The 144,179-nt window shown below is 34.8% G+C and overlaps 2 protein-coding genes and 2 long non-coding RNA genes across 6 annotated transcripts; all 4 read left to right on the forward strand.

The window, feature by feature from the left end:
• Window positions 1–18,349: 18,349 nt before the first annotated feature.
• Window positions 18,350–90,086, forward strand: LOC123561078 (electrogenic aspartate/glutamate antiporter SLC25A13, mitochondrial-like). 3 transcript variants are annotated; one of them, XM_053516552.1, is made up of 20 exons: window positions 18,350–18,388; window positions 18,504–18,572; window positions 22,742–22,795; window positions 23,619–23,761; window positions 25,681–25,779; window positions 30,401–30,540; window positions 35,847–35,993; window positions 40,823–40,834; window positions 45,731–45,869; window positions 48,786–48,879; window positions 50,385–50,408; window positions 50,738–50,822; window positions 55,627–55,720; window positions 56,253–56,461; window positions 58,211–58,291; window positions 60,969–61,109; window positions 61,548–61,686; window positions 64,172–64,330; window positions 71,023–71,113; window positions 80,625–90,086. In XM_053516552.1, the coding sequence occupies exons 4-20, from the start codon at window positions 23,710–23,712 to the stop codon at window positions 80,794–80,796; spliced, it is 1,878 nt and encodes a 625-aa protein (XP_053372527.1). In that variant the 5' UTR covers window positions 18,350–18,388; window positions 18,504–18,572; window positions 22,742–22,795; window positions 23,619–23,709; the 3' UTR covers window positions 80,797–90,086. The 3 variants fall into 3 exon arrangements, with proteins under 3 accessions (XP_053372527.1, XP_053372525.1, XP_053372526.1); XM_053516550.1 differs by having other exon boundaries at window positions 18,356–18,388; window positions 25,664–25,779; XM_053516551.1 differs by lacking the exon at window positions 40,823–40,834 and having other exon boundaries at window positions 18,356–18,388; window positions 25,664–25,779.
• A 12,601-nt stretch (window positions 90,087–102,687) lies between these two features.
• LOC123561075 (multiple epidermal growth factor-like domains protein 10) lies at window positions 102,688–107,871 on the forward strand. Its single transcript, XM_053517004.1, has 5 exons — window positions 102,688–102,821; window positions 103,017–103,446; window positions 104,886–105,103; window positions 105,662–106,333; window positions 107,708–107,871. Exons 1-5 carry the CDS (start codon window positions 102,779–102,781, stop codon window positions 107,869–107,871), a joined length of 1,527 nt encoding a protein of 508 aa, XP_053372979.1. The 5' UTR covers window positions 102,688–102,778.
• A 679-nt stretch (window positions 107,872–108,550) lies between these two features.
• LOC128546255 (uncharacterized) lies at window positions 108,551–114,897 on the forward strand. The gene is made up of 5 exons (XR_008365898.1): window positions 108,551–108,615; window positions 112,615–112,706; window positions 113,230–113,284; window positions 113,870–113,973; window positions 114,209–114,897. It is a non-coding gene; the product is annotated as an uncharacterized LOC128546255 (long non-coding RNA).
• Window positions 114,898–131,300: 16,403 nt separating this feature from the next.
• On the forward strand, window positions 131,301–133,323 carry LOC128546256 (uncharacterized). Its single transcript, XR_008365900.1, has 3 exons — window positions 131,301–131,795; window positions 132,751–132,876; window positions 133,227–133,323. It is a non-coding gene; the product is annotated as an uncharacterized LOC128546256 (long non-coding RNA).
• Window positions 133,324–144,179: the final 10,856 nt, after the last annotated feature.

A 144,179-nucleotide genomic window follows, 5' to 3' on the forward strand; every position in this document is an offset into this window, starting at 1 on the left:
GCTAAGTTCATGTACAACATAGTAATATAAAAGAAAGTGCTAAAGATTTACAAGTTCTATTAAGTGTTGTTTTTGATTGGTGTAATTAAAATGATATGACAATCAATAAAACTAAAAGTAACATATATTTAGGCCTAGTGCATTGCTAAATAGTTGCTCAAAGTATAAGCCGGTTCCTTGGATACGTTATAGCTAGGTAGAAATCAGTAGGTGGTGTCCCATTTAATGTTTTTTCGAAGTTGTATGAGTGTACGTTTGGCCAGTTATTGGCTATGACTCAGTTCTTTCGGGGGTTCAGATTATACTCCTGAATAAATTAACGCTGTGCATAATCGAGCCATAACATTTTGTCTTAGCGTGGTCAAATAAACACCCAGTTCCCGTGTAGACCATTTACATGTCATTGTTCATTTCTGAGAAATACATTCATAGACATTTATAATAGGTCACCTATAATATTCATATATTTCTTTAAGAAATACCCTGAAAATAAATCAATAAAGTATACAATCAATTTATTCAATATCTTAATAACAATATGGCAGTTTCATTTCATTAGAACATTTGAGACTTGGTAACAACAACAGTTTCAATAACAACACCCATACTTTTCAAAGTCACACTTTCAATCATATATCTTGTATTCCGCTGTTCGCATTTAATGCATTTATGTTCTCTTAGAAATAAATTATGTTATTTTTTGGTGATAAATCATGTTGTAAAAGATTACTTGTCTGCTATTATTTAACATCAGTTGCATTCCGTTTTATGGTTTGTTTCGTAAATTTATAATCTACACGCTTGGTGGCAAAAATACAAGAAGTCCGTGCATGTATTTGCCACGCTCTTGAACCAGTTTTCTAGCTGAAATCGTCCGAACAACATCGATAGAAAAAATCCCTCCCACCCTTCCTTTTAGGAATGATATATTCATAGTATCAATTTGACGTATTTCTGCTGTCAAAGTGAAAATAATATTATTCAATCATCTTTACAATTTCATGATATTTTATATTTTCCTTTTTCTATTTTTTTTTAATTACTTGTATTTAATTTTGTGCATATATAATAACATTTTTACTGCTTTTAAATGTAATCCAACGCTTTCCCGCACTTTTCTCGGTATGAGTTTTTAGGGTTTTGGTGCGCGGATTACAAATACATCTGTCGCGACTTACGTAAAGAAACGAACATTTTTAGTGTAGGACTGGCGAATGGCACTTTTTGACTTTGCTTGTTGCAGTATAAAATCTTAAATGTCCATTCTAAAGTGAGCATAAATGTTTTTATAATTGATCAACACCTATTTTTGTTAAAGCCTTCCTTGGCATTACGAAACAACGGCTGTTTAAAAAAAAACAAAAAAAAAAACGCTCACAATTCTAGCTTGGTCAGGAGTATCTGCCGAAAATATTTGCGCTCGAATGACCATGTCTTATATTGGTGTTGCAGGGTTTAACCGGCTGCAACCTGTTAGAGGGGACCCTTGCACCAAAAGCATGGTCGGTCATTAATACTATATCCTTACACTGACTGTCACTTAGTTTAGCAGGGTGCCTCCTCCCGGCCAAGTTGGAGTAATGCCGTTCGGGAGTTGAGGGTTTTTTTTAATATGTACGAGTAGGGCCGTACATATCTTTATAGTTTTGTGGATCAACTTTGCTACATACGTCTAACAACCTATGTGGGTCTTGTATATTTAACTTGACCCCCTCTGCTAACTGGAAGCGCATATAAACCAGCTCTTTATTTCGTCTGTTGCTCCCTAGTTATATGCTACCAATAGTCCGTTTATCAGAACAGCCTTTAGCTTAGATGGTATTTAATCTATCGCGTTCTGACGCGATCCTTCCCTGGCAACCGAGTACGAATTAATCCTTTTCCACCCTTTGTTAGTGGGGACCTTGACCAGAACTGGTCGGTCATTCACCAATATCTTGGAAATAGCTGTTTCTTAGTTTAGCAGGGTTTATGTTAATATAATGGCAAGACCGGGAAAACAACATCCTTTACTACATATCTCTAAAATTTGGTCTGATTATAAATATAAGACCACCTGCTATATCTGGTAGCGCTTCCTGCTTCTTTATTAACATATAAATAGTGCAGTCTTTCCTGGATATTCTATTATAAGTTTGCATCGACATTACTGTCGCGATCCAACCCTTCTTAAATAAAAAGCAAAATAATATTGTGCTGATTCTATTAGAAACTAACATGTAAAAGCAATAGTTGCATGATGTCTTCGCGACCAGTCTTACTTGTAGTTTCTATTACCTTACGGGATTGTGATGAACAATTCGCCTCACTTTCTCATCAGCTATGAATGGAGAAATCTCTGCAATTTGCCAGTTTCTTCATTGTCAGCCTTTAAAATGGGCTTCTGCCTCTTTGCGTTGCCTGTAAGTTGCTATGCCATTTCGCTAGTGATGTTTTTCTTGTGTTCATATTCATTTCTATAAATTTAAACATGCTATATGCCATTATATCAATGAAATAAAGTCGCGGCCATTTCCCATCTACCTGTGTGTTTGTTGTTTGTGAATGCTAATATGAATAGTTTAGAATATTTGTACTGACGTCGTGACATAGATATAGCGAACCTCATAAAATCTCTGTATGTCCTACCTTGATCGTAATTTATGGAACGCCGCAGCTGTCTTATGTCGGGACATTTCATGTTATCATGTCAAAGTGTGGTCTTAACTTGTCAAAACAGTGTCTTATTATGTTAAAAACTATGTTATCATGTCAAAGTATTGTGTTAACTTGTCAAAACAGTGTCTTATTATGTCAAAAAGCTATGTTAGTATGTCTAAGTGTGGTGTTAACTTGTCGAAACAGTGTCTTATTATGTCAAAAAGCTATGTTATTATGTCAAAATATGGTGTTGACTTGTCCAAATAGTCTCTTATTATGTCAAACAGCTATGTTAATATGTCAAAGTACAGTGCGATCTTGTCTATAGAGCGTATTATTATCTTAAAAAAAGCTAGACAAGATTAAATGATACTTTAAGAAGATAACATAGCTTTGTGACATAATAAGACACAGTTTTGACAAGTTAACACAACACTTTGACAAGATAACATGACTAGTTAACATGATATGATACTATTTGGACAAGTTAACATCATTCGACATGATAACATAGCATATTAACATAATAAGTCACAGTTTTGACAAGTTAACACAACATTTTGACAAGATAACATAGTTTTTTAACATAATAGCACGCTGGTTAGACAAGATCACATGGTATTTTGACATAATAACATAGCATTTAACAAAATAAGACACTGTTTTGACAAGTTAACACAACACAAGATAACATGCCTAGTTAACATAATAAGACACTATCTGGACAAGTTAACATCACGCTTTGACATAATAATATAACGTATTAACATAATAAAACAATGTTTTGACAAGTTAACACCACACTTGGACAAGATAACATAGCTTTTTAACATAATAGCACGCTCGGTAGACAAGATCGCACGGTACTTTGACATGATAACATAACGTTTTAACATAATAACACGCTCTGTAGACAAGATCACATGGTGCTTTGACATAATAACATAGCACTTAACATAATAAGACACCATTTCGACAAGTTAACACCAACTTTTGATATGATAACATCGCACTTTGACATGATAACATAACATTTTAACATAATAAGACACTGTTTTGACAAGTTCACACAACACTTTAACAAAAAAGCATAGCTTTTTTACATAATAGCACGCTCGGTAGACAAAATCACACGATACTTTAACAAGATATCATAGCTTTTTAACATAGTAACACACTCTGCAAACAAGATCATACTTTGACATGATAACATAGCTTTTCAACATAATAAGACACTGTTTCGACAAGTTAACACCGCACTTCGACATCATAACATAGCTTTTTGACATAATAAGACACTGTTTCGACAAGTTAACACCACACTTTGACAAAATAACATAGCGTTTTAACATAATAAGACACTGTTCCGACAAGTGTACGTTTTTAAACATTGACAAATTTGACAATTGCGTCAGTCAGAAACGATCGTGCCGATGCAAATGTCACGACTAAACAGCCATTATCAAAATACAACCACATGCGTGCAAGTTATAGAAAATGCTTATAACTTACAAAAGCCTCTCTTACCTGGCATGCGTCTTGTGAACGTAATTTGACTTTGTTTGGAATATTGCTCATTTTGCCCTTTTTCAGTTTAAAAATATAAAGAGAGTAACTCTAATGAAACGGCGACCGGCAAACCGAAAGAGAACAAGACTCGAAACAAATTGAACTTACACTCGATAAAGATTTGCAAAGAAATTATAAGTTTGATAAATTATAAGTATTTGTTATATAGCTTTTACGCACGTGGTTGTATTGTTTTGCAGAAGCTTTTCAATGGCTATTTATTTGTGACATTCTCACCGCCACGGTCGTTTCTAAACGAAGCCATTGTACTGTCATTGAATGACCGCACGAATCGGACTTAGAACCAATGAAATCAGCTTAAGTTTACTAGAATAAACGAGAGGAATATATTTGCTTTCAAAAGATTGCTCACACTCTGCTGTTGTCTAACATATGGTGTAATATTTGATTTTTATGGTAATTAGCTAAAACATGTTGCTAAATATAACTGAAGATTGAAAAATATGTACCTGATAATCATAGAATGTTCTACAATTAACTTTCCTGATTTTACGAATCTACATATTTTCTAAAAGTGACATTTTTATTGTATTATTTCTCGGATGTATAAAATAACATACTAATTCTTACTCTCCATTAAATTCATGTTACCCTTTGGGTTCTTCTACTTATAACTATAATTACAGCTAATATGCTTGAACCACAACACTGGTACAGTTCATCATTTTATTCATATTTACTTCACAGTTTATAGCATAAGGTTGCAGGGTACACCGCAATGTTGATACAAGTATCGTAAGTATCGACAATGCTGTGACCCTGAAAGTAAACAATAAATTACACTAAATACTTATGAACTTATATATATACATGAGTGGCAATATGAATTAAAACAATAGCAATCTGGACAGCATTAGAGACGATTATTCCTTATTCAATATCATACTCCGACAGGGAGTATTACACCAAATTTAAATATAACACTCACAAGAAAAAAATCAGGTTCGACTCCGTATCAGGCATCTGGTTTCATACATATATTTACAACATATTATTATGCGTATTTCATAATAACTCTAAAAGTATACAATGTACATGATCAAGTAGCCAATCCAAGCATTACCTTAAATAAGCTTTTTCAATCATATGTAATAAATACAACATTTTACATACCGATTGTGGATCGAATCAACACACACACCGTCTCTACAACTGCTACGTACACTGTCCAACACACACTCTCGTGAAGGTGCTGTTATGCTGCAAATTAGAGTAACAACGAGTGCAACTAAGTACCATAGACTGTGATCCTTTATTGTTACTGCATATGTATTAATTAGGTTTAAGAATAGGATTATAGAAAGTAAGAAAGTTAAAAATGCCGCCATCTTGAAAACTATATACATGTACAATTACATGTATTCCCAATAATTCATTACTTATAAAACACCAGAAATAATCTTGCAGTCTATATTTAAACGAATAAAAACAAGAGCAAAGCATTCCTAACCTGTAACAATGACCATTAAAGCGATAATTAATCAAACAGAGGAACCAATTCAACATGTCCGTCCTTCTCTACAGCTGACTAGGGACTGATCTCACGTGACGCTTACAACAACAATAAAAGGCGGGAGAATTGCCAATGATGGTCCAAGGGAGATAACTAGTACTTGATTATGTAAATAATCCAACCTGGTTACATACTTCCCCTCTTTCAAAAATGACGTCCCGTCATTAACGTCCAAACTGTCCGTAAACTATTATACCAGTACAGTATATTGTCAGAACATCATAATACACTATTATATACCATACATTACAGTACTGTATATGACTGCATGAACTTTAACAGACTTCATATCTATTAGTACCAACTGATACCACCATATATAGCAAACACTACAATATGTCTACCTACTACTATACATACTGTTACCTCAAACATCTATAAATGTTTACATGCTAAGCATACCCCTGTAAGTAATCTTATAACTATGTGATTGACATATTATACTTATTACAGCTTCCAACATGTAATAGCAAATGTAACATGATGTAATAAAATGTAATAATGGTATCAAATCTCATTAACGACAGCATCTTTCTCCCTGTCCTAAAAAAGAAATGTCTCATTTCCACTAGTTGCTGAAAAACAAACAAGTAGATCAAATTAATGCTCTATATCAATTGAAATACATAAATAGACCTGCAAATAAAATGTGTATAAAAACATTTAGTTAATATATTGTGACACTGCAAAATAAATAACTATAACATACTATACAGTATTATCACATAAAACTTATTTCATAATAGCATAGATTACACGTCTAGCTGTATCAACGTCCATACTGTTTAAAGTACCTGAATTGACCATAACTTCCAAAGCATGGAAACGAGGCTCATACTGTCTGGTACAACTGTAAAGTTGATACTCCTCTAGATGTTTAGGCCTTTTCTTTTCTCTGGTCAGTCTTCTAACTGGTTCTGCAGGTAGTCTTCTTGGTCCTTTCTTAGGTCTCGTCTCTCCTGTCCTTTCTTTTGTATCTTCTTCTCCAATAACCATCTGTTTTGGTTCTGTAGTATCTTTCTCCATGTCATGTATTACTTCACTATCGTCTATTCTAACTTCTTCTTTCTCTCTGTGATCATCTTCTTGTACATCTTCTAATGTGTCTTCTCTTGTCTCTATGATCTCTGCAATTCTAATTGTTTCATCAACCTCACTCATATCTGTGTTTGTGTCCCTGTCTTCATCCTCTTCCCTGTGTACTATGACTGGGCTCTCCAAACCCGTGTCCCTTTCTTTAGTTCTTGCTGTAATGTGAGAACTATCCTTGTGATCATCTGATATGCCATCTAATGGCAGATCTCTTGACACTATCTCTACTTCTTCAAGCTCTGTGTCTTTAATTTCTGTTCCATCTGGATGAATCACCTTGACTTCATGGGCGTCCCCATTTGCTTTTGTATCTGAAACAAAAACAAAATCAAGTTCATCATCTGAGTCTTCTTCTGCGACGTCGCCATTTACTTTCTGTTCTATCTCTTTCCTGTCACTCTCTGGTTCGTTTCTATCAACCTTTATCTCCTCTTTGCCGTCTGTAATTTCTGTTTGCAATGTATCCTGGCAATCTACCGGGAACAAATGATTTCTATGTAAAATTCTTTCTCTGCCAGTTGCTGATCTTAATCTAAATACAGGGATTTCTTCGCGAGGCTGATCCACAATTGTGTACAACTCTTCTTCGAACTTATCCGCTATCTTATGTTTTCCTTCTCCATGTGCTAATATCTTTACCAGTACCGTATCACCAATTTCCAATCTAACTCCTCTGACCTTCTTATCGTACTGCTTCTTTTGTTTTTCTTTCGCTTTGCCGACATGTTTTTCTACTATCTCCCTGGTTTTTGTCATTCGATCTTTCAGGTCTTTTATGTAGTCTGTCACACTTCTGTTTGTTTTATCATCTTCTCTAGCCTGGTCAAACATTGTATCTATGGGGAGTTTGGGCTTTCTGCCGAACATCAATTCAAATGGTGCTATTTTTGTCGATTCATGTGGCGTACAGTTGTAAGCATAAACCAATGAGTTGATGTACTTTTTCCAATCTGGTTTCTGGGAATTTTCCAATGTTCCTAACATGTCTAAAAGACTTCTATTAAATCGCTCTGGTCTAGCGTTACCTTGTGGGTGATAAATAGATGTATGCGATTTCTTAATGTTTGTTAACTTGCAGAGTTCTTTGATTAGATCAGACTCGAAATTTTGTCCTTGATCGGAATGGAGTCTTGTTGGTATTCCGTAGTTTAGAATAAAGTTGTTGTATAAAGTTTCCGCTGTTGTTCTTGCGGTCTGATTCTTTGTCGGAATGGCCAATGTGTATTTGGTGTAATGATCCGTTACAAACAAAATGTTACCAAATCCTCCTTTGGATGGTTCAAGTGTAAGGAAGTCGCAGCAAACCAACTCAAGTGGGTAAGTTGTTGTGACATTAACAAGAGGCGCTCTCTCATGTGTGCCAGATTTTCTGCGTAAACATCTGTCACAACCTGTGACCCAACGGTCTACATCAGATGCCATGTTTGGCCAATAAAACCTTTCTCTAATGAGTTTCAATGTCCTTTCTTTTCCAGGGTGTCCCACATCATTATGAAGACCTGTCAGGATATCTTTCTTGTACATAATTGGTATAACTAACTGTTCTATCTTCCTTTCATTTTCTTCTATTTCTCTAAACAAGATGCCTCTTTTCATTTTAAGATGATTAAAAGTCCTCTTAAAAGTAAGATCCTCTTTGCTGAAGTTTCTTCCTGGTATTTGTTTGTCTATTACGGCTCTTCTCCATTTCTCAATGATATGATCTTGTCGTTGTGCTCTACGAATTTCTCGCATTTCTATCTGCGCCATAGGCTGTCCAAGATCTTCAGTGACTTCAACGATATTAATACTCATGGCCGGAAGTGTCTCATAAAATGGCACTGTAATGCTGCTACAAACAGCTTTAATGACTTCATTATCAACCTTAATCATGTCTTCATCATTCTGTGTAAGTCTTTCATGAGGATAACGACTCATTATGTCAGCATCAGTATTCTTGACTCCAGGCTTGTCGAATAAGTCAAAATTGTATTCGCCAAGGGCTGCTGCCCATCTTTGGCCTGTTGCGTCCAATTTCGCAGTAGAAAGCACATAAGTCAATGGATTATTGTCGGTAAAGACCATACAATAATTGTTTATCAGATAATCTGAAAACTTTTCAGTTACAGCCCACTTCAGAGCTAAAAATTCCAGTTTATAAGCAGAATAGTGCTTTTCAGATGCTGACAGTGATCTGCTGGCATAAGCAATCACTTTCTTGAGATCGTCTTGCTGTTGATAGAGCACAGCTCCCAATCCCTGTGTCGAAGCGTCAATATGTAGTTCATATGGCTTCATGAAATCCGGATAGCCTAGTACTGGTGGAGAAGTTAGAATTACTTTCAAATCCTCAAAAATCTTCTGTTCTTTGTCGGTCCACTTCCATTCGGTTTCTGATTTCTTCTTTGATTTCTTCTTCGATGTAGGATGAGGAATCAACTGAGCTAAAGGTCTCGTGATTTTACTAAAGTCCTTGATAGATCTTCTGTAATATCCTGCTAGAGACAAGAATGAATGCAGTTCATCTGGATTACTTGGTGTGGGCCAGTTTTTTATTTTGTCAATTTTATCTGGATCTGTCTCTATTCCGTCAATGCTGACCACATGTCCTAAAAAGTTGATTCTTTGCCTGAAGAAATGACATTTTTCTGGAGCCAGTTTCAGATTACACGACTTTAGGCGTTGAATAACAAGTTCTAAGCGTTCCAAATGCTCTTCAAATGTACTGCTAAAAATGATCAAATCATCGAGGTAGACAAAGCAGATTTTCATGTTCAGATCTCCTAAGCAGTCTTCCATTAGCCTCTGGTAAGTTGCTGGACTGTTCGTTAAACCAAACGGCATCCGATTAAACTCCCAGAATCCTAATGGTCCTACTGTAAATCCTATTCTCTCTTTGTGAGTCTCTTCTATTTCAACCTGATGGTATCCAGACTTCTGGTCTATCGTACTTAAAATCTTTGCACCATGTAGACAGTCAAAAATTTCCTCTATCCTTGGAAGTGCATAGGAATCCTTAGATGACCGCAGATTTAATTGCCTGTAATCGATACATAAACGAAGGGTCCCGTTTTTCTTCCTTACTAATACTACGTTCGAAGCAAAGGGTGATTTGGAAGGACGAATAATACCACAAGCTAACAGTTGTTCAATGTGTCGTCTAACTTCCTCAACCATGGACGGTGGTATACGCCGATGTTTCTGTTTGAATGGAGTTTCATCAAGAAGGTCAATACGATGCTTAATATTGTTGCAATGTCCAATATCAGTGTCACTTGTAGAGAAAATATCCCTGTGTTTGAGTAGAAGATCTTTTGCTTGACGTAGTTGGTCAGGTTCAAGTATATGATCTTCATCAATGAGCAAGTCCTCAACAATCTGCCTTCTCTTCTTTTCAAGTTCTTCTTCTTCTATCCTGTCTATTACTTCATCTGTTACCTCCACTGGCTGAAGTTCACACAAGATTTCCTTGGGAGATATGACAGCAGTGTTTGTTGTTAAGTTTGTTAGCGTGACGTTGAATGTATTCTTATTGTTGCGACTGAATTTGACAAGTCCAGGTGTGACGTCTATGTATGCAGGCATTGACGCATCCTCAGTTTCCTGTAGCATTGCTGTAGTATCAGGATAATCCATTTCTTTATCTGTGTATGCTAGGATGGTAACTGATTTGTTTGGTCCAAGTGTAACGTTATGTGCCGTAGCACTCCTCACAATTGCCAATCTGTTATTATTTTGATGAAGTGTCTTTTCTCTAATGACCATTGTTCTGAAACAAAGATACCATGGAACGTGTAGTTGAGCTTTCTGTAAAAATTGTTCTCCTGAAATAGACTTGCACTCCTGCAATAATTCAGAAAGTATATTGGTACCAAGAATTACAGGTGTCTTTGCAGAGTAATTGGTGTCAGGCACCACTAGAAATAAACAAGTGTGTTTGGGGGAAGTCGGAAGGCCATTTTCTATCATTAAATCTACTTCAACAAATCCTAAATATGGCAGCTTTTGGCCGTCTGCACATTCTATATAAATAATTTCTTGAAGGGGTTGAATATCTGTGAATTCTTTCAGATGTTCTTCAAAAAATCTCTCTGAAATTACGCTAACACAACTCCCAGTATCTAGTAAAGCAGTGGTTGGAATATCTGCGATAGTAATATTTGCTTCATTGGTTTCGCCAACTAATTTGGGATCTTTAGATGACTCAGTGCTCTGATTTGACCCCCCAATAAGAGCACTTATTCTTTTAAATCTTTTCTAGATTTATTGTCAATGGTCCTGGTACAATCTCTGGCCATATGACCCCTCTCATTACATCTGTGACAAGCTCCCCTAAATGTGTTTGTTCCTATCGGTCGAGTTGGTCTATATTGATTATCACCACGTCCTCTACCTCGGTTCATCCTAAACCTTGCATTAAAACCTCTATGAAATCTTCGACCTTCGAAACCGTATCTCGATTGATGGTACTGATGCTGCTGCTCTGAATCTCTTTCTTGTAATTGGTCTATCCTCTCATGCAACTGTTTGACGATTTCCTTTAATTCAGTAATTTCTGATTTCTCTTCCTCTTTCTTTAGAGCTGCATGACAAGTTTTCATGTTAAGTTCAGAAGTCTTCATCTCAGATTCCAATTTCCTCAACTCTGTCTTGAAACGATCATAGTCCGTAATGATGTCGTTCTTATATTGGGCAATATGCTTGAGGTCCATGTTCAATCCTTGGTATAATACCTGTTTCAGAATCTGATCACTACCTCTAGGTATAGCTCCTAATGTAATGGCCTGAGCATATATCTCTTCCAACCTAGACGCATAAGTATTGATGCTATCTTTTCCTTGAGTGCAGGAATAAAATTTCTGCATAATAGATTCCTTGCTTTCTATGTTGCCATAGGTACTGTCTAACTTCTTTATTATTTCCCTGACTGTCACTCCTGTACCTAATCTTCTAACGATATCACTTGACGTACCTTTAACTGCCCTCCTAATTCCTAAGAGCAACTGCTCTTCTGAAAAAATTCCTTCAGTGATCAGTGATTCAATCTCAAATCGAAAAGTCTGCCATGTGACATCTCCTTTGTTTTCATCCCCATAAAAATATGACATCTTTGGGAACTGATAATATCCTCCTGGTCTATGTTCTAATATCTGCAAAAGAACAGTTGTTTTACTTCTACTCTACATGTATAACTAAGGTTTTCCTACACAATACTTGTACCTAAAAATAGAACTTATACAACTAAGAATAGCTACAACAGAGTACTTGTCTGTGATGTCATCAAGGTCATATACCAGTCAACCAATGAAAAGTCTTGAACAGTGTGTTTTACTATGAAACCACAGGGCAAAGGTCAAATTGACATGAAATCAGCTGTTTATCAAAACAAATGCTGTTCACATACACTTGATGGATGAAAACAGGTATTACAGGCCTGAGAATTGTAGAATGGCTAAATTATGGTCTGAGGAGTAAATAGACAGATAAATAACAGCCAACTGATGAATGCCAACCAATTAACAACTCTGAGTATAAATGAAATGGGCAAATTCCTCTGGGCCAAGTAAATAAAGTGATAGACTGCAAGGAATAATTTTAATGAACAGACACCGAGAACTGCCTTAAGAATTAATAATGTAAAAAGTATGAATTTGGAAGCACTTTATAGCTTTCAAGATAGCAGCACTATAGTATTAATCTGTAGTTTATGAAATTAATGAGAGTATAGATGCTCAATTAAACTTGGGTCAATTAGTGTAGAACCTTCACCTATAATTTTTTTTTTTTTTTTTTTTTTTTGAAACCTTCACCAATGCTTGGAAGGGATGTGAAGCATGCAAGTGAATTTTCCTTTCAGGCTTACAATGATGGGCACACAGTCAAAATACCAAAAACTGCAGTAAAAAATACAAATGCCTAGGTGTATACAGACTTATTAAATGTCAGAAAGGTGTGACATATTATCTTAATGGAATATCAGATACTGTTACTGCAATTTCTGTGTATTTTGTAACAAAATATTTTACTCACGCTCTCTGTTGATACTTTTATACTGTCATAACCACTGAATCGATCCTGACTATAATATTTGAGTGTCTATTGACTGGCCACTTGATATAAAATTGTCCAACTTGGTTCTGCACAAGGTTTATAGTGTCACTTTTCAGCACTGGAGCTAGTCTAGCTCTAAACGTCTATTTCACAATGTCTTAAAATTTTGAAAGAAACTACTGACAAAGTCCTATGATAAAATTGTAAAAAGTTAAAAGTCTGTCATCCTGGTCTTCTGTAGACTGGTCCGCTCTGTTCCCACTGGCTGGTAATCATCGACTGTATGTGTATCCCCGAAATTGCGGAAGTAAGATTTCGTGAAATTCTGTTGGAAGCTTGGTAATAATCTTAGAGTTCCATTTCCGTAAAAGGCATTATTAATTATAGTATGCAAGATTTCAAGCATCACTGTCCAAACTTCCTAAAAATTTCTATCTCTTAAACATCACTGTCTTAATTGCACTAGAATATCACCGCGTAACTAGTGTTATACACTGTTTATTGTAAGTTCTCTTAATAATGAGTCAAGGCTCTCCAAATCATTGAACTTAGTCCACCTCAAGAAATTATGTGAGTTAGTCCGCAAGGTTCTGAACTGTATTCAAAAAATTTATTCAGCGTCTGAGAAATGAACTGAAAGTTCCAAACTGTTCGTTAACGGTATACACAAATGTTTCCAGTCAATTAAGTTTATTAACTAACTTTGGATAATGAATCTGAATAAAGCACTTTCAAAAATAACATAAGTGTCCTGATCTAATATTTCAGCACTCGTCACATGTAGATAGTTCCGGCGTCCCCAACAGACCTTCCAGTGCGTGGTCCCATGTTGGGCGCCAAATGTTACCCTTTGGGTTCTTCTACTTATAACTATAATTACAGCTAATATGCTTGAACCACAACACTGGTACAGTTCATCATTTTATTCATATTTACTTCACAGTTTATAGCGTAAGGTTGCAGGGTACACCGAAATGTTGATACAAGTATCGTAAGTATCGACAATGCTGTGACCCTGAAAGTAAACAATAAATTACACTAAATACTTATGAACTTATATATATACATGAGTGGCAATATGAATTAAAACAATAGCAATCTGGACAGCATTAGAGACGATTATTCCTTATTCAATATCATACTCCGACAGGGAGTATTACACCAAATTTAAATATAACACTCACAAGAAAAAAATCAGGTTCGACTCCGTATCAGGCATCTGGTTTCATACATATATTTACAACATATTATTATGCGTATTTCATAATAACTCTAAAAGTATACAATGTACATGATCAAGTAGCCAATCCAAGCATTACCTTAAATAAGCTTTTTCAATCATATGTAATAAATACAACATTTTACATACCGATTGTGGATCGAATCAACACACACACCGTCTCTACAACTGCTACGTACACTGTCCAACACACACTCTCGTGAAGGTGCTGTTATGCTGCAAATTAGAGTAACAACGAGTGCAACTAAGTACCATAGACTGTGATCCTTTATTGTTACTGCATATGTATTAATTAGGTTTAAGAATAGGATTATAGAAAGTAAGAAAGTTAAAAATGCCGCCATCTTGAAAACTATATACATGTACAATTACATGTATTCCCAATATTTCATTACTTATAAAACACCAGAAATAATCTTGCAGTCTATATTTAAACGAATAAAAACAAGAGCAAAGCATTCCTAACCTGTAACAATGACCATTAAAGCGATAATTAATCAAACAGAGGAACCAATTCAACATGTCCGTCCTTCTCTACAGCTGACTAGGGACTGATCTCACGTGACGCTTACAACAACAATAAAAGGCGGGAGAATTGCCAATGATGGTCCAAGGGAGATAACTAGTACTTGATTATGTAAATAATCCAACCTGGTTACATACATATCGGGTGCGTATTTCTCCATACAAAGCTAGCAAGCTGTAAAAATATTCCATATTTACAGCAAATGATAGTATTATAACAATATTTCGAAAGAAAGAGGTGTTAGGTCTTCTAACTCAAAAATAATCGCAAACAATTTTCCATACGTCATGCAAGTTCTTAAAATGTACTGGTTACACGTGCTTCAGTTTCAAAATTGTTACAGCATTTTCGTCTTGTGATAAAGACAACAACAACAACAACAAAAAAACACTTTTAAATCGCTTTGATTGTTTAATCTTGAACCGCAAACGTAACAAACACATCGTCAATAGAAAATGCACTGTGTTTCCGGATGCGTAGGAGTAGGAGATGCGAATGGTTTCGGTTTTATTTGTTCGTTTGCTTTTGTGTCTCCTTTTTTTCTTTGGGAGAACGGGTTGCAGAATTTTGTACTGCTTAAAAATTTAGTGTTTTTGTTGTAAGTCATGAGTATGTCAGATAGATTCACCTCGGCCCAATTCTCCTGTTCAAAAGTTTGGTTTTCCCATGCTTTGAAAAAAAATCCCCTCCAAAATTTGTTTTATATATTCCAGACCTTAATAATTTATAAATCAGATCCTATTTTTAAGAACTCCTTTTCAAACCTGTCTTTATATTTCGCCGGCGTATGAATCAGTTGTTTCTCTGTCGGTCTTTTTGGCACTAGAACAAGGAGCTGAAGGTCTCTTATGTTTGATTGGCGTTGTGACAGTCTTTAGAGGAGAATGAAGTTTTTTTTGTCTTTTATCTAATTATCATTGCTTTCTGTTTGTCTTTTCTTAGTTTTTTTTGTACTTTGTTCCTCCGTTTATTTTTCAATGTTGAAACAAAAATATATCTAACATTTTTTCTTGACATTTTGAAATCCTGTGGTAAACCTCTGAAAAAAAATCATATTGTATCTAAGTAGAGATAAACCAGCCTACTTGTAAAATGTCTTAACTCATGCACCAGTAACCATGATAACGCAGCTGCTCAATGCCATTTTGTTATGGTATACTACGTATTAGTCATTGTATTGTATATAAGTCAAGTTTGTAAAAGTCGCATGTGGTCAGCATTAAATCAAACAATCGATATTTTCATTTGATTTGTATCTATTTAGTAAAATTAGTACAAGCTTTGAAATCAATGTACACGGTTGTTAAGTCTTGTGTACGGTTCAACTCCCAGACGTCCGACTTTTTTACTTCAAATATCGGGTTAAAACAAGGGGATCCCAGCTCCTCTCTCCTCTTTATGTTTTTCGTAAACAACATTTCTCAGAATATTTACTCAAACGTGGCTGATATTTTTACTGAAAATGAACAAAGAGCTATAAAAATAAATGTATTTTATACTTCTTTGAAATGAACTACAATATTTCCTGTTACTTGATGTTCACGATCAGATGCTTTTGGCAAAATCACCCGATGCCCTTCAATCGATGCTTGACGATCTTGTAAACTATTATCAGAGGTGGGGGTTAAAAATAAATATATGAAACACTCAGGCAATGATATTCGGAAAAGGCCATCATACCTGCCATAACTTTTATATTTATGACACCCCAGTTGAACCGTGACATTCTTTAAATACCTTGGTATCACCACTACTAGTACCGCTGTCGTGTCTTCCCTATATAAACAGACAGAAGCTAAACCTTGTTCGTACCAACCCCTATGTGTATTTCCCCATGGTAAATAACTGTTGGCTTCTTGATAATACACTCAGATATAAGGAACGATAGTGTCCATCCTCACAACAGGTAGTTTTCTGGAGATTTACTAAGTAACTGCCCTGGTCATCTGAATACTTTTGTTTGACTTATTGCTCAGTACCTCACAGTCACTTGGAGGTCAAGCCCCCCTCCCCTCCCCTGCCAAATATCAGCCAATATTCTTAGTATTTTAAAACACACTGAGCACATATCACAAATATTGAATATGTTTTGTTACAAATTCAGCATCTTTTAAAAATTATACCATTTACTATCAATTCAATAAAATATGGGATTTTTTTTTAAACGTGTTGAAATTGTAACAGAAGTCGTTGATCGAGACATGTGCTCAGTTTCTTTTAAAAGGTTGGCAGGTGCGGGTTGGGAGGGGAGGGGTGCTGACCCCTTAAGTGTCTGTGAGTACCTCAGGCAAGTTATCTCAGGCTTACCAACACAAAGTGAAAAGAAATAGCGTGTTTCCATTATTTTTATCAATAAATATTTTCATATAGCCATGTGATGATCATAAATAAGTCATTAAATATTCAGGCCGTCACAAATTGCGAAGTTTTTTTTATTATACTTGGTTAATTATATTAACTCGTCTGCCAGTACATATTACTACAAACCCCGCGACACGTTACAAACTTACAATATGCATATTCCCTAAGTTGTGTTTTTAAAATCATAATTGTCCTCAGAAACAAAGTCAAAGTAGTGAGTGAGTTGGGTTTTACAGCGAATCGACACAAAATGGTCATATATCGCCGAGAAGAAGTTATCGAAAACGCCAATTGTAAAGCATACCTTAAATCTTTTATGTAAAAATGTAAAGCATATCTAAAATCATTTATGTAAAAATGTAAAGCACGTAAAAATGTAAAGCATATCTAAAATCAGTTTAGCCTAAAAAACTCTCTGTTTCCGGTAACATGCTCAAAAAAAATTGGGTAGGTAGGTCCGATTTTTTTTCTTTTTTTGGAATTTTTTTTTTATTAAGGGAGACTTTTCGGAAATTATTTTTGTGTCAAAAAAATGAATACAAATAAGAGCTAGGGTTATGCCTTTAGAGCATCCGTAAGTTAATTGATTTCTAACTTCACAGGCCATGTTTAAAGCATAAAAGTGCAGTTTTGCAACATTTTGTTAAAAAGTTAAAAAACGTATTCTCCAAGGCCATAAAAACATTTAGGGTCGGGCCAAAAATTTAGGGTAGGTCAGCCGGAAACAATATTTTTACGCCTAATATGTATAAATGTAAAGCATATCTAAAATCATTTATGTAAAAATATACGTACGAGTTAAAATATCAGCTGCAAACATAATAATATTGCAAAAGATCTGAATAAAAATATGAAATGTCAGATTTTTTGATAAAAACGATAAAATATTTCGGACTGAAACTTTTTCAAATAACTCTTTCAAAGATTGAACGTCATAGTATGTAGGCCTACTGCGCTGTGGAGCAAAGTCCACAACAAAGTCAAAGTAAAATTGGATCAAAACACAACATAAAGTCAAGATATTTCTGAGGGGTCGATACGTCATAGGGTCGAAATTTGTCTTTGGGGTCGGAATGTTCAAGGAAATTCAATTTTGGGGTCGAAGTGCCTTGGGGTTGAAACGTCTTGGGGTCGAAATGTCTAGCATTCGTGAGCGAAACTGACTCTGAATGAAAAAGTTAGGGTCTACGATACCCGCTTTTAACAATAAGAACGGATGAGTGAAAAGTATGTTGAACCGAGCTTATAACAATAAGATCACGCGCATGCATTTTTAAAAACGAGCCTTTCTACTTTCAGTTTTATGTTTATCATGACAGAAATGACCTTCACCCCTAGTTTTGCCCAATCAAATGCATTTTGGTGCATGACAAGGAAAATGGCGGCCTCCATAAGGGTTTGTTTTGCCATATCATAATTTCAGTGGTCTTTACTCAGTTTTCATCATATTGAATTGTTATATGTTAGCAGCAATTCATTATAACCTGAAATTATATTTATTTTTGTTTCAGGAAAAATACCTTGCCCGTTTCTCTGCAAAATGGCCGTTTGCTACAAAGGTCGAATGTGAAGCTCACAAGGTGAACATTTACATGCATTATCGTCAGTTAACCTGTTTAAAAACTGCTCCTCTTTCCATTCCATAAATTGTTTCCCTATTCATGTTACGAATTACATCATCACCGACGCTTGCAGGTCCTTGATAGCAACAGTTACGCTTTCCGAGTCAACTGACTTAACGTTTGAAGTGGGTTAAATTTTAATTTAAAAAGGGCAGTGGCTAGGATTATGGTACCGTCAAATACATCAGGGCCCTCACTCTACTTTGGGGGAAGGGGTCTGCAGCCCTCAGGCAGGGGATTTTTCGCGTCATTTTGGCCAAAAGGGGGAATTTTCATTGCCTTCAAAGAATAACATACTATTTAAGAACTATAACATGTATAACTTTCTTGATTAGAAATACCATAAAGATTGTATTGAATAATTTACCCAACAAATTCTGGTGCAAATCTGAATATTTTAATAAATGTCATTATACATTCATTATATTACTGAACGAACCGTTGATACTCGTGTATAATCTTTTTTCTTTTTACATCTGGGCCCACCCCCGAATCGTGGGTGCTTATTATACACAGGTGTAGACGAATCCGGTGTAGACAATTTTCCAACTTCAAAATAACTTTGTTTACGATTTGCACCATTTTGGTAAAGGGAAACTACTCTTCGCGCTGACTGTCATCACTAAAATCTGAGACTGCCATTACGTTCTGCAAAGAAGTATAAAATACACAGAATGGCAACTGGCTGTAATCTCGCGTGAGCTCGTGTCAGAGCGTGATTCGGCGTTATCTTACTTAAAACAAACATCGGCGAGCATGGAGTTACAATTTGTACCTTTAAAACTACATTTAAAATACATGTTAGCTTCTAAAACAAAATTAGTTTAATGTGAAATGGTCTTAAGACACGAAGTACACGGGGTTGTTTTTGCCATCGAAAGAAGTGTGGTCATACGGTGATAATTATTTTACCGATGAATAATTGCTTTCGCATACAAAATGGAGCGTGGAGAAAGCGCCACTTCTGGTAAACGAGATCTCGTTTTTTTGTCACGGGAGGTTGGCGAGATTTGCTCTATATGCCTTTCAAGTTGCCAATCTATTTATTTTTATAGCTCTTTGCGTTCTGTAAAAGATCGAGTGGTGTATTTTCTTTTAAACAAAATTAATATCATAATAAATTTAATAATATTTTGATAATTTTTTTTTTTAAAAATCGTAGATATTCTGATACTAATTAAAGATCGACTATTATTGTCTACCGGGATCAAACTGTGAACATCATGAAAGCGTCTAGGGTACAGATCCTTACCTCACTCCTCTAGACAAGCTGTTGGGGGTTATAAGAGGGTACTTTATACCACATTTTTCTAGATATTGAGGGTTATTTGCATCTTTAATTTTGTTGAAAATGAACTATCAAATAAGATTTAATCAATATTTACTTAAAGCTTGAGTCTTAATGGTTCTCAGATAACCAGTGTTCGCACAATTGTTTACATTTTCTTTCATTAAACTAAATAGACAAAAGAATAAAATCAAAGCTTCATCTCTGGACAATATCAGACCTCTGAGTCTGATGGATGAATGTGAATTTCTGTAATAATTAAGCAACATTATGTCATGCAGTCCCTGTTTATATCAATGTCATTTACCAGTATTCAGAATTTTGACATAACATCAGGAATTCTAACTTGACTAATTAGAGAGCTGCATTTTGGAATACCTGCCAGTTTCCGCTTGGGTAAAACAAATTTTTACTATGATCATATTGTGACATTAGAAAGAAAATCAAATTCAGTTATGTAGCAGAACATGCCCTAGAGGATGCTAGAAAGTGCAAAGTTTTAAAATTTTATTTCAAATATTATAATTTTATGGATTTAATACTTAGTTGTTTTAATTCAAGCAGGGAGTCTTATGATCAAGTCTGATCAAATCAAATCATTACTAAAGTGAAATTAGTATTATTCCGCAATCTTTCGGACATATCAGAATTATGAATTGTGAGCTGAAAAAATGATTTTTTGGTGTTCAAATATTGTAATTTAAGAATTTTGGAATTGTCTTGACTCTGGATGGCTTTTTAGCTCACCTGTCACAAAGTGACAAGGTGAGCTTTTGTGATCGCGCGGTGTCCGTCGTCCGTCCGTGCGTCCGTGCGTGCGTCCGTAAACTTTTGCTTGTGACCACTCTAGAGGTCACATTTTTCATGGGATCTTTATGAAAGTTGGTCAGAATGTTCACCTTGATGATATCTAGGTCAAGTTCGAAACTGGGTCACGTGCCGTCAAAAACTAGGTCAGTAGGTCTAAAAATAGAAAAACCTTGTGACCTCTCTAGAGGCCATAATTTTCAATGGATCTTCATGAAAGTTGGTCAGAATGTTCATCTTGATGATATCTAGGTCAAGTTTGAAACTCGGTCACGTGCGGTCAAAAACTAGGTCAGTAGGTCTAAAAATAGAAAAACCTTGTGACCTCTCTAGAGGCCATATATTTCAAAAGATCTTCATGAAAGTTGGTCAGAACGTTCACCTTGATGATATCTAGGTCAAGTTCGAAACTGGGTCATGTGCCTTCAAAAACTAGGTCAGTAGGTCAAATAATAGAAAAACCTTGTGACCTCTCTAAAGGCCATATTTTTCATGGGATCTGTGTGAAAGTTGGTCTGAATGTTCATCTTGATGATATCTAGGTCAAGTTCGAAACTGGGTCACGTGCGGTCAAAAACTAGGTCAGTAGGTCTAAAAATAGAAAAACCTTGTGACCTCTCTAGAGGCCATATATTTCATGAAATCTTCATGAAAATTTGTCAGAATGTTCACCTTGATGATATCTAAGTCAAGTTCGAAAGTGGGTCACATGCCATCAAAAACTAGGTCAGTAGGTCAAATAATAGAAAAACCTTGTGACCTAACTAGAGGCCATATTTTCCATGGGATCTGTATGAAAGTTGGTCTGAATGTTCATCTTGATGATATCTAGGTCAAGTTTGAAACTGGGTCACGTGCCATCAAAAACTAGGTCAGTAGGTCAAATAATAGAAAAACCTTGTGACCTCTCTAGAGGCCATACTTGTGAATGGATCTCCATAAAAATTGGTCAGAATGTTCACCTTGATGATATCTAAGTCAAATTCGAAAGTGGGTCACGTGCCATCAAAAAGTAGGTCAGTAGGTCAAATAATGAAAAAACGCTGTGACCTCTCTAGAGGCCATATTTTTCATAGGATCTGTATGAAAGTTGGTCTGAATGTTTATCTTGATGATATCTAGGTCAAGTTTGAAACTGGGTCAACTGCGATCAAAAACTAGGTCAGTAGGTCTTGAAATAGAAAAACCTTGTGACCTCTCTAGAGGCCATACCCTTGAATGGATCTTCATGACAATTGGTCAGAATGTTCACCTTGATGATATCTAGGTCAAGTTTGAAACTGGGTCACGTGCCTTAAAAAACTAGGTTAATAGGTCAAATAATAGAAAAACCTTGTGACCTCTCTAGTTTCCTTCTGTAACAGGGACCCACTGTCGTAAATGCATTTTTTTCTCAAATTAATCAAGAAGGAAAAATATTACAAATGCAAGGTCTTTTTCTGTAACATTTTCACAAAGTTCAGACTGTTTTGACATTCAGTGCTATGTCTGGCACTGTTTAATACGATTCCATTGCGAAATGGAACATTTCAATCAAATCAAATTGAGCGCTTCAGCCTTCAAATACAGTATAGTTCTGTACCAAAAAATTAGGGCACTCTGTTTACAGAAAAAAGAGAGATTTAATGTTAACAGGCAGGTAGACACTAACTTCTTGTTTTTTACAGTAAGACTGATTGTTTGAAAGGTGAATGTTTCATTCAACGGGTATATATAAAACAGAAATTTTGTAAATGTTTACAAGTCAAACATGACAAGGACTGATTTAGACGTAAATATTTTTTGATGAGAACGAGATCATGGAGATATTGTGATGGAACATGTTAATATGTATGTAGCACAGAAAGTCTAGGGGATCTTTTTTAAGGTCACCAGGATCAAGGTCACTTTTAGGTCAATGTCACTGTAAGAAAGCATATAAAAAAATACTTGAAAAGCCTGGTTTTCATGGAATTTCCATGGCGCTTGTTAAAATTTTGAATTGTTTTCAATGTATATATGTTATTAATTCTTTTATTGTTTTCCTTTGCAGGAAGAAGGATTGATGCGTGCAGACTCTGAGCATTTGAGAACTATTTTCAATAAGGTAAACTTGTGGTGTAATGCTTACTTATACAGTATAGGTTTCCTGTCAGAAGGCTTGTAATTGAAGACACTTGTATATCAAATTTCAATGTTTTCCTCAGACTTTTCTAAAGGTGTTTTTAATGTGTGTTTGTGTAACAGTCATTCTTGCATACCAGAGGTCTGCTATGACTTCAAGCATTTTGCGTGTTATACATGTTTTATGCCTAAATAGGCTGGGGGAAAACAATTAAGCATATTTTAGCTCAGGCATTTTCAGTTTAAAGCTTGTTTTCTGTCTTTTCTTTCTTGTTTATTATTGAAGACATAACATGAAGCTATGGTAATCAAGTTATTCCATAGATGGTTAGCACTGTAGAATTAATAATTTGCTACATTTGCCTGGTTACTTTCATCTTTCTCAAAATGTTGTGCTTGTCACATAATATAGACACATATACATGACATAGTATTTGTTTAATACCATATTTACATCATACATGTTGACTACAGAAGAGAGAATATAATGTAAATCAATTTGTGTATGATTTGTTTTACAGATGTAGGATAAATTCCCTTAAGATAAAAATTGACTTTGCTTTATTTGGCCAAGTGGGATGAAATCGCCCTTTGATTTGTTTAATAAAACTTTGAATGTTACAAACAGGCAAAAGTACAATTTTTTAAGGGGATATTTAACTATGTGCATTTTCACCTTGAAAATTAGTGTATGTTTCAGAAATATTAAGATAGAATTGTGTTCACCTTGGTAAATGAGCACAGTGATTTTGTCTGTATTCTGTTTTGTACAAATTTTTGATATATGGTAATAATATATTTTGTAGTATGCCAGCGTGACTGAAGGAGATGAGAAGTTTATGACATATCCGGACTTCATTCAGAGATTTCTGCAGTTGTTAGACACCAAGGACTATAATGAGTACACACTGCAGCTTTTCGGCAGCAGTATCGATACAAGCCGAGATGGGTAAGACATACACATGTTTTATATTTCTTGCTGTCAGTGAATGGTAGCTAGACAGTTACTCATTCTTTGGAATCCAAATACAGTATAAATTTGTTCCCTTGGACTGGGATAATTCAAACACCGCCCTTCACTTGAACTCATCACCCAGGTCTCAGCAAAATTCCTACATATATTGTTCTATGGCTCCAACTGTAGATAACTTTAACAAATTTTGATGGTCCTGTTGAGTTGGAGTGAACATAGATTTTCATCCCTATTTTGAAATGAGGACATGTATACTTGTCTTAAATTCTTTTTAACTAACATAGAGGAATAGTGTTCAGGAAATAGGGATCTCAGTTAGTAGTAAGTCTTTTAATGCTGTTGATTCTAATGTCAAGTAGAGAAAGGCATCATTACTGGTACATTCAAGTTTGAATCAGAAATCTTAAACATTGGATATGATGATGCTAATAAACTATCCATTAAGCATTTTATTGTACCCCCCGACAACAAAGTTGTAAGGGGGGGTATACTGGTTTCAGGTTGTCTGTCCGTCAGTCTGTCTGTCCATCCGTAGACACAATCTTGTGCGCACCATCTCTCCTCATCCCCTTGACACAATTTAATGAAACTTCACACAAGTGATCAGTAACAACAGTAGTTGTGCATGGGGCATGTTAGGTTCTTTCAGAAAAAAAAATTGCAGAGTTACGGGACTTTGTTTTTTGTTACTATACTATGTACATAGACACAATCTTGTGTGCACCATCTCTTCTCATCACCTTGACACAATTTAATGAAACTTCACACAAGTGATCAGTAACAACAGTTGTGCATTGGGCATGTTAGGTTCTTTCAGAAAAAAAATTTGCAGAGTTACGGGACTTTGTTTTTTGTAACTATACTATATACATAGACACAATCTTGTGCACACCATCATTCTCTCCTCATCCCCTTGACACAATTTAATGAAACTTCACACAAGTGATCAGTAACAACAGTAGTTGTGCATGGGGCATGCTAGGTTCTTTCATCGACAAAAATTGCAGAGTTATGGGACTTTGTTTCTTGTTAACATACTGTGTACATACAGTCTGCATATGCAATCTTGTGCGCGCCTAATCTTCCGAACCCTTGCACACAGTTTAATGAAACTTCACACGAGTGATCAGTACCAACCCTAGTTGTGCATGGTGCATGTTAGGTTCTTTTAGATAAATATTCTGCATAGTTATGGGACTTTGTTTTTTGTTACTTTACTGTATACATACAGTCTATATACATACAGTCCACATAATTATGCAATCTTGTGTGCGTCAAATTGCAATGTACTGTGTCAGTGCATGTGGGGGGTACATTCATCACCTTTAGTGATAGCTCTAGTTAAGCTAAGCAACAGCAGCTCCAACACAGTTTAGGTAATATGAAAACTTACAAGCTTTTTAATGGTAGTCCACTACTAGAGGAAGACCACTCATGTCCCTCTGGGCATCATTTCAGACAGGGATGAGCCCCTGTATAGGACCATAAACCTACAACCAGTTGAATGGCTTCCTCACATGACATCTCTAGCAGCATTTAAACCTGCAAAGTGGAGTAGCAAGGGATTTTAAGCCTGTGACTTTAACTACTCTGCCACAGAATGAATGTATGTGGTAGATTGACTTTGGGATTTTATGGATTCGTTGAACAACAAAACAAAACTTTCTCTCTATAAAAGAAATTCCCATTAGATTTATGTTTATAAGTTGAATTTCTTGTCTTTTTGTATTAACAAGAACACTAGCATTTGTTTGCAAATACTGGCTTGCAGTAAGCATTAGACAGAAATTGAACAATTTCAAAATACACTTTAACCTACTGGTTTCATTTAGCCTGTGTAGAATATTTTACAGTTGATTACAATTGTTCTTGTTGCAGCAAAATCTCCTTTACAGAGTTCCAGGCATTTGAGCATCTGCTTTCCCTACCTGATGCCATGTACAGGCTATCTTTCCAGATCTATGATCGCAATGGAAGTGGCTTCTTAAACTTTAGTAAGTTAACTTTTGTATCATGTGATACGTGTATGCATCAAATTTTCCCAGAAACAAAAAATTGTGAGCGGAAAATGGTACTTTTGAGAATACTGAAAACAATAATTGATTTTGTTTTACAGAATTGTCACCTAAACTGTTCGTGTCTATATGGTAACCTGGTAGCTAATGCATTTAAATACTGACAGTAACAACTGTCATATATTTATTGAGTTGAAGTTATTTGAGAAATTTTATATACACATTTTCACAGTTGGCAATACTGAAAGGTCGTATCTGCTTCTTTTGACCTGTTGACTATATAATTGTTGTGTCCCATGTCACATAATATGCAGTGTTTAAAAGGTTGTAAGTGGCAGGTACCATCTTTCCCCTTGGAACATATTTCTACAACTGACCAAAAAATGGGTCATATATGTAACAGTTTTAAAACCTTATATCATTAATGAAGTGTCATTTTTGTCTCGAGAAACAGGTTCACACAAATGATTCCATGTTCAGGTTATGGCCATATTATTGCAGTTTCCAAAAATGTGGAAGTCATAAAATGGCATAAGTAACTGTAAACAGTTACAACCACGTTAAATTATTAATCCCCCGCCACAAGTGGTGGTGGTTATAGGAATGGTTTCCATCTATCCGTCCATATTTCTGTCCATCCGTAACAATTGTGTCCACTCTATATAACTTAAACCCTTTGAAGGATTTTCATGAAACTTGGGTCAAATGATCACCTCGTCAATACGATGTGCAGAACTCATGAGTCAGCCATGTCGGCTCAAGGTCAAGGTCACAACTCGAGGTCAAAGGTTTGAGCCTTCCATTTTGTGTCCACTCTGTATCTTGTAAACCCCTTGAAGGATTTTCATGAAACTTGGGTCAAATGATCACCTTATCAAGACGATGTGCAGAACTCCCAATACCATCAACCCTTTTACTATGATCAATAACAGCGGCAGGGCAGACTGCCTTGTTTATTAAGAGTATTTGCATTATTATTCAGAGTGAATAATGTATATGAAAAATGATCATTTTGACAAAGTGAAAAATGCATTGACTTGCATATTTGGCACTGCTGAATTATTCCAACAAATTAAAGACTGGTAAATATTTCGTTATTTTGATGCATGTAAGCTGCTGTTTTATTCGCTGATCTAGATCAAGTTAGAGGTGAGCTATTAGTACAGCTTCATGTTTTGTGTTGCCAAGAATTTGTTCCAATTTTCATGAAACTTGAAGAATATTTTGCTTCGGTGAATTTTTAGCTCACCTGAGCCAAAGGCTCATGGTTAGCTTTTGTGACCGCTCAATGTCCGTCGTGCGTCATCAGTCGTCCGTCCGTCAACAATTTCTAAAAAAAATCTTCTTCAAAACCACTGAGCAGAATTACACCAAACTTCATAGGAATGATCCTTGGGTGGCCCCCTTTCAAAATTGTTCAAAGAATTGAATTCCTTGTAGAACTCTGGTTGCCATGGCAACCGAAAGGAAAAAATTAAAAAATCTTCTTGTCCAAAACCACAGGTCATAGGGCTTTGATATTTGGTATATAGCATCATCTAGTGGTCCTCTATCAAGATTGTTCAAATTATCCCCCTAGGGTCAAATATGGACCCGCCCTCGGGGTCACATGGTTTACTTAAATAGGGAAAATTTTTAAAATCTTTGGCATGTGACATCATCTAATGGTCCTCTATATAGATTGTTCAAATTACGCTCCTGGGGTGAAAAGAGGCCCTACCCCGGGGTTACCAAGTTTTACATAGACTTATATAGGAAAGAAATTTAAAAATCTTCTTGTCTGAAACCACAAGACCTAGGCCTTTGATATTTGGTATGTAGCATCGCCTTGTGGTCCTCTACCACAATTTTTCAAATTATGCCCCTTAGGAGAAAAGAGGCCCTGTCCCGGGGGGTCCCAAGTTTTATATAGACATATAGGAAAAGAACTTCTAAAATCTGCTTGTCTGAAAGTTCAAGGCTTTGATATTTGGTATATGTAACATTGCCTAGTGGTCCTCTACCAAGATTGTTCAGATTATGCCCCTGGGGTGAAAAGAGGCCCTGCCCAAAGTCACTTGTTATATGAGTTATATAGGAAAAAAATACTTCAAAAATTATCTGATCATATTTCCTAGACTGTTTAATTATAATTACCTGATGACCCAAAGTAGGGGTCATTTGACTGTGACCTTGACCTACTGACCACCAACTTTCTTGCTTTTTAAGATACAGCCTTGAAATTTAGATGACATATACAGTTTTGCACATCAATCTTAAAACTGACTTTCAGTGACCATGAATGTGACCTACTGACCTACTTTCTTAATATTTTAGCATCAGTTTGACATTTGAAACATATAGCTCATATTACTCAGGTGAGTGATCCAGGGTCATCATGACCCTCTTGTTTGTGAATTGGATGCTGGATCATCCATGATACATTACTAGTATCTTATTGAGCTCATTATGGCCTTCTTGTCTTTACTTAAATCCTATATATGCTGTGGCATGAACATTTCAACCGGCTTAAAATTTCAGAAGTGTAAATGTTGATCTTTCATGTCTTAGCTCTCATTAGATTTTCATTTTAATGAAAAATGAGGCCTCTCTGTGCTTTCTGGGAATGTAGCTGACATCTCAAAGACTGTTTTCTGTTATTATGCTCAATCCTTTTTTAGCTCGACTATTCAAAGAATAGTAGAGCTATTGGACTCACCCATGCGTCGGCGTCCCAATTTGGTTAAGGTTTTGTATGTAAGCTGGTATCTCAGTAACCACTTGTGGAAATGGATTGAAACTTCACACACTTATTCACTGTGATAAATTGACCTACACTGCACAGGTTCCATAACTCTATTTTGCTCTTTTACAAAATTATGCCCCTTTTTCGACTTAGAAATTCTTGTTTAAGGTTTTGTATATAAGCTGGTATCTCAGTAATTGCTTGTGGGAATGGATTGAAACTTCACACACTTATTCACTGTGATAAAATGACTTACATTGCACAGGTTCCATAACTCTGTTTTGCTTTTTTACAAAATTATGCCCCTTTTCGACTTAGAAAATTCTTGGTTAAGGTTTTGTATGTAAGCTGGTATCTCAGTAACCGCTTGTGGGAATGGATTGAAACTTCACACACTTATTCACTGTGATAAACTGACCTACATTGCACAGGTTCCATAACTCTGTTTTGCTTATTTACAAAATTATGTCCCTTTTTTGACTTAGAAATTCTTGGTTAAGGTTTTGTATATAAGCTGGTATCTCAGTACCCACTGATGGGAATGGATTGAAACTTCACACACTGGTTCACTGTCATGATCTGACATGCACTGTGTAGGCCAGTTAACTCTACTTTGCATTTTTTCAAAATTATGCCCCTTTTTCTGACTTAGCAGTTTTTTTGGGTTAATTTTTGTATGTAAACTGGTATCTCAGTATCCACTAATGAGAATTGATTGAAACTTCACACACTTGTTCACTGTCATTATCTGACATGCACTGTGTAGGTCCCATAACTCTACTTTGCATTTATTCAAAATTATGCCCTTTTTTCGACTGCAGTTTTTGGTTAAGTTTTTGTATGTAAGCTGGTATTTCAGTATCCACTTATGGGAAAGGATTGAAACATCATACACTTTCCATTTTTTATGCCCCTGAAGGGAGGCATATAGTTTTTTAACAGTCTGTCGGTCTGTCCGCAATGATCTTTGTCATCCGTGGATGGATTTTCAAATAACTTGGCATGAATGTGTACCACAGTAAGACGACGTGTCGCGCGCAAGACCCAGGTCCGTAGCTCAAAGGTCAAGGTCACACTTAGATGTTAAAGGTCATTTTTCATGATAGTGCATTCGTGTCTGGTCCATATCTTTGTCATTCATGCATGGGTTTTAAAATTATTGGGCATGAATGTGTACCACAGTAAGACGACGTGTCGCACGCAAGACCCAGGTCCATAGGTCAAAGGTCCTAAACTCTAACATCGGCCATGAACTATTCATTCAAAGTGCCATCGGGGGCATGTGTCATCCTATGGAGACAGCTCTTGTTTTTTTTACAAAATTATGCCCCTTTTTCGACTTTTGTATTCATTCAATTGACAAGGCTGTTGAATAGTCGAGAGTTGCTGTCCTCCGACAGATCTTGTTATGTTTGGGTTCTATATATATTAACTTTATATTGTTTCTGTAAACTTGAAAACCTGTTCTACACTGACCTTTAAACCAGAGACAAAGTTACAAAATTATTACAGTTTTCTAGAAAAATTATTCAAATAAATTCCCGCCATTTTTGATTTCTTTTCTAACAAGTTGAGTGATTAAAAAAACGAAATGCAGTTTATTGAGATTTAAGAAAAAGATCAGGAGCACCATCTTTACAAGATAGGCATATAACAACAGTTGAGGTGGGTAATGGGGTTTCTAGGGTGAAATGGACTTTGGATGACAGAACTTTGTTAATGTGACATGTGTTTAATATATACAGCTAAGTTGAAGTAAATCATACAGGCTTTCAAAACATACAGCCACACAGTTACAGGTGATTTTAATGATAAAGTAAAACTTGCAACAATACACAGACTATACCATTTAACTTTGTCACTTTTTGCTTACAGAGGAGTTTGAAGATATAGTAAAACACACAACTCTACACAAGACAATACCATTTAACTTTGATTGTGACTTTATACAACTACATTTTGGTGTGGACAAATCAAGACGCATTTCTTACGCTGAATTTACACAGCTTATACACGTAAGTTTAGTTATAGAAATACAATGTAATTGAGGTTTTCTTGCAGATGATGAATATATGGCAGTGAAAGGTACCTTACTTCCTTTGCTTTTGCCTAAGACAAGTCAGCTCTGTTTCATTCAGAAGTCAGCCCGCCCGCTTAGCTCAGTAGGGAGAGCGTTGGTCTACGGATCACGGGGTCGCGAGTTCCATCCTCGGGCGGGGCATATATTCTCCATGACGATTTGATAAAAGACATTGTGTCCTCCACCTCTGATAATTCATGTGGGGAAGTTGGCAGTTACTTGCGGAGAACAGGTTTGTACTGGTACAGAATTCAGGAACACTGGTTAGGTTAACTGCCCGCCGTAACATGACTGAAATACTGTTGAAAAAGGCGTAAAACCCAAAACAAACAAACATCATTCAGAAGTAGCTAAATAAACGCCAATAATAAAACATCTGTAAAATTTGAGAAGACCTTGTAATGATAAAGATTATTTAGATAGGACATTTGAATTGTTTTATTAGGATGAATCAGGGATGGAATTTAACTTTTTTCCCACCAGCAATTTTTAGCTCACCTGTCGCAAAGTGACAAGGTGAGCTTTTGTGATCGCGCAGCTTCCGTGCGTATGTGCGTCCGTGCGTAAACTTTTGCTTGTGACCACTCTAGAGGTCACATTTTTCATGGGATCTTTATGAAAGTTGGTCAGAATGTTCACCTTGATGATATCTAGGTCAAGTTCGAAACTGTGTCACGTGCGGTCGAAAACTAGGACAGTAGGTCTAAAAATAGAAAAACCTTGTGACCTCTCTAGAGGCCATATTTTTCAGTGGATCTTCATGAAAATTAGAATGTTCATCTTGATAATATCTAGGTCAAGTTCGAAACTGGGTCAACTGCGGTCAAAAACTAGGTCAGTAGGTAAAATTATACAAAATCGTTGTGACCTCTCTAGAGGTCATATTTTTTATGGGATCTGCATGAAAATTGGTCAGAATGTTCATCTTGATGATATGTAGGTCAAGTTCGAAACTGGGTAACGTCAAAACGTTAAAACTAGGTCAGTAGGTCAAATAATAGAAAAACCTTGTGACCTCTGTAGAGGCCGTATTTTTCATGGGATCTACATGAAAATTGGTCAGAATGTTCATCTTGATGATATCTAGTTCAAGTTTGAAACTGGGTCAACTGCAGTCAAAAACTAGGTCAGTAGGTCAAATAATAAAAAATCCTTGTGACTTCTCTAGAGGTCATATTTTTCATGGGATCTGCATGAAAATTGGTCAGAATGTTCACCTTGATGATATCTAGGTCAAGTTCGAAACTGGGTCACGTCCGGTCCAAAACTAGGTCAGTAGGTTTAATAATAGAAAAACCTTGTGACCTCTCTAGAGGTCATTTTTTTTAATGGATCTGCATTAAAATTAGTCAGAATGTTCATCTTGATGATATCTAGGTCAAGTTTGAAACTGGGTCACGTCCGGTCTAAAGCTAGGTCATTAGGTCAAATAATAGAAAAACCTTGTGACCTCTGTAGAGGCCATATTTTTCATGGGATCTGCATGAAAATTGGTCAGAATGTTCATCTTGATGATATCTAGGTGAAGTTCGAAACTGGGTTAACTGCGGTCCAAAACTAGGTCAGTAGGTCTAAAAATAGAAAATCCTTGTGACCTCCCTAGAGGCCATATTTTTCAATGGATCTGCATGAAAATTGGTCAGAATGTTTACCTTGACGATACCTAAATCAAGTTTGAAACTAGGTCCATGGGGTCCAAAACTAGGTCATTAGATCAAATAATAGAAAAACCTTGTGACCTCTCTAGAGGTCATATTTTTCATGGGATCTGCATGAAAATTGGTCAGACTGTTTTAATCTTGATGATATCTAGGTCAAGTTCGAAACTGGGTTATATGCAGTCAAAAACTAGGTCAGTAGGTCAGATAATAGAAAAACCTTGTGACCTCTGTAGAGGCCAGTTTTTTCATGGGATCTGCATGAAAATTGGTCAGAATGTTCACCTTGATAATATCTAGGTCAAGATTGAAACTGGGTCACATGCGGTCAAAAACTAGGTCAGTAGGTCAAATAATAGAAAAAACTTGTGACCACTCTAGAGGCCATATTTTTCATGGGATCTGTATGAAAGTTGGACTGAATGTTCATGTTGATGATATCTAGATCAAGTTTGAAACTGAGTCAACTGTGGTCAAAAACTAGGTCAGTAGGTCTAAAAATAGAAAAACCTTGTGACCTCTATAGAGGCTATATTTTTCAATGGATCTTCATGAAAATTGGTGAGAATGTTCACCTTGATGATATCAAGGTCAAGTACAAAACTGGGTCACATGCCTTCAAAAACTAGTTCATTATGTCAAATAATAGAAAAACCTTGTGACCTCTCTAGAGGCCATTTTTTTCAATGGATCTTCATGAAAATTGGTCAGAATTTTTATCTTGATGAGATCTAGGTCACATGAGCTCTAAAACTTGGTCACTATGTCAAATAATAGAAAAAACGATGTCATACTCAGTTCATGTGGGGACAGGTGAGCGATTCAGGACCATCATGGTCCTCTTGTTAGCTCACCTGAGCAATGCTCAGGTGAGTTTTTCTGATCGCTCGATGTCCGGCGTCCGTCGTCTGTCAACATTTAGCTTGTGTATGCGATAGAGGCTGTATTTTTCATTTAATCTTCATGAATATTGGTCAGAATGATAAACTTGATGGAATCTAGGCCGACTTCGAAAATGGGTCATCTCGGGTCAAAAACTAGGTCACTAGGTCAAATCAAAGAAAAACCTTGTGTATGCGATAGAGGCTGTATTTTTCAATTAATCTTCATGAATATTGGTCAGAATGATAACCTTGATGAAATCTAGGCCGAGTTCGAAAATGGGTCATCTCGGGTCAAAAACTAGGTCACTAGGTCAAATCAAAGAAAAACCTTGTGTATGCGATAGAGACTGTATTTTTCAATTGATCTTCATGAATATTGGTCAGAATGATTGCCTTGATAAAATCTAGGCCGAGGTCGAAAATGGGTCATCTCGGGTCAAAAACTATGTCACTAGGTCAAATCAAAGAAAAACCTTGTGTATGCGATAGAGGCGGTATTTTTCAATTGATCTTCATGAATTTTGGTCAGAATGATTACCTTAATGAAATCTAGGCCGAGTTCGAAAATTGGTCATCTGGGGTCAAAAACTAGGTCACTAGGTCAAATCAAGTTAAAACCTTGTGTATGCAATAGAGGCTGTATTTTTCAATTGATCTTCATGAATTTTGGTCAGAATCATAACCTTGATGAAATTCAGACCAAGTTCGAAAATGGGTCATCTGGGATCAAAAACTAGGTCACTAGGTCAAATCAAAGAAAAACCTTGTGTATGCAATAGAGGCTGTATTTTTCAACTGATCTTCATAAAGTTTAGCCAGAATGATTACCTTGATAAAATCTAGGCTGAGTTCGAAAATGGGTCATCTGGGGTAAAAAACTAGGTCACTAGGTCAGATCGAAGAAAAACATTGTGTATGCAATAGAGGATGTATTTTTTAATTGATCTTCATGAAATTTGGTCAGAGTGATTGCCTTGATGAAATCTAGGTCGAGTTTGAATATGGGTTATCTGAGGTCAAAAACTAGGTCACTAGGTCAAATTAAAGAAAAATCTTGTGTATGCGATAGAGACTGTTTTTTCAATTGATTTTTATGAAATTTGGTCAGGATGATTGCTTAATGAAATCTAGGTCGAATTTGACTATAGGTCATCTGAGGTCAAAAACTAGGTCACTTGGTCAAATCAAAGAAAAAACTTGTGTATGTGATAGAAGCTGTATTTTTCAATTGATCTTCATGAATTTTGGTCAGAATGATTGCCTTGATAAAATCTAGGTGGAGTTTAAACATGGGTCATCTAGGGTCAAAAACTAGGTCATATCTAAGAAAATGCTTGTTTTATCGCAAGAGACCAATTTTTTGGTCCAATCTTAATGAAAATTGGTCAGAATATATGTTTCCATGAAATCACTAGGTCAAACATGTTTTACACTGTTATGATGTGTTTCTTAGGTGAGCGACCTAGGGCCATCTTGGCCCTCTTGTTTTCTAGTGCCATTTAGCAAAATATCGGGTTCCACTAGTAATTATTTAAAGGCTGTTTTTATGTGCTAAATTTATTACGTTGTTTTGTTGTTGTTTGGTTTCATATAAAAGTTCACGTTTCAGACAGGCCGGGACTTTCTGGTTTCGGAAGTATGATACGAACCAACGTACTCAATGACTCTTTGGACTTTTGGCTGGAGTTCTTTCAGGTCACTGTCCATAGTGTTGCTAGAATTTTTAGTCTCCGCGGGCCTTTTTCGCACAAAGAAACTTCTTATTTTCCTCTCCATTTTTGCAGTTGCGAATCACCGACCAAAACGAAAACAAATATCGTCTAGAAGCTTACTTAGATATCAGATAATTACATTTGTTTAAAGCGACAAGCATCTACAAGTGGTCATGTGATTGTTGGTAAATTAATTACCCCAAAGGAGTTTTTAAAGAGGAAAGGACAGTTTGAGCGAATTCCACTATTTTCGAACAATGTTTGTTGGCATAATATCTTGGTAAAGTTTGATAACCACCCAAATTGCCCCAGCCACTCTTAGATTATGGCCAAGTTCGATGATGGGCATATTTTGTGACAGTCTGGCACTCTTGTTAACAACTGAGCACGATGTGCTCAAGATGAGCGATTGTTATCACCAAGTGTCTGCTATATGTTGTCAGCCGTTTGACTGTTAACTTGCTAGAAGTCATAATTTTGACCTAATCTTAATGAAATATGGTCAGATGTTACTCTCAATAAATTTTGGACATTTTCGTTACTGGATCATCTGAAATTATATCTAGGCTTTAAATCAATTAATATGAAAACCTTGTTAACACCCGAGAGGCCACGTTTGCTACGGCATCTTCATAAAATTTTAAAAGTTTTTCATAAAATCTAGGTCAAATGTGAAACTGTGTTACCCGAGTTAATAAACTAGGTCACAAGGTCAAATCTTAGAAACACCTTGTTAATGCTTTAGAGGCCACATTTTCTTCTTGTCAGAATACATTGGCCCATTTTAAAAATAATTTGATATTTCCCATTTTAAAAATAATTTCACTGATATTTCCCATTTTAAAAATAATTTCACTGATATTTTCCATGCTCAACTGGAATTGTTCAAGCAGTCTGTGAAACTCAGGTGAGTGACTGAAAGCCATCTTGGCCCTTTTGTTTGACATTTTTCAAGTTACATTTACCAAATTTTATACTTTTTTTCAGGATTTCAACGAAGAACATGCACTCCAGGCTTTTAGAAAATTTGACCATGATAACAATGGCTATATAAATGCAAAAGATTTTGAAGAAATCATGATTTCTCTAAAGAGTTACCTGCTCACACCATTTGTACAGGAAAATCTAGTATCTGTAAGTATATCTGAAAAGCAGATAATGTATTTCATGGGAATGTGTGCGTTTTGGCAATTTTCAGAATAATAGTCATGAAGGTAAGGGGTGTGTTTCATTTGTTTTGGGGATAAAAGGAAATGCAGGTGTTCCCACTTGCTAGCTTCCCAGAACCAAAGGTTCAGAGTGAGTTATAAGTATGGATGGATAGTATGGTGTCCTTATTTCAACAATATTTACTTAAATATCTTTTGAGAAACTATTGGTCAGAGTTACTCATACTTGGTCCATACCATCCAGGCAAGGTCCTCTCTCAGTTTTGTTCAAATGTAGGCATTTGGCACTAGAGCTAAAAATAAAAAAAATCTTTGAATGACTTCTTCTTCTGAAGCCCTTGATGGATTTTTATCAATTTAGGTCTATAGGATCATTGTATGGTCTTCTCGCAAATTTATTCAAATGGTGATGCTTTGCCCCTTTTAGAGGCGCTAGAGCTAAAAAAAAAAAATTAATACCACTTGATCGAAATTCATCAGACTTGGTCTTTAGGATCATTATAAGGTCCTCACCTAGGCCCCTTTAAGGGGCTGCTAGAGCTATAAATTTTGGATGGAAGTGCATGCCGATTTTTTTTCGATTGAGTACACAATTACTCGTTAAAGTGGTTTCTGTAACCAGAATATGCAAGAATTGGCCGTATTTAGCATTTTGTCACTATTAAAGGGAGATCATTCTAAATAATTAGTTGTTTCACCATTTCTCCTGTAAGCAGTGATATTAAGTCTCAAAACCATTTTTTTTGTTGTTGGATAAAGTTGTAAATAATAACTTTGTGCTAAACCATTGTAAATTGAGTAAATTTTAATAGCTTATTTAAGATCGTAATTATTATTTTATGTATTGGTGACTAATAAAATGCAAAGCTGAACGTCTGGAGCAAACTGCAAAATCAGCATAAAATTGGACTGGTTTACATTTTAAATTATAAAGGATATGTTTTTTTATGATGTACTGCTAATTTTAATGTTTGCACACAGGTGTGGTGTGATTTTCTAATTGTTTATGATATAAGCGGTACTGCAATAAGCGGCATAATTACACTTTACAGCGACCATGATTTTGCAAACACGTGTTACCTGGCAGGGGTCATTATTGACCATTGAGCATCAATTTGTATAATCTGGATAATTGATCGAAAAGATGTAGACACTTTGGTGCCGTTTAGATGGCCGCATTAAAATTGACGTGTTTCTAGTCTCTTTTTTTGTTTTCGAGTACTTGATTACAAAATTTCGTAATCGATACTTGGAACACTGAGCGAATACCCAGTTAACCGGTTAACCATTGCCATCCCTACTAAAAATAAAAAAATGTCTAAATGCCTTCTTCCTTTGAACCACTTTGCTGATCTTACTGACATGGTCAGTAGCATGTTAAACTTTCCTCAATGAAATTTGTTCAAATTAGGGAATTTGACATGTTTTTTGTATTAAACACAATTGTTGCCATCTATGATTCAGAGCAGCATACATAAACTATATTTAGTGTCAAATGATCAAGTTCAGGTGAGTGGCATAGAGTCACTGTGGCCCTCTTGTTTTAAAAGTAAATGCAAGTGTTTTATTTTTGGAATGAAAGGAAATGTCATTAGTTTTGTTTGTTTTGGGAATAAAGGAAGTGTTTCATTAATTTTGTTTTAGGATAAAAGGAAATGGAAGTGTTTTGAATATAATTTATGGTTTTCGGTTTATTTTTTATGATTATTTTAGTGACGTTATTTTGGTAGTGCTTATAAGAGGTTTGGGATTAGGAATTATAGCATGTAATGGGGTCACTTGCCATTGGTTCCAATTGTACCAGTGCTGATTTGGCTGTATTTGTTTTAAAAGACTGCCTCTGTAAGCTTGAAACCTTTGTAGTAAGAATGCTGAAGTAAGAGAGCAGAAACTTAAATTTTGGTACATTAAGGAGGGTTTGAGGAATTTGGGATGAAAAAATTATGCAGATATTATTTTATGTTTTTCGGTGGTTTATCGAAATATAACGGTGAATTATGTCCTGATAAACTCACTGGCCACTCAGTGAAAATTACCAAATCTGATACCCGGATTAACGTCAAAAAGTTTACCGAGCGTACTGAAAGCCGGAAACAATATGACGATGACGTCGTTAAAATGACGTCATCTTTGCGATGCTTCCTGATAAAATTTCCCGCAAATTTCGACATTTTATTGAAATAAACACAACAAAAGTAGAGTTTTAGACATAAAATAAACAGAAAAATTGTTGGTATCAATGTAATATCACGGTAATTTCACTCGTGAACACCAAAAGTTGTTATTTTCACTCGTGGCTGCGCCACTCGTGAAAATATCAATTTTGGTTTCCACTCGGTGAAATTATAACATGATATTACACCGAAACCAACAATTATCCTCTATGTAAAGTGTAGTATACAAGCAGAGGTATGAACATACTGGGGAATCTTCCTCTTGAATATTGTGTATGTCACATGTTGAGAGAATGACTTTATATGGTGAGTTTATAGTTTTCAGGGTAGTAGTTGTTTATTTACAGACACACATTTTCGATGAAAAAAACTGTTCTGCAGGGCAACATGTAATGTTCATAAGATATTTATAATTGTTATAGTTTTATTGCATGCTTTGACAATAAGCATTTGGTTGACTGGTGAAAAATAGCTGCTGTGTTATGAGCATAACAGTGAGGTTTTTTTGTGTAGAATGATTTTGACTTATCACACACATACAATATTTATAGGCATAAAGTGTGTCCCTTTTTCAATTCAGATTAACTGCAAAATTGCATGGTATATAAGCGAATAAGGTATAGAATTTCCAACACATATGATGAATTATACAATAACTTATTCTACTTTACACACACTATTTAAACTTGAATTTCCAGTGTATAAAGTACATTGTCACTATTTTTTATATCTTATTAAATATGAAGCATGAGGTTCATGGATTGGGCAAGATTCTACAGTATAACATAATTTTTCATTGAAAAATTTCCAATTTAACTTCAAGTGGAATGTGTTTGTTACACAGAATAGAAAACATTAGAAAATGAAGCAAAATTTAAGCTGAAGACAAAAGCTGCACTCCTGAGTCTGATCCCGGATGTGGCGCATGTTCTATTTGATGATTTGATAAAAGATGTGTCTGAAATCATTCAACTTCAACCTCTGTTTCTTGTGGGGAAGTTGGCAGTTACTTGCGGAGAACAGGTTTTTACAGGTACAGAATCCAGGAACACTGGTTAGGTTTAAACTTAACTGTTATTAAACTTCAAACAAACAAACAAACAAACAAACAAAAAACAAAGACACATTATGCATGTATATAGAGAATATTAGGTTACTGTCTTATAAATTTAAATTTATTAAGTGAGTCGGAGAAAATATAAAAGTCGAGGCTCTGCCGAGACTTTTATTTTTTCGTAGACGAACTTAATAAATTTAAATTTATAAGACAGTAACCTAATGTTCTATTTATCCTACCTTCTGATCTAAAATCATTCTTTAATTAAAATTCAAAATTTACCACCAACTAGATCCGAGTCTGTCTTGCACAGAAATTAATACCCCCACCATTACACAAACAGGTCTTTAAAATAAAAATATTATAAAATTAGAGCCGAAAAACAAAGGCTAACCTTGTTCTGCTTTGTGTCTGACTTCTCTGTTCTGCTGAACATTAAAGAATAATTTTAATTTGCTGCCAAGTGAAGTTTTTGTCCGAAGTTCAGTTGAATGTCGGATTGCCCATCCTCACCAAGAAAAACGATTGACGAGACTTATATACACGCCATATCGCCGCTTGACAAAACGAATGGGGCAAACCGTTTCCTCGTGATTTTATTCAATAACACTCCATTACAGATGCAATATATTCCTAGATTGACGAGTAGAAAGCTAAAATTCTGAACAAATGCTATACATGAGTCACTTTCCGTTTCTCCGAGCGTTTCCATTATAAAAACTTTTTGTAGTAATTGCAAGTACGGTATGCATACACTATACATTTGTGATGGTCTCACATACCTAATAAAAGCGCGTATATGAAAATAATTGCATAAATAGAGAATCTATGTCTTTTAGCAGTTATGCTCAAAAACAAGATGGCGTCGTTTTAAAAAAAAATCCAAAAAGTAGTCCGCCAAGCTTTATTTAGTCACTGACCAAATAAAGCAAAATTTATCTGACCCCTTGATTTTTGCCTTTATTTTGCATGAAGGTAGGATAAATTATTTAATTGCAGTGTGCTTTAACAAACTTCAAAGGCATTTCTCTCTCTTTGACATTCATTTTTTTTTTTTGATATGTTAAAAATTTTGTATTCAAAATATTGATTTGTCATTTTCTGGCATATTTTGTAAAGGTATTAATTAAAAGCACAAGTTGAAATGTTTTAATGTAAGTTCTGAATTTCTGCAGTATTTTGAATGTCGTAAAATAATAACCACTTTAATTTAAACTTGATTAATTGTAAATTTTAGTGATCAAGATTTGGTAAATATTCTTTATCTTTCATATATATATTATACATGTATACACTCCAAATGAATATTTTTACCCCGATACTAATGGGCTTTTTATAATTCTTTTTTTTTTCTATAGCATATACATCAACAGATTTTTATCTGAAATGACAGAATTTTGTAATTTGTATAATAACCATTTGTTGCTAGAGTAAATGCTACAGTAGCTAAATTGCATTAATTAATTGATATTTAATCAATAAAGATATATGAAAAAAGCCTCAGAAGATATTTTTACTGTAATACTAAAAGTTTTTCTATTTTCTTTTTTTTTATCAATTCAGATGTGCATAACGGTATGTTTTTTACACACTAATAGATTTACCACTACATTTGTATAATCTTTCAATGTATTATTAGTTGCGCAGAAGTCTGCATCTAATTTTATATAGCCTTTTTTGTAAGTCTAATGTAAGCTTAAGCCTTATACAAGCATTGGTTAGCCTCACTTGAAGCTTTTTTTTTATTTATTTTTTATGATATATAGAGGAGTCAGTAATCTTAGAAATAAAGTTGAAGACTACTTCTTATAGTAAAGTTGTAATATATCTTTTTTCCCAAAATGATAGTCATGTAAAACCAGCTACCGATGCATAAAAATGAATTAGAGATCTTGAAATTATCTGTTATCCCATTTATAGTGAAGCTGTTGATCTATTGAAGGATACATCTTACTTGTTGATAAACTAACCATAATTTTACCAAAGTATTTATTATATAATAAGTAAGCCTCCCTTCGTTTCACACAAGTCCTGTGCCTGTATTGTATCTACTATCGTTATATAAATCTCAGATTTTAAGAATGAAATTAGTAGGTGTTGTGAGTTTTCCTTTCTCTTTATCCTCAACATTGTTTGTTCATTCTTTTTCTTATATGTTCCAGTTTATTACTGCTCATTTATGGAGCATTCCAGTCCATCTAACCCCACCCCCAACATACAAACACAGTCTTATCATCACCTAAGTGTGTGATGGTTGTGCTTGGTGACAATACGTTAGTTGCTTGTCTTATTGAATGTGAAGCTGCAACAAAAGTATATCCATTTATTATGTAATGCATATACTGTGTTGGTGCACCGTAAAACCCAAATAAATAAATAAATAAACAAACAGACAGCAACTGTTCACCATGTAACAGTAAAAAGACAAGATAAAAAATCACACTTTTTTTCTGAAATGACATGGCATTTCATTGAGGCATGAAGTAAACAAATGAGGCTAAACTAAAAGTTTGTAGCTTGGTTAGTTTGCCATTCAATGGGTGTTTTTTCTTATTTTCATCATAAATGTATATTATAATATTAATTACCTGTTGACTTGATGCTAAAGCTTCTATTTTGCACCAGTATAATCTCAAAAAACTTGTATATTCTTCACTCAAAATATATCTATGCAAGCATGATATATATGTTCCTTCTAGTTATGGGCTATGATTCACATTTTAATTATTTTATTCATTAAAAAAAACATATTTTGATAACTGAAATGAAATGATTAGAAAATTTCTGTTCATAGCTTTAGTGCAGAAAAGTATAAGTAGTGCTTGAAACCTTAAACTGCTATTTAGTTATGTTAAGAATAACTATTTATTACAGACATATTTTTATGATTTAACAAATTAACATGGTAGTGATAAATATAATAGGATTATTTTAATTTCTGCGATGCTGTATTCGGCTCGAGTGGAATTTTGCCAGATCGGATCTCAAGAGGTGCGCAAGCGCCGAATGTGATCTGACCTTGCAAAATCCATGAGAGCCGACTACAAAATCCCAGATCTAGCTACTGTTATAATAACCCTTTTATTACATTCCTCTACCTTTTTGTTTGTTGTTTTGTTATTGAACAAAATCTTCAGTGTTTATCAATATTAAAATGGAACTAAGTGAAGTTTTTATGTGTGCTATTTATAGAACTGAGTCAGGTCATGCATATTATGAAAGTAGTCTGGTAGCCTACAGTACAAAAGGTACAATACAGAATTTAAAAGGTACAATATGGAATTTTATTTGCCTGTTCATATCTAATTGTGAAATACAAGCCCATATTTTACAGAATTTATATAGGTATATAATAAAACTGATTATGTGGGACAGTAAACTTTGGTGCTTTGAATAACTTTTAGTTGAGTGTGTTTCAAAAACTTTTAATTCAGTAGATAGTTCACATTGTGATGACATTTCTCAGCTTCCAGCATTGGCAGACAGTACATTACACAACTTGTCCAAGCCTTGTTTGGGTTGCTGTTGAGAAATTTGTCAACCATCCAGTGTGCAACAGGATCCATGAACTGTTTACCACAGAATAAGACCCGAGCAAGTAGATATTGGTCTGATTGCATGTTGGAACACTGCCAAACCTTTGTAAATTAGCAAGTCAGCACAGGCACTTTCATCCCTGCAATAGTGTTGAAGTAGGCCCTAGTGTCTAATATTTGTAGTAGATTATAGAAATTAAGAAATTAAAATAAAGCGTTGATGAATAAAGTCACTGCAAATAAAAAAGCCAGTGTCAGGCTGCAGCTTAAGACAAGCTTCCACCTGTCAATCTAAGAGTTGTGATCTCAATGTGACAGATGAATAGTGTTTCCTGAAAGGCAAAGTTATCCTTTTTAGCTCGACTATTCATAGAATAGTAGAGCTATTGGACTCGCCCATGCGTCGGCGTCCGCGTCCGCATCAGCGTCCGCATCCAGATTTTGGTAAAGGTTTTGTATGTAAGCTGGTATCTCAGTAACCACTTGTGGGAATGGATTGAAACTTCACACACTTATTCACTGTGACAAACTGACTTACATTGCACAGGTTCCATAACTCTATTTTGCTTTTTTACAAAATTATGCCCCTTTTTCTACTTAGAAATTTTTGGTTAAGGTTTTGTATGTAAGCTGGTAACTCAGTAACCACTTGTGGGAATGGATTGAAACTTCACACACTTATTCACTGTGATGAACTGACCTACATTGCACAGGTTCCATAACTCTATTTTGCTTTTTTACAAAATTATGCCCCTTTTTCGACTTAGAAATTTTTGGTTAAGGTTTTGTATGTAAGCTGGTATCTCAGTACTTACTAATGGGAATGGATTGAAACTTCACATACTTGTTCACTGTCATGATCTGACATGCACTAAGCAAGCCCCATAACTCTTCTCTTTTTTTTCAAAATTATGCCCCTTTTTCGACTATGCAGTTTTTGGTTAAATTTTTGTATGTAATCTGATATCTCAGTATCCACTAATTGGAATGGATTGAAACTTCCACACACTTGTCACTGACAAGGCTGTTGAATAGTCGAGCGTTGCTGTCCTCCGACAGCTCTTGTTTCATGTGGGGATGGTGTTTATCATTTTTGCAGTACAGAATGTCTGTTTACCAGTACACTTAACACAGTTATAAAGTTATCATACTTATAGAAAAATAAAACATTGTCGAAAATTATGATAATTTTAGAGATCAGCTGATATTTCAAAACTAAGGTATTATAGTTTTGTTGAAATAAATTTGATATGCAGAAGAACTGGTGCAAGTATTTATAAGACAAATTGGTCGCATTTACTAGTTGTTCTATTGGTACAGTTACATTAGAATTTCTGTCAGGTGAAGGGGTAAGATGAAGGATTTTATTTAAGTTTGCAGCATTAACATTTGACATATTCTCTAGCGTGTTAAAAACTGGCATGCAATTCAGAAATTTAGTCTTGTGCTGACAGGATCATTATCAAAGTTTGCACACAACTTCAGTTTACTTACTTGGTTGGCTCAGTAATATAAAGTTAATTAAAATCTCATTCTATATAAATGGCAGTTTGATAGTCCATGATGTTGCTTTGCTTCTATTTGTATTGTTTGCTCTTCCCTCTGTCATGTACTGAATCTTATTCAATATTTTTGGCAGTCTGTTGTTTAATTTTACATAATTAGGGCTAAATGTTTTTAGAATGTTATCTGTACTTTTTGGTGTCAGTTTTAATTCCCTAATTTCTGTAATAATCCCCTAATGATGGGAAAACAAAACCATCAGCAGCAGGGGTGGGGGTGGGGGTGGGGATGCTATGTCATCAGGAAATTTAACCAGATCTACAGCTTTTATTCTTGTAAATATTGTTTTAATAGGTGACAATCTTTGGTTGTGCCTGAAGTTTCTTTTATCTGTCTGTTTTTTTGCATGCCTTTATTATTTTGAATATAGATTGAATTTAATTCTGGATTAGGAAAAAGTTAGTACTAATTTATAATTGGTGTGATTCAGCTTGTACAAAGTTTTTGATATGTTAACAATATCAGAAGATCTTCATAGTTGCATTTCGTTACTTCTTTCATTAATATGATGTTATTTGTAAATAAAAGTGAATATTATAGAAGATGAATAGAAAACATCTTCACCACAATTACTCATGTAGGGAACAGCTCAAATACTGACAAAAATCATATGGATGTGCAGAATTTTTCTATGGTTGCACACTCTTTCATGACCTTATTTATACATTTTGTGGTAGGCCCGCCTGTTTAGCACAGTAGAGAGAGTGCAGATCTATAGTTCATGGGGTTGTAAGTTTGATTCCTGACTAAGGGTTATATTGTCTATGATTGTCTATGATGCTTTGATAAGAAATTGTTTGTTCACATCTTTCATGTGGAGAAGTTGGATCTTACTTGTGTAGAACAGGTTAGTTCTGGAAGAAAATCAAGGAACACTGGTCAGGATAACTGCCTTTCGTATCATAACTGAAATACTGTTGAAGAAATTCTGCTCAACCAAAAACAAGCAAAGAAACAAACAATTTATGGTATGCAGTAGCTGTTGGGTAACCTTAACCTTTATGTGCACACTGAAAAAGCTAAGACATGCAAGCACTAAGACCTATGTGTAATAAAGCAAGAGTTAAAACCATGTTCACCACCCTTACCAGATTTATAGCCTCTGCAGGAAATAGATAAATGACATAGATGATCCTTTTTATAAAAAGAATACCGGTAGCTAATTTTCTGTTTGTAAGAGTTATACAAATTTGTCTCAGGATATTTATATTTTGATTATATTATATTAAAGTTTTGCAGGGGAGAAAACTGTGTGCAAAAGGATCCTAAAGGTGCCATCGACTCCTACTGGCCCAACATATCCTAAGGCTGAAAATTTATGAAATACAGTTAAAAATAAGTTATTGGCACATATATGTATTATATATTGTAGGTAGCAGTGGGAGATTTTCATAAGAAGATTAGCTATGCATACTTCACAGCATTTATTTCATTGCTAAACAACATGGAATTGATGAAGAAAATCTACATGGCTGCAACAAAAAGAGATGTAAATGTTGCTTGCACAAAAGGTTGGTTTATTTATTTTATTCAGAAACCATTTTTAGCTCGACTGTTTGTAGAATATGGAGAGCTATGCTACTCTGACTTTGGTGTTGGTGTTGGTTAAAGTTTTTAATCCCCCGCCACAAGTGGTTGGGGGTTATAGGAGTGGTCTCCGTCCTTCCATAACATTTTGTGTCTGCTCTGTATCTAAACCCCTTGAAGGATTTTCATGAAACTTGGGTCAAATGATAACCTCATTAAGACGATGTGCAGAATCCATGAATCAGCCATGTCGGTGCAAGGTCAAGGTCACAACTCAAGGTCAAAGGTTTGAGCCTTCCATTTCGTGTCTGCTCTGTATCTCCTAAACCCCTCGAAGGATAATCATGAAACTTGGATCAAATGATCACCTCATCAAGACGATATGCAGAACCTATGAGTCAGCCATGTCGGCTCAAGGTCAAGGTCACAACTCGAGGTCAAAGGTTTAAGCCTTTCATTTCGTGTCCGTTCTGTATCTTCTAAACCCCTTGAAGGATAATCATGAAACTTGGATCAAATGATCACCTCATCAAGACGATGTGCAGAACCCATGAGTCAGCCATGGTGGCTCAAGGTCAAGGTCACAACTCCAGGTCAAATGTTTGAGCCTTCCATTTTGTGTCTGCACTGTATCAAGCAAGGTCAAGGTCACAACTGAAGGTCAAAGGTTTGAGCCTTCCATTTCGTGTCTGCTCTGTATCTCCTAAACCCCTGGAAGGATAATCATGAAACTTGGATCAAATAATCACCTCATCAAGACAATGTGCAGAACCCATGAGTCAGCCATGTCGGCTAAAGGTCAAGGTCACAACTCGAGGTCAAAGGTTTGAGCCTTCCATTTTGTGTCCGCACTGTATCTTCTAAACCCCTTGAAGGATAATCATGAAACTTGATTCAAATGATCACCTCATCAAGACGATGTGCAGAACCCATGAGTCAGCCATGGTGGCTCAAGGTCAAGGTCACAACTCAAGGTCAAATGTTTGAGCCTTCCATTTTGTGTCCGCACTGTATCTCCTAAACCCCTTGAAGGATAATCATGAAACTTGGATCAAATGATCACCTCATCAAGACGATGTGCAGAACCCATGAGTCAGCCATGGTGGCTCAAGGTCAAGGTCACAACTCAAGGTCAAAAGTTTGAGCCACTATCCATAACAGCGGTGGGGGATATAGCAGTCTTTTAGACTGCCTTGTTATGAAATGGAAATATCTTGTATACCATCAAAGATATTTACGTCAATTAGTAGGTAGAGCGTTGGTCTACGGATCGTGGGGTATTGAGTTTGATCCTAGGGCGGGGCGTATGTTCTCCGTGACTATTTGATAAACAACATTGTGTCTGAAATCATTAGTCCTCCACCTCTGATTCATGTGGGGAAGTTGGCAGTTACTTGCGGAGAACAGGTTTGTACTGGTACAGAATCCAGGAACACTGGTTAGGTTAACTGCCTGCCGTTACATGACTGAAATACTGTTGAAAAATGGCTTTAAACCGAAAACAAGCGGACAAACAATTTACATCAAACTTGGAACACTTGTTTATTACAACAGTCTCTACCTGTAGACAAGAGTGCATAACTCTGTCAAGTATTTTGGCTGAATTATGGCTCTTTTTGAACTTGGAAATTGCTTTAGATTTCTTCAAGTCCATGTTTTGTAAAAACTATTTGACATGTGGCTTTGAAACTTTGAATACTTGTTTATTATAACAGTCTCTACCTATAGGCAAGAGTACATAACCCTGATAACTATTTTGGCTGAATTATGACTCTTCTTGGACTTGGAAATTGGTTCAGATTTTGTACAAGTCCATGTTTTGTTAAAACTGTTTGACATGTGGCTTTAAAATTGTGAACACTTGTTTATCATCATGATTTCTATCAGTAGGCAAGAGTACATAACTTCGTCAACTTTTATGGCCCTTTTTGGACTTCGAAATTGGTTCAGTTTTTGTACAAATCAACGTTTTGTAAAACTATTTGACATGTGGCTTTGAAACTTTGAACACTTGCTTATTGTCATGATTTCCATCTGTAGGCAAGAACACATAACTCTGTCAACTATTTTTGCTGTTTTATGGCCCTTCTTGGACTTTGAAATCAGTTAAATTTTTCATAGTAGTCCATATTTTGCCTTACATGTTTGTCATATGGCTTTGGAACTTTGACCACTTGTTTACCATCATAGTCTACATATGTATAGGCAAGACTGCATAACTAGGACAAGGACTTTAGCTCAGTTGTGGCCCTTTTTTGACATAGAAATTAGTTAAGTTGCATACCATTCCATATTTTGTCTAAACTGTTTGATATATGGCTTTGAAACTTTGAACACTTGTACAGATATCAAAAAGGATCATGGAACATCATAGGAATATTATTCAGGATGTGAATCGTGCATCTGGGATTTTGTTTTGGATTTCTATCAGTCAGACCACAGTTATAGCCCTTGGTTTCCAAAAATATGCATAAAGGGCTTACATGTTTGTGTTGCATGTATCTCAAAAAGTGCTTGACTTAGTGTCATAAAACGTTAGGAGATTGTAATATAACATGTGAAGTTGCACATCTGGTGTTCTGTTTTCTTTTTCACAACCAGACCAAAATTAAGGTCCTTGACTATTGAAAAATATACAAGTGTTTAAAAGTTTGACATTGATTCTATGTTTCAAACCCTGATATTATTTCTATGTTACATTTTCAACATTGTTTCTGTGTTACATCTCAAATATTGTTTCTGTGTTATATACCAGATATTATTTTGATGTTACATCCCAGATATTATTTTTATGTTACATCCCAGATATTGTTTCTAAGTTATATCCCAGACATTGCTTCTATGTTATATCCTAGACATTGTTTCAATGTTACATCCCAGACACTGTTTGTATGTTACAGAGGAGTTGATGTACCAGTCACAAGAGTTCCCACAGATTACACCAATGGAACTTGATATCCTCTTCCAACTTGTACAGCTTCTACATCAAACACAGTAAGACCTTTCTTTGTCAGACAATTGAAACATGAAAAACCCTACTTCCTAGTTATGTCTCTAGTTAGTTAAGTGAAATAGTGAGAATTTTATAGTAAAACAGTGAGAACTGTATCCTGTTTCAAGTTTCTATGTCCCTACATAAAACTCTGAAAATATGGATTATATTTCACAAGAAAATGCTACCAGCCAGAAAATAAATGCTATATTTTACTATGAATGTTGTATTTTGTATGTGGTTGAGCTACTTTAATAGTTCTGTAAATAGTGCACTCAAAAAACCCACTTATGTTCTATTTCAGTATTGGTAAACCCTTAAGATTTCATTTGATGTTTATTAGTCTCATACAGATTACTGAGATATTTAGAATGTTTCAAGTTTATAATATGTTTGTACCTTAATGACAATTATGCTTTTAAAAATCAGACTTAGAAACACTATAGTCTCACATAGCTGACTGGCTTGAACTGCCGACAAACAATGCTTACATTACTGGTTACCTGCAGCAGCATGAATACATTTCATCTGAATAAATTGTGATTTGTTTCAGGGGAATATTTCAAAACAGTAAACAAAAGTGTGGTGGTATATAATAAAATGGTCATTATAACAGTAGCTTGATTTGGGATATTGTGTTGGACTGGCATGGATTCTGCCAGGCTTGATCACACTTGGCACTTGAGTGCCTTGAATGATCTGGCCAGGAAAAATGCACTTAGCCAAATACAACATCCCAGATCAATCTTCAATTATAATAACCCTGTTATGTTCTAGTAAAATACCAGTGAATCTGTCTGCATTCTAATAGATCTGCCTGGATTTTAGTACAGTTGTGTGGATTCTTGCAGAGCTGCCTTGATTCTAGTAGATCTGCCTGGATTCTAGTAGATCTGCCTGCATTCTAGTAGATCTGTCTGGATTCTGATAGATCTGCCTTTATTCTAGTAGAGCTGCCTGGATTCTAGTAGATCTATCTGGATTCTAGTAGATCTGTCTTGACACTAGTACAGTTGTCTTGATTCTGGAAGAGCTGCCTGGATTCTAGTACAGTTGTCTGGATTCTTGCAGAGCTGCCTTGATTCTAGAAGAGATGTCTAAATTCTAGTAGAGCTGCCTGGATTCTAGTACATTTGCCTGGATTCTAATAGAGCTGCTTGGATTCTAGTACAGTTGGCTGGATTCTAGTAGAGCTGCCTTTATTCTAGTGGAGCTAGAGCTGCCTGGATTCTTGTAGAGCAGCCTGGATTCCAGTTTAGCTGCCTGGATTCTAGTAGAGGTGCATGGATTCTAGTAGTTGCCTGGATTCTAGTAGAGCTGCCTGGATACTAGTAGAGTTGCCTGGATTCCAGTTGAGCAGCCTGGATTCTAGTAGAGCTGCTGGATTCAGTAGAGTTGCTGGATTCTAGTAGAGCTGTCTGCTTTGACATTTTTGTTCAACTTTGAGTATGTTGATTTGCTTGAAATCGAAACAGTAGTGATACCTTTGCTGTCTTTACTATTTCAGACAGAGTACAGAGAGACAGATGGGGTAAGTTTTAAAAATGTAAATACTCATTATTACTGTTCTTTGTGTCAGGATTGACACAGCAGATAAATAAATGGAAAATTGTTGAGAAAGACGTTAAACCCGAACACACACACACACAAATAAATGGAAATTATTACTTAATGAATATAAATGATTTCACAGAATTCTTTAGTAATATCTGTGTTATTTGGACTTTGCTATCTGTAAAAGAAGATGTAATATAACTAAATGGTGGTTTATTTTAAGATGATAAAGGGAAAGAACTTAGCGTTACATGCATGTCTGTTTTAGAATGTTATTCTGTCATACTGCTGATTGGGATATTTCAGGCTTGTGATGTTCCAAGATCTGGAAGAGTTGTCTCCTATGGAAGGACGTGAAACGCCATTTTCATTGCAGCTGCAAATTGCTGAGGTATTTTATTTTTGAATTTAATACTCAGTGAAATACAACATTCAAGTATCAGTAACCTGTACTCCCATGCTCATTCAAGCAATTAATATGTTTCATTGTAAAGTTTCCGATATGTCCGATGTTTGGATTGCTCAAAACCTTAGATTACGTAACCTTTACCCAGCTAAATTTCTAAAATGGACTGGTCCATCATTCAGTTTGGGCAGTGCCATTTGTTACTTTAACTGAATAGCGAACAGTTCAGACCATGATTGGCCTGCACGATCTTGGTCTGCACTGGTCACAAAGGCAGAATCACTTGCGATAAGCAGTCAATGTTTACTTCAGAGGGATGACTCATTGACGGGACTGTGAAGATTTTAATAGAATATCTTATCAGCATACTCTTCCCTTCTGTTCTGTTCCTGTTTTATGCTCAGTTGAGGCATTGTCCAGGTTGACAGATTTGGTATAGGGGAAGAATGGTCTCTTGTTTAAGATGCAGAGGCCGGGGTATAGAACCATGCTGTGGCAGGAAGGCATGAACTAATGTGACTCCAGTACTATTTTTTTTCGGAGTCGTGAGTGATTTATTTCGGATTAAGGCAGATTTCACTAACTAGGAAGAATTCAGTATAAATTGAAACCTTTATTTTCAGAAAGTTGGTCATGTGGTAAAAACTTCACTTTTATAGTCATTTATCAGAAACATAAGCAGTGTATATTGAGGATATTTTTTTGTTTTAGTGTGAGATCAAAACAACCTTCACTGAGTGAACACCAGATGTAATATCTTCATGAGTGGCACAGTCATGAATGTAAGATTTAAAACTGGGTGTTTATGAGTTAAAGATATTTCGATCTTGTGTGTTAAAAAAAAAATCCTTGTCATTTCATTGATTTTCGCCAAATTATACCAGATTTGCCCAAGTCGTATGCATCTTCGAGATTTTAGATCTATTTTTACATTTTTAATATGATGGAATGAATATCTATGTTTTTGTAGGGAATTTTACGATTGAGTATCGTAATAGTGAAAGTTACGAATATAATCTACCATTATCATTGTATTTCAGAAAGCCACTGACAGGCATAAAATAAACAAATATTCTTTGTACCTTGTACCTACTCACCTACCTTTTAATACAAAGGGAAAGATTACTGCACTGTGTAAATTAAATATATATAATATGGTAAAGAAACGGTGCACATAGAAATAAAGCACATTGTTATAATGAGAATAATTTCCAAGGTAGAGAATACAGATTAAAAGGTTAGGATTTCATACATGTATAGACTACTAGCAAATGTATAGCAAGCTGATATTTAGTGTACTTTAATTATCATTAGGAATTTCAAACATGTTTGCATGTAAGAAAATATCACTTCAGGGCTAATGTATTATATGTGCGTCTTAAAATGACTCCATGTACACAAAGTTTGAAAGTGGTATAGGTTTTACTCTGTGGTAAGTGGGTGCTTGGGCCATTGCAAAAAAAAATTGAAGCAGAAACTACTTCCAAACTTTAAAGGATTTCTAAAGAAACTTTGTCCTTGTGATCCCCGTAATTTTTTAAGAGTTGAATTTAGCATTGCAGAGTTAAGGGGCCTTAGACTAAGAGATAAAATATGAATTATCATTGATCTTATGTCCTTTGACAATAATAATCACTCTGAGTGACAGCTCTGGTTTATATGCATGTTCATTTTTAGCTCACCTGTCACATAGTGACAAGGTGAGCTTTTGTGACGGCCCTTTGTCCGTCGTCCATCCACAATTTCTTGTGAACACGATAGAGACCACATTTTGCAATCGATTTTAATCAAACATGCACACAACTTGTATTGGCATAACATCTTGGCTCTTTTTGAAAACTGGCCAGATCTCATCATGGGTTCCAGAGTTATGGTCCTTTAAAGGGCCAAAATTTGATTCTCTTATGGTTTGATTTGATACAAACTTGCAAAGTATCTTTAACAATATTACATTTTAGATTCCATGATGAATCCGTCAGATCAGATCAAAAGTTATGGAATTACGGCCCCTGATTGACCCTTGAAAGAGGCAAAATTTGTTAATTTTTACGTTGTGAACACGATAGAAGTGACATTTTACATTCGATTTTAACCACACTTACACACAACAATTCACAACAAGATCTCGGCAAGATTCCATCATTGGTTCTAGAGTTACTGCCCCTTTCAACTATATAGAGGTTTCATTTATGCTTTGATTTGATACAAACTTGCACAGAATGAATCTTGATGATCTCTAGGCAGAATTCGAAACTGGGTCATGTGGGTCAAAAACTAGGTCACAAGGTCAGATCGAAGGAAAAGCTTGTTCATACCCTAGAGGCCACATTTATGACCATATCTTCATGAAACTTGGTCAGAATGCTTACCTTGATGATTCCTATGCCAAGTTCGAAATTGGTTCATGTAGGGTCAAAAACTAGGTCACACACTCAAATCAAAGGAAAAGCTTGTTAACACACTAGAGGCCACATTTATGAGCCTATCCTCATGAAACTTGGTCAGAATGTTTATCTTGTTGATTCCAAGGCCAAGTTTGAAAATTGGTGATGTGGATTCTCTCTAATCAAAGGAAAAGCTTGTTAACACTCTAGAGGCCACATTATGATCCTATCTTCATGAAACTTGGTAACAATGTTTATCTTGATGATCCTTAGGCCAGGTTTGAATCTGGGTCATGTGGGGTCAAAAACTAGGTCACCTGCTCAAATCAAACAAAAAAACCTGTTAACACTCTTGAGGCCACAGTAATGACCCTATTTAACAGGTGAGTGATATAGGGTCACTATGACCCTCTTGTTATGTTGAAGCAACAATATTCTGAAATATCTAACTCGTCAGGATCTTTCATTCTGTACTAATCAGTTGGTACATGTATATATTGAGTATCTATCAGATGATCTGTGCCATCATTTTAAAGTTGTTCCAAGCTGCACTAGCATGAGTATTTATGTAATTAGCTTGTTAAATGCTTTTGGTGTCTATTAATTATACTGATTCACATTTTAAATCAGAAGTTTAGTTACGAAAGTGATGTTGTCAATATAAGATATCAGTAAAATCGTATTGAAATTCAGCTTATACTGAATCAGATTTAGAGATATATGAGGTCCTTTTATATGAATATGCTAGAATTGAACTGAATAATAGCAGCTGTCATAGATTAACATTTTTATTGCAACAATTCAATTAATGGAGAAAAATGTTTGGATTCTTTTAAGATCATATTTATTATCGAGCTCTGCGTAGTTCTAATTGAAACATTTTTTCACATCATGTCAAAGAGTAAAAATGTTGGATTCTTTTTATACATCAATATGTTATTACACTTGTGTATTACCAAAAATATGAAACATTATTTCACATCCATTACATCAAACAAGTGATAAAATAGTTTCAGTCTTATTGATTAGTCTCGTGTTTGCTGATGTAGTCATTTAAGCTATATTTATCCTTTGTACACATTTAAGGCCATTTAACATATACACTGAACTGAAACCAAATGAAATAAAATGAGAATGCTTTAGGACCTGTGGGTCATTTCACACATACGCCAAAACTGAAATAAAAATAAATTGAAAAAAATAAATACACAATTTGAAATCATTATTGGGTTACTGAATTGGGTTCAAAAACGTGAAGAGGGTCACCCTTCTTTCTCAAATTGGTAGATTTTACACACTTCCGCCCAGAGATTTGGATCAAGATTTGGCATAAGAACGGTGTTAAAAAACACCTAGAAAAATGCTCTGTCTTTTTTTTCTGGTTATTTTTTGCTGAATGATAAAAAATTGTTAGAACTACTTAAATTATAAATATCAGAACATGGTTTATTGTTTGACTTTCTAAGGCAATGTCACTATTACTAAAGCGGCCCAGTGTCATTATGGCGCTGTCATATCAAACAAAATCAATCATTACATCTTGTTGTTACCAGTGGTTCAATGTGTGTTGCCATAAAACATATTTTCTACACCTTACTAAGGTTATATAAGAACTTCTCATATTCTCAGGTTTGAATTATGAGTCTTCAGCGATACGCTCCTGGACATTTTTGAACCTCCCGTACCGCTGATAAAATGATTATATCTTCAGGGCATCGTCCCTTGAATTCCATGCATCACACATTTTGTCTCTTTCCTTGAATTTTGTTTTGAAAATTAAAATGTTTTCTCATATCTGTTTTCTGTTCAACACTGATTTTCAGACAAAGACTAACACAATATGTCAAACATTTGAATGAAGCCACATTTATCATCAGGTGTTATTGGCTTACCACTTACTTTTTGCAGTATTCACCTGATTTAAGGTATAATAAGCTTTAAAAATTAGCAAGTGGCAAATAATGTTTTAGCAAGTGCAAAATAGGAAAAGAGACAAATTGGGCTGTATGGCATGATGTTTACTATGTCAAAAGAAAATAAGACAGACATATCCACTAAATATTCCCTTATCTACATTGTGTATGTAAGAGTTTTGTTGATTCTTGATGACATGTGAAGATATGAGAGTTCTTTTCCAGTTAATTATTGAACACCCCTTTTATGTGTGAAAGCCCTAGCTGATACCAAAAAAAATAAATAAAAATAGGCAGTCTGTTTGGACTTGTTTGGTTTTGCGTACATGTGAAATGACCTTAAGACTTTTGGTTGATTATGTGCAGTAGTTGCTACATCTTAGGTGTTGCCCCATTAAATGCATTCAACTAGCTCAAGCAATACTGCCATATACACTTGGGTTTAAAGTTGCTATGTGAACAAACTTGAAAAAGAATGTTTTATTGTTTCAGGAAGACCTGAGACTGGAGACCGGTGCTGAGCGCACAGTTTTACTACAGATTGCTGAGAGTGTTTACAGGTTTGGACTTGGAGCTCTGGCCGGAGGTACCACATTTAACACTTCATGAAGACTGAAAAACATAGAAAAAGTAAATTTTAGTAGAGTGAAAGTTGATAACTTAGTAATAATGTCTTAATTTTTAAAAGGTTCATTTCAGGACATATTGATTCAGTCTAGCTTCATTGATTACAAACAATATATTAATTGATATTGTGGTATTATAGCAAATATTTTCAATTTTTTTTAAAATAAATATAACTATGAAAAAACTATGAAAAAAATCCTTTAAAACATTTTAAAGATTAACAGAATTTAAGGCATTAGTTATTCTCTGCACATAAATACAGAAGGGTCAGTCAATTCTGCCTATACAACTGTTGGAAGAATAGTCAGTTTAAATGTTGTTCATCATGCAACAAGATATTTCAAAGGAAATACAAAGATATCTGAATTTTATGGGACTTAAGGGGCCTGGACAGACAGGTATTGGTGTCAGGGCAAACACACTGAAACAAGACTTCCCATGGCTTACATTTGTTGTATGGTGTATCACCAAGTGTTTGCTCTATTCCACAGCTACTGGGGCTACAGCAGTCTACCCTATAGATCTGGTAAAAACACGGTTACAGAACCAGAGAACTGGTATGATGGTGGGTGAGTTGATGTACAAGAACAGCTTTGACTGTTTCAAGAAAGTAGTACGTCACGAGGGCTTCCGAGGCTTGTACAGAGGGCTTGGTCCACAGCTTGTGGGTGTTGCCCCAGAGAAAGCTATCAAATTGACAGTAAGATAACTCTCATTCATTGATTTTTAGCTCATCTGATTTTTTGAAAAAAAAATGATGAGTTATTGTCATCACTGGAGCGGTTGTCGGCGTCGGCGTCTACGTCGGCGTTGCCTGGTTAAGTTTTATGTTTAGATCAGCTTTTCTCCTAAACTATCAAAGCTATTGCTTTGAAACTTGGAATACTTGTTCACCATCATAAGCTGACCCTGTATAGCAAGAAACATAACTCCATCTTGCTTTTTGCAAGATTTATGGCCCCTTTTGTACTTAGAAAATATCAGATTTCTTGGTTAAGTTTTATGTTTAAGTCAACTTTTCTCCTAAACTATCAAAGCGATTGCTTTGAAACTTGGAATACTTGTTCACCATCATAAGCAGACCCTGTACATCAAGAAACATAACTCCATCTTGCTTTTTTGCAAGAATTATTGCCCCTTTTGGACTTAGAAAATCAGTTTTCTTGGTTAAGTTTTATGTTTAGGTCAGCTTTTCTCCTAAACTATCAAAGCTATTGCTTTGAAACTTGGAATACTTGTTCACCATCATAAGCTGACCCTGTATAGCAAGAAACATAACTCCATCTTGCTTTTTGCAAGATGTATGGCCCCTTTTGTACTTAGAAAATATCAGATTTCTTGGTTAAGTTTTATGTTTAGGTCAACTTTTCTCCTAAACTATCAAAGCTATTGCTTTGAAACTTGGAATACTTGTTCACCATCATAAGCAGACCCTGTACATCAAGAAACATAACTCCATCTTGCTTTTTTGCAAAAATTATTGCCCCTTTTGGACTCAGAAAATCAGTTTTCTTGGTTAAGTTTTATGTTTAGGTCAGCTTTTATCCTATACTATCAAAGCTATTGCTTTAAAACTTGCAACACTTGTTCACCATCATAAGCTGACCCTGTACAGCAAGAAACATAACTCCATCCTGCTTTTTGCAAGATTTATGGCCCCCTTTTGGACTTAGAAAATATCAGATTTCTTGGTTAAGTTTTATGTTTAGGTCAACTTTTTCTCTTAAACTATCAAAGCTATTGCTTTGAAACTTGCAACACTTGTTCACCATCATAAGCTGACCCTGTACAGCAAGCAACATAACTCCATCCTGCTTTTTGCAATAATTATTGCCCCTTTTGGATTTAGAAAATCATTTTCTTGGTTGAGTATTATGTTTAAGTCAACTTTTCTCATAAACTATCAAAGCTATTGCTTTAAAACTTGCAACAGTTTTTCACCATCATAAGTGGACACTGTACATCAAGAAACATAACTCTATCCTGCTTTTTGCAAGAATGATGGCCCTTTTTAGACTTAGAAAATAATGGGTAGGACAATATTTCTGTTATACAAAAAAAATCAGATGAGCGTCAGCACCCGCAAGGCGGTGCTCTTGTTTTTATTCAGTATTGAATACTTTTAAAGAAAAAGATCTCTGAAATGATAAAACATTCCAGTAATGGATCAGTGTGCACAATTTTTATCGGGCAACTTCTGGGAATGTATGTTTTTCTAGTGACAACATTACATATGTAAACAAGCATAACCAGTCGATCAGTGTGACCTCTGGATTGTTCAGCCTTTGAGGTCAAAATTTGGGGGCATCATATGCATAATAGCTTCATGTAAGGAAACACATCCAGACAATTAAATTTTCAAATTTATATTTATTTAGATTGGATGTGAAATGTTCTCAATTAAATGAAATTTATTGTTGTTAGTTAACAAATGTATTGATGGTTTTAGATGAATGATTTGATGCGAGACAGATTATGTAACAAAGATGGCAGTATTGCATTGTGGGCAGAAATGGTCTCTGGTGGTATTGTAAGTATCCTATAATCAGTAGACGGTTAGAAAACAATAGTGTCATTTTGTAGTTGAGGAGGTAAGAGGTTTAAAATGGTGACACTTTATCTCCTTAAAGGGACTGGACTCTAGGTTTTAGCTAAAAGAAATAAAATTGATATTTCTTTAAAATTGATTTTTGGTCATATTATGAACACTGGCGCATGATTTTTTGTGACCACTCAATGTCCATTGTCCGTCTTGTGAAAAAAATCTTCTTCTTGAAAACCACAGCAGAACTACACCAAACTTCACAAGAATGATCCTTGAATGGCCCCCTTCCAAAATTTTTCAAAGAATTGAATTCCATGCAGAACTCTGGTTGCCATGGCAACTGAAAGGAAAAACTTTAAAAATCTTCTTGTCCAAAACCGCAAGGCGTAGAGTCTTGATATTTAGCATGTGACATCATCTAATGGTCCTCTATGAACATTGTTCAAATTGTGACCCTGGGCTGAAAATAGGCCCCACCTCGGGGTGTGGGGTGTCACAAGTTTTACATAGACTTATATAGGAAAAAACTTTAAAGATCTTCTTGTCTAAAACCACTAGACCTAGGCCTTTGTTATTTAGTGTGTAGCATTGCCTTGTGGTCCTCTACCAAAATTGTTCAAATTATAACCCTGGGGTGGAAAGAGGCCCAGCCCCAGGGGGTCTCAAGTTTTTCATAGTCTTATATAGGAAAAAACTTTTGTAAATCTTCTTGTCCAAAGCTGCAAGGCATAGAGCCTTGATATTTGGCATGTGACATCATCTTATGGTCCTCTATGAAGATTGTTCAAATTGTGTTTGGGTGAAAAGAGGCCCCTCCCCGGGGGTCACAAGTTTTACATAGACTTATATAGGTAAAAACTTTAAAAATCTTCTTTTCTAAAACCACAAGACATAGGCCTTTGATATTTGGTATATAGCATTGACTTGTGGTCCTCTACCAAAATTGTTCAAATTATAACCCTGGGGTGAAAAGAGGCCCAGCCCGGGGGGTCTCCAGTTTTACATAGACTCATATTGGAAAACACTTTAAAAATCTTCTTGCCTTAAACTGCAAGGCCTTGGCTTTTGATAATTGGTATGTTGCATTGCCTTGTGGTTTTCTGCCAAAATTGTTCAAATGATGCCCCTGGGGTGAAAAGAGGCCCTGCACTGGGGGTCCCAAATTTAACATAGACTTATATAGGGAGAAAAAAAATCTTCTTGTCTGAAAGTTCAAGGCCTAGGCCTTTGATATTTGATTGTAGCATTGCCTAGTGGATTTCTAACAAGATTATTCAAATTATGCCCCTGGGGTTAAAAGAGGCCCCAGCCTGGGGGTCACTTGTTATATGAGTTATATAGGAATAAATACTTATTTTTTATCAGATCATATTTCCTAGACTGTTAAGTTATAATTACCTGATGACCACAAGCGATTAGGGGTCACTTGACTGTGACCTTGACCTACTGACCTACTTCTTTGTTACAGCCTTGAAATATATATGACTTGTACAGTTTTGCACACCGATCTTAAACATGTGGCTTATATTACTCAGGTGAGCGATTCAGGGTCATCATGACCCTCTTATTTAAGATACAGCCTTGAAATTTGGATGATATGTACAGTTTTGCACACCGATCTTAAAACTGACTTTCAGTTACCATGAATGTGGACCTAGTGACCTACTTTCTAATATTTTAGCATCAGTTTGCCATTTTAAACATGTGGCTCATATTACTCAGGTGAGCGATTCAGGGTCATCATGACCCTCTTGTTTTTTTAACTATTGAAAAAAATGCTAAATCAAGAAAAAGTTGTGTCTGAGTCAAGAATCAAACCTGGGTTGCCTTGACAAAAGCTTTCCAACCATATTGACCAGTAAATCATAGAAGGATTTGTACATACGGATTGTCTGTAAAAAGCTTTATGATTAAGGCAGTTTACCTTTGGTACCCCATGACAAAGCTTTTAAATTTTGAATGGAAAAATAAGTAAAAATAACTAATTCTCATGTGTTTCCATAACATACTAATGTTTCAAAGCCTTAAGAAATATAGCAATAATTTCCTTTTATCTTGAAATTGTCTTTTTTCTTTGTTTTACCAACTGAAGGTCAGATTCTTTAAAGTATATATGATACAGACATTGCAGATGAAATTGTATTTTTATAGAAATTTTGGTTGCAGATACTGACTGCCAAATAATACATTATAGATTAAGCAGTCAGTAAGGATTCTGGATATCAAATTTACTTTTTCTGTATTCACCAATGTACATGTATATAAAGTTTAAATTTAGACTTTTGACATGAGATGTTAGATATCTAAATGGCCAGAAGTTTGTTTGTGATAAATTTATTTCACTAATTCATATTGTTTGTAGCAGGAGAAGGCAGTCTCTGGCAAAACTTCAAATCATTCTTGACAGAGTGACGCAGTAAAAAAGATAATTTAGCGTTTTAAAGTGTAAAGTTCAGACAAGAAACAGTGACACATTTATGCCCAGGTTGCTAAATTTATACTTCAGTCCTTGAGAAATCTTACTAAAGGGGTTTATGTTTAGGTTAATGAAAATTGTTTATAAATGTAATTGAAAACGATCAGGGGAAAAATGTATGAAAAACATCTCTTCAATCAAAATATTAAGTGTTTTCTGAAGATCATTTCTGGTGGTTAATTTCAGGCGGGAGCTTCACAGGTCATGTTTACAAATCCTCTGGAAATTGTGAAGATTCGTCTACAGGTTGCTGGGGAAATTGTCGGCAAGACTAAAGTTAGTGCGATTGGTGTTGTCAAGGAACTGGGCTTTCTCGGACTTTATAAGGTATAGTATGTACTAAACTGGTTAGACTGGTCAGTAGTTGTATAGTAAATACATAATGCAGGGAATTTAATTAGGTCAGAACCCTTTCGTTAGTAATATACCGGAGTCAGAATGAACAATAAATTGTTTAAAGCAAATTATATAAACCATGACGATTGTTTAGGCTTATACAATAATTATGAGGTGTGCTGTACAAATAAGTTGAGGAAAATCTGTTGGAATTTAGGGTCAGGTTTGGCTATTGCTGCATAAATACGCAGTTATATTATTAACAAAAAAGGGAAAAAAAACGTGAATTATACCAGTAATATAAGAACGAGTGGTCTAATTGTCTCAGAATTTGCTTTGAAGGTCAGTAGTATATAAATGCTTACCAACGTTGATATGTTGCTGTATATACGAGGGTTATTTTGAAGTATGTTAAAATGTTTATTTCAGGGATCTAGAGCATGTTTTCTGAGAGATATTCCATTCTCAGCAATATATTTCCCTGCCTATGCTCATTTCAAGAAATATTTCGCTGACGAAAATGGCTACAACCATCCTGGAACATTGCTTCTCGCAGCTACATGTGCAGGTGAGAGTCACAAGAAAGTTCTTACACAGTGCTGAATATTCAGTGCATCTGCGAATCATTTATGTAGGAAGTTTGCTAATCAGTTATTCAAGAAGTCTGCTAATCAGTTATTCAAGGAATAATGTGCTTATCAGTTATTCATGGCATCTGGTAATCAATTATTATTGTGGTCCTACTTTGCGATGCATGGCTCTATGGCTGTGTTTCGGGTGCTCTGTGCTTCCGGGAAATCTACCCTTACCTTTTATTATTATCCCCAGACGAAAGTCGGAGGGATATAGTTTTGGCGTTGTCCGTCCGTCCGTCTGTCCGTCCATCCGTCCGGAGCCATATCTAGGAAATGGTTGGGAATATTTATTTAAAACTTCATATACATGTTCACCACAATGAGTTCTTGTGGCCCGTCAAGTTTTAGTCAGATTGCCCAAGTAACACCAGAGTTATGGCCCTTAGAAGTTTCTAGTGTTAACTATATAGAGTACTATAAATATGTCAATTTCTGCATCATAACTTTTGATATATTTGACCTAGAACTATGAAACTTAAACAGAATTTAGGTCACCATAATGTGGTTGTGTACACACAATTTCATTTGGTTTTATTTGTAAATTAAGAGTTATTGCCCTTTAATTGTATAAAAATACCATATTTGTACATAACAAACTTACCATTTGGTAGAATTTCATTAAATTTCTTTTATTCTTTTCCATGAAATTTATTGTAAACATGTGAAGTTGTGTACCCACACCTGGTCACCCCCTTACCTTGATCACCCCCCCCCCCCCCCCCCCCCCCCCCCCAAAAAAAAATTCATTCCTTATTTTAGATTTTTTCCAAACAAACTTCATATACATGTTCACCACTATGAGGTTATGGGGCCCATCAAGTTTCAGACAGATTGCCCAAGTAACACCAGAGTTATGACCCTTAGAAGTTTCTAGTGTTAACTATATAGGGTACTATAGATCTATAGATATGCCAATTTCTGCATCATAACTTTTGATATATTTGACCTAGAACTATGAAACATAAACAGAATTTAGAGCACTATAATGTGGTTGTGCACAGACAATTTTGTACGGATTTCTTTTTGTAACTTCAGAGTTATTGCCCTTTAATTGTCTAAAAAATCCACATATTTGTACATAACAACTTACATTTGGCAGAATTTTCATTAAATTTCTTTCATTTCATTCTTACATTTATTACAAACATGTGAGTTGCGCACCCACACCTGTCACCCACTTGCCTTGGTCCCCCCCACCCCTCCCCCCCCACCCCCCCCCCCCCCCCCCTCCCCAAAATTTTTTTTTTTCCATTTCTTATTTTACGATTTTTCAAACCTTCCAAGTGTACCATTCCCCCCCCACTCCACCCATCATGCCCACCACTGATCATGCACCTCTGCCCCCCCCCCCCCCCCCCTCCAACTTCACCCTTTTACCTTTTTTTTTTTTTTCATTTTTAATTTTCAATCAATATTTATAATCAACATGTGAAATTTTATTTCCTCTCCCGTTCCCCTGCACCCCCACCCCTAAAAAAAAAAGATAAATATTAACATATATCTATATATAGATATATATATTTCCATTCCTTTTTTTTTTTTTAAATGTTCAAACCTTCAACATGTTAGTTGTGACTGCACAAACCTTGCCCTCAGCCATATTCAAGATATCTTACCTGTGTTCTCTTAAGGACATCTGATCTTTTAAGTTCAAATGTACATGTAAAACAGCAACACCTGGTGCCAAACCACTCAAAGACAATATTTCATTCCAGTTAAACTACAAGCTCATATTTCAATTAACTGCATTTAATTTTAAAAGCTAAGCTTATTACAGTAAGCATATCCCAATCAAAATAAATTCTTTAGTCAGGATCAAAGTATCATACATTTATTATGTACTCTTTAATTAAACGTTTGTTTTCTGTTAAATTGATTTTGACTAATGAAATTATTTGCTTCTTATTAACATCCTTAACTTTTTGCCGGATATATCTTTTTGCCATTCCTCACCACAAACCCTTTCGGCGGGGGATACCAATTCATCGAATTTGCTTGTCTTTTTCAGAAAGTCTGCTAAACAATTACTCAGGGAGTGTGCTAATCAATTATTCAGGGCATCTACTAATCAGTTATTCAGGGCATCTGCTAATCAATTATTCAACAAGTCTCTAATGTTTCAGAAATAGTTCATGATGTGATCATTATGAAAATCTTGATTCTTACTTAGCCTTCTGTACAAAAGAGTTCTCATCCACTATTTATAAATTGCAGGTAATGCAGTGTTAGTCATAATAATAATATTAAAACTTGACTTGGCTAAAATGCATGTAAGGGCCGCTGAGGTTCTGGTCTGCTGTGAAAAAGTGGAATGTTTTTCTATATGTGTAGGTTTTTTGTTGGAGGTAATCCAATTTAAATATTTCAGCTAAAAAGGAAATCAGACTGTCTTATGATTTGGATAACTTTGTGTTTTAGGTGCCCCTGCAGCTGCTCTGCCCACACCTGCTGATGTGATAAAAACCCGTCTGCAAGTAGCAGCTCGTCAAGGGCAGACAACTTACAATGGTGTCATAGACTGTGCACGCAAAATTTTAAGAGAGGAAGGCTTTGGTGCTTTCTGGAAAGGAACACCAGGTATACATGCTACCATATACAATATAAAATGTCATGCTGAATTTTCAGTTTAGGATTTTAGGAGTTAGCAGGTCTTGCTTTAAGGTTGCCTGAGTACTTGAGACTTGGATTGAAAATTTACACTGATCAAAACTTTGACTGCCCCTTTGCTATTTTTGGCCATAGCTTTAATAATATCAAGAGTAGATATATGAAATTTCACAGACATTTAGAATATAATAGAAAATGGAAGAACAACTTCAAACTGTTATTAAATTTATTCCCAACTAGTTTTGGCTTTCAATACTTAGAGACATTTAGAGGAATATGTTGTTAAACTCATTTGAAAATTAAACAATATCAAATTATGTAAAAGTTTCTTTTCATTTATTTCATGACCTCAGACCATTTTTAAAAAGTCACATAAATAAGATAAATATTCTGTTTTTATGCAGTAGGCAAATATCATTGTAGATAATTGAAATTTCACTGAACTATGGTTAAATATCAATTCTAAGTTAAATTATTCCTAGGTACCACAAGACAAAGAAGTTACACTGTTTTTTTCATGATTTGCCAGCATTATAACAAAATCAAAACAGTTACAAATTCCCGACATTTAGATGAATATTATTTTTTTTACTTTAAATCATAGCATTATTTGACTTTGTTGAAATTCTTGTATATCATTTACAATATATTATTCTTAATTATTTGAAGAATTCATAGTGTTATGAAAGATATTGACAAGAATATGGACAAAAATACTGAGAGGGAGATAGAAGTTTTGATTAGTATATATTCTTCTTGGCAATGTAATACTTTGACACACAGATGATCAACTTTGTGATTTCCATTGTTTGTTGGAAAAAGATTACTGATACAGAGGTTATAACATCTAAGGTCAAGGAAACAGTACCTGCAGGATATTACACTCTTAAATCATTGATGTTCATGGGGCACTAATTTTTTTGTTTGCAACAATCTACAAGTTTGTTCTTACAAATAAAATTTTCATTCATTTTTATGCCCCTGCCATTAAAATGGGGTAAAGGATATAGTATTACCATTGTTTTTGTGTGCTTGCATTTGTGTGTCTCTTTGTGCAAATAGACACCCCTAGTTCAAAGGTTATTTTTTATGCATGCATGGATGTATAAATTACTTGACACATACATCCACCATAACAAGACAATGTGTCACATATAAGACCCATACCCCTGCCTTAAAGATCAAGGTCACAAACTGAAGTAAAAGAAATGGTATCATTTTTATACGCCCAAAGGGACGTATTATGTTATGACGCTGGTGTCCGTCTGTCCATCCGTCTGTCCGTCCGCCTGTCCGTCTGTCCGTTAGCAATTTCGTGTCCGCTTTGTAACTCTTGAACCCCTTGAAGGATTTCAAGGATACTTTACACAAATGTTCACCACACCGAGACGATGTGCAGAGTGCATGTTTTGGATGTCTCGCTTCAAGGTCAAGGTCACACTTAGGAGTCAAAGGTCATATCACTTTGTTTCGTGTCCGCTCTGTAACTCTTGAACCCCTAGAAGGATTTCAAAGAAACTTGACACAAATGTTCACCACACCAAGACGACATGCAGAGCGCATGTTCCGGATGACTTGCTTGAAGGTCAAGGTCACACTTAGGGGTCAAAAGTCATGTCAGTTTGTTTCGTGTCCGCTCTGTAACTCTTGAAATGCGGGAAGGATTTCAAAGAAACTTGGCAGAAATGTTCACCACATTGTAACGATGTGCAGAGCGCATGTTCCGGATGACTCGCTTCAAGGTCAAGGTCACACTTAAGGGTCAAAGGTCATATATGACTTTGCTTTGTGTATATTGCTCTGCATTGCAGTGCTCTTGTTTTTATTTGGCAGATCTCTTTTTTGTACTTACAAAAATTTTTTTTTTTGAATTACTTCCCTTTTATGTTACTATAAATAGCTTATTTTGAAACTTTTTTATTATTGGCCGTAGGGAAAAACCGAGACCACTTTTCTGTGGTACAACATGGATGGTACCTCCAATTTTAAGGTGTATTTTTACATACCTGTACCTGATAAGGATGTTTTTGTAAACTTTGAATATTTTTTTTGTGGACTTAGATTTGTTTTTTGAAGTTTTTCTTTTGTTGTTCCAGTCCTTTGGGGCTACAACAGTCAAGTTCTTAAAATTTTGCTCCCATCCTATGATGTAAGCCTTCGGGCGTAAATTGCCCCTCTTGGCGGCGCTCTTGTTCGTGTTTAGGCTATAACATTTGTATGAATGGATGGATATACCAGTAGTTAGGCACAAACATTCAACATAACTAGACAATGTGTTACGTGCAAGACTAAGGTCAAGGTAATTCTTAGAGGTCAAGGATTTTACACCTTTAACTTCTGTATGAATGTATGAATATTCAGGCACAAACATTCACCATTACTAATTGATATGTTGATTGTAAGACTCTTAGCTTAAAGGTCAAGGTCACACTTAAAAGAGTTCATAGAGTTTATTTAATATTTCTTGCTGTGTCTTTCCTATTTTTGTACATGTAGATGATAATTAGATAACTTAGCACAGTCACCATTATAATACGATATGTCAGTTTTGTTTGTTTGTTTTGTTTTGTTTTTGGGTTTAACGCCGTTTTTCAACAGTATTTCAGTCATGTAACGGCGGCAGTTTACCTAACCAGTGTTCCTGGATTCTGTACCAGTACAAACCTGTTCTCCGGAAGTAACTGCCAACTTCCCCATACGAATCAGAGGTGGAGGACTAATGATCTCAGACACAATGTCGTTGATCAAATAGTCACGGATAACATACGCCCCGCCCGAGGATCGAACTCACAACCCCGCGATACGATATGTCAGATGCAAGGCTTTGACTCTTCGATCAAAAATCACATTTCTAGTGTGTTCAAAAGTTGAAATCCATGAATGCATATTTCTAAGAAATAGCCATTTTGTCCTGAACCATATAATGTCATGCCCATGAAATGAAATGAATTCACAGTGTTCGTTCAGTAGTTTGTTTTTTGTATGATAGGGAATCTTTGGCTCGGATTTGTAGATTACTTTTTAATTTTATCAGTAGGTCGAAGACAGACTTCAATCATTATAGCCTGAGACTGGATTTAAGCAGTTGTTGTAAAACACTTGATCGTTTAATTGTAGGCTCAGAAGTTATGATTTGAGATTGAACGTTTTCATAGACTTCCCAGTGTGGCAGTCAATTGTTGACTTTTTAGCTCACCTGTCACAAAGTTTTTGTGATCGCGCGGTGTCCTTCGTCCGTCGTCTGTCGTCCGTGCGTGCGTGCGTGCGTCCGTAAACTTTTCTCTAGAGGTCACATTTTTCATGGAATCTTTATGAAAGTTGGTCAGAATGTTCATCTTGATGATATCTAGGTCAAGTTCGAAACTGGGTCACGTGCCATCAAAAACTAGGTCAGTAGGTCTAAAAATAGAAAAACCTTGTCACCTCTCTAGAGGCCATATATTTCATAAGATCTTCATGAAAACTGGTCAGAATGTTCACCTTGATGATATCTAGGTCAAGTTCGAAACTGGATCACGTGCCATCAAAAACTAGGTCAGTAGGTCTAAAAATAGAAAAACCTTGTCACCTCTCTAGAGGCCATATATTTCACAAGATCTTCATGAAAATTGGTCAGAACGTTCACCTTGATGATATCTAGGTCAAGTTCGAAACTGGGTCACGTGCCATCAAAAACTAGGTCAGTAGGTCAAATAATAGAAAAACCTTGTGACCTCTCTAAAGGCCATATTTTTCATGAGATCTGTATGAAAGTTGGTCTGAATGTTCACCTTGATGATATATAGGTCAAGTTCGAAACTGGGTTACGTGCCATCAAAAACTAGGTCAGTAGGTCTAAAAATAGAAAAACCTTGTGACCTCTCTAGAGGCCATATATTTCATGAGATCTTCATGAAAATTGGTCAGAATGTTCACCTTGATGATATGGGTGAAGTGCCATCAAAAACTAGGTCAGTAGGTCAAATAATAGAAAAACCTTGTGACCTCTTTTGAGGCCATATTTTTCATGGGATCTGTATGAAAGTTGGTCTGAATGTTCATCTTGATGATATCTATGTCAAATTCGAAAGTGGGTCACGTGCCATCAAAAACTAGGTCAGTAGGTCAAATAATAGAAAAACCTTGTGACCTCACTAAAGGCCATATTTTTCATGGAATCTTTATGAAAGTTGGTCAGAATGTTCATCTTGATGATATCTAGGTCAAGTTCGAAACTGGGTCACGTGCCATCAAAAACTAGGTCAGTAGGTCTAAAAATAGAAAAACCTTGTCACCTCTCTAGAGGCCATATATTTCATAAGATCTTCATGAAAACTGGTCAGAATGTTCACCTTGATGATATCTAGGTCAAGTTTGAAACTGGGTCACGTGCCTTAAAAAATTAGGTCAGTAGGTCAAATAATAAAAAAACGTTGTGACCTCTCTAGAGGCCATACTTTTCATGGGGTCTGTATGAAAGTTGGTCTGAATGTTCATCTTGATGATATCTAGGTCAAGTTTGAAACTGGGTCAACTGCGGTCAAAAACTAGGTCAGTAGATCTAAAATTATTAAAATCTTTTGACCTCTCTTGAGGCCATATTTTTCAATGGATCTTCATGAAAATTGATCTGAAAGTTCACCTTGATGATATGTGGGTCAGTTTCGAAACTGGGTCACGTGCAGTCAAAAAATAGGCCAGTAGGTATAAAAATAGAAAAACCTTGTGACCTCTCTAGAGGCCATATTTTTCATGAGATCTTCATGAAAATTAGGGAGAATATTCACCTTGATGATATCTAGGTAAAGTTTAAAACAGGGTCACGTACCTTCGAAAACTAGGTCAATAGGTCAAATAATAGAAAAACCTTGTGACCTCTCTAGAGACCATATTTTTCAATGGATCTTCATGAAAATTGGTCAGAATTTTTATCTTGATAATATCTAGTTCAATTTATTTTAATGAATTTTGGTCAGAATGATTGCCTTGATGAAATCTAGGTCAGCTTCGAATATGGGTTATCTAGGGTCAAAAAGTAGGTCATTAGGTCAAATCAAAGAAAAACCTTGTGTATGCGATAGAGGCTATATTTTTCAATTGATCTTTATGAAATTCAGTCAGGATGATTGCCTTGATAAAATCTTGGTCAAGTTTGAATATGGGTCATCTTGGGTCAAAAATTAGGTCACTAGGTCAAATCAAAGAAAAACCTTGCGCATGCAATAGAGGCTGTATTTTTCAATTGATCTTTATGAAATTTGGTCAGAATTATTGCCTTGATAAAATCTAGGTAGAGTTTGAATATGGGTCATCTGGGGTCAAAAACTAGGTCACTAGGTCAAATAAAAGAAATACTTGTGTTTGCTCCAATTTTAATGATACTTGGTCAGAATATTTTTTTCCATGCAATCACTAGGTCTATGTTTACACTGTTATGGTGTATTATGGTGTGTTTCTCAGGTGAGCGACCCAGGGCCATCTTGGCCCTCTTGTTAGCTCCACTATTTGTAGAATTTTAGCTCCACTATTTGTAGAATAGGGGGGCTATTCTACTCGCCCCGGCGTCAGCGTTGGCATGAGCTGCCTTGGTTAAAGTTTTTGGGCAACCTTTGTTTTTCTGTCTTATCTTTGTTACTGTTGCTTAAATCTTACTGTAACTTCACATAAACATTGTCCAGCATACAAACAAAGTATTTGCAGGGGCTGGGCCCATTACACCCAAGGTCAAGGTCACAAAGTTGTTATACTTGGAATTATTTTCATGTTAAATTTTTTCGAAAGCTTTGTTTATAGACATATCTTTGATACTTTAAAAGATAATGACTTGAAGTTAAAAATATTTCTTTATAATCATCATCTACATTCGTGGTTACAATCCCCAAAACTCTAATTATATTATTGACAGAATTATGCCCCATTCATACTGAAAGTTTTTTGGCAATCTTCGCTTTCTGAATATAACTTTAGTGCAATATAAGATAAAGAACTTAAAATGTATCTTTATCATCATAATCTGCATGTGTGGTAACAATCCCCATAAATCTGATTTGTATTTTTGACCAAATTATGCCCCTTTCATATTTAATTTTTTTGGCAAACTTCGTTTTCTGGACATAACTTTAGTACTATATAAGATAATGACTTGAAACTCAAAATATATCTTAACCATCATCATCTGGTGTGGTAACAATCCCAATAACTCTAATTTATATTCTTGACAGAATTATGTCCCTTTGTATATCTTCCTTTTAAAGTAGAGGCCTCTTATTGAGACATATATTAATTTTATTGTCAAATTGGCGAATAGTGGAGCGCGCTGTCTTATGGACAGCTCTTGTTTGTTTTATATTGTAGGGGCCGCTGATTTAGCTCAGTAGGGAGAGCATAGATTGTTTGGTTGGGAGTTCTATCCTCCGATGAGGTGCATGTTCTCCATTACTACTTGATAAAAGGCCTTGTGTGTGAAGTCATTTCATCCTCCATCTTTGATCCATATGGAGAAGTTGCAAGTTACTTGCAGAGAACTAGTTAGTACTGGTACAGAATCCAGGAACACTGTTTAGGTTATCTTTCCACTGTTACATCACTGAAATACAATGTACTTTGAAAAAGGTGTTAAACAAAAACAAACAAAAAGAACATTTTGTAGTGTTTAAAGCTTAAAAATGATTTAATGATTTCAGCTCGAGTGTTCCGTTCTTCACCGCAGTTTGGTGTTACTTTGCTCACATATGAATTGTTACAGCGACTCTTCTATGTCGACTTTGGTGGAAGGTAACTACATAAAGTTCTTTTGGGGAAATTTATCTGTAATTGTATACACATAAGGTGTCAGGTTTTCTTCATAACAGTTTGGTAACTGTTCATACTAAAGTTTCAAAATAGAATCAAGAAGTAATAGGACTGAAACTTACACAAAAACTGTGTAATAAAAAAAGAGAGAAGTATTTCCGAAATAATTTTGTCTATAATGAGACAAGGAGTATTTCCCAAACAATCCAGTCTTTAATGAAAGAAATGGAGTATTTTCCAAATAATCTTCTGTAATGAAAGAATGAGTTCTTCTTGCCCAGAATTCTTACCATATACTTTATAATACTTTAATAGTGTTGGTAAAATATGAAACTAAAATAGGATTTGTTAAGGTATTGGACAGTCAGCATTTTCCATTTGACGATATACTCCTTATGCTTTTGGCATCCATTGACTATATTAAAAAATTGTTTTATTATAACAACCTGAAATTGCAAATTGAGTGTAGGTTATCAAAAAATAAACCAGAAGGCCTAGAGCTTAGATATTTCACATGTTGCATTGCCTAATGGACCTCTACAAAATTTGTTCAAATCAAGACCCCCGGGTTCTATTTGACCCCACCCCATTGGGTTACTTGATTGTACATAGGAAAATCTTCAAAAATTTTCTAAAAATAAACCAGAAGGCCTAGATCTTAGATATTTGACATGTAGCATTGCCTAGTAGACTTCTACAGACTTTGTTCAAATCATGACCCCCGGGGTCAAATTGACCCCACCCCATTGGGTTACTTAATTGTACATAGAAAAATCTTCAAAATTTTCTAAAAATAAACCAGAAGGCCTAGAGCTTAGATATTAGACATGTAGCATTGCCTAGTGGACCTCTACAAAAGTTGTTCAAATCTTGACCCCCCCCCCCCCAGGGTCAAATTGACCCAGCCCCAGGGGTTACTTGATTGTACATAGGGAAATCTTCATAAATTTGCTAAAAATAAACCAGAAGGCCTAGATCTTAGATATTTGATATGTTACATTGCCTATACATCCATATAAAATGTAAAACGTGTGTTCGTATGCTGTGACATTAAGCAGTAAAACTATTCAATTTTTTTCGTTAGACAAAACAGGTCATATATATGCATGTGTTTGTATATGATAATATACATAAGTGTGTACATTTTATCGGTGGCATCATGTATCGGGGAAGTACAACCCATCATCACAGACTTATAAAGGCATTGTAGTTGAAGTAAAATTATTTCAACTCGATTTTTGAACAGAACATAATATAAATTGACCTATTAATAAAAAAAAATTGTGTTGAGGGGTACATAGTTCTGTATATGTGTATATGTGTATATGTAGTTGAAGTAGAATTATTCAACTTGATTTTTGAACAGAACATAATATCAAGTGACTTATTAATAAAACAAATTCTGTGTTGAGGGGTACATAGTTCTGATATGTGTATATGTATATACATGTGGGTATATGTATGTAGGTGTGTGTATGTATGCACGTATATATGTATGTGTGCATGTATGTATGTATGTGTGTACATACGTATGTACGTTTGTATGTATGTGCGGGGGTATATGTGTGTACACGTGTGGATATATGTGTATGAGTGCATATATGTACATATGTGTTTGTAGGTATGTATGTAGGTGTGTGCGTATGTATGTATAGGTGTATATGTGTGTACACATGTGAATATGGGTGTATGTGTGCATATATGTACATAAGTGTTTGTGTATATATGTGTGTATATATATATATATGCAGGTGTATATGTGTGTGTGTATGTATGTATGTATGTGTGTATATATATGTATATATATGTGTATATATATGTATGTAAGTATATATGTATGTGTGTATATATGTGTGTGTGTGTGTATGTATATATATATATATATGTGTGTATGTATATATATATATGTGTGTGTGTGTGTGTATATATGTATATATATATGTGTATGTATGTGTGTGTGTTAGTGTGTATATGTATGCTGGTGTTTGAGGATATACACGCCTGTTATTAATGATTATTAAACATATGTATCAGAAAGCATTTTGAATGATGTTAAACCAGTCCAGAAACGTTAATTAGACAAAAAATATATAATATAGATATGTTTATCAATTTAAATTAATACTTTTCCCGAAAATCAAAAGTTTTAAACTAATTTTTTTACTAAATTTTGTTTTGTTCAAGGACTATTTGATATATACACAGTATATAGATGTAAATTATCATTTTTGCTAAGGAGCGTGTAAATACTGTACAAGTGTTGTACTTTGTTTTCTTAGAATATCTGGTGACTGAAAAACAACTAACGCAAACTTTCATGACAGAGAAATTCGTACCTGTTTCTTTTTTTTTTAGTATCAATATCTTGTATTGTGTGACTGAAAAACAACTAACGCAAACTTTCATGACAGGGAATTTTGTACCTGTTTCTTTTTTTTTTAGTATCAATGTCATGTATTCTTTTTCTTTTGCACTTGGAATGTTATATTGATTTAGTTGATGTTTAATATGTAGCTTTAGTTATACCTTTAGCAATATAGAAGGAATATATCGGTATATGGTATACGTAGGTTTGACATAAATTTTTGCCCTGATCTCTCTTTTATAACAAATGAAGAATATGATTAGATTATCCCCATGTATACGCTCTCATAAAAAATGTATTATATCAATACATCATGGAAACTTTGTATATGTGCTCTCTTAATGTACGTGGTTTAGGTAATTACAAAAAACGACAGCAGATATTTCAATGGTTAGGTGATAAGAAATATAAAGTATGTTTGTTGCAAGAAACCCATTCAACAAGTGATGTAACTGATACGTGGAAAAGTGAATGAAAGGGAGAAGCTTTCTTTAGCGGGAATAAAAGTAATAGAGCTGGAATAGCCATACTTTTTGACGAATCATTTTCTTATTCAAGCAATAATATGACTTACAAGGAATTAATTACGGGTCGACTAGCCAGTGTAGAACTCACTATCAATGATAGAAAAATAACGATATTTAATATTTATGGTCCAAATGATGATAATGCATTAGTATTTGGTCAACTTGAAAATGAAATATTAAAACAATATGGCACAAACATCATTTTAGGGGGAGATTTTAATACGATTTTAGACATGAACTTAGACAAAAAACATGGAAGAAATGATACCCATAAAATGTGTAGGAAAAAAATAATTGATTTGATAGATTCCTGTAACCTTATTGATATTTGGAGCAAAAATAATCCAACGCAATTAAAATACACATGGCACTCTAATACAAAACCAATAATTTTTAGTAGACTAGACTATTTTTATCCCCCGCCGATGAAATCGGGAGGGGGGTATTGAAATGGGGTTGTCAGTCCGTCAGTCAGTCCGTCCGTCCATCCGTCCGCAGCCATTTCTCAGTAACTACTTGGTAGAATTTCATGAAACTTGAAATAAACATGAACCAACATACTGCGATGATGCCCGTCAAGTTTTTTTTTTGATTGGTCAATTTCCCTCAGAGTTATTGCCCTTGATTTAATGAAAAATGTCCGTCTGCAGCCATTTCTCAGTAACTAGCAGGTAGAATTTCATCAAACTTGAAATAGACATGAACCAAGATACTGCGACGATGCCCTTCAAGTTTTTTTCGATTGGTCAATTTTCCATTTAGTTATTGCCCTTTAATTGTTTAAAAATCCACAGATCTGTACATAACAAACCAACCAATTGGAAGAATTTCATTAAACTTCTTCCATTCTTTTCCATGCACATTTATTATAAACATGTGATGTTGTGTACTACACCTGGTCACCACCTTACATTGGTCACCCCTCCCTCTCACCTCCCCCCCCCCCCACATTTTTTTTTTTTTTTTTTTTTTTTTTTTTTTTTTTTTTTTTTCATTTTTCGTTTTCTACCAATAAATATTTATAATCAACATGTAAACTGTTGTATCATCCCCCCCCCCCCCACCCAAACAAACCATTCATTTTCTTTTAATTTGATTTGACTAATGAAATTATTTGCTTCTTTGTAACATTCTTAACTTTTTGCAGGATATATTTTTTTGCCGTTCCTCAACTCTGACCTTTTTGGCGGGGGATTCCAATTCATCGAATTTGCTTGTTTAATTTCTGATACCCTAGAAAATATTACTCATAGTTGCAAAATAAAACCAGGATACAAAATCGGATCATTCAGTTGTAGAAATTAAAGTTGACTTAACAGACATTAAAAGAGGCCCTGGTTATTTTAAAATGAATAACAGTCTGTTAAATGAAGATGAATATCAAACAATTATAAGAAGTAGTATTAATGAAGTTGTAGAAATAAATAAAGAATGTAATCCAAATACAATGTGGGAAATCATAAAAGGTACAATTAGAAACCAAACAATAAAATATGCCACAAATAAGAAAAAAACAGACAAGGAAAAAGAAGAAAAACTTACGAAAGAAATAGAAGACCTAGAAGATAAAGTAGTTAATGTGACTGATGACACAGAAAACAATAAAATCAGTTTAGAAATAAAAAAACAAGAACTTGAAAACTGAACGATTCAAGAATAAATGGACTTTTAGTTAGAAGCAAAGCAATAAGCATTGAAGGGAATGAAAAAAATTCTAGATATTTCGCAAGTTTAGAAAAGAAAAATGCAGAGAGGAAAAACATATTCAAATAAAAATTGGAGATGCTGAAATAAATGATCAAGTCGAAATTCTTAAAGCTGAAAAATCATTTTATGAAAATTTGTATTCAAAACGATCAAAAATAAAAACAGATTATGACTTCTTCAATCAGCATATAAAAAAACTAAATGAAAATGAAAAGGAAACATGTGAAGGGTATTTAACCGAATATGAGTGTTTAGAAGCTTTAAAAGAAATGAAAAACCAAAAGAGTCCTGGTTCAGACGGGATTACTAGTGACTTTTATGAAGTTTTTTGGGAAACAATTAAAACACACTACGTTAAAGCAATTAACTATTCCTATAGAACAAAACAACTAACAGACCTACAAAAGCAAGGAATTATTACATTACTACCAAAAGAGGGAAAAGATACATTATCTTTATCAAACTGGCACCCTATAAGTCTCTTAAATGTTGATTAAAAAATTGCAACTAAGTCAATAACGAATCGTCTTAAAAAAGTTATAAATTCCATAATAGATAAAGCTCAAACAGGATTTTTGAAAAACAGATACATCGGTGAAAACATTAGGTTACTATTTGAAACTATGGAATATTTACAAACTAAAAATGAACCCGGCCTACTACTGTTTGCAGATTTTGAAAAAGCTTTTGACAGCATCGATCATACTTTCATGTTTCAGTGCTTACACCACTTGAATTTTGGTGTCTCTTTTATTGATTGGGTAAAATTATTTTACAACGATATAAGTAGCGTAGTTATAAATAACGGAAACTTGTCCGAATCCTTTCAAATAAAGAGGGGTGTAAGACAAGGATGTCCATTGTCATCTCTGCTTTTCATAATATGCATTGAATTTTTAGCAAATTATATCAACACTGATAATTCTATTAAAGGAGTGACGATCAATGGTAAAGAAATTAAACAAACACTTTTTGCAGATGATGCAACCTTCTTAAACAACGGACAAAGAAACTCATTCGAAAAACTTATTGATGTCATCACTAATTTCGGAAACATATCAGGACTAAAACTTAACTTCAACAAATCAACAATTTTAAGAGCGGGATCTTTAGTAAATACAAATATGAAACTGTGTAATGATAAAAAATTTAATTGGACATCTGAATTGGCAAAAACACTTGGTATGACATTCTCGAACAATATTAATAAAAATGTAGACCTTAATCTAGACCCAAAATTAAATAGCTTTAAAAACTGTTTGAAACAATGGGAACACATAAAAACCTAGGAAAAATTACAGTGATAAAAACCTTTGCGTTACCGAAGCTTATATATCCCTTTACAGTTTTACCAAGTCCGTCTGAAGAAAAATTAAAAGGAAATAATAAAGATAATGTTAATTTTATATGGAACAATAAACCAGAAAAAATCAAAAGAGATGTACTACAACTTGATTACGAGAAAGGAGGACTAAAAATGATAAATATTTAAATGTTTTTTGAACTCGATAAAAGCCTGTTGGATAAAACGATTTATGTGTAACAGTGAAAGTGTAATTTGGGGTACTTTCTATAATACAATTCTAAAACCAGCAGGTGGAAAGTTAGTATTTGAATGTAATTTAAATGATAAAGACATTGAAAACATATGTAAAAACAACACATTTCTCAAAGATATTCTTATTGCATGGCATACCGTTAAGAAGGTTGAATTAAATGACATAAGTGGAAAACAGATAATCTGGAACAACTCTGACATAAGGAATGGGAATAAAACGTTGTATTACAAAGAATGGTATGAAAAAGGAATAAAATATTTAGAACACTTATTTGATTACAGGAAAAAAGATTTTTACTCTTGAACAATTCAAGTATTTATACAGTCTAGAAGATAATGAATTCCTAAAATATTATCAAATTATCACCAGCATTAAGCCGGATCTAAAAGAATCACTTAAAAACGAAAACATTATTTACAATACTACAGACAACCTGCTTAATAAAATTCAAGCAGCAAAAGCACCAAACAAATTGCTATACCCCAAACAATTAAATGTAAAACTTAAACCAGAAATAAAATCAGAAAAGAAATGGGGATCTACTGTTGAAAACAATAACATAAAATGGAATAAAATTTATGGACAAATTTTTAAAGCAACGATAGACACAAAAATTAGAAACTTCCAGTATAAATTTTTAATGCGAATAGTTCCAACAAATAAATACTTGTACAAAATGAAATTGTCTAGAACAAACTTATGTGATTTTTGTAACATGCAAGTGGAAAGTATAGAACATCTATTTTGGGTATGTAATCATGTTCAAATTTTGTGGAATAGACTAAGTAACTTTCTTGCAGAAAAGGGAATATCGTGCCTGTTCAATCTAGAATGTATAAGTTTTGGCACTGTGCAAACGGGGTTAAAAAGCAATACCATAAATTTCATGATTTTTTTGATGAAATATTTTATTTTTTAACTGAAAAATAGACAAAAGGTTCCTGTATTCAATCAGTTTTTATCCTATTAGCTCACAGAGCACGAAGTGCTCAAAGGTGAGCTTTAGTGATCGCCCTGTGTCCATCGTCCGTCTGTCCGTCCGTTGTCAACAATTTGACTGTTAACACTCTAGAGGTCACATTTTTGGCCCAATCTTAATGAAACTTGGTCAGAATATTACCCTCAATAAAATCTTGGACGAGTTCAATATTGGGTCATCTGGGATCAAAAACTAGGTCATCAGGTCAAATCAAAGGAAAAGCTTGTCAACACTCTAGAGGTCACAATTTTGGCCCAATCTTAATGAAACTTGGTCAGAATGTTACCCTCAATAAAATCTTGAAACTTGGTCAGAATGTTACCCTCAATAAAATCTTGGACGAGTTCGATATTAAGTCATCTGGGGTCAAAAACTAGGTCATCAGGTCAAATCAAAGGAAAAGATTGTTAACACTCTAGAGGTCACATTTTTGGCCCAATCTTAATGAAACTTTGTCAGAATGTTACCCTCAATAAAATCTTGGACGAGTTCGATATTGGGTCATCTGGGATCAAAAACTAGGTCACCAGGTCAAATCAAAGGAAAAGCTTGTTAACACTCTAGAGGTCACAATTTTGGCCCAATCTTAATGAAACTTGACCAGAATGTTAATCTTGATGATCTTAAGGTCCAGTTTGAATCTGGGTCATGTAGGATCAAAAACTAGGTCACCAGGTCAAATCAAAGGAAAAGCTAGTTTACACTGTAGAGGCCACATTTATGATCATATCATAATGAAACTTGGTCAGAATGTTAATCTTGATGATCTTAAGGTCAAGTGTAAATCTGGGTCAGGTGGGGTCAAAAACTAGGTCACTAGGTCAGATCAAAGGAAAAGCTTGTTAACACTGTAGAGGCCATATTTATGACTGTATCTTCACGAAACTTAGTCAGAATGTTAAACTTGATGATCTTTAGGGCAAGTTTGAATCTGGGTCATGTCGGGTCAAAAACTAGGTCAACAGGTCAAATCAAAGGAAAAGCTAGTTAACACTTTAGAGGCCACATTTATGATCATACCTTAATGAAACTTTGTCAGACTGTTAATCTTGATGATCTTTAGGTCAAGTTTAAATCTGGGTCATTTGGGGTCAAAAACTAGGTCACTAGGTCATATCAAAGGAAAACCTTGTTAACACTCTAGAGGCCACATTTATGACTGTATATTCATGAAACTTAGTCAGAATGTTAAACTTGATGATCTTTAGGTCAAGTTCGAATCTGGGTCATGTCGGGTCAAAAACTAGGTCATGGGGTCAAATCAAAAGAATGGCTAGTTAACACTTTAGAGGCCACATTTATGACCATATCTTAATGAAGCTTGGTCAGAATGTTAATCTTAATGATCTTTATGTCTGTAGGTCAGGTTAGCGATACAGGGCCTTCATGGCCCTCTTGTTTAAAAATCAGAATTTGTCTAGAAAAAGAAATAGCAATAATGCAAAACAAAATTGATTATCATTTAAAGAAATGGTCTTTCTTGAATCTTTAATATGCATCCTTACCACGTACATCACTGAGACACATGAAAAAAAAAAAAAAAAAAAAAAAAAAATGTTTGAAATAATCTATTTCAAAGGTAATCAAGAGCGCACATGGGTATACTCTATACTTTTTTTTCTCTACTTTTATTTTATACAGTGTTAACTTTCTTCTCAAATTAAGCGTCTTATCATGCAAAGTGGATACATTTATTTATCTTTTTTGACATACAAAACGATTTTATAAACAAAACTGAAGGGGAAATAATTGCAATTGTTTTATGTATCTCAAAGATATTATTTCTGTTTTATTATTATTTAGTAGGTCTGCAGAATTGTACAAAACAAGTGTAACATGTTTGTATGATGTATGTCATAAAAGAGAAAAAAATAAATTATAAATTGCCTACAGACTTTGTTCAAATCATGATCCCCGGGGTAAAATTGGCCCCGCCCCAGGGGTTACTTGATTGTACATCAGAAAATCTTCAAAAATTCTTCTAAAAATCATCAGTTTGACATTTGAAACATGTAGCGATCTGGTGAGTGATCCAGGGTCATCATGACCCTCTTGTTTTGTGCTGTTAGTTTACCCAATAATTTTATGTAGCAGCCTTAAGTATAAAGTCATGCATTTGGTCTGACAAGTGATGCTACCATTTTAAATGTTGTTTTACTTTTGCATTACATGATGAACACAATGAAAGTTATTCTGATTGGGTCATGGTTTTGAAAAAATGATCCTTGAAATTTTTTTAAAAGTTCTTGAAAATTACTTGAATTTTGTCTCAAATGTTTTGTATGTGTTCCGCTATAGTCTGAATATTTAACTTGTATGCCTACACATGCTGTATTTAAACCTTTTGTTATTTCAGACGGCCAGAGGGTTCTGCTGCGAAACCAACACATTTACAAGATCAATTATCACGCAATCCAGATCATATAGGTGGTTTCCGCTTGGCTTTAGCAACGTTTGATGGCATGGAGAGACAACTTGGTCTTTGTTTACCGAAATTTCGTAACGCAGTCACTGAAGGGACGACTTGAGGATAGCTCATTTATAGACGTTTAAAATTTAGTGACAGATATTTTATTTATTTTTTGTTAATTAGGGTCATTTTTAGCTCACCGGGATCGTGAATGAGCATTGTCATTACCCGTTGGAAAGTCACCCTATCCATTAATGAGAAATGTGTTTGACAAAAAAATTGAGTCTGGCAACTTGGTTAAGTAATGGTTTAACTGAAAAAACAGCACACCAGATAATTGCCTTTAATAGAAAATGTATAGTTTCCAAAATATGGAAGACCATGTTACTGTTGGTTTACAGAATATTGAAACTTAATTGTTAACAAATTGCAGGATAGAAACCACAGTTTTTTTAAATCTTATAAGTTTATCCATTTTATGATTTGCCCAGTTATTGACTTTATGAATTTGAAATGATCTTTAATTATTTAATGGTCTAGGTGTCAGTGTTACTATACATTGGTACAATAACAAACTGATGGTGTTAAACAATCACAGTTAACAAGGTGCATGGCTGTATGATATTCTGTGGTATTCTTGGGTCCTTGCAAATATAAATGGCATATTTTTCAAAGAATTAAATTTCTTGACACAGTTGTTGAATTATAATGAGATTAAGAGTTGAAAAAAATAGAGGTTTTGGATGGTGATGTATTTATGTGTTTATTATCAGTTGATTTAAAATGGTTATTTTTCTTCCCGAGAACTAAAATGTGCTGGACCTATTTATGCTGTAAAATTAGTAAATTTCATTGGCCTAATATATCATGGTTTCAGATTTTAAAAATAACTGGGAAATTTATCTGTTAGGATTAAATTTGAGAATTGACGCAAAAAAAACCCTACAAAGAATACAAAATGCAGATATAATAATCATATTTCGCATCGAAAAACAAAAATGTTTTTGTGTAGTATTACAGAAATAAGAACTAGTGGAAAAGTGTTAGTGATATTCAATGCAATAATAGTAACCAGTTATTGCAGGATTTCTGTAATCAGAGAGCATAAGTGTTGATTATTTATCGGGCTGGTTTCGAATTACCTGTTGATTTTTATTGTTATATTTTAATATTATTGTCAGTTCGAAAAGTGCTGAAACATTATAAAGGTTATTTAGTGATATTTGGTGCGAAAAATCTCAAGTAGTGCTTCAGTTTGAGTAGGTGATGTTATTTAGTGATTCCAATGTGGTGCACAAGTTAGAAAAAGTACTGAAATATTATCACAGTTATTTAATGATACTGTGAAAAACACAAAGTAGTAGCTTTCTTGCTTGGATTCTATCAGGAAGGAGGTGTATTTAAAGGTTGATATAAGTCATAAAAATGATTTCACTATCAACCTTAAACAAATTAACATAGTTAAAGCAATGATCTGTCTCAAAAATCTCCTTATGCTGATTTATTTTGATTTATGATGCAGTTTATGATTATGGACTTTCTTAAAAGTCAGTGTTTAGAAGCCAAAATTATGATTACTTCAGTGACCATATGAAAAGGAAGTTACAAAGTTGTGTTATCCTGTTGACTTCTTTTTAGATGATATAAATTGTAGACTTAGATTTTGATTAATATCTTTATATTTATGTCTCCCCCAGGAGACATATTGTTTTTGCACTGTCCGTCCGTCCGTACGTACGTCACACTTCATTTCCGAGCAATAACTGGAGAACCATTTGACCTAGAACCTTCAAACTTCATAGGGTTGTAGGGCTGCTGGAGTAGACGACCCCTATTGTTTTTGGGGTCACTCCGTCAAAGGTCAAGGTCAGAGGGGCCTGAACATTGAAAACCATTTCCGATCAATAACTAGAGAACCGCTTGACCCAGAGTGTTGAAACTTCATAGGATGATTGGTCATGAAGAGTAGATGACCCCTATTGATTTTGGGGTCACTCCGTCAAAGGTCAAGGTCACAGGGGCCTGAACATTGAACCATTTCCGATCAATAACTAGAGAACCATTTGACCCAGAATGTTGAAACTTCATAGGATGATTGGTCATGAAGAGTAGATGACCCCTATTGATTTTGGGGTCACTCCGTCAAAGGTCAAGGTCACGGGCCTGAACATTGAAAACCATTTCCGATCAATAACTTGAGAACCACTTGACCCAGAATGTTGAAACTTCATAGGATGATTGGTCATAAAGAGTAGATAACCCCTATAGATTTTGGGTTCACTCCATCAAAGGTCAAGGTCACAGGGGCCTGAACATTGAAAACCATTTCTGATCAATAACTTGAGAACCACTTGACCCAGAATGTTGAAACTTCATAGGATGATTGGTCATGAAGAGTAAATGACCCCTATCGATTTTGGGGTCACTCTGTGAAAGGTCAAGGTCACAGGGGCCCGAACATTGAAAACTATTTCCGGTCAGTAACTTGAGAACCACTTGACCCAGAATGATGAAACTTCATAGGATGATTGGTCATGCAGAGTAGATGACCCCTAACGATTTTAGGGTCACTCTGTTAAAGGTTAAGGCCACAGGGGCCTGAACATGGAAAACCATTTCCAATCAATAACTTGAGAACCTCTCGACCCAGAATGTTGAAACTTCATAGGATGATTGTTCATGCAGAGTAAATGACCCCTATTGTTTTTGGGGTCACTCCATTAAAGGACAAGGTCACAGGGGCCTGAACATTGATAACCAGTTCCGATCAATAACTTGAGAACCACTTGACCCAGAATGTTGAAACTTCATAGGATGATTAAACATGCAGAGTAGATGACCCCTATTGATTTTGGGGTCAGTCTATTAAAGGTCAAGGTCACAGTGGCCTGTTCATGTAAAATCATTTTTTGGAAATAACTTGAGAACCACTTGACCTACAATGTTGAAACTTAATAGGATGATTGGACATGCAGAGTAGATGACCCCTATTTATTTTGAGGTTACTTGATCAAAGGTCAAGGTCACAGGAGCCTGAACAGTGACTTGAGAACCACTAGGCCAAGAGTGTTGAAATTTAGCGTGATGACTGGACATGCCAAGTAGATGATCCCTATTGCAGCTAACCATCAGTGTCTCTTCGACTTTCGCTCCTGACCCCTATTGACTTCTTGCCTGTAGGACTTTGCATTGGGGGAGACATGCGCTTTTTTACAAAAGCATTTTCTAGTTTCTTTGTGTATTTCTTGCATCAATGTTCTTGTGAGCACTAAATCTCTCACCAAAAGGGGTTGTAGCTCACAGAAGGGTACTCACTTATGTAGTTAAATGCTTAAAAATTCTGTAAGATTTCATGTAAAAACAGTTTTACTAGAATATTAATTGTCATTTCAGGAGCCACTTTATAGAAACACATGTACTAGTAGCTTATTTATCACAATGAATCACTAGTTGACTGTCCGTGGTTGTAATATGTTATACAGTTTTGTGTTTTTTTGTGAATGAGCATCATTGTGCGAAAACCAACATCAGGGCTCTGAGACCAGCAAGGATCCAGATCAGTGCACATCCATACTGTCCATTTATCCTCACATCCATACTGTTTGTTTATCAATTTCAGCACTTGTATGACACTGGTATGGATCCAGATCATGCTGAATGGATGTACAGGTTAATTTCAGTCCATACTGGTCACAAAGTTGTAACATTGGTTTTTGCGCAGCAGCGCTCAAATCTTGTTAGTTAATTATAAGTTTATACCTGTACCTTATGTATTTATGTTCTGCACCGGTGCCCAAGTAATCATAGAAAGTTACTGAAAAGTTTGTGATTTCAGCACTTCTGTCTGAGTGCATGCATATAGGAAATCCTTACACATAAATGTAATAATACACGTGTTAAATCAAGCAGTACGTTTTATCAGGTTGTTTGCTACGGATAGATCAACACAATTGAGACATTGTATTTAGATTTTCAAGTACTTTTAGCATGTGTAACAGCAAAAATATTATAAGTTGTGATGTTCTGAATTTCGAAACATCTTATGCATAATGAAATACTATGCATACCTATACAAGTATGAAATCAGAACCTTACTTATTATTATGATCCTTCATAAATTGCATTTCTAAAATAAAACATTCATAAAATCTCTACTTTGTGAAACAATTTCTGCTAAATGTTTGTAGGTATTTTAAGCAGGTACGCTGATTTTCTGTGGATTTTTATATCTAGCACATGCTCATTTTACATCATTTATTCATTTAACAGTTACTGGAACAAAATCTCTTGATTAACTAAAGCATACAAAAGTATCGAGTAATCTTATATTCATATGTTTACCTGAATTAGCTCATAATCTTGACTCGGTGCCATTGGGGTCAAAGCTTCTGACCGTTTGGTCTATATAAAAACATTTTGAGACAGCTCTTGGAAATTTGTGCTTCTTACCAAAAATTCATCCCACCAGAGATATCTATGACTCTTTGTAACTGCTGTGCATGTATATAGACCAAGCTTTGACGCATGACAGTCTTTTATCAAATGAAATTAATTTTTCCCTCCGTAGTTATGTGTAGCCAAGGTAAACTTTTCAATAAATAATTGTTAAGTCAAGGACTATTCATATGACACCAATTTAAAAGTATGTGTCCACTTAACAAAAATACATGAAATGCAAAATAACACAGGATTTTTGTCAAGTAGAAAATAAAAGTGATTATGGCCCAGGTATTTTATAATAAGATGAAAGGATTCATTTTTAAAACTCTTGATTTCTGAACTTTTGCGCAAATGCACCTTAAAAAAATTTCATAGAGGCTACACTAGAGACTTTGCCTTGTACTTTGAGTAAAGTTACAGTTAGAAACCAGTTTTGGGACCACTCATTTATTTCAGTTTAATGTTATGCATTAGATAGTCTTTTTTAATCTGCCTTCATTCAGTAGAATTTATACATTGTGCATTTTCGCGAAAGGTGAACACTTTAGAGCCTCATTGAGCTCATTTTTTAAATCAAGGTTTTTTATGTAGTAAAGTTGTCTGTTGCAAAAAAATAAAATAGAATGATTTATCAGGTCAGAAAGTGTAAGTTTAAGAATAAAACCTGTATTAGGACATGATGCCTAATAGGGGTACTATAGAAGGAGACTCGAGAAAATTTAAAGCCTTTAAATCTGGCGATTCTGTAATTGTAAAACAGTTATATAACTAAAAATTAATTATGCATGTAGTAACAATGTTCAGGAAATTTTGAATAAAGCATATTTTTCTGGAATTGATTTCAGTGCTTAAAGAGCTTATTGTTTCCTTTAAACTTTCAAAAATCAAATTTTGATTTCTTTGGAAGAAAAGAAGTTACTTCACATTTTTATCATGTAAGAACGGAAGCTCAAACTGCTCAATTTGACCAAGTCAGACAAAATCCCATCATAACTCTAACATCTTGTAATATTCCAATAAATAAGTTCAAATAATAATCACAATAAAGATGGTTAATTTTTACTATATCATTTCATTTCAAAGTTCTATCAAAGGTGGTTTGCCTTGGTTAAATTAAGCAGGGGAGATTTGGTCTTTAATTCTTATCTTGTGTTGAGTAGTAGTTAGTTTGCTGTTACGTTGACCTTGATACTTACATGCACTTTACAAGGGATTGTTTAAGGATATATACAGTAGTGAGTGTACCTGGTTTTAAGCTGGTTGTTTATGAAGCACTTGTCTCCTTTTAAGCTCATCTGAGCACTAAGTGCTTGCGGTGAGCTATTGTTGTTGCTCACCATTCTGTGTCTGTCCGTCCGGCATCTGTCAGCCTATCCACATTTTCTTCAAACAACATCTTCTCTGAAAACATTTTGGTAGAAGTTGATGAAACTGCGTGGATGTTTTTGGGTGGTCCGCTTCCAAATTTGTTCAAACTGTTCCACTTGGATATTCATAAGGGCTGCCAGAGCTAAGAGCGGAAAAGTCTTCAAACAGCATCTCCTCCTAGATTGCAGGTCTAATTTGTAAATAATTTCACACAAATGGTCTTACGTGACCCTGTACCAAGATTGTTCAAACTATTCCACTTCGTTAAAAAAATATGGTTGCTAGGGGGCATGGTCACTTTTACCTTGTATGTATATAGTGGAAACTTTAAAAATCTTTATGTACGAAACTGCTAGCCCAATTTTAAAATGGTTTCACACAGTCCAATGGTCCTTATATGACCCTGTACCACGATTGCTCAAATGATTTTGGTTCATCATAAAATATGGTCACAAGGGTGTGTGGTAACTTTTCCCTATATGTTTGTAGTGGAAACTTAAAAAATCAATTTTTAATTTTGTCATATCACACTGATTCCCTATTCCAAAATGGTCTTAAACCCCCCCCCCCCAAACACACATCACCTGTCCATATTTATTTAGTAGAAACTTTTGAAATATTCATGCCAGAAAACACTGTCACTGTTACGAAATCGTATCACAGAATTTTCCTTGCATAACCATCAAGAGCAATCAGTGTAACTCAGGTGAGCGATCTTGGGCCATCATGGCCCTCTTGTTCCAGGTCAATATCAAGTCAGTATTGCTGTTTCATAGCACATATATAGGCTGTGAAGACTACCTCGAATATGAAACAACAGGGTCAGGTGCTTAATTAGCTTTTTACAACAGAAGATTTTTTCGTTTCTAATAATGGCATAATGATAATGGCATGCCATAATATTGCACCTCTTTAAAACATTTTGGTCTGGGAATGGCAAATTTGTCACACTAAAGATTGCTTGCTGTGTAAGCGCCATCTGTTTATTATAAAACATTTTCATTGTAAATAGTTGCTGGACTTCCATTGTATTGAGTGTCTGATTATTTTGCAATTTTCAAAATTTCAATTTTTGGATGTTTTAATATTCAAAATGTATTGCCAGTTTTGTAGTGCTGACTTTTATTGTGTTATTTAGTTGAAAAAAAAACCAGACTAAATTAAATCCTCATTTAATAAAGTTACAAAAATGTCTTTAGGTAACTTAATTTACCAAGTTTTTCTCAACCAAAATAGTTCAGCCAGAATGTCTAATTTCAAGTACACATATCACATATTTTTAAAAGAAAGAAATGTCCAATATATGGAAGTAATATATTTGTATATAAAGCTCTACATATTTACAAATAAACAAAGGGAAAAAATCCTTCAATCAGCAGAAGCATCTATTGTTGGATATAACTAGAAAAAAGATGTTTTACAGGACATAGAAACAATTTTAAAAGTTTAAAATACCAAATGTCACTTTATATATGTCACTATAATTGTAAAATTTACAAACTTGTTATTGTAATTATTTTTTTTTAGCAAAAGTTCAATTTTGCTGTGAATGCGTATTGTTAATTTATACCATTTTTTTGTTTCACTTAACTTGGGTATAATTTTCAAAGGGTAAAATAGTTTAAATTAATGAAGTAATTTTTTATAAAGCAGATGACTACATTCATTGGTTTTGACTATAATGGTCAAATTAGTGAGTTATTCTACCTTTTAGTTTAATAAATACTGTATTTAGTGAATTACAGAAACACTGCTGTTTCAGTGTTAGATTATTGATAGTAGTATAAATAGAACAGTGTTTAATACACGATCTAAGTTATACATACAGTCCAACCTCTACTGAAGACTACTTATGAACAACGACAACATAATAAAGACCATTGATTTAGTTTTAGTTCAAACATTTATTATAGTGTATTTTATTCTGTGAATATGAATCACCTTCAGCTAAAGATTACCGTATGGTGGTCTCTGTAGACCGGGTTGACTGTACGTTGAGCCTGCATAAAGCCTGCTGTTATTGTTAATTATTTGCTCATTGATTATGTGTTTACTGGTGCTTCTACAGGCTTGCTATACCTGGCTTATAATGGCTACTGTACTTTAGTAATGAACTTGATTTATATTTACATCTTGGAATAATGTTTAAGCTTGTGGGATAAATTGTTCACCTGAAACTAGATAATACTGATAAACCTATTTGATAAATGTTGGGTCAAGTGTACATTTCATTGGTTATGTAGATATGGATGTTATAACATCGTCAAAATTGAGATAAGATACTGCAAACTAACAGAATTTCTCCCACTGTAGAGATTTTGCTGTTCAAATAGTTAACTAAAATGGTTAATTTGCCTAAATACTTTTAACAAAGTCAGTTGCTGGTTGGTGACAGGTAAATCCAAAGTAATTTAAACATCTCAAAAACTCTTTAACAAGGAAGTGGGCTGCTGCATCCTGGTCTTCTGGACTTTCAGTTTGCTTATGGAAGGAACGTTGAGCCATGTTAATGTGTAAAACGTTAGTCCAGAGTGAGTCAACTAAAGCTGCATGACTGCTCAGTTCAACTTTCATCACATCAAACAAGTTCTTCATTCAGATAAAGCCATTATTTATAGATATTAGGTCTAAGGATAATTTATATATATGAAAGGTGCTGTGGAATAATTACTATTTTGTGGAGGATTGATATCATAGATTTTGTGGTGGACTTAATCCACAAAATAAACCCCCAATGAACAGCTAAAATTACCATTTATTTTATGTTTAAAGGTATAATTGAACAAATTTATATCAACACGAAGCAGCTGTTTTGACCTAAACCACGAAATACAGTTTTCTTAAAAATAATTGATTTCACAGTTCATTTAAATTAAAGTTTCACTGTTACAGAATTTATACAAGTTATGAATTGTAGGATATATAAATGTTGCATTTTGAAAATATTGTTGAGTCAGCAATTCTGTAATTTTGGTTTTCAAAAATTATATAAACTACACTTATCATTCTAAATATCATCGGTGTAGGTATCTGGAACTTCTTTTTCTTGAAAATCACTTTAATCCATGAAGCTGGTGGTCAAAATCTTCGTCTGAAAATTTGTGCAAATTTCTGTTCCATGAAAATTTTGGAAAACGTTTTTAGAAAATTATTTGTAAGAGTTTGTTTCTTTCGTTTTAACAAGGCATTCTGTTAGTTGCTTTTCATTGAAAAAAGCTCAGAATGGATGAAATTATGCAGTTGAAGAGAATTTTAAGATGCTATATTCAAATAATTTGGTGCTAAATTAAAAATAAATAAACTCCAAAACTCCAGTGACCATCTCCCCAGTTCTTTAGAATTATATATAAATTTGAAAAAAGAAGAAGTTGATGAAAAGCTTTCTTATAGAATAGCTGAGTCAAACAATAAAATCTTCTCACAGAAACCTGCCACACAGCTTGACTTATGTACATTTTGCAATTAAGAATGATATTTTTACTGTTGATGGAATTGCTGGTGAATGTTGAGGCATTTACCCATTTGGAATGTGTTTTGATAAAGAATGCCCCATAAATGTACAGAGTATACAAGCTGAAATAAAATAAATAAAAACAATTATACTTTGTTTCAAGTTCTTTTAAAGTTCTTAGCTGATCTATTTGACCTTTTTCAGTAGTAGAACTTATGTTGTCACCCTTTAGTTGACATCCATTTCTGCACCAGTAAGCAAGCTTCTCTAAAACTAATAGGTCAAATGCTGTCAAGCTGCTCGCATGAGATGACTTCGCTGGACAAAGTACATAACTCCAGCTTTTAATTTGGCAAAATTATGCTCATCTTTAGTTCGACTTACGGAAGAATAGGTTGAGCTATTGGACAAACCCATTCGTCAGTGCCCGGTAGGTGACTTCTGTATAGGAGAGATCGTGTTTGTATTCAAATCCATAGCATTTTCTATTTTTAAAACTGATAAGACCTTGATTAGGCGGGCAGATGCTGAACGTCCATTTTATTTTGAAAAAATGATGTTTTTCTAACGGTCTAAACTTTCTTAAGACACAAATTATATAAATAATATTTTGATCAATAAAAACGTATGAAATAAGCAATTTATTGATTTTAACTGCAATACTCGGTTATTTGTTAAAAGAGAAATTATGTCTCCCACCACACAGTGGTGTGGGAGACATACTGATTTACTCCTGTCTGTGTGTGTGTGTCTGTCACAAATCTTGTCCGTACTCTTTAAGTCGAACATTTCACATCCGATCTTCACCAAACTTGAACAAATTGTGTTTGCCAAAAAGTCCTTGGCCAGTTCAATAACTAGCCAAATCGGCCAAGGCACTTCGGAATTATGGCCCTTGAAACTTGTTTTTTCATAATCAAAGCACTGAAATACTGATAAGGCAGTTGTGGGAGACATGCACTTTACTCAAAAGCAGCTCTAGTTTTATGTAAGTTTGCATGTAAGCATGTTTTTCAGGAACTCGCCAGATTTCCACAATTCTTTGCCATCATGCAATGACCTTACTTGCCAAGCTTTCGTTCAGCAAAATTTGTCCCTTTTGCAACTTAGAAAATTCTGCTGAAGCTTATGTATGTAAGCTAGTAGAAAGACTTCAGTTAGTGTTGCACTTTGTCATTAGACAGCTCTTGTTGAGTTTCGGTGACAGTAACCTATACTGTGTTGGTGCGCCGTAAAACCCAAATAAAATAATTAGATAAATAAATATAGTTGCTGCCATGTCTGTCCACAGTCTGTCTGACCTGTCTTTGTCCAGGTCAGTCCTGCAGTTTTCAAGGGATGTGGCCCAAACTTAGGAAATAATGTGATATCACTCTGAAGTGACTTTGGAAAAATTGCCAGGACATGAACCTACCATGTCCACTTTGGGAGTAATGACCCTTTTTAATTTTACAAGAAGCTGTACGTTGCTCAATACCAATGTAGCCTTATCTGGATAAATAAAGTTTGAAATGGGTTTGGCCCAAACTTGCAGAAATACATCATTATGAAGAGAACTTGCAAATATTGCGAGGACATGCATATACCTTGCCACTTGTAGGAGTTATGTCCCTTGTAAATTTTACACAAAGCTCTTGTGTGGCAAACTAGGTATCCAGTAACAGACACACTTACCTGTGCTTATTTTACCTCCTGGTACTACCCTTTAAATGCTGCTTAGTGCCAAGCAAGGGAGCTACTAGTACCAGTTTTCACGTCATTGGTATGACGCGGCCGTGGATTGAACCCTAGACCTCTCGCACTCGAAGCAGACATTCTACCCCTGAGCTATTGGAGGCTTATATTCACGTCACCTTTTTTGTATTCAAAGTCTGTAATAACTGTCCATCTTATTTCTATGAATATGGCTGCCAATGAGATATAGTCCAGGGGATAGTGTGTCAGTCCGCAATTGATTCTACAACACCTCCTCCACAGGCCGATACTGGTTTTTAGCCCACCATCATCAGATGGTGGGCTATTCAAATCACTCTGCGTCCGTGGTCCGTCGTCCTTCCGTCCGTCCGTCCGTCATTCCGTCTGTCCTTCCGTTAACAATTTCTCGTTATCGCATCTCCTCAGAAACTACAAGGGGGATTTTGACCAAACTTTGTCAGAATGATGTATTGGTACCCTAGTTGTGTCCCCCTGAAAATCAGACTGGTTCAACAAATTTTTAGTAAGTTATGGCCCTTTGTTTAATTCTATAATTTACATAGATTTATATAGGGAAAAATTTTGAAAATCTTCTTGCCCCAAACCACAGAGCCTAGGGCTTTGATATTTGGTATGAAGCATCATCTAGTGGTCTTCTACCAATATGGTTCAAATTATTCCCCTGGGGTGTAATATGGCCACGCCCCGGGGGTCACATGGTTTATATAGACTTATATAGGGAAAAACTTTGAAAAACCTCTTGTCCAAAACCACAGGGCCTAGGGCTTTGATATTTTGTATGTGACATCATCTAGTGGTCTTCAACTAAGATTGTTCAAATTATCCCCCTAAGGTCAAATATGGCCCCGATCCGGGGGTCACATGGTTTACATAGACTTATATAGGGAAAAAATTTGAAAATCTTCTTGTCCAAACCACAAAGCCTAGGGCTTTGATATTTGTAATGTAGCATCGTCTAGTGGTTCTCTACCAAGTTTGTTAAAATTATCCCCCTAGGGTCAAATATGGCCCCGCCCTGGGGGTCACATGGTTCATATAGACTTATATAGGGAAAAGCTTATAAAACTTCTTGTCAATAACCTACAACATTCAAATTTGGACCACATGTATGGTTTTGAGTGGCAAGATGAACTTTGACATGAGTTGACCTTGATTTTGACCTAGTGACCTACTTTCACATTTCTGTAGCTACAACCTTCAAATTTGGACCACATGCATAGTTTTGTGCACTGAAATAAACTTTCACCTTGACATTGACCTAGTGACCTACTTTCACATTTTTGAAGGTACAGGCTTCAAATTTGGACCACATGCATAATTTCGTGTTCCGAAATGAAATTTGACCTTGATTTTGACCCAGTGACCTACTTTCACATTTCTCAAGCTACAGCCTTCAAATTTGGACCACCTGCATGGTAATTGTACCGAAACAAACTTTGACCTTTACATCAACCTAGTGACCTACTTTCTCATTTTTGAAGGTACAGGCTTCAAATTTGGACCACATGCATAGTTCTGTATTCCGAAATAAAATTTGACCTTGATTTTGACCTAGTGACCTACTTTCACATTTCTCAAGCTACAGCCTTCAAATTTGGACCACATGCATGGTTTTGTGTACCGAAACAAACTTTGACCTTTACATTGACCTAGTGACCTACTTCCACATTTTTGAAGGTACAGGCTTCAAATTTGGACCACATGCATAGTTTTGTATTCCGAAATAAAATTTGACCTTGATTTTGACCTAGTGACCTACTTTCACATTTCTCAAGCAACAGCCTTCAAATTTGGACCACTTGCATAGTTTTGTGTACCGAAATGAACTTTGACCTTAAGATTGACCTAATGACCTACTTTCAGATTTCTGTAGCTATAGGCTTCAAATTTAGACCACATGAATAGGATTGTGTACCGAAACAAACTTTGACCTTGATATTGACCTAGTGACATACGTTCACATTTTTGAAGGAACAGGCTTCAAATTTGGACCACATGCATAGATTTGTGTTGTGAAGTGAAATTTGACCTTGATTTTGACCTAGTGACCTACTTTCTCATTTTTCAAGCTACAGCCTTCAAATTTGGACCATTTGCATAGTTTTGTGTACCGAAATAAACTTTGACCTTAAGATTGACCTAGTGACCTACTTTCAAATTTCTCAAACTACAGTCTTCAAAATTGATGCACATGCATAGTTTTGTGTACAAAGAGCTTTGTCCTTGAAATTGATCTAGTGACCTACTTTCACATTTCTCAAGTTACAGCTTTCGAATTTAGACCATATGCACAGTGTTGTGTACGGAAATGAAATTTGACCTTGAGCTAGTCAGTAAGTCTTGAAATTTGGAACCAAAAAATGACACATTGGTGGGCGCCAAGATCACTCTGTGATCTCTTGTTCCATTTGAAGTAAACTAGAGATTGCCTCGGACAAAGAGATTGTCTCGGACAGGGACTATTGAGCTAGAAACGTAAGTTATATGTCTAGCGACAAGCAAGATCAATTAAAAATTTGAGGGAAAAAGAAGTTAATAAATTACACCCAGATCGTATGACATCAGAGAAGGATATCAGGAAATTGTTGTTATTATAGTTCTTAAGAATGCTTTGAAACTTAGTTACTGACATAATTTGTTATGGAAACATATAAAAATTAGTTGTTTTTTTTCTACTTTTCCATTAAAATTTGAAGCGTTGGTCATATTATTCTGAAATTTATACTCAAATAGAGGAAAAAGTTTGAGACACCGTCAGGCAACAGAGGGTTTGTCAATGAGAAACCATGCACGGGCGTGCAGAGAAAGAACAGAAAAGACAGGCAAAGGGGAAGTCATCTCGCAACACGGCAAACTTACGAACGAGACCGTATTATGGCATTGTAATTCCACTGTAGCAATAACCTATAGCAGCCACACAAAGTCAAAAAGAAAATGCAGCAACATCCACGGGAAGAGCAGCAAGGAGGTATGCGCAGCCTGAAACAATACCAGAGAGACTTGCACACTACAACCAGATACCACCACCAACTAAGTGGTGTCGTTTGTTTTGAAAAAAAAATGAAAAAATACAAATACAAATAATGGCATTTATAAAACACAAAAATTATAAAATATTCTATTGCGCTTTACAATTACATAACACACATTTAAAATATATACATACAAAATATGAGCAGGATTCTAGAACTTGGATTTAGAGATCTGGACATGTATAAATACTATTTTAAACCACTTCTGATATTTTGTATTTTAACAAGACTACATTCATTGTTCATGAAACTGCTTAAATAAATGAGTTTTCAGTTTTGATATAAAGCTGGCTTCAGACTGAATGTTTTTCAGATAGCTAGGCAGATCGTTCCACCATTTGGGACCAACGACTGCCATAAATCTGTCTGCTAATTTTGTTCGCCGTCTAGGGATGTTAAAGTTAGTGTCACTTTGTGAACAAAGTCTGTATCGTTGTCGAGTAGGTACAAACATTTCCCTCAGATATACTGGAGCTGTACCATTGATGACATGGAAGACTATTACTAAGACTTCGAACATGACTCTAGCCTTAACTGGAAGCCAGTGTAATTCTTTCAGAAGTTCGGCGCTTGATTGTTCATAGGAAGCATTCTTGACTACTCTAGCGGCGTGATTTTGGACTCGCTGTAGTTTATTGATTTGGTAGGCTGGAATTTCTGTAAATAAACTGTTGCAGAAGTCAATGTGAGAATGAACCAATCCAGGCACTAATGATTCAGTTGACTTTTGTGTGAGATGTTTCCATAAAGACCTAAGGTTTCGTAACTGCACATGAGCTATCTGATACTTTTTCTGGATGTGATGGTCGAAGTTGAGTGTATTGGTCATAGTTACACTCAGGTCTCTGACATGATCGACGTATTTTACGTCACATCCACCAACGTTTACACATGTGAGGTTCAATTTCGCTAACTGTTGTCTGGTTCCATACATAATTATTTCAGTTTTAGACTGATTCATTTTCAGTTTGAAGGTTGTCATCCATTTTATGATTTCATTGAGACAACCGTCAAGTTGTTGAAGAACAGTTGTCTCATTTTGAGAATTTCCCGCTTGAATTTTTAACGGAATCTTGTGGTCATCCGCGTATCCATAGAGATCGGCTGAATATTTCTGCACCACTCGGTTGAGAGCCGATATATACAGGGTAAAGATCACCGGTCCGGCACAAGAATCCTGCGGGACACCAAACCTCAGTGGCTCCGTGTCAGATGCTGACTGTTCGACTAAAACTTCAATTGTTCTGTTCGTGAGATAAGATTCGATCCAGTTCAAATGAGTGCTATGTATACCAAATTCATCTTGAAGGGTTTGAATCAGTATCGGGTTATCGATGGTATCGAACGCTGCACTCAAGTCGATCATGACCACGATTGTTATTTGATTTTCATCTATGGTTTCCAAAAGATCATTATACATTTTGACCATTGCTGTTTCAACCCCGTGATATTTTCTATAGGCACTTTGGTAAGCTGGGAGGAGATTGTTGGCTTCAGTATGCTTATTGATTTGGTTTAGTGCAGCTTTTTCAAGAATTTTGGAGAGGAATGTTAAATTTGACACCGGGCGATAGTTTTGCAGTTCAAATGGGAGACCTTTCTTCTTCAACAAAGGTTTTATCACAGCACTTTTCCATTCCTTAGGGAACACACCAGATAGCAATGATTAACAATTTCTGTCACGACGGGAGCAAGTTGTGAAAAATGTTCCTTTAAATTTCTTAGTTGGTATCACATCAAGTTCACAAGTTGTAGATTTTGATGTATATACAAGTTTCAAAATATCGTTTCGGAAAGTGGTCTGAACGCAGTAAATGTATTCATAGTCACAGGTGGATTTGAGTAGGAAGAATTACCATTGGGTGTTTCAGTTTGCATGTTGTCAAGATCATTTCTCAACTTGATTATTTTATCAGCAAAGTATCGTAGAAAGTCATTTGCCAAAGATATTGCACTTGTGTATAATGGGAGCGGATTGTCCTTCGACCTTTTCAGTAAATCGGATGTTACAGCATATAGCTTTTCGATGTTTCCTTCTGCTTCTCCAATCTTGTTCTGGTAGTACTCATCCTTGACCCTAAAAAGTTCAGTACTATATATATTTCTTACATCACTATATACTTTCTTTGACAGGTCAGATTTGTCATTCATAAAGATTTTCCCTATTGGTCATTTGTATTGTTTCAGATGTTTTAGGTATCCGGAGTACCAAGGAACTGTCGGTCTACAGAGAATAGTTCTTTCCTTTAGAGGGGCATGTTTCTGAACAATGTCTGACGTGATTCTAGTGAACTCAGACACAAGATCATTGACATTGGACGAGTTCACTACAACGTTATTTGATTGTCCGAATTCTGCTTGTAATATGTCACTGGATACAGATTTCCAATTCCGAGATTCGATTTCTTTCCTGATCAGGGGAGGACGACACTGTTCAACTAACAAAGCAGTGGTCAGAGATGTAATAGTCTGGCAAAGGTTCTGAGACAACATTGACACGTTTGTCTTCTAGCTTTGTAATCATCAGGTCAAGAATATGACCACCAGAATGTGTTGGAGCATTGACATGTTGCACCAGTCCAAAAGATCTCAAACACTGCTGAAATTATTTGGTGTAGCAGTCTGACTTATTATCCATGTGGATGTTAAAGTCACCTAACAGCACTAGAGACTCAGATCTGATCGTTAGTTTTGAAACTCAGTGAATTCTGTCATAAACATAGCCTGAGTTACTGGGTGTCTCTCCGAATATGGCGGTCTATATATACCAAAGATGTAGAGGATGAATGATTGACTACGTACTTTCCATTCAGCACATTCAAAGGACTGAAAGGTTTTTGCTGGGTACCTTGACACTTTGAGATTGTTTCTGTATAATAGGGCAAGTCCTCCACCTTTACGGTCGGGTCTCGGCCATATTTGACTGATAGCTTTAATTAGATGTGTCCTTTAATAATGTAATGCTTTAACCATTAAAAATACGTTTTCCTTTGTTTTTCTGTGCTGATCAGAACACTTACTTTCATTGACATTTTGGATGTTGCCATGATATACCAAAAGAATGGTACAGAAATATATTACATTTTTAAAAATTGAAACGGTCATAGCTATAAAATAAACGGAAGTTATCTTGAGATTTGACATTTTAACAAAACATTTCATTAAACCATGATTCACACCTTTTTATCAAAACCTGTCGTATATTATTGACAGTCTTAGATTTCGCCTGACTTCAATTCGAATTCACAGAATAAGGAAGAAAAAGAGTCATTCAAACATTGATTTATATCTTCTTATCAAAACGTTTTGCATTATTTTCAAAGAAAAATGCCTATAAACTTAATAATTGCCGAAATTAGCGTAATGTGCAACATTTATCCTCTCCGTTTTGCCTTAAAATGGCATCCTTCGACTTTGGGAACTTCATTTATTACAGCACAGAACAGAATTTGTACATGGTACGTCTTCGTGCATAATAAACAACATATTATAATAATAATGATTATTCAACAAATAGAAATGTTTAATGATGGAGGATGAACAGTTATAATATAACATTCATAATATATTTATAATTATTCTATCAACAAGTAGGCTTAAATAAGTACATGATAAGGCAAGTAATTTTAATGTGACATCAATTCAAATTCATAGAGCGAAAGGAAAACGTTTCGTTCAAGATATGATATATACCTTCCTTTCGAGACTTTCGTACAATATTAACATTCAAATTAAATTTCACTACCCACGTTTAACAAGAAACTTTATCTTTTTATCTTTCAAAATTCATATTCAAAAAATATTTCCTTGTTTGCGTCAAAGCATTTTGTGTTGTTTCCAAATGAATGTTGGTCCTATAATGGTTTTAACTATCTAGGAACAGTATTTACTAGCAATTATACTGGCAATGTTTCGTGGAACCAGGGACGCTTTAAAAGCTTTAAATGCATTGCTATTCAATTGTAGTAAGATTGGAATTAAACCTAAGATATTATGTCGATTGTTCGATGCTTTTGTTGGATCAATACTTTGCTACGGCGCCGATATGTAGGTGTTCCAAATCCAAACAAATAGAAAGAGTTCACTTAAAATTTTGCAAGAGATTACTTAAAGTTAGACAAAATAATTGTACCTTTGAGGTATATGGTGAACTTGGACGATAGCCAATGTATGTGTTATTATAAAGTACTGGTGTAAAATAATAAAGACTCATAACATTTTATTACACTCAAACATTGTATCAGCAAGGATTGTGAAAAAAGACAGTATTAACTGGGCCGCATCTAAAGTTGAAAACTTATTGACTGAATGAATATGGTTTCACGTTGTTTTTATGACCATAACACATTAAATGTTCAGGTGTTTCAGTCTGTGTTTGAACAGCGTGTTATTAATAGTTTCCCGACTATCGTCTCATTTGCTTAGAATCCACACTGGTCGTTTTGGCAGAAACAGAATAGTAGGAAATGAAAGATATTGTTTATTTGGTAATTCTCGTGATATTGAAGACGAGTTTCATTTTATTTGTATCTGTCCTTGTTTTGCTGTTCTTACAAAAAGAGTATCTTAAGAAATATTACTGTTATAGACCATCTATTTTAAGTTTATAGAATTAATGGACAGTACAAATAAGATCATATTAAGAAATCTAGCAAGGTATCTTAACGAGGCATCAACTGTTATATAGACGTTCTTTATTAAATGTTAAAACATAATATGGCCATCCTCCGCATTTGATATTAATTGATATTATGTATAAATAATGTTATAATTTGTCATGTAACACGTGATTTGAATTTTACGTTATATATTATTGTATACGCTAGGTGTATTTGATATGACGATGTATCATGTACAAATTAAATAAGATATTTTTTCTGTTCTGTTCTGCTATTACGCCAAACTAAAAGATATACTGTCTTTAACTCATACAATTATAATTTCAACTGTGTACATCTAACCGCAGAATATGTGGATTAACAATAAGACTTAATACATATTAACGCATTGCACTTCTCATTAGACCAAGGGCCATATTTATTTCTTTTGTCAACCCACTGCATTTATTGCCGACAAATAATTTGACGAAAGCTAATTTTTTTGAACTACTCAGCAAATCAAACATGAGATTATTAATTTTCCCTATTTAAAGTTTATTCCACGAAGAGTCCATTTGTCACGATAGTTGTGTTCTAATTAAATGTCGGGTCAAGTTTCAAGACCTGTTTTAGCTTCCCGTCCTGCTTGTTTGCTTTAAGGTAGTTCTGCACGTTTGATAAACCGGAAGTGATGGCGTAACGTCATTTATCAGGAAAACGTAGAATAAAGCCTGGATTCGGCGTACGGAAATGAAAATCATTTCATCAATTAATTGAAATCTGTGAGAACATTTATTACAATGGCAATTTTGCTACATTTCTTAAGTCAAACTATGATATTAAAACATATGACACGTTGAAATAATCAAAATAATGTCTTAAAATTAGCGTGAAATGTCCGGTTCACTTTAATTATGGTCAAATATCTCAAAAATAAGCACACGGACCTATACATTTTATTTCACCAAATTATAGGCCATGTGTTTATTTACAACTGTGAGAAGTTTCATTAAAATCTACATTGTAGAAAAATTTCTATTTGCGAAAATGTTATGAAAGTAATGATTTTCCCATATACTCCCATTATGAAATATTGCGTTATGTCCAAATCTTTCAAATCAGTCTAGCAAAAAATCAAGTACACGACCCTATCTTTTTTATTTGCTGAATTATCTAGGTATACCCTGAAGTTATGAAAAATCTGAGTTTAATCAAATTCTACATTGTAGAAAAAATTTCGATCCAAACGTGCAGAACTACCTTAATTGTGCTTAACCATACTTCGAGACCTTTAACTGTATGTTTATAGCTATCATTGCAGGAGACGTGGATATAAACTGGCATTAGTTTTCAGAACCTAAATATTTATGATACTAATTCTTCTTTGATATAACTTTTAAGACATTTCTTTGAGCTTAGATAAAATACTATTAACAGATTGAAAGATCAAACCAACATGACTGAAATTTTGTTGATCTCAACAAATTTTGTAGCTGTATTAGAACATTATATTAATCTGACCTGCTGGCATAATGGACAGATCAGTTCTAATATTCTTTGTAATTTGGTACTAGAATAATTGATCTGACATAATTCTAACCCAGTCAGTATATACATGTTTTATGAGGGGTAGGGAGATTGCAGTAATTTTATGAGTAAAGTACACTTGTTCTTTGCTTATTTGTCCATTAACAAACATTGAGTTAATTCAATGTTCTTTCATTATGTACAGAGCTGATTTTAAGCGAGTGCTAGGGGACAAGAAGGGTGTTGCACTTGTCATTACCTCTCATGAACAATCAAACCGTTTAACCGAGTCTTCTAATATTTTGCTCGGATGCGTGTTATGCTTTCAAAGTATCTTTTATTGGTTTCATTATTATGCCAAAAACGTGAAAAGGACTGTTTCGTGCGGGCTTTAATTCGCGCATTTTCAATTTATAAATGAAAAAATAAATAAAAAAAATAATAATAGCGCGGTCTTAAATTCGCGCATCGGTTCTAGCGCGAAATACGCGAAAATTCGAACCTACGCGAATAAAAATGATTTCACAGTATTCATGCGCTGAATGCATGTATATTTCTGTCACAACGTGTGACCGATACTGGAAACCAGGGTCACAGAATACCGTTCCAATGCTCTACCGACTGAGCTACTGAGACTCTTACACAGTTCTTCCCAAATAGTGAATCAAGTGCGTTTCTCTAATTAGTGAATCAAGTGCGTTTCTCTAAATAGTGAATCAAGTGCGTTTCTCTAAATAGTGAATCAAGTGCGTTTCTCTAAACAGTAAATCAAGTGCGTTTCTCTAAACAGTGAATCAAGTGCGTTTCTCTAATTAGTGAATCAAGTCCGAAACCGTGACATACTTTCCCACTTTATTAAATTCTTCCGTTCTATAAATTGACAAATTAATCACGAGTGAATTTAATATAACTAAGACAGAAAGTCACGGCCTGCCCTTTACGACAAATGTAACAGGCTTAGAAGATGTGCAGCCAGAATTACGTACCCATTCCGATGTTCTACCCGATCGCCTACATTTTAGTTTGTATTAAGTCATGGATAGTTTTGTGACAATGAAAATAAAACTACAGTCCCGTAGCCTCGGAGCTACCGGTGACATACAAATTCTCTCCCCAAATTATGAGTTCGAAACAATCTGACTAAAGTATAAATCCTAATACGCTACGCAAGACTTGAGAACGAGCTATTCATGACTCGTTTCTACGACCTTTTCGCTAGCAATCAGATCGCATAATTATAAAACAACACTTGCAAATACTGTAGCCTTGACTTTTGATATTTACAATTCTTATGTCATAATGTATCAGATAGCCGGTTAGCTCAGTCGGTAGGCCACTTGCTTTGTAAGCGAGGGGTCCTGGGTTCGAGCCCTGGAATAACTGCACATTTTTCTTACTCTTTGACATTCGAACATGTCGTCTGATTGGATAAAATAAAAATAGCAATACTGGAAATCCAAAATATACAGAAGACGAATGTGAATGGGTCGTTCTCAGATCTTCGTTTAGAAGATCAAGTACTTTAGTCAGATTGGAGTTCGAAATCCATTCTCGCATACCGAACCTCTGAAGTATGAAAATGCCCAAACCATGACATTCTGCAGTACACGTTCGTTGCAATTCCGGTCGGTTCTTGAAGACTTTTGTCGTATTAACTTAATCGTAGTTTATCGTTGTAACAGTATCGACATTTTGAATTTATCATAAATAATGCAAGTCAACAGTTGACAAAAAAGTATCATAAGGAACATATTTTATTTGTATTATACTGAAACGAAAAATTAAGCAATGAATTACTTTCATGAACAAAGACAGATAAGGAAATATTCGCCATAAATTCCGTTTTATAACAACCGTTAATCCTATCGTATTCAGAACTGAAATTCGCTCTGCATTTAGGTTAAAGCAATGCTTCTTACATCATATAATTTTCGAACATTTCTTATTTGATTTTGACTGCACCTAAATATGATGAAAGAAATCACTTTTATAATAGTGACATGTCTATACGGTATGTATATTTTATATGGTATGGTTAGATTAATGTCACTTGACGATAATTATTAAAACAAATAATTAAAAGGAATGATTGTTCTTGCTTCCTCTTAAACTTATCTGATATCCTTAGAAATTATCCATTGAAAACACCAATAAAGTAGAAGCTGCACAGAAGTAACCACGTTTTCCTCAATTCTATAATTTTCAGTTCTATCAGACACTGAAGTTTCCAAAAGTTGTAGTAACTGTTTACCACACCCAGATGAAAACACAGACAAGTGTGACGCTAGTTCAGGTCATTGCTTGTATGGATGCATCCAAGGTTTCTATGGATCAAATTGCTCTACAGTTTGTCCAGATAATTGTAGACAAGCAGTGGACGTCAGTAACGACACATGTGATGCTACTAATGGAGAATGTTTGCATGGCTGTATGCATGGATATGCTGGGCTCAACTGTTCAGTTAAATGCCATAATAACTGTGCTATATCCGGAAATACTGAAACTGATACCTGTGACGCAACGTCACAGAAATGCTTGAACGGTTGTAAGGATGGTTTCTATGGTTCCCACTGCGAACATTTGTGTTCTTCCGCTGACGAAAACTGCGAAAAATGTTATGCAGAAGGTGATAAAAGGTAAATACTTTGTATAAAGTAGCTCTCTAACACGGCCGACATGTTATGTTCTGTGATGCAGTGTTATGATACTTATCTGTTGATCAAAGCAATATATATCATATGAAAGCAGGTAGCTTATTTAAACGTTATGACGATATTGGCACTTTCACGCTTCCGCCCAAACCACGTTTTTGACCCAGTCGTTTATTGTGTCAAGCGTGAAAAGATTTGATCCCAGTCATTCTTCTCCGTAAATGTCTTTTCCCAGGATGCAAATCTTGTCAGTCTGGTGCCAAAGGAAACATGTTTTAACACTTTTATCACACGTTCGAAATGAGACAGTTTGCTTCTAAAAAATTGAAAAGTGTAACTTGATTGGATTCTTTAATGTATAATCATGAGGCTATGCAGCGATTATTTCAAATCATTAAAATAGGGCCTATGTGTTGTTATTTTAAAGAGTTTTTTCCCCACACATCGCGAAGTTACTACAGAGTACGACCTTCTGAGTGTTGTGCGGGTTTTTCCTTTTTTCGGTTAAGGCAAACCAAAAACTTAGGGCAAGACAGATTATTTCATTAATTTGGTTTCGATTCATCCCATCCAGACCAAAATATATACATTCTGCCTGAACTTATTACCAAATTAATATTTTTATTATATTCAAATTATTAAATACTGTCCAAAACTTCATAAAAGATAATTAAGGTCGATTTTATCTAAGTTATTATTATTAAAACAATAAATCAATAAAATTTTAAGCCGCACCATGTGAAAACCAACATAGTGCATTTGCGATCCGCGCAGTCTGGTCAGGATCCATGCTGTTCGCTTTCAAAGTCTATTGCAATTAGAGAAACCGTAAGCGATCAGCATGGATCCTGGCCAGACTGCACGGATACGCCGAAGCTTAGTTATGATTTATTCGTAATCCATGCAAAATGTTCGTATTGTTTTAGATTATCCATGTAAATACGCACGTCCTGACCTGTCAACTGTTAATCAATCATGAGATATATGTCTTTATTATATACCTATATAAATTCTGTAAAAACTCGGCTTGTATTTCACAATTAAATATGAACAGACAGACAAAAATTCCGTATTGTACCTTCCGGATTGTATGCTGCCGGACTATTTTCATTAATATGCATGACCCGACACATTTCTAAAAATAGCGCACATAAAAATTTCACTAAGTTATATTTAATATCGATAAACATTGAAGTTTTCGTTCAAGAACAAAACAAGAATCAAAATGGTAAAGGTATATAATAAAAGAGTCATTATAACAGTAGCTAGATCTGGGACTTTGTATTCGGCTCGAGTGGATTTTGCAAGGTCGGATCACACTCGGCGCTTGCGCGCCTCGTGAGATCCGATCTGGCAAAATCCACTCGAGCCGAATACTGCATACCAGATCAAGCTCCTGTTATAATAACCCTATTATATTTCAGCACCATAGTTTGTACCAGGTGCTTTCAAAACTTCTACAGAGATAACGGAAAGTGTACTCCCTGTAACTACTGGTGTATGCCAAATAATGCCGACTCCTTACCGGTATGTAACGAACAAGACGGGTATTGTCAGTTTGGTTGTCGCCCGGGTCGGTATGGGTTCCATTGTGGTGAACGCTGCAGTAACACATGTAAAGATATTTGTGACAGAGAAAGTGGTAAGTTATTTATTGTAACACGATCCGATTCATTTTCCTATTAAACAAAAAAAAGGCTGAAAATAGTGGATTATATACAACAATTCACTGTTCTGACGTCACAATCTTTACGTCATGGCGTCAAACGGCATAGCGGCGCGCTGGAAAAGAAACCGATTGAAAACGAGCAAGTTTTTAATGAATGCCGTCAGGAATGTACTTTAAAGTCGCTGGTAACGTGTTAGAATCGAAATAATATATCTCATTTAGTGATCTTGCTCTTGAATAAAATCATTGTTTGTCGTTCAGATGCGTATTATTATACATGTATCACTCGGGCTGCGCCCTCGTGATATAATTCCTTCGCATCTGAACCCCAAACGATGGTTTATTCAGCGACAAATTACTAAATGAGATATATTATTTCTTAAATAAAACTGATAGTAAATTTGAACGTACAAGTATTTTCGAACTATGAATAAACGCACAGGAAAACATTTTATCTGCAATTAAAGCTACAAACAAGTATTATCTTCATAATTCTTTGATTTATGCAAAATGTTTTCCATTTCATTACAGGAGTCTGTTTGACGGGCTGTAAATACCATGGTTACTGTGGACCAACATGTGAGCTTATGTGCAGTGGCGGCTGCATGTTGAAGGAATGTAATCAATCCTGCACGTGCTTACGTGGATGCAGTCATAAATACTGGGGAGAGCAATGCCAACAGCTTTGTAATTCGAATTGTAAGATTCCATCGGACTCTAGCATTAACATATGTGATAGCGTTAATGGTGCCTGTTTACAGGGTTGTTCAAACAGTAAATTCTGGGGAGATAAATGTCAGAAAACATGTCCACCCGGATGTGTACATGGAAAATGCGCACAAATATCTGGAAACTGTACTGAAGGTTGCACAGGCCAAGAGTCGTACGGTATACACTGTGGTGTGAACTGTAACACTAATTGTATGAACGGAACGTGTCTGAGAGATGGATATTGTAATAAAGGATGTGTTGTTGGTAGTCATGGTGATAAATGTAATCTTGCATGCAGCACGAACTGTTTTGATAACGAATGCGGCAGAGCTAACGGACATTGTAGCAGAGGCTGTGGTGCAGGATGGCATGGAGAAACATGCAATCTACAGTGCAACAGAACGTGTTTGAATCACACTTGTTCTCAGAGAGAAGCTGTTTGTATATACGGCTGTATCGAAGGATACAAAGGACCTCACTGTGGGAATGAAGGTAAATTCAAGTACGTTGTTTTATATAAAAGTATCCGTGTATGAGATATGATTTTAAATTAAAAGAGCTGGTTATTAAGCTGATTCATTGTTATACCCCAGTCACACATACGGCGCGGAAAGCTACGTCTAGCCACGGATAAAAACGTAGTAATCCGTATCTATCCGTATTGATACGTACCTGAGACGTACCTGAAAGTAGTAATCCGTATCAATTCGTACCAATCCGTACGGCTCAGGTACGGATTGATACGGGTAACTACGTTTTTATCCGTAGCTAGACGTAGCTATTTGCGCCGTATGTGTGACTGTGGTTTTATAGCAAAGTTATGCCTTGCATACTTTTGACACATTTCAGAAAATGTAGATAAACATATATTATACATAATCGTGGTTGTTTCTTGTGGCATACATCTATGGATGTGCCGTTTTGCGGCCATAAATGTTTCCATGTATTTAGAGATATTCTCTTTTCTGGTCCTTCTTTTTAAGCTGGTGCTTTTGGGCGTTGAAGCTTCACTGGCTCAGTAAAGCCGTGTCTGTTATTCAGCTGCATGCTTGCATCCTATGCCTTACAAACTTTACTGGGATTTAAATCAAGTTTCGAAGGTTCGAAACACTCCGAAAATAAAAAAACCCACAAATTATTGACATTTTGTTAAAGAAATACTATGGGATTTTTAAAAAAGTATTAATTGCAGTCGGTTTATTCAAATACAGATAAAATGGAAAATATTTAGAATAAAGGCAAAACTTTAATCACACGTGACAGTTATGATTAGGAAAATATGCCATATATTAATCTAGTTATACGTTTTGTCTAAAATGCAAAAGTCACGCGAGAAATAATAAAAAATACATGTTATTAGTAAATGGTCTTGGAGATGGATGTTTGTATTGTACCTAATTTCAACTGACAAACTTGTTAAAAGTCAGTCGTTAAAACAAAGGGATTAGCCTTGATGCAGCTGAAACATTGTGCCTGTCTATATTTATTTTCTTTTTCACCTCATCTTTATCCTTTTAGAAGTGGATAAGTTGCTGACCGCCCAACCCAAAGGTTGTGGGATAAATGTATTTGCTGAGCTTAATGCTGTGTAATTCTATTCACAGTTTTTTTTCTTTTGATACCATTTTCTACCGGAGTTTTTGGAATACAATCGAATCCATTAGAGAATTTGAAGAAAACGTAATAGCTTGCAAACAAAATCAAAGACCATTTCTGGTAGGCCTATATAATTTAACGATCATCCGGATAGTCATATTAGTGAGTTTAGAATCAAGACAGAAAAAGATAACGGTAAAAGTTATAGTATTTCAGAAATATAGTTCCTCAATATTATACTTAAATCTACAATGGTTAGCTATATTTCAGAAATGCCTTTTCAAGTCGACTACTACAAGGTGATTGGTATATTAGGAAGTGGTTGGCTAGCTTTCCTTGTTGTACTTATTGTTTTGATCGTCGTTCTATTCAAAAGACATCGGGCATCTACAAATGGTAAACATAAAGACTATTGTTTTGAGTATACTTTCTGACCTCTAATTTTACCTGTCCGTTTAGTCCTTAAGCACTTAAATAGGAGGACTTTTAAATGACAATCATACATAAGTATATCTTCCGCAAGAAGTATAATTTTAAAAAGGAAATTTTTATAAATTAATTTTTATGTATTATTTTCCTGGCTTAACAGTACATGCAAAGTAGAAATAATTGCAGTGAAACCTCACGTAGACGAACAGTTTCAAGTTATTGATAACAATGTTGAAATATAGCTGGCAGACTATTTTATATCATATCTAAATATAATTTATGTGATGTAATTTGCCAAATTCTGAAGAATATTAAAGCATTTAAAATATGTTTGTTAATTATTTCACAAAAACCCACTTTTAATACGTCTTTTAAGAAATTAAAGTATAGACTCTTGGGGAATGATTTAACGTCTCTTGAGCCCATTTGTTATACAATGTGTCAATAACACCTCCCGAGCACGATGACATGGATTTCCGATGGTAATTACTCCGGTACAGGTCATAGCTAGGAAACTTCATAAATAAAGAATAAATAAAATGAATACTTTTTAGAAGACTTATCATAGAATCTGATCATATAACACTGTCTGGAAGAACTTCAGTTAATTAACCATATGTTACTGATTTAAATGTATCACGGCTATTCTCATTATAATAGGTTTATGTTTTGAACTGTTTTGTTTGTAGGCCCTAAAGATAAAGAAAGTGAAAAGAAATGTGAAAAAGAAATGTTCCAGGCAAAAAAGGGTAATCATGATAGCAAAAGTAAATTGTTTTTAGGTCAATCGATATGGCATGTCAAACGTTGCTAAATTATGAATGATGTTATTAACATTGTATGTTGTTGTTGTATTCAATGCTTGTCATCATATTCTAAACATCCATGATCATATTACCACTTTAGATTTCTACAGTTTGCCGGGTCTGTAGTGATGAATATAGCCGTTTATCCCTGATCCGTGACATTCGTGCAAAATATTGCAATTATTAAATATGTACACTGCGATAGTTACAAAATTTAAACCAGGTAAGGTAATCGTCTCAACAAATCGAGTCTGAAATATTCACTATTAGCATTGTCATCAGTGCTTCCGAGGATCCACTTTTCAGATTTGTTAATATATTATGTATTATTAGTTATTAATATACATGTATATCTATTTCAAGAATTTTACAAAAGCATTGAAATTTAGTTTATTATCAATAACATCTTTATATCTTTTATGATATTTCAGCAAATCACTCTTAAATTACCTAGTATGTTCTTAATTTATGCCTCGAGTGGGCTTTTAAATCGCCCTGTCCGTCTCCGACGACCGTACTTGTAATTCTTGTCCGGGCGTACTCTCATCATGAGAATTTTGAAATAGTTTGACATAAATAACTTATGGACGACGTTTCTGTGTAATACTCAACCCTAGTACAAGGTCAATGACAATTCAGAAGACAACTTAATAGGGTCTGTTTCTCGTCCGCTCGTAACTTGCCATTTCATCAAGAAGTTTTGAAATACTTACAAAGTTTATCTAAGAACGACGTGTCAGCAAGAACCCAACCCTACCTAAGGATCTGATTGTGTCCGGCCATATTTGCCTTCGATGAAGGATTTTGAAATTCTTGCATAATGGTAACATAATCAACAGTGGTACATGCGCAAGACCCGATCCCTTTCCAAGGTCAACTCATACATGAATCACACGGTCTAGACCATTTCGTGTCGTATATAACTCTGTAATCTGAAGGGGTTTGAACAATTGGCAAAATGTTATACCTAAATTGGCAATGTTTACGCAGACCAACCTAGCTCAGATCATTTAACTTAGAGTCAATCAAGTTTATAGGGCGTTTTTATAGGGTCTGTTTATGATTCAGTTCGTAAACCCTGTCATTTCATTTTCGAAATTACTTGCATAAATATTCCCATTAAACGAGGCAAGGGTCATGTAAAACCAAAGCCCACTAGCTCAAGTCAAGTCAATAAGGTTAACAGTTTACTGTTGTTTTCTTGTCAGGTTCATAACTCTTTATCGATTAGAAATTTAAAAGTCACACTTAGATTTAAATTGATCATTCTTGCCATCATAACTAGTCATATCAGAAATTACTTGTCACATCTGAACTATTGAGCTTGTTTGTAAATGCTCAAAACCCAACCTATCTCCACAAAATGATTTTGTTTGATGGGTTACGCCGTTTCAACAGTTTTTCGTCTTTAAACTGGCTGATTTTAACCTAACCATGCCTGGATTTGTACAGTACAAAACTGTTCTCCAATAACTGCCAACTTCCAATGAATATCAAGTAGACTAATGATTTCAGCCACAGTGTTTATCAAATAGCAGGATAACACGCCCGCCCAGGTCGACTACTCGACACCGCGATCCGAAAGACTGACGCTCTATCTACTGACTGGGAATTCATGGCATGAGTCATTATTGTTATTCTATATTTCGTTATTCTTATTGTATCTTTGATATTGTTATTCAATGTCGTGTCATTATGTTCTAAGTCTTACCATTGTTATTATATATCTCGTTATTCTTATTGTATGTTTGTTATTGTTATTCAATGTCTTGTCATTCATATTCTAAAAGTCATTATTGTTATTCTATATTCCGTTATTCTTATTGTATCTTTGATATTGTTATTCAATGTCGTGTCATTCATATTCTAAGTCTTACCATTGTTATTGTAGATGTCGTTATTCTTATTGTATGTTCGATATTCTTATGGTAAAAGTCATTATTGTTATTCTATATTTCGTTATTTTTATTGTATCTTTGATATTATTATTCAATGTCGTGTCATTCATATTCTAAGTAATACCATTATTACTGTATATGTCGTTATTCTTATTGTATGTTCGATATTCTTATGGTAACAGTCATCATTGTTGTTCAATATCTGACGATTCTGTTTACAAAACGTGCCATTCTTTTTCTATGTTATGTGATTGTATAATTTGTATAGCGTTGCTGTGCTATTTATATCGCGGGAAATCCCACATACAATAAGAATATCAAGCTTACAATAATGAATATACAACAACAATGACGTCTTTTACAATAAGAATATCGAACATACAATAAGAACAACGACATATAGAATAACAATGGTAACACTTAGAATATGAATGACACGACATTGAATAACAATAACAAACATACAATAATAATAACATACATATACATTGTATAATTTAGCAACGTTTGACATGCCATAAATCGAAAATATTTACAATTTCAAAATTCGAAGACATGTTTTGAACAATAGTTGTAATAACATAGCGTGTGCTCTGTGCTTGTTGGATTATGAGTTAAGTGGTGTGTTTTCTTTGGTCGAGTTTATTGTCTATGTCGTTCCCTTGCTGTTTTTTCTATGCCTGAAATATTTGTATAGAACTACAGTTTTTACGGTTGATTTTGTTTTCAAGTTTTTGTAGATAAACAATGCACGTGAAAACAGGTCCCCGTATGTAGTAGTAATTTGGTGGGCATATTAAAATCGCTCTGTCCGTCCGTGTGTGTGTCTGTGTGTGCGTGCATCCATGCGTGCGTGTAAATTTTTGTCCGGGCTGCAACTCTGCCATACATAAAGGGATTTTAAAATAACTTGGCATAAATGTTCACCATAAGGAGACAACGTGTCATGCGCAAGACCTAGACACCTAACGCCAAGGACAAGCTTAAACTTAGAGGTCAAACGTTAACAGGGTCTGTTTCGTGTCCGGTCCATAACTCTGCCATCCATGAAGGGATTTTGAAATAACTTGGTCTGTTTCGTGTCCGGTTCATAAAGTCAAGGTCACACTTAGTGGTCAATATTTAACAAGGCCTGTTTCATGTCAGGTCCATAACTCTGCCATTTATCAAGGGATTTGAAAATAATTTAACACAAATGTTATTGAAAAGGTACGGGTCTCTGAGGCCAAGGTCAAGATCACACAATGATGTATACCTAAATTATTCTAGCATTTTTTTTGCGCAGACAACTGTAGCATTCTTGGTAATACTTCGTGGGCATTTGTCACTAATAGTGACAGATCTTGTAGTAAGATGTGAATATCTTTTAGCTTGTCTTGTGGCCAGTTTTATAAATGTTAGACATTATTTTCAGACGATTTGTACCTTTCTTTGCCAGAGCAATCATAGCCGAATTAAAAACAACAACAACAAATGTTCCATGCGACCATTTTTGATTCACTGGAATGTGTTACTCGGAAAGGGAGATATGAAAAATGATATTGTTTCAGTTTGTATTCGCAGGTGATCTTGATTAACAAGTTTTAACACATTGCAAATGTTTGTATCATGATGAAACTAAAGCCTTAAGTTGTCTTAAGAGCCAAGTTGTCCCTATACACAGGTCGTATTTGGCACAGGTTTGGGTCCCTTACGAGTGGTTTTACTCAGTGTTAGGTTCTTATATTTTGTTGACCATGCTGTATTTAATACTTGAAGAATTTATTCCTGTTATTTCATACTTGTTATAAACCTTAAATTGAAATGGCCAAAATAAAAGACAACTGAAATTTAAAACATTACAGGTGTTATTTCAAACATAAATGGAATTCCCCAGAGTTCCGGTAAGGTGACTAAAGATTATGTAAGAACTATCTTAAACTGAACAGCATGCTACCTTACAGAGAATACTACATCTGTGTGGAAGTTATATTCGAAACCGACTATATGCTATGTATAAAAACTATATAATAATCAATGCATCCAGTAATATTGTATATTTCAGACGGCAGCTCGAATATATAACCTTAAAATATGAACCAAGTCCAAGTCAGGGACATGGTCTAGCCGAGACAGAATATTCAGACTTGAAGCCAGGTAGATTGTGTTTTATTGCCCTTTGTAATGACCATTGGAGGAGACTTTCCGCGATAATATCTTGTGAACTCAGATGTGTAGATTTTACTTCGTTTTTATTTGTTTGTGTTCTATGCCCCCCTCCCCCCCAAAGGATCTTCTTTTATTAAACGCAACAGCCTGAGTGTGTGGTCGTAAAAGGTATTTCCGTTCTTCGACTCCGTATTTTTAAACAAGGGCAAAGAACCAAGAGGAATAGCTCTACGTTCCTAGAACGCAGCCTCTCCGAAACGCAATCTTACAGCAATGTATACTTGAATGTGAAACTGATATGCATTTACACAAAAATGCATGCATACAAAGTAAATAAGGACAGAACAAACAAATAAAGGAACACGGTGGGACACCGCCGTGACACGGTCAGTTGCAAAAGACCACTAGGAATTTTAAACCAATTTAAACTAAACTTGAAAGTGTTACCATGTACACGCTGCTTACAATGATTATTAGCTTCTTTTCACGTTACGTTTCAATCTGTTTGCAGGGTCTAAAGATAAAGAAAGAGGAAAAGAAAAAGAAAATGCTGAATGCAGACAAGAGTAAGAGCAATAGCAAAAGCTATTTTGTTAATAGGTCACATAAAATGATTTCGTTTGAAAACCTTCACAAGTATTAATTAGAAAGGTCGAGTTTATTGTATATTGTGTTTCTCTGGTCCCCTGATTTTCTTTCTATTCATGAAACATTTTGTATTGAACTTCTGTTTTGTTTTATGGACGTTTCTGTTTTCATGTAAGCAGAACAATGATAATGAAACGGTTTAACCAGGTCACTGCTTGCATTCAACTTTATATCTATTGTGCTTTATTTAGTATATATTTTAGTAAGACATCTGAATATCATTCAGATCATTTTGTGACCGCCGGTTATATAAACATTGAGAATCAATCTGCGACAAATGAATTTAAATCAATACAGTAATACTTCATGCCTAACTGCAGTCCCCCAAAGTGTTCTAGAAAAATATGTGACAAAGCAGATAACAATAAAGAAACAGTATGCACCGATGCCACTATACAGGGAACTTTTAAATGAAAATCATATTCGAAGTTGATTTACTATTTCTTAGCTTCGTTTAAAGTATACAGTCATATAAAAAGCAATCATGGTGTAATTTGTTTCAGAGACCAGCACGAATATGTAAAAATGAAGTATGAATCAGATCAGGTGCATGGTCCAGCCGAGGCAGATTATGTTAACTTGAAAACAGACTTGAAGTCAGGTGGAGGTTCGTGTTTTACAATGACTCTTTCCAGCAGACCTTCCGGGATAAAAGTTACTATCTATTATTGCTTGTCTAACCAAAATATGATGTCTTTTCTGGTTTTATTTGGGTGTGTTCTATTCCTCAGAAAGGTCTTCTAAATATATTTCATCCACTCATGGGGCAGTTGTAAAAGGTCTCCCAATGTTTCAATTCAGTGCTATTCGACATTTTGATTAAACTAACACTTTATTTTCAGGTTGTAAAGCAAAACCACGCAAGAAAAGAGTTTCTTATGTGAACCTGGGACTCACACGAATATTTTAATTTGTTTGGCGAGTTTATATTTCAAAACTGTTTGTTCAATCCAGAAGAACCCGTTGGTTATTACAATATTCTAGAATTTACAATAATCTTGATTTGTTGCACGGTTACAAATGACAAAATGTACATGTAAAATATAAAAATAATGTGAATGTGACTATTAACCTTTGGCATAATTGTACGTTTAGTTTATATATTTTAGTTTAACTATGCTGCGTGCATATGCATCTGATAATGATTCTATTTATGTAATTAGATGTTGAGAAATCTGATACATTTTGTAATCAGCTATTTCACACTTTCTGAACACATCTTAAATGAAATCATTTCGCCCAATACTATAAAATGTACATAATAAATGTCTTGATAATATGGTACTAATTATATTTTATTTTGTGGATTTTCTGTTAAGAAATTGTACATCATTACTCACAGTAGCACGTTCGTTGTTAGGTAACGAATGTAATCTATTTTCCTGCTTTATGGACAATGTTGCTTTGTCTGATATATGTTAATATCTTCAATATCTTGCCTTTTGTAAAACGTATGATTGTTTATCTTACTTTTAGTTATCATATTTATGCATATGCACATGAAATACAAAATGAATATCTTAAGATTAGGCCACTTAGTTATTTCTAAAGATAAAACATAAAACAGACTTAGACTCAGACAGCATATGGGATTGCACTGTGGTAATTTAGATAAAAGTAACAAACTTAATAATTGTGCATAAAAACCAGGAAACACTACAAATTTTTGTTTTTGTTTATGGTCAAGTAAATTAAAGTATTTGATGTTTATTTCAGACTATTATCCTGTTAAACAACATCTGAGCATATTTTTCACTCATTTTGTACAGTTTCGTCTCAACATTTCTACCACAATAATTACTCGCATACGCCTTTCACCTGACATTTCCACCGACCAGTCTGTCAAACCTGATAGCGCTTAAACACATTTTTGCACATTTATTAGGAGACATGATATTGCTTTACTGGGTGTTCTAGATGAGTTTTAGAAGTTATCATAATAAAATGGCACGTATTGTGCATGATTTATCGATCTTTATTTCCTATATCAAAAAATGAAATATTGGATTTCTTGAAGCAATATATCACATATTTTTGTAAATCTAATAATATCTAGCTGTGAAATATGTCATTTTTAGTATAGATACCCTGTTTCTATAGTTGAGATTTCGCGTTCCGTTCCACATATGTAACTATTTTGAAAGTAAAACCGTAAAGCGTTACAGAAAAGTAAACCCCGAAGAAGTTTAAACAATCCTAACCCGGTTTCCCGTTTCCTTGGCAAATTGAATTTTCTGATCAACATTGTAATATTTATTTGAAACGCAGACATTTTCTACATGTTTTACCAACTTTAGTTGATCGTTTTGTTTTGGTCTGTTTTGTTTTACGTCACACCGTCACAGTTACATCTATAGGTCACATGGCAACTATCCAGTTGTTTTGTTAAGGAAGACCCCAAGTGCCTCTTTGGGCATAATTTCATCATGGGTGTCCACCCGGACGGAACCAACGACCTCCGGTAAGCCAGTTGTATGGCTTCCTCACATAAAGAATTTTACGTCCAAAGCGAGGTTCAAACCCACATAAGTGAAGTGCCAGTTAATTGATGTCAGCTACCTTACCCATTTGGCCTTATATTTAGACTGCATCAATCTTGATTTAAACGAGATATATTTAGCTTCATGATGCTGAACGGTGTTATGGGTCTCATCAATAAATTAAATTAAAAGTTCAATATAAATCATTTCAATTAATTTATCACTTAAGCGTAATCTGAAAGAAATTCACAAAGCTAAATTATGTTTCCTTTACAAAGAAGATATATACATTTAATTGTAATCATAACCTAATCGATATAGGACTGTGCAAAAAAATGAGACAAATCGCTCTGTTGGTAAATTTTGAGACGGTCAATATGTTATTGATTGAAAAATCTACCTGACAAAAAAGGTAACAAATTCAGCAATCGACATATCAATATGATAAAGTTTTGATGCTAAACGAAGATCAGTTTTAGATAATAAGTGATTCGGTTTTGTTATTTTAACTAGCAATTTTCATTTTATAGGTTTGCTATATAGTATTATCAGTAGCATACAGTAGCATTATTTTTGTCGGGTATCTGATGTTCATTGTCTACTTGCATTTACAAACAGTGTTGCTATTATTATAGTCATATTTAAATGCTTTGTTTTGGCAATTATGCTAAAGAGTTGGGAGTCATTTGATTTTTATACCCTGCCGATTAGTTTCAATGGCTGGCTTCGGATAAAGCAATTAGGTGTCTGCGATATGTTTCATAATATTTCGCATATCCCTTTTCGGCCAAATACGGATGCCACTGAAGCGAATATATTGTTTTTGCAAAGAAACATCACTTTGCTTAAGCGATGAGTTCAAGTGGTTAATCTTTAAGAAATAATAAGTTCCCAAACTTGGTTTATGGTAGAATAACCCGAGTTTTGAGTTCTTATGCGTAAGAATATATTAAGAAGGCCATAGGCCTGAGTGATATATTGTTTCGCATAAGAACGAAAAACTCGGGTTATTCTACAATAAATCACATTTGGGAACGTATTATTTCGATTCTAACACGACATACTAGTATCAACAGTGTTAGAAAAAAATGGTAACTACTTTTTACGACCGTGCTACGCACCTGGATCGGATGACGTCATTGCACGCGAGTGGTTTATTGCAGAATAACCAGAGATAGATTTTGCTCTACATGTATGTAGGTTATTTGCTGGTCGTGTTAGAACAATTATTAAAATGGTAGGTTTAATGCTTCATTGATCAATCCTTATTTCCTATATCAGAAACATGAAAAAGTAAATAATAAGATTCATGATTCTAGATGCAGAGATAAGCTTAGTACATGGAGCTGTGAAATATAACATACCATGTAGATAGTACCTGCTTTTATTGACGAGAAATATATTATCAAGTTTACGTGAAACCCCGAAATTTAACTGTTATGAAAGTATACCGTATGGCACCTCAGAAAAGAATAGCCTTTCTCAAGAAACAATCGTCGATGTATGTTAAATTTCTGCATAGCTGTATGTATGATTGAACAAATGTAATAAAACAATGTGCCATTTAGTAAGACGAGCAATTTTGGACAATAGATTTCTCGATTCATTTTTGGGGCGGTGCTATTTTAGACTTGTCTGGTTCCCGTCGTACTATGTATTTTAGTACGACAGTGAAGGAGGGGCAGGTAAACCAGACTATTTTTACTATTTTTACATTCTGACGTCATGAGGGAAAACCCCACTTGGTTTTAATCTGAATTGTCTAAAAATATATACAAGTCAGTGACTTGTAGCCTGGCGGACTACTTTTTTAATTTTTTTCTTAAAACGACGCCATCTTGTTCTTTCGTATAACTGCAAAAAAACATATCTACGCGATTTTTATTATAAACTGGACTTTTATTAGGTTCGTGAGACCATGGTACAAAAGTATAGTGTATGCATACCGTATTTGCAATTACTACATAAAAGTTTTTATAACGGAAACGCTTGAGGAAACGGAAAGTGACTCATATTAGCATTTGTTCAGGAATTTAGCTTTCTGCAATTCAATCTAGGAAGATATTGCATCTGGAATGGAGTGTTATTGAATAAAATCATCGAGGATACGGGTTGCCTATTTGTTCTATCAAGCGGCGTTATGGCGTGTGTATAAGTCACGTCATTCGTTTGTTTGGTGAAGATGGGTAATTCGGTAAACAACTGAACCTCGGACAAAATTTTGCATGGCAGCAAATCAAAATTATTCAAGAATGTTAAGCAGAACAGAGAGGTCGGGCACAAAGTTAAACAAGGTTAGCGTTTGTTTATCAGCTCTTATTTTTAGTCCTATCAATAAGACCTGACATAATATATTTTAACATTTTGACGTCTATCGGTTATGTCAGGTCGGTTATGTCAGGTCTTATCGGATCGCCATTTATAACATGTAGTCAGAAGTGAACACACATCATGTCGCCTTTATTCTTCAAATTACGAACAACATAACCCAATCCGAAGTGAAAGAACACTACTTACACCGAAAATAATCCTTTTTTCAACTGCATATGTGAATAATTACAAAATAAAAGTTACTTTTCATGTATAAATATCGAGCTGTTTCTTTCCACTGTATGTATCGCTGTGTATCTGTGTTATGGTGTGCAACATTGCCGGTCTATTCCGAATGTTGTGTAAATACAATTTATTTTCAGAATCAATTTTAGACGAAATATTTTCGCTCTAAATCACTTGGCAAATAGTTCACGCTGTTTTTCGTCCAAGTCGCATCTAAATATATTATAACCTGCTGCATATGCTTGAAAAATGGCGGAATGTGTATTGAAAACTGTACACAATTGACATATATTGGATATAAGGGTTTTTAAAGGTAAATTTAAACGATATATTACTAGAATATGATAAATAACGGCAGGCTAAACTGTTTAAATCTGCGTACATCGTATATTTTACGTTTGAGAAAATGCTACATTCTACATATTAGGACCCTTTTAGACGTTACAATGCAGGTTAAAAATGAAATATAAAATAATGAATGTTGAAGGTAAAATGAGCATGTACATGTACACATCTAATATTTTGGACTACTCTTATTTTATAATATTTTTGATTTATTTCAAAGGCTCTATTCAATAATTAGCTGTTTGTGTATTCTAGTATTCTACTGTCAATTCTACTTTTAAATTTCTTGTACAGGCGCGCAGCTGCACATAATACTCGTAAAGAGGGGTAATGCAGAATAGATAGATAGATAACGGTTTGACGTATTAATCTTCAGATTTCTATGCAAGGTACCGTAGTCGAATGTATTTGATGATGGTCATGAACGAGCATTAAATTACATCGTCAAAGGTAGTTGTTCTTTGAAAGTAAACAGGTGTACGGCTCCAGTCGCATTAAATTTTTACAAATTGGTATCCAATCAATTGGACCTCATTCCATTAGTGTACACTTAAAAACAAATTGTTTGTGCAACAAATACCACTCCAATTAACTGTATCCTGTCGATTTGCCATTTTCGGAATCGATAATAACTTAGGTATTCCGTAAACCACATGACCGATTTTTGGTTTCACAACATTTTCCATGTCGAATTAAATCTTAATTAAGAAAGAAATCAACTGTTGTTTGTAGCCACAGTTTTTTCTTAACCTGTTTATCTGGTGGTGGGCAAAAAAATAATTTTACATTGTTTGTGTATGGGATTAGAATTTTTAATTCTTAATAATTTCGTTCATTTTTAGATATTAAAAAATCAAAAAAGTTTCGAAATGCTAACGATATTCATGTCTCGTTATTCAAATATCTTTTGAAAATGAATAACCGTTTTAAATGTCATATGATTTAAATAGCGCCGTAGATGCCCTCAACTTTTAGGAAAACACCATAAGTTATTTTACACAAACAACATCTTTCCATAAATGGCATTTTTACCAATCTGAACAGTTATCACGCAGAAATTTTCACACTTTTGAGCAAGTCTCAATGAAACTTGTCAGAATGTTACCCTTAATAAAACTTTTGATGAGTTCTTGATTGGGTCATCTTAGCTCTAAAACTACATGTAGATCACCAGGTCAAATCAAAGGGAAAGCATGTAAACACTCTAGAGGTCAAATGTTTGGCCTAATCTTAATGAAACTTGGTCAGAATGGAACCCTCAATAAAATCTTGGAAGAGTTTGACATTGGGTTTTCTGGGGTCAAAATCTAGGTCACCAGTTCAAATTAAAGGAAAAGCTTGTTTACACTCCAGAGGTCACAATTTGGGCCCAATCTTAATGAAACTTGGCCAGTATGTTGCCCACAATAAAGTCTTTGACGAGTTTGATATCAGGTTATCTTGGGTCAAAACTAGGTCACCAGTTCAAATTAAAGGAAAAGCTTGTTAACACTGTAGAGGCCACATCTATGACTATATCTTCATGAAACTTGGTCAGAATGTTGATCTTAAAGATCGTAAGGTCCAATTTGTATCTAGGTCATCTAGAATAAAAAAAACTAGATCACCTGGTCAAATCAAGGGAAAAGCTAATTTACACTAAAGAGGCCACATTTATGAAGATATCTTAATGAAACTTGGTCAGAATATTAATTTTGATGATCTTTATGTCAAGTGCAAATTTGGGTCAGGTGGGGTAAAAAACTCGGTCACAAGGTCAAATCAAAGGAAAAACTTGGTCGGAATGTTAATCTTGGTGATCTTTAGGTCAAGCTCGAACTTGGGTCATGTCGGGTCAAAAACTGGGTCACCGGGTCAAATCAAAGGAAAAGCTAGTTTACACTTTAGAGACCACATTTATGACCATATCTTAATGAAACTTGGTCAGAATGTTAATTTTGATAATCTTTAGGTCAGTAGCTCTGATGAGCGATACAGGGCCTTCATGGCCCTCTTGTTTATATTTTCTCTGACTCGCTTAATAAATTTAGATTTATATGACAGTAACCTAATATTCTCTATTTATTACATATTTGACGTTGCAGGAGTGTAATACAGCCATTAAATAAAAACGATACTACACTATTGTAATAAAGCTTTGACATTGACGTCATTTATAGTATAGGCGACGTCGGTCAAACTGACTTGTTTATATAGCAGAATAAAGTCGAATATTTGGTGTTTCAACAAGAAAGGCTAACATGTGATAAAAAGAATTCATCTTACATTTGTGACTATCCACGTTGAATTTATTAAACTCTTTGAATATAATTGATAAAATGTGGTGTTTCACATTTTATCATGCAATCTATCTTATATTTGGCATGAGTGTCATCGTCAGTCAGACGAAGTGTCTTGCGCAAACCACATGTTCCTATCTCAGTATTTGACTTTCATCTAAGAATGTTACAAAAACAGCTGAAATGCACCGCCCCATCAGTACTCTCAGTGCTTTGATTATTTTACGGGTTTGCTATTAAGATATATAGTAAGCCTAAGTCACAGCTGCATTTTTGTTGTGTATTGAGCGGAAATTGTCTTTTTGCAAATCTGGTCGGTGGAAATGTCAGGGGAAAGGCAGCCTTTCATTAAAAATTATTTAGTTTTTGTTGATAAAATTTACATAGCATTCCATTTCTGTGTATAAATATTACAGCGATTACAGCGCATAACATCAGAGACGTGCACTGGTTTGATTAAGAAAAGTTATTTTGACACAACTTACAGCCTTAACATGCAAACCAGGATACACTGCAAATAATTGACTATGTTTATTTTCAAGTAAATTAGGTATTGCTCATGACTGTTATCCAGCGAAATTTAATAACCTTAAACATGGATTCTAGAAAAAGTATCTTTTTCAACATTATGAAATGTCTGAATGTATAATATGTTTAGTAATCTTCCATATTTGCTAACTTACAACAAATATACAAAATATGCCTAGTTATATCTTACTTCCCTACCACATCTTGAATTCTAAAATTCTAAATTTTTGTTTAGAATTTCGCAAAGATATTCTTGTTAAAACTAAATATTATTGATTGAAACACGTACCTAATGCAATTAGAAGATTATTTAAGATCATTTAAGGATAATAAGTATTTAAATTCTGTGACATTTACCAAAATTGTTTGAGAAAAAGACAACTTGGTTTTGACACACAGTGTCATAGTTGTTTTGATGTCTAGTATTGTATTCACATGAAAATCTCAACAGCGGCAAGTATGACAATATTGATTGAAATTCTTTGCAATTAAAAATATTTTATAGAAAATATTAAGTCATTAAAACATTTGATTTATTTGATTCCCCCCCCCCCCCCCGATAGATGTAGCCGATTTAGGCTGCAAAATATCTGCGACGTGCACTAGTGAGAATCCGAAAAGTTATTGTGACACAAGAAAGAACCTGAACAAATGTGCATGCAAACCAGGATACGCTTCCAATGGTGCATTTTGTCTACTTTCAAGTAAGTTAAAGTTGTTAGTGGTCATTTCAGTTTGTTATCCAGTACAATGGCATTTATCATGGTAAAATTTTAAGATGATCAGACAAAGTCACCGTCTTTTACCATATTATGGAACATGTTTCACATTTTTTTCACTAAGCATCGTAATAGTAACAAGTAAAATTTTGATGCAGAGCATCAAGTCGCCGGAGAGCTGTCGGTTAATATTTTGAAGATTGGTTTGGAAAAAAGGCTAATATAGCTATAATTGCTATTGCGGTGCATTGCATGCATGAAAGGCTGAAAAACGTCGCATCCTTGATAAAAACTACCCCAAAACCGTTACCCTCTTACCATCTTAATGTTTTTCTTTGTTTACAAACCCACGCTAAGCCTCGTTCTAAAACCCACGCGCCAGCATCCTCACGAAAAAGAACGGAAATCTACAACGGAAAATATATTTTTCACATTTTCCAACAATGAATGCAAAAGATTTCTTGTACCCGAAACATTTCGAAAAATTATATTATATATCCTCTAATGAAATGCCCATAGTTTGACAATAAAGTAAAAAAAAATCACGAAATTTATAGACTGTTCCTATAGGTTGATGGCCAGTAATTTTGTTTCATATAAAAAACGACAACTTCAGGTCATCTTGAAGTATCTTTATAGAACATCACTTTTTCCTACACCTATTTTTCATGAAAGTTCTATTATAAATTAACGACAAAAATGAAAAGAAAATAGGTGGTTGAATAGTTCCTAGCTAGTCAGTTGTGGTCTGCTACCCTAAAAATGGCGCATATTTGCTCTTGTCCGCACAAATAACCCCTGCTTTCGGTTTCGATCTGCAAAACTTGCCAAGTGGGGTGTATAAACATGAAAAACGTCTCATTTCATGCAGAATATATTCTAGCAGTGAAACAAAGTGTAATTAAAGCACTCGTTCTACAGGAATTTGCGCTAGAAATGAGAAAGTTAGGATCTATTTACTATGGACTTCTTTCGACTACACCACAGAAGCACATTTTCAACCGAATTACTGACCTTATTCCGACAGACAAGAGACAAACACAAATTATTCCCTTAATCTGTGTTACTTCCCTTGTCTTTCATGCTCTCATGTAGATTTGTTTTTCGTCTGAAGTAGTGTATTCTAAATATAGCAGCGTGACGTAGACACAGGTAAAGACTCAGCCAATCATTGCTCGCTGGAAATCTCCAGCTGTCGTTAATTTATTTATAGGGATAAGTTCTTTATACATTTTCCCTATTTTTCTGAAAATGCTATCTTTTGAAATAATAAAAATCGTGTGCAGTTCACAGCTCACAATTCCTTTTTGTAAGCATTTCAATAACTGTCTTATAATTCTTTGATTTACAATATCATTTTTTCATTGTCACATATTAATAGCTTCTCTTCTCCAGTGACAAAATCCTAAAGCGTATCAAATATAGTCGCCGGTTTCTACCGGCGGCTATTAATTATTGTTCAATTAGGTGGACTGGTGGTCCATGCATCACACTTGATTTTCAATCCAGAGGTCCAAGGGTCGAATCCCGGTCCAGACACTGGAAATTTCTGAGATGCTCTTGAGTGTCTCCCACCTAATTAAGAGGCATGTACTGATTCTTTCCAGGAAAGGCGGCTTCCCGTGCATCGGTGCCAACACCGGGTACGTTAAAGAACCACACTGTCTATTCGCAAAGAGCTAGGCTAACTTAACCGGACATGTCTGTATCTAAAAATAATTTATCACACTCCGTCCCTCTGGTCAGATCGCTCTGTGTCTGTACTAGTAGAGTATGAATTTTGCGCCCTATGTGGCTCCGTTTGTTATGTAAAGCTCCTTTGAATGTGATCATGAGATGATCGCTATATAATTCGGGTAGAATTAAAGTATTTATTGTAATTTTTCATATTTGCATATTTTTGGTAAAAACAAACTGACATACAAAATTAGGAGGCCGAAAAATCTGTTGAAATATATGCCTTTCTAGATTTTACTTTTCTAACACATCTTAGATATGAATATTTTTCTTCATTACGTAAATATATATCTTTTGATACATCTAGACTTTAGACATATTTTCTAAAACACAATATGCCGCTGATGAAAATGCCTATCAAATACAATTACTTAGCAAAACTAGCACTCAATTTATCAATTTATAAACGTGTAGATATAAAATGGGAAAAAGTATATGGTAATGTGTATTTCGATACTGTGATATTAAGCACAAAAATTCATTTTGCGCATTTGCTAATTTTTACATTGCATGAAATACTTAATGTCACATTGTTTTCTCATTCAGATCGCGAGAAAAAGGAATATGAAATACATCATAGAAAATATTAAGTAGTTATGACATTTCATTCATTTATATATTTCAACAGATATAACAGATTTGGACTGCACAACAGCTGAGACATGCATTGTTGCAAATAAGTATAGTTATTGTGACACAAGTAAGAGCCAATACAAGTGTGCATGCAAACCAGGATACACTGCTCATGGTGCACTTTGTTTATATTCAAGTAAGTTAAAGTAGTTGAATGTCTTTTAAGACTGTAACCATGTCAAAGAAAATCTACCAGCTGTTCAGAAAAGAATTATGACTTGACCCTTATGTTTCGGAAGCTTTCATTTTTGCAAGCTGACGGAAAATCAAACTGACATACAAAATTAAAATGCTGAAAAATCTGTGAAATGTTACTCTTTGCTAGATCATATTTTCCTAACATTTGTAGTTTGTCCTATTTATGCAGATCGTTCACACGACATTTATGTTATGTTGTGTTAATGTAATGTTTAATTTTTCAGCTAGAACTTTCGGCCTTGGCGGTTCCAAAACTCCCGCTTTATTAACCCTTGATATTGTTTAATCATTCCTTGTATATTGTGTCTGCTTTCCTAGCTTATCTTTTGGCTGTTTCTGTGATATGCAGTCTCCAAAACCTTAGATTCCCTCTCTAAATTTAAGTTTGTTTAGTTCGGCTCATTGATATATCATTTAGGGCAAACCCATTATTGAAGCTGTGGAGCATATGCCGCTTTTCACGGAATGGCACTCTGTGTATCGTTAATGGTTCCATGTACACCATTTGATAAATACATCTGCGAATGTCTCTAAATTGTATTTTGTACTCCTAACATGTATTATCGCATAGTGCGGCAATTTTCCTTTGATCTTTGCAGCATGTTATACATAGTAACACACATTATTACTACAAAACTGTGCTGATATCTTACAAAACTGTTGCGATATATATCAACACGGAAATCTCTATGGAGTTTCATAAGAAAAAAAGTGTTCCGATATATATCAGCACAGTAAAACTGTTCCGATATATATCGGAACACTTTTTCTCTATTGAGGTCCTATCAAGGGAGTATAATTTTTTCCTTTCAAAGAAAAGATGATTTTAGCTCCAATTTACAGTTCACAGAGAAAGAATTGTCACAAACACCTACATTTATAAAGTAAAAGAATAAATAATCTAGAATATTTCAAAAAATTGATAGTTATTGCCAAATTCAGAAATACATGAAATATATGAAATTCCGAGATTTCTCAAATGTTTCTTTTTCTTTGATTTTTTTTTACAAACAAAACAACAAGTTTTACAATATGTCTGGCCAATGAAATGCAAAGATTTAAAACCAATGCAGAAATTTGTTGGGTACTTTTATCTGGGGAACACATTTTCTAAAACAGAAGTTTTAATGTTTCAGTCAGCGAGGCGCAGAAAGGGAATCAAAATAGTAAAAATAATAATAAACAAATATAAATGAAAATGATATATAAATTTTAATGATAAACTATGCGATAAAACAGTTATAATATGTAGTGCTCGTGTGTTACCAGGATATATCAGAGCTAGGGGTACATCTCGTTATTTTTCTCTTCACATATCTGTCTCGGCCTACCGGCCTCGACGATATGTGCAGAGAAAAATACCCTCGATGTACCCCTAGCTCTGATATATCCTGGTAACACACTCTCACACATACTATAACTATTACTAATTGTTGAGTTCTGCTCCTGGGACTACAGGGCGCGGACGGTTGCTTGCACTTCCACTACTAATGAACAGGCTCAGTCAAACCGAGTCTGCAGCATGTTATGTTTTGTCCTGTTGGGTGACCTGTGATTTTCCATTTTTCTATTTTATATACAAACAGTTAGCTTAATTATGAAAATTAATTTACATGTCACATGCTTGTTTAGACTTCTAAGCATATTCCTTAAGAAATCAATGTCTTTAATGAACACCAGCATTTGATAAATTGTGTTTGATACTATGATTTGAATCATAATATTTCATTTTGCAGATTTGCTATCATCATAATGTACACCTTAAATTACAATAATTTAGTTGGGTTACGCGCGTGTTTAGCCAATGATACTTTTTAGTATAGTCATGTTTATATAGGTTGTTTGCTAAATTACTCTTGAGGAGTTGTAAGTCATTTGATCTACACATTACATAGTGTTGATGTTGCTTCGATGTCTGGCTTCGGGTGAAACAATTATTATTTGCCTTAACTACAGTCATCTCATTTCGCACAGATAAGCATGAAATACATAATCTTTCCTTGTTTTCACATTCTCGACGGAGGTTATCCCAGGAACTTTGCAATTTCCGATTAAATTTCTTTATATATTATTAAAAGAATTCTATGAAGATATTAAGCTACAATCTCATTTCATATTTTCCAACAGATGGAACAGATTTAGACTTCGCTAAATCTTGAACATGCAATTTGCTAAATTATGTAAAATATTTAATAGCACATTCTTGTTTATACTTCCGCAAATACCTGCCTAATACAGTTACATAACACAAATAGCACTCGGTCTATAAACATGTTTCAGGTATAAACATCTTTCAGGTGTTAACCGTTAGAGGTTAAACGAAGATTTAGAATGGAAAGTATTTGGACACTAATATTTGCCAAAATATTTTTCGTATTTTTCTAATTAGATAAAGTACAACATAAATTACAATAGCCCTATATTATTGCGCATCGGATGAAAACGTCCTCCTGCATTTATAGCAAGTGTTGCTATTAGTATCTATATATACCAAAGTCTAACATTACATATTTATCGGATTAGAATTGAGGATATTTTTATTTATGGGCAATGTCTAAAATCCCACGCAGACATGTACATCTTATTTCAACATATTATGGCCCATATATTCAGTTTACAACTGACGGAGGTTTCATTAAAATCTACTTTTTAGAAAAAAATATTCGATTAAATACCATCGTAGTTGTTATTTCTATAGGCTCTCATTATAAAAAAAGCTGTAGGAGGTCCAACATTTTCAAATCAGTCCAGCAAAATATTATGTGCTATACCCTATTTTTTTCTATTTCTAAAATTTTAATTCTAGAGGATTTAAGTGGACTTCCTTTTAATAATTATTTTCTCATAATAGCGTATGAATTTATATATTCAATCATAAATATAGCTCGTAATAGAGTCGTTTACAAGTCGATGGTCCTCCTGCACGGCTACTAAACGCTAGCGCCACCACCACATTGTGGTGATAAGGAAAAGAGCTATCGACATTTCCGTGGTGCAGTTATCGCCCATTTTTACTTGTAAACACGTGAGTAAAATTTATACTTTATCTTATATTTTCATTGATAGAACTTTTTTCGAAAATCGGAGAATGTAGTTCCATGTAACAACACTTTTACTACAGGGCGGCTGTAATTTCATTAAAATATTATGCAAATTGTGGTGCCAGGAGCTTTTCTCCCGAACCTGACAGTGGCATATTTTCATATCGGCCAGTATTCGAACACCATTCCGATGATTAGACACACTGTAAGAACATACCTGCGCATGCAAATGGTGTAGAAATGAATTACACGTATTCCAGTACACCAAAGAGTTATAAAAACACAGTAAAAAGTTAAAACACGAGTATTTTTTTAAAGTGGTGGCGTTATCACTAAAGTGGTGGCGCTAAACTGTAGTGGTGGCGCTGTTGTATTGATTAGTAGCTGATATATTCAATTTTAATATATGAAAATGTCTGTCTGCAAGCCACGGAAATTTCTACAATAATCGATGTTATCAACCTATCCCACACTACACCCAAATTACGTTACTCAACAAAATACATGTAGTCGCAAAATAATCTACATGTATATGGATTCAGATTGTACATCTAATCTCTATTGATTAATCATATTTAATCGATTAAATTGAAAATGCGCTGTTTTCAGAAAGAATTGTGGAAAGTAAGGTCTTTTGTTTACAATAGAGAGTTTGAGATTTCAACCTTCGCCTTCCCCTTCAACGTCTCTTGCGAAGTTAACGTATGAAGTTGAAGTTCGATTAAAATTCCTTGAGATTTCAAACTTTAGAATGAACCTTACTTCTTTTAATCCGCCCATTCAATTTATCTGTAATTATGATCGTTTTTCTCGTGCATTTTGATATCAATTGTCCGAAAGTGCAGGACTTTTACAAGAGGTTTTAGAAATGAAAATTAAATAAAAACATTTTAATTAATATAATCATCGCATGGGTATAAGTGCGATTACAAAAAAAAAAAAAAAAACCAACAAAAAAACAAAAAAAAAAAAAACAACAAAAAACATTTTATATAAAATGATGTCAGTATACAATGCATGATTGTAAATAATACATGAGAGGAAATAAAAATGATAATCATATCAACGTATTCTATTGCTGATGGTGTTCTTGAAAGATATTACAGTTAACATTTTTTAAACAAAAACATGAGACATCAACTACAACAAATGCATTTCTCGATATACATTGAAGTTAAATATATGAGATAAAGCAAACACAAAAGTATAGTCTAGTATTTCACAGCTTTTCTTAAAGATTTTTTTTTTTACTCTGAATTGGTACTTTGTACATCGAATTCCTTAAAAGACGCGTTTTACTTGTAGACTGTTCCTGTTGAAAATCTAACCTTTTAAAAGATATGTTGATACACGTATTTGTTTGAATATACTATTTCATAAGTAAAGCATGTGCAGATCATGGAATTTTGGTTCGAGAGACACCAACTTTAAGATGAGGGTCACCCATTCAGGGGTGGGGGGGGGGGGGGGGGGGGGGGGGTTAGTCACACCGAGTTTCAAGACCGATTTTCTTTGTAAAATGTAAGAATCAAAGGAGGATTGACCCAAATGCCCCTCTGCCATATTCTGGGTCCGTGCATGTAAAGAATGGAGCTATCCCATACGGCTAACAGGAAACCTCTCGCATCATGATATCATAGATCTAAAATTGTCTGATACTTCAAAAAAGAAATTCCGTCTTACTAGTACCATTTTATGTTTATAATTAAAACGCAATTGTCTTATTAAGTGTTCGGCAGAAACGGATTGATTCGTTTTGGAAGTTAAAATAAAATGTTCCACCAAATGATAAACGCGCGTTATCATTAATTTTTCAAGTAAAATGACTGTCATGCCATGTGCCTCCATCCAGATTTCAGTCTTTTATGCCGTGTATGTGGACAGAGTAGATGTACAAAGACTGAAGTTTTGACTTTCGTGATATCACATCTTCGGACGTTCATAACTTCACTTCTTACGACAAAAAGGCCCATCTGGTATAATGAATACCGCCTGAGGACACAAATATGCCGTAGAAGTTAAAGTTTGAACAAAATCTCAAAGTTTCTCAAAATCAGTTGATAACTTCATACTTCCAGGTTCAATTCAATGTATTTAGTTAAAATCATTAGCCAAACAAAACTTCAATATTCTTATACTTATTGATAGTGTTTCGCATTAAATTTAGTCCAGTTATACGTATGGATAATCGAATAACTTAATAAGCAGAAATCCTGAAACTAAGCTTTTTATTTCACATAGTAATAAAACGAAGTCTCAGGCTTACTAGAAATTACATGGAAAACTTTAGTAGCAACGTCTGATATAAATAAAATACACGCATATTGGTGACGTTTTACCCCAAATATAAATGAGAGACGTTGAAGGGGAAGGCGAAGGTTGAAATCTCAAACTCTCTATTGACATGCAAACGACGTATAAAAACAAAGGAAAGTAACTTTCAGAATCTTAATATAACAAATAAATTCTACACTTACTTCAAATTATTTCCTGGACATAAATCTTTGTTTGAAATATGAGTACTGCTACTATTTTTCTTGACCTGAATTTAAAGTACACTTGCGTTTGTATTTAAGTAGAATATTTAAAGGTTAGAGATAATTCTAAATTAACATTTTAAACAAAGGAAAATATTTACTTTGACTACAAGAGTCCCAAGGGTCTGTATTTTGTTCGTTTTTTTCTTAGATAGAGAATGTTTCATAGAGGTAAATAAACTATGATCGTGTTTTTCTTTCTTTAATAACATAATTCCTTACAGGAAAATTATCAGTTAAAGAATGTTGGTGTATGTTTTGTTCCGGATGCGTCAGCAGTTCGTATCATTGAATGCCGTAACAGCGCCACCACTACTGTATAGCGCCACCACTAGAGATATAGCGCCACCACTTTTAAAAATCCTGCTATATTTCTTCTAACCCGAGATTCTCTTGTTCATGGTGTGTACGTATATAGTTATTTATCATTTCTACACCATTTGCATGCGCAAGTATGTTCTTACAGTGTGTCTATTCATCGGAATGGTATTCGAATACTGGCCGATATGAAAATGTGCCACTGTCAGATTCGGGAGAAAAGCTCCTGACACCACAATGTGCATAATATTTTAATGAAATCACAGCCAACCTGCAGTAAAAGTGTTGTTACACGGAACTACATTCTTCGATTTTCGAAAAAAGTTCTATCAATGAAAATATAAGATAAAATATAAATTTTACTCACGTGTTTACAAGTAGAAACGGACGATAGCTGCACCACGGATATGTCGATAGCTCTTTTCCTTATCACCACAGTTTGGTGGTGGCGCTAGCGTTTAGTAGCCGTGTCCTGCAACCTAGGGTATTAGGTACGTTTCGCTAGCAGTGGTGTAGACTTTTGTGTCCTTCATCTGATGTGCTTCTTCAATTGGATCATGAGCTAACGTCAGTTCTCAAATCTAAGATTAATTCATCAAAAGACAGAATAAATCCATATGATAATTATACATTGTGAAATAAGGGCAAAGTGTTTAAGATCGATGAATTTGAATCATTTGCCCCTCACCAATATGGGTTTGAAACCTCGCCTGAGGTATAGACATCTTCCTTTTAAGAAATCATTTAGCTGGTTCCACTCAAGTGCCCACACATGCCTGGAACATTACTTGGAAGGGCACATTATGTGATTCTCCATTATTAAAAACTAAAAAACTCGCCGTATGACCTAAATTGTGTCGATGTGACAATAAAACTTGCAGATTGTGCAGATCCTCCAGAAGCAAATGCAAATTCAGCCCGAACATTCAATGCCACAACAGAAAAGTCAAAAGCAATATACAAGTGTAATACAGGCTACTCTAAAGCTGCCGGGGATGACGTACTAATTTGTGGGATTGGTGGGAAATGGATCGGCACCGTACCGATCTGTGTTGTTGGTAAGTACAAATCTTAGCCCATATTTTAAACTAAATTTTGTTCTACATGAGTTGCCAGACTAGGTCCAGTACATTTAAATTTTTAAATTAACAATAGAAGCTTCACAAATGTGTGTTAAAGTTTACAGAAAAAATCATTTTGCGTAATAAAGTTAATTTTGTGTGGATGCATGGTGAGTAGAAATTCCAATTTTAGGTTATATATGCGAGAAATAACTAAATGTGTTCTTATTATTTGAGTCAGACCCAAGGTTTATTTCTGGTAATTTAATAATTAGAGAGCACTTTCATTTGTTAGAAAGTATATAGAAATAGCCCAAAGTAATAAGGCGAATTTCAGGCAGTAAATGTTTATAAAACATACGTGTAGTTTGTGTAAACTCCGTAAACGTTATTAGAATTAACTACCTGTACTTATTATTATGCTCATACAATATCAACTTAAGTTGCTCTTTACAAATTCGTTTTTTTTTGCGTTTGAAATATGTAATGTTCGTTTACACTATAAGCAACAGACATCCCGCCCCTTTAAACTGCAGAGGAACTTCATTAAAAATATCTATTGAATGAACTCTTTGATCTCAAAAGACTAGACAATATAACAGAACTGAGTCAACATGGCATTAACTATTTAATTTGAAAAACGGAATAGAACTAGAACCTTGCCTCTCTTTGCAGAACAGTATCAAAATAACTTAGATCACATCAGTTTTACTCGGTTATTAGTTTTGTATTTCTTATCAATAAATCGTCTGTGAGATAAAAACGGACGTTTGTTTTATACATATAGATACATATTGTCATATATCTGCGTACAAATAAATTAAGTTTTGAATGCATATCGTTTTATTAGAAATTACCAATAACAAAACGGATAGAAACAAAAGTACATTCAATATGTCTACCTGTTTATAAACATTTTTGTTTTGTGTCAAGTGTGCATGTTTCATTTCAGAATTCAGACCAAATCAGAACTGGAATCCCGTAATTATTGGCGGTGCTATCGTTGGCTGGTTGTGTCTTGTAGTATTTGTTGTGGTTGCTTTTGTCCTTGTAATTAGAAGATATACGTCTTGCAAAGGTATCTCTATTGAGAACAGTATGCCGGTCGGTCATTTTACATTTTGTTTTATACAAAATACCGATATGATAGAAGCGATAGTAACACAAAACACACGTCATTCAAGACATACAACAGAACAAACGGGCTTCTTTTCTCTTATTCTTTCGTTGGAATTGACACCGACAGTAATCACAATGGTTAATAGAAGGTATTTAGAATCAACCTTGAATAAATTATTACAAACTAACATCCAAAATTGATGTCTTTCAATTTTGTCATTGTTTCTGATTATAAGTTTAAATATGATTGATAACAAAGATTCACTTTACAGATTAATACATTATATGAAAGCCTGATTCTGTTCACAGTTTGCAAGCGCACAGACAATCAAGCAGTAAATCATGTGAAGGAGAATGGGTAATAATTGTCTTTCCTTTATGCAGAATATGGCCCAAATAAGCGCCTGTCATACTGGCTATATCTGTCCCAGAGTAATTCTCTTTTTTCCTTTGATATCCCTTCAAAGAGATTGAACAAACGTGTTTCTATTGCTAACTACCTCCTCAAATTAAAAGGAAACTAGAGCTATCACTGCCGATGAATTTACCCTTCTTCCCCCGCACACACTCTGACACAGTAATTGCATTTTGATACACACAAGATTGCAAAATTATGTGGACTGTATGTATTAAGTATAGTAACAAAACACAAAGTCCCATAACTCTGCAGACTATTTTTCTGAATGAACCTAACATGCACCGTCCACTAGTATGGTTGGTACTGATAACTTATGTTAAATTTCATTAAATTGTGTGCATGGGTTCAGGAGATTAGGTGTGCACACCACTGCATACAAGTTTGCAGACTCTAAGTATATGCATGTAGTATAGTAACAATTTATTTATTTATTTATTTGTTGGTTTAACATTGCACGGACACAATCATAGGTCATATAACGACTTTCCAGCTTTATCGCTGGAGGAAGACCCCAGGTGCTCCTGCGTGCATCATTTCATCATGAGTGGACACCTAGGTTGGACCACTGACCTTCGTAAGCCAGCTGAATGGCTTCCCCAGTATAGTTACAAAGAACAAAGTCCCGTAACTCTGCAACATTTTTTTCTGAAAGAATCTAACATGCACCGTCCACAACTACTGTTGTTACTGATTATATGCGTGAAGTTTCATTATATTTTGTCAAGGGGATGAGAAGAGTTGGTGCATACAAGAATGTGCCTACGGACAGACAGACAAACAGACAAACAAACGGAAACCAATATACCCACCTTGAAACTTGGTTGTTAGGGGATTACAATAACCATAGAAAATGAAGCAAAAGTGGCTTTGTGATGGCCTATTTCTAGAAGATTTTGTTTATTTCAGGGGTAATCGGGACTACACTGCCTTGCAACATAACCAAGTCAGCATAATTACACCGACGTATTATGAAAGCTTAAGGCACGATGCAGGTATACTAAATAATATGACGCTTTATATTAGGAAAGATTTTACATGCGACTTATACATGGATATTTCTTATTTGAAAAACTAGTGCAAATACTTTGATAATTGCATGTTTGAATACATTATGGTTATTTAAAGTACATGGATTCTTGAAAGTGTTAGTCGAGGGTTGAACGCAATACTGTCGTAAGTCCTTCTTTATTTAATAGGAGTTACTACAGTATTGCGTTCAACCCTCGTAGTGTTTGTTTGTTTTTGTGTGGCATTTTGTGTGCTCTGTTTTTGTATCACTGAGGGTTTTGAGGTCTGATTTGAACGATTGAATTTATTTTATGCTTCGTTTCAAAAGTATATGTTTGCATTTCTAATGAAATTCTTCTCATGGAATTTCACTGAATATGTCATCAGTTGCTCTTCAGATGTCTCTAAATTGTAATTTGGTATTTGTAATATGTGTAAATGTCGAGTTCTGCCCAGCCCGGGGATAGAGGGCGTGGACGGTAGCATGCATTTTCACTACCGTCCGTGAAAAGTGTCTAACACATGTTCATTTTTGTGCTAGGCAACTTTTGGTTATCACATGATGTTTTTGTTTTACAATTTACACTACACATTGTACTCGGAATAAGCAAGAGAGTTTGTTGTGATTCTAAATACTAAGTTTGCCTATAATAGCACATAACATATACATCAAATGAATCACTTTGTTTCTATGTTCAGGATAATATATAACGTATTTGTGTATTTTACTCAGAGCGAGTATCCACTTGAGATAGTCGCAGTTCGTCGTATGTATATTGCTTATTTCATAGAGAACTTTTTACAAAATATATTTCTCAAAAAGTGTATTATATTTTTATGTCATTCACACCTAGATCAAAAACGATGAAATGAACTTTGAAATCATCATATCAGAACATTGCAATGCAAGGAAGAAATCATTGTAACCATTTGTATACATATGACGATCATGGCATTTTGATTATTTGTTTGTTTGTTTTGGTTTTAACGCCCTTTTCAACAGTATTTCGGTAATGTAACGGTGGGCAGTTAACCTAACCAGTGTTTCTGGATTCTGTACCAGTACAAACCTGTTCTCCGAAGTAACTGCCAACTTCCCCACATGAATTAGAGGAGGAGGACTAATGATTTATAGTCACGGAAAACATACGCCCCGCCCGAGGATCGAACTCGCGACCCCGCGATCCGTAGACCAACGCTCTACCTACTGAGCTAAACGGATGGGCCACTTTTGATTAGTAGTTAATTAAAACATAACGTACAGAAGTCAAGTCTTGCCATTTCTAATCCATTCTAGAGAGTAACGAACTACAAAACGAGGAATCAGGTATTTACATGCGGAAACGTAAGCTCTAAAAAGATCTATGGATGAACATGAACCGCTGTGACAAAGATATCCTGTTATCAACAGCGAGCAAAGGAAGAATTCACAGTAAACATGTACTCACTGAATCCGTAGATAAGTTGTAAAATTAAGATGGATGTTTCGGTAGACTTTTAAAGGATTTGCTTAAAATATTATTTCATGTCTCTGTATGAACACTTGGTAAGCTTTCATTGGCTGCCTTGCTGATTGTTTTGCGTGCACAAAACTTCTTTCCAGTCTCCCTTGATAGATTATAGTAACAGTAATACATCTAGAAAACGTTGCAACCTCAAACACAACCATACACTTAAAAACCGAGACACAATAACTCAATAATGTAATAGAAATAACAGAAAATTTGTTTCAAATATCCAGCAACAGGTTACGTTTATTGTGATAAAACCAATATGAAGTTCTGGTAAGTTTTTATGGTTACGCATACATTGTAAAAGTGTACTCGTTTGGAAAACAACGTGGTGAAAATAGAGATATCGCCTTCGAGCGGGAAGTATACTTGGTAAAGAGAACTGGATTTATTTGCGTTTTTGGAACCAGCCTCACAGTTACGTTGATCATGTCATTCCACGGTAGTGATTCAAAAGTTACTGTATTCGGACCTTTAATTTAATTGCGTTTTAATGGAGTTAAGCTAACAATATTTCTCATATTATATTTCATAACAATGAAAAATATCCATATTTTGTGTATTAAATTGTCGTTATTGTGCACCTATTACCTATGCAAACCATGTTAAAACGTGTTGTTAGTTACAGCGGCGGTTGTGAGTTTGTTTTTGTAAATAACACTTATATGTTAAATAGAGTTGTTTGAATATTTTCAAAAACACTGTATTGTCTCAACCAATGTATTACACAATACGGTATAATTTCAATGGTCAGAAACTTTACGTTATATGTGGACATACTCATCAATCTTTTGCCATTATGTAAATATGTCATTGTTTATCAGTTATGAGATTTTCGTGTACCTGTTTCACCAGCTGTCGTTTTTGTTGTGTTCTATCTAAATTATAATGGTTTAGGAATCTGTATTTTAATCTAATGTATTAATCGTTTTGTGTACCAGAGGTTACGAATTGTCACTATATAATATGTAAAAATTTTATCCACTCATTTTTTTTTGTTTCACTGTACACATGCGGTGCAAAGGTTCAAAGAAACTGCTCTTAACGAGTTTCTTCTTATGATCCATTTGATAACCGATTATTTATTGATATCATATTCTTAGAACAATTGTCTTTTATACTGAACACGTATATGTTTATGTGATGTATGTTTTTATATTGTGATATTGTATTCTTATGATCTTATAACCTGAATAAAATTGAATTGAATTGAATTGAAAAAAAACGGTCTTTACAAAACAGACTGTGTCAAACCCAGACTGCTATTGTTTTTTCTTAATTGCAGTCTATGCTACCAAAGGATATTCTTATAGATACAAGCATCCTTTTAGGCCTGTTCAAAGGCATACTCAACCTTTGGAGTTTCAACTTTTTCTGTTTCCTCTACTGAAAATAGATGATTGCAAGTCACGCGACTTCTTCGCAAGATGCATTTGTAGAAAAAAAAAGACACACACACAAGTTACAATAGTTCAAGACATGCCGTCATTGTTTGTGCCAAAGATTAAAACCATGATGCTTTTCGTTCTCTCCAGACCTTTTGAACTTCCTTCTTGCCAAGATTAGGAAAACGGAGATACTGGCTGCTTTTAAATGTCTGCTTAAACCCACTTATTTGTGCAACATTTCGCAAACTGTATTATCTACGTGTAGACAAGTATTTCATTCTTAATAAAATATGTTAGAAGATCCTTTGAAAGCGAAGAATGCAACCAAGCAAAAGAATAGCAGACTCGGTTGATTGATTCTGTGCAAGACCCCTCACGTCCCCTAGTTTTGTAATAATTATATGTATATGTTTGTCTTGTTTGGTTGAATCTTTATTTTCATATTCCTGTTTTACTTTATGTAAAAATGCAAATACTTGTTTCTTTTAAATTTGTAATCGTATGTATTTGTGTAATATATTCTGTAAAGCACTTTTGAACGTATGATAATTAAATAAACCGCTTGTTATCTTTTCAATGTAAAATCAGCTATTTTTTATGAAAAAATCTTATATTTTTGTTAAAGTGGCATTGAACTTATTCATTTATTTGTAAAGAGGGATTGCAAGCAGTATGCTTAAAATTATATTAAACGTCGTCTTAGTAGAATCATAAGAAAAAACGTATAACGTGTTTTTGCATATACTGCAACTTAGCTGAGTCGGGCTACTACTTTTTAAAAGTATGTAGCTTCAGAATAAAGGGATAACGCATGTTGTTTCGTGTTATCATATCTTCATAATCCCAACACCAGCAGGGAGTGGGTGCCAACGTATTTGGATGGATTTTGCTGATGTTAAAACATAAAAACGCTATTCTAGCACAGAACATGTAAAACGCTAAAATGATAAAATTGCCCATCATCGTCATAAAATGTTCAAGAAATTCCCGAGAATGTCTGAAAGGCTGTTATATTTAGTTTGAAGTCGTTGGAACAGACGAACATACACCTGAGAAATAAACATTTGTGTTTCAAAATACATTGCAAAGCACAAGCTATAGTTATAAAGGTATCATTTTGAACTTTTGTACTAGTATATGGCCAAATGGAACTGTCATACCTATTTTGGACAAACGAACAGACATTCAAATGGATATATCGCGTTTGCTAAGCTACGTCCGCTTATAATTTAGATATACTGTTCATTTTCGGTCATAACGAAGGAAGGCTAAACAACTTAAACCACTATTAGTAAACAAGTGGTAGAGGTCAGAAAGTAAGATGTGAGAAGTAAGAAACTTATAAATAATAAAAGTGGAGGTTAGAAGTAAGAAAGTATGAAGTAATAAAGTGAAGAAGATAGAAGGAAGGAAGTAAAGAAGTAAAGAAGTGGGAAGTTAGAACTAATAAATTAGGAAGTAATGAAGTTAGAAGAAAGGAATAATGGAAGTAATGAAGTAAGGGTGTAGGAAGTTAGAACTAAGAAAGTAGGAAGTAATACAGTTTGAAGTAAGGAAGTAATGAAGTGGGAAGTAATGAAGTTCAAAAGAAGGAACTAAGAAAGTAGGAAGTAATCAAGTTAGAAGTAAGGAGGTAATGAAGTAAAAAAGAAGGAAGTAATGAAGTTGGAAGTTAGAATAAAGGAACCTAGAAATACTAAATTTGGAAGTTAAAAGTAAGAAGGTAAGAAGTCATGAAGTTAGAAATAAAGAAGTTATGAAGTTTAAAGTTAGAAGTAAAAAAATAATGAAGCTGGAAGTTAGAACTAGGAAAGTATGAAGTAATAAAATAAGAAGTTAGAAGAAAGAAACTAATGAAGTTGGAAGGTAGAAGTGAGAAAGTAATGGAATTCGAAGTAAGAAGTAAGAAAATAATTAAGTTAGAAATTACAAATAATGAAGTAATGAAGTTAGAATCAAGAAAGTAGGAAGGAATGAAGTTGGACGTTAGAAATAAGGACTACGAAGTAACGCAGTTGGAAGTACGAACGTAGGAAGTAATGAAGTTAGAAGTAAGAAGTAATTAAGTTGAAAGACAGACGTTAGGAAGTAATGAAGTTAGAAGTAAGATAATTGGAAGTAATTAAGTAAGAGGTAAGAAGTGAAAAAGTATGAAGTTTTGAAGTAAGAAAGTATCTAAGTTGGAAGTTAGAAATAAGGACGTATAAAATGAAAATTAGAAATAAAAACAAATTCCCATCAACTGCTTTTGGTAAATTGTTTTTCGGATATTCATACTCCATACAATAAACGCACGAAAAGCCTTCTCCAAATGTGTCTGTGAATTTAGTTCAGACTAAATTTATTCTTTAGATTTGGCCATTTCTGGTCAGTAATTTGCCATTGTTTAACGATTTTGGAGACGTCGCTCAACGCCGATCTCATCGGTACTTGAATCCGCGACGTCAGCATTGTCTGAATGCCTACGATCTACTCATGCACTGCTTTATCTCCTATATATTTACTTTGCCTAAGCAAACGTTTTTATTGCGATCTATTCACGTTTATTGTTTTGATTATCATGTTCAATGTGTGCATTTTATGAATTTATGATTTTACCAATTTAATGGGCATATAATTTATACTTATTCGTGCGTATCCAGGGGCCGAGTGTTTAAGACCGTTGACTTCGAATTCATTGACACTCATCGACGACGATGATCTCGTTATTACAATGATCAACACTGTCATTATGGTTTTCATTTAATGAGTGTATCTGAAGATAACTGCAAAGTAGATGAGAAAGGTAATATTATGTGGATTAAGATGCGTCACTTTTCTCTGAGGGATAGGAGAAATTGCGTAAACATATCTTTTTACAATTTAGCAGTTCGTATATATAAATGAATAAACGGCAAACTCTTGTGACAGACGAAGCTTTTCTGTGCCAATAAATCACATGCTTATACTAGAACGTAAATCATTCGAAGAACAATTCAATCTAGATTAGAAAATGATGCTCCATGGAATGCCGCAGTGGTCAAATGGAAATACCATCTTACTTCGGAACCAGGGCTCGAGAGTTCGAGACCTCACTCCTCCAATTTGAATAATTAACATTGGGATAAGCGTCCCATGTATAGGTGATTAACGCCTGTCACACTCAAGAGCTAGGGAAGCTTCTTGTATTGGGGCGTCCTCTGTATCCTGCACTATCCTCGAACTGAAAATTACAAACAGTTTTCTGGAGGAGTCGCACATACGGGTTTCCGATGACAACTGTAAATAAGGTTACAAATAGAATGGAACGTTTTTATTATCTCGTGTTGCCTCCAATGTTCTGTATTGCCTGAATGTACTTTATATTTGTTATTTTGTGCAGATTAAATTAAATCATGGTCTTTGTGTTGTCTTTGTGTTATTATTAATGCAGTTAAGTGTTTCACAAGCACATGGAGACATATCAAGTGCATTCGAAGTTATGTGTTGTATTCAGACATCTTGATGTTATGTTCCTTTTCAGTGACATTGTTTGCATTTAGCTATATCATAAACTTCATTTTTATAACAATGATCGGTATTTTCAAATACCTTGTGGACTAGTTGCAGTATCATGAGTATTCGTTTCACAGGTCGCGCTCTTAAAAATAGTCTACCATACCCGTCATTTTGCACCCTAGTGAAAATATTACGCTTTTGATTGAAGGTCGAATAATAATGATAGGGAAACAGAGAAAATGTCAATATTCTTTCCAAAACTAACATCGGTTTTAAGTGACGTCGGGACCGTCATTCATAGAAGGTTAAATCATTAAGCGGCTGAAATAATCATTTGGTGCGTCGTCGTGAAGATAGAACTTGCTTTTGGTTATACATGCAGACTCAGACATCTTTTAAACTTCTGTACCTACCAATCAAGTTGCGTGAGTAGGAGGGATGTTAAAAATCAGGTACGGGATTCAGCAAAAATATAACAGCAGTGACATGAACAGTTTTATAAAAGTATAGGTCAGAAAAGTAGAATTCAACATAATCAACCTTCAGCTAAAGTCTTTTTGCCTAATCTGTCACGCATAATATATCAAGAGCAGCTGAGCCATACAAGCTTCAAAGAGCGAACTACAATGGTAAACATGTGCTCTGTCACATTAAACAATCTTTTATAATAACGTTGTATTGAGAATTGACGATGTCGTATTTCTTATATATTTTCCATCTCAACATACCATAACAAAATTCAAATGTATCACTTTGAAAGAAAGGAAATTGTAAAGTCCGCTTTAATGCTATAGTCCGTGTATCATTTACACCTCAATATTAAACGTTATGTTCTGAATGTACAACGTTTCGAACGTGTTGGAGAATGCTAGCATTGTAGCTAACTTTGGTGTGGTCTTCAGCTCCAGCTCTCCATCGCCTGCCTTAGTCTGAAAAACACAATTATCATAAAGAATCAACAAATTATTTCATATAAATATATTTTGAACAATTGTGAATTGATAAACCACTTTACGTCCTACTAAACAGGCGGCTGTGGGTTCAGTATCGATGTATGACAACTGTTCGTCATGGTGATTTAGAGACCTCTGCATTCGACCCGATGTGCGGTAAGGCGTTACGTCAGGGACGGGTATGCAGACTTCATTACGGCTATGCAGATCTGGATACGGACGGTTATGCCCGTCAAAAACACTTAAAACAATACATGCACGAAATCATGGGGCACCGTTGGAAAACAGAAATAATATAATTATTGTGTTTACATTTACTATATCTAAGAAAGAAGAAAGTATTTGATTTCGTATAAACAACATTCGCGCAATAATATCAAAAGTGGCCCTTTCTGCATGTTAACACCCACAATCTGAAGTCATCCATAAAAAATGGAATCGTTCGGAACAAAAACTTTCACAATTGGACATAAGAAATACAAAATGAACATTAAATTACAACTAAAACTTTTTTTTCTGGCTGTAAAGATCAAAATTTATCGACAAAATTATATTATTTTTCCTGGATTTCAGGATATTTCAAATACAAATCAGGAACTGTATTTTTATCGGGAGGCGAATTACATTTTAGCGTAGGCGGGTCTGTTTGACTGTTATATTCAGATGTTGAAAATAAACCAAACAATCCATGCATTTAGAAATTTGATAACTGATAAAGTATACAGCAGTTGGTACCTGAATGAGACCTTCATAAGATTTGAACACGATTTCCAAAGGCTTTCCTCGAAATACTGCCACGTACTGTCCAGTTGTTGAATCAAACCCGGGAGAATTTGCATGCATGGAACTTGCCCAATTTGTCAGGTACGTAACATTATTGTACACAACCCATTCGTCTTGCAATTTGACATCAAATCTAAAATGGAAATTATATTTACAAAAGCTTGAATCGTCATGAAAATCCACTTAATGTCGTGCATATTTATATAAAATGGAATAAAAGTTTCCCCTACACGTTATAAAATGTGCTTGATGTCATAGAGTTCCAACAATTAAACGTCTTAAAAATAATAATAATAAATGCGCGGAAAACACATAGAAATGTCTAGCGTGTAACAACTGGGTACATGAAGAATGTACTGTTGTCTCAAAGGGTATGTTATTTATATTATTAAGTAAGGTAAGGTAATAAAATTGTGTAATTGATCTTTTGAACTCTGATATAATTTTTATTTAATCATTGCCTTTATTTACTGTTTTGCTTTGTTGACTTTTAGAACTGTTAACTTATCTGAAGTATTAAATTGTTAACATTATAAGGGTAATAGACCTGTTAATATTATCTGACTAATAGAGCTGTTAACATTATTTGAAGTATGAAGCTGTTAAAACTATCTGAAGTATAAAGCCGATAATATTATCTGACTTAGGGAGCTGTTAACATTATCTGAGTTTAGAGATGTTAACATAATCCGAAGAATAAAGCTGTTACTATTATCTGGAGTATAAATCTGTAAACGTTGTAAGTGTCATAGACCTGTTAATATTATATGATTACAGAGCTGTTAACATGTTCTGAAAGATCAAGCTGTTAACATTATCTGAAGTATGAAGCTGTTAATATAATCTGACTTAGGGAGCTGTACACATTGTCTGAATAGTTCACTATGTCATCTGAGAAGCAGCGATTGCTCCAATATAAATCGCTGTATGAATGCATACCTGTTATTTAGGCACCATTTGTACTAGTTTTGAACTGTAGATATAAAGCTTTGAAAGTGTATGTTAACGATTTCGAGTTGTCTTGAATAAAAAAAATACTGTAATCTTCTCTAGATACAGTAAACTGACTCCTAAAAATGTAATGCATAAATACTCTTTTCTTGGGAGTCAAGATGAATTATTACGAAGAAAATAATTGTGTGTGTACACCTTACACATTTTCAAGCATAAAAGAAAACCGCGAGGCAATGGTCTGAATAGATATGAAAAAGAAATCAGTCTTACCTTCTATGTAAAACTATTTTCAAAGTTTCCCGTAAATTATATGCTGCTTAACGGACGTATGTTTTTAAACATACGCAGCGTTTTTTCTTTCTTCATAAATTTAACGGTAGACAGTTTAATAAGTTTAGCAGATTGGAATACAAATCTTTTCTTCAAATATCAACAAATATTTGCGGAATTCATCATCTAAATCATAATTGCAAGACGTACAATTTCTTTCACAAAGTTGTATGCAATACTTACCTAACAGACAATGATTATAGCTAAGATAAAAAAAAGAAAGATAAATTACGTTACAACCTTTTAGGTTTAACTTTTGAAAATATCAATAAGAAATAAAATTACGCAAAACTTAGTGCATATAACTCTGAAAAAAAAAAACCAACAAAAAAACATACACACACGCTTTTTGGCATCTAAAGGATCCGTTCGAGCCCTTCAAACGAAAAGATACTACAGTCCACTACACTACGGGGGTGACTGGCTTTCAAACGTAGTAT

The sequence above is a fragment of the Mercenaria mercenaria genome, chromosome 10, assembly GCF_021730395.1.
Source record: "Mercenaria mercenaria strain notata chromosome 10, MADL_Memer_1, whole genome shotgun sequence".
Classification (NCBI taxonomy): domain Eukaryota; kingdom Metazoa; phylum Mollusca; class Bivalvia; order Venerida; family Veneridae; genus Mercenaria; species Mercenaria mercenaria.

What these genes read in the sequence shown, in the direction of transcription:
- LOC123561078 (XM_053516550.1), top strand. Translation starts at nt 18,359, where the DNA reads ATGACAAGGAAAATGGCGGCCTCCATAAGG. An exon ending in TGCAGCTGCAAATTGCTGAG is followed by an intron (nt 50,823 to 55,626) that starts GTATTTTATTTT and finishes TTATTGTTTCAG; the next exon opens with GAAGACCTGAGACTGGAGAC. An exon ending in TTTCTGGAAAGGAACACCAG is followed by an intron (nt 64,331 to 71,022) that starts GTATACATGCTA and finishes TAATGATTTCAG; the next exon opens with CTCGAGTGTTCCGTTCTTCA.
- LOC123561075 (XM_053517004.1), top strand. Translation starts at nt 102,779, where the DNA reads ATGATGAAAGAAATCACTTTTATAATAGTGACATGTCTATACG. An exon ending in TATGCAGAAGGTGATAAAAG is followed by an intron (nt 103,447 to 104,885) that starts GTAAATACTTTG and finishes ATTATATTTCAG; the next exon opens with CACCATAGTTTGTACCAGGT. An exon ending in TATTTGTGACAGAGAAAGTG is followed by an intron (nt 105,104 to 105,661) that starts GTAAGTTATTTA and finishes ATTTCATTACAG; the next exon opens with GAGTCTGTTTGACGGGCTGT.